Raw genomic sequence first — 144,179 nt, 5'->3', positions numbered from 1 at the left:
GCCGAAACGTTCGCAGCTTTTTTCACGCACAAATGAAGCACGCAACGTACTCACAGGTACAGATGAACGCGACTAAGCGTCTTAGTTGTTACTTTGCCCTGTCTAAAAAGTGCGCACTTTTCGCAAACGAAGGATGTGCAATGATTGCAGTGACATTTGTGCGCCCTGTAACTACAAAAGAATACGTACGAGGCGTACGATATCCCGACTGCAGTATCAGGGCGCGCGATCTAGCGTACACCTTCTCATTCTCCACGTGGGCCAAAGTACGCATGAGAGATGAGAGCCTCGGCGCGCTCACTGCGCCATCTCGCTCACAATGCCGGAAACGCGATAGTTCCCCCACAGCGGTAAGTTGTAGATATAAATAGCTTGCCATTTGAACGTCAAAAGAGGTACCCACTGGTGGCTCAGTGCTTAACATCTCGCATTCAGGACGCGGAGGTCCCACGTTCGGTTCAGCGCGCAGAAGTCTTTTTCGGGATCTGTTGCGTTTCTATATATATATATATATATATACATATATATATAGATGGCACAACGGGAGCGTTGTCAACAAGAATAAACATATTTATTTCCCAACAGTTTCGGGAGGGGTTCTCCCTTCATCAGGGGATGAGTTATACTAACATGAACTTCCAAACTTCGTTGCTGCCGCGTCCCTCTCGCCTTGAAAGATGTTTGCGAGAGTGAGAGATAACTAAAGAAGAAAGAAAGAAAAAAAAGAGAAGAAATGGACGAAAAGAAAAAGGAAAAAAACAAAAAGTAAGAAAAAAGAAAGTAAAAAAGAGGAAGAACCCCTGTCACCACTGAGAATGAAACCAAATGTCCGTGTACGTCCACATCCGGTTCTTATCCCGTGCTAGCACGGGATAAGAACCGGATGTGGACGTACACGGACATTTCTCCACCTCCTTGACATTTTCATGAAACTCACGCTCATGTATTAGGGACGGCTCAGTGCTCTCCCATAGTAGAGTACAAAGTACTCTAAATAGTTAACCACTTATTCTAAACACACGGACATTTGGTTACCAGATGTGAACCTACACGGATATTTGGTTTCGTTCTCAGTGTTGGCAGTGGTTCTTCCTCTTTTTTAACTTACTTTCTTTCTTGTTTTTTTTCTTTTTTTTCTTTTTTCTTCTCTTTTTTCTTTCTTTCTTTTTTAGTTATCTCTCACTCTCGCAAACATCTTTCAAGGCGAGAGGGACGCGGCAGCAACGAAGTTTGGAAGTTCATGTTAGTATAACTCATCCCCTGATGAAGGGAGGACCCCTCCCGAAACTGTTGAAAAATAAATATATTTATTCTTGTTCACAACGCTCCCGTTGCGCCATATCCCATACCTTCACGAAGACTAACTGGTTCCACTATATATACATATATATATATATAAATATTGTAGTGAAGAAGAGGAGCTTCAGCGGCATTTCTCGGCGCATCAGGGGCATCGCGATCAGCATAAGCTCGTGCTTGCTGCGCTTGGCCGGACGCTGCCGACTGCTTCACTTTCTGCGTTCTGCGCTGCAAATAAACCCCGTTACAAATGGTGGAGGTGCTGGGTTTCGATCACCCTGGAGCTTCGGAATCGCATTTTACCATCCACTATGGATGGATGGATGGATGGATGGATGGATGGACGGATATGGCTATACCCTTTAGATCGGGCGATGGCTAGCGCCACCAAGCCGTAATACCTAATGAACCAAAAACTATATTTTTTTCCTTAAAAAGTGAGTTTGAGGATTCGTACTTTGCAGTGAAGAGTTTAATTTTCACTCGTGTCTTGACTTTAGCCACCAATCAGATAACCTCCTTCTGGTTAAGTCTACCCGCTTAAAGTTTATTTTGCCCTCCTGGTCCCTAAACGCCAGTGCTTTGAAAAACTCTGCGCCATCATCCTGAACTATAGGGTGAAGCCCTTTACAGAACATTATCAAGTGTTCGGCAGTTTCTTCTTCCTCTCCACACGCACTGCATACTGTGTCTACCCCTTCGTATTTGGCCCGATATGTCTTGGTTCGCAGTACTCCCGTCCTGGCCTCAAACAGTAGAGAACTACCCCGAGTATTATCATAGATCCTTTCCTTGGCAATTTCCTGCTTAAAAGTTCGATAGATCTCTAGTGCGGACTTCTTAATCATGCCCATTCTCCACATGTCAGTCTCCGTTTCCTTCACTTTCTTCTTAACCGATAGTTCTTTTTGGTTTGGCCACCTGCTGTTTTCTAAGTATTTACCAGTCAACTTCCTGGTTCGCTTCCTCCATTTTGTATCGACATTCTTCATGTACAAGTAGCTGAAAACCTTCCTAGCCCAGCGCTCTTCCCCCATTTCTCTCAATCGTTTCTCAAATTTTATCTTGCTGCTAGCTTCCCGGCCCTCAAATGATGTCCATCCCATATCACCTTGTACTCCCTGATTTGGTGTATTCCCGTGAGCTCCTGAAGCAAGCCTACCTATTCCACGTTGCTTAATTTCTAATCTTGCTTGAACTTCTGATCTCGTGCACAAGACCGCATTGCCGAACGTCAGCCCAGGAACCATGACCCCTTTCCATATTCCTCTCACAACATCATACCTATTGTAATTCCACAGTGCCCTATTTTTCATGACTGCTGCATTTCTGTTACCTTTAGTCGTCACGTATATTTCGTGTTTTCTCAGATACTCGGTCCCATTGCTTATCCATACGCCCAGATATTTGTATTTATCTGTTATCTCTAGCGTGACCTCCTGTATTCTAAGCTCACTACCTTCGTTGTCATTGAAAATCATGGCTGCTGATTTTTCCTTACTGAATCTAAAATCTAACCTATCTTCCTCATTACCGCAGATGTCCATCAATCTCTGCAAATCTTCCTTGTGGTTGGCCATTAGCACTATATCATCTGCGTACATTATAGCTGGTAGTGCCTGATCAATAAGTTTTCCTTGTTTGACTAAAGGGAGGTTGAAACCCAGTCCACTTCCCTCTAATTTTGCCTCTAATCCTTGTAGGTACATCATGAATAATAAGGGTGACAGGGGGCACCCCTGCCTAAGCCCCCGTTTTACCTCTGCAGGCTTGGATACCTGTTTTTCCCACTTTATAACTACCTTGTTACCTTTATAGATACCCTTTAAAAGATTAGTGACTACATGTTCCACGCCTAGTGTGTCCAGTATTCCCCACAATTCCTCTTGAACCACGCTATCGTACGCTCCCTTGATATCCAAAAATGCTAGCCACAGGGGCCTGTGTTCCTTTTCTGCTATTTCGATGCACTGCGTCAGTGAGAGCAGATTGTCTTCCAACCTCCTGTGTTTCTGAAACCCATTCTGCAGTTCCCCCAGCACCCCTCATCCTCTATCCACGCCTGCAGTCTTTCCTTTATAATTTGCATCGCCAGCCTGTAGACCACTGATGTCACTGTTATAGGACGGTAGTTGTTTATGTCAGCTTTGTCCCCCTTTCCTTTATAGATCATGCTCATCCTGCTAAGTTTCCATCCATTTGGGAACTTCCCCGTCAATTATTATTTTGCTCACTGCCTCTCTCAAAGCCTGCTTAGACTTCGGACCTAATGTCTTTATCAGCCTAATTGGAATGCCATCTGGGCCTGTTGATGTACTACCAGGAACCCTTTTCTCAGCCCTTTCCCACTCTTGCTGTGAAAATGGAGCCATTGCACTACTTGATTCGTCCTTGTCTATTGTGGTGCATAAAGTACCTCTTTGTTGAAATTTTTCTGTCACCCTTGTTCTTATATATTCAATAGCTTCGTCCCCTTCTAGCCTAGCACCTTGGGCTGTAGTTATAAAACTCTGCTCTAGGCTCGTCTCATTTCTTAGGGAGTTTAGATGGTTCCAAAATTTCGCAGCTGCCTTTCTATCTTTTTTATGCACTTCTGCCAGCCACTGAGCTCCCTTCCTTCTAATCTTTTCATTGATCACAAGGGATGCATCCCTTCTACAGCTTAGAAAGGTTGCCCATTTTCTTTCAACATCATCTGTCGGTTCACCCCGCTGCTTAGCATGTCTGTGTTCCCTAGAGGCTTCCTGACGTTTTGCTATGGCTCTCTTAACTTCCTCGTCCCACCAACTTTTCGGTTTGTGTCTTCTTTTCCGGGGTGATTTGTCACGCGTCTTAGCAAGCTCTAGCTCAAAGAGCCTAATTAGATTCGTGTATGTCCACACTGTCTTATTATCCTCCGTGATTACTTTCTCAATTTGTTTAGTGTCTATTTCAATTTGCCTTTCTGGATAAAAATTTTCCTGTAGTTGCTCATCTTGTCTCCTTCCCACTTTCACTGCTCTTCCAAAACTTAGCTTGATACGTTTGTGATCGCTACCCAGACTTCTGGAGCCACCTTCATCTATGTGCATTCCCTGAGCTTATCATACATCCTATGTGACATCAGTGCATAATCTATCGTCGACTGAAGCCTTCCTACCTCCCATGTTATTTGCCCTTCACACTTCTCGGTACTGTTGCAAATGATCAAATCAAGCCTTTCACACATATCCATGATCATTTTGCCTGTCGGGTCGGTATACCCATCTATATCTTCTATGTGCGCATTCATGTCTCCTAGTATAATTATCTCGCACTCTCTTCCTAACTCCTGAATGTCATTTGATATACACTCTACCATTGCCTGGTTTTCCTCTCTGGCCTTTGCTCCCGTCCACAAGTACACGAAACCAAGGAGTGTCATTTGACCTGCCACTTTTCCTTTTAGCCATAAATGTTCCTTGCACTCCTGCTTGACCCTTTGCCAGTCTGTACTTTTATGAATGAATGCCCCAATACCACCCCCCTTTCTGCTGCCTTCTGTTCTATTACAATATTCCCACGCGTAGTACGGATTGTTCGGAGGTTGTTCCATGTCCCTGAGATGTGTTTCTACAAAACCGTATACCATCGGCCTCTCTTCCCTTAGCTGTTCTTCTATCTCTTCCCACTTCCGCCTGTTCCTACCACCCTGCATGTTAATATACCCTATGTCTGAATTGGCTCGGCGCTCGTGGCTCCGTCTATTTATGCCCCGGACTCTACCTATCTTAGATATTGGTGCCACTTTGGAATCGTATCTGTCCATACCACCTGTCGAAGAGTCTCCCTGGTTGTTTTCCTCGTTACTAGCTATCCTGCACCCCGAAGGGCTCGCTTGCCCCCCAGAAAAGCTACTGCGCGTCCTGCAAGTAGCAACTATGCTTACCGACGCAAGCGCCGCTCCAACTCCTCCATCGGCACCGCCTACCGTTCTCTGCGCCGGTTCTCTCCGTCTGCGAGATCCCCCTGTTTTCTCAGGCACAGAAGACAAGGATGTTGACGACTGGATTTCAATGTACGAGCGAGTGAGTACTCACAACAAATGGGATGACGCCGCCAAGTTGGCCTACGTCTCCTTCTACCTGTCGGACGTGGCCAAGCTGTGGTTTATAAACCACGAAGCGGAACTCCCTACATGGTCGGTCTTCAAAACGAGCCTCACACAAGTTTTCGCGCGGCCTGAGGTACGCAAACGCCGTGCCGAACAACGCTTCATACTTGGTCCCAGCAGCTTGGTGAGAATTTCACAAGCTATATTGAGGACGTTCTGGACCTTTGCAAGCGAGTCAACGAGTCCATGTCCGAAGAGCTTAAGATCAAGCATATCATGAAGGGCATTGAGGACGACGCTTTCCAAATGTTGCTTTCTAAGAGTCCTCGCAGTTTCCTAGAACTAACCGAGTTATGCCAGAGTTTTGACGAGTTGCGCAGGCAACGTCTTTCTACTCGACGTCCCTCGGTGCTCGACAACTCTTTTTCCAGCCTGTCCACCCTTGGCATAGGAGAAGACCATGCCCCTCTTCTCTCCAAGATCCAAGAGTTCATCCGCGCTGAGGTCGCTCGTCAGCTCTCTTTGATGTCCTGCGTACCCGATAAACCACGCAGATCGACGTCTACACTCCGCGACTTCATTCAAGACCAGGTCGCACAAGTTCTTCCTCCCGCTCGTGAACCGCCGCCAGTTGCCGCACCTCTCACGTACGCCGAGGCCGTTGCTCGACCTCAACAGCCTGCGTTCCAGCCAGCGCCTACGTATTCGTCGCCGCCCTTTTCGCCGCCGATCTATTCACCGCCGCCTATGCCGATACCACCTCGGCCGCAGTTTTCTGCCCCCCAGCCGCAAGTCGGAGTCTACTCCGACCAATGGCGGACCCACGACAACCGTCCCATATGTTTTGCTTGTGGTGGTGTTGGCCACGTGGCACGTTATTGTCGTCGTCGCCAGGCTGCTCAGAACATTCGACGGATGCCCTCTTTCGACCCTCAGTTTTCTTCTACGCCTTCAAGCCCTCCTTCCTCTTCATTTCCTTCTGATCGTCCACACGGCCCGACCCGCCGCTCCCCATCTCCACGTCGACGTTCGCTTTCCCCTATGCGTCGCCGTTCCAGACCCACCGACCAGGAAAACTAACGGCCGCAGTTCCCGAGGCACGAACTGCGTCCCCGTCGCCATGCACAAGTCCTCGCCCCTGTCCAGCTAACGTCATTGAAGTGTCACTCGATGGTATTGTCGTCATGGCGCTTGTCGACACCAGAGCCGCTCTATCCGTCGTTTCCATCAACCTGTGCCGCAAACTCTGCAAAGTTCTGACGCCATTATCCGGCCTCTCTCTTAGAACGGCTAACGCACAAAGTGTAACACCTCTCGCAGCCTGTACCACACGAGTCGTCATCCAAGAGATTGTGTATATCGCCGAATTCGTAGTGCTGCCCTCGTGTTCCCATGACATGATACTCGGCCGGGACTTCCTTGCGAATAATAATGCCGTCATTGACTGCTGTCGCGCTCAACTTGAGCTATCTGCACTTCTTGATGTAGACGCTGTCGAAGCCTCCCTGCCGTGTTATAAACTGTTTCCGACGACACCACCGTACCACCGCGCTCTTCTCTGCTGGTGACTGTGTCGTGTGACGCTATTTCAGACGGTGATGTTTTATTTACGCCCTCTGCCCTGTTCATTCAACGCAAATGTTCGCCACAGCGCGTGACGTTGGAACGTTTCTGTTGCAACGTTTCGTTCTGCGTCATGGTGCCCCTCGCGAGCTCTTAAGTGACAGAGGCCGTGCCTTCCTTTCTGACGCCTTGAAGGTATTACTCAACGAATGCCGAATCGTGCACCGCACAAGTACAGCGTACCACCCTCAGACTAATGGCATGACGGAGCGCTTCAACCGTACTCTTGGCAGTATGCTGTCGATGTACGTCGCCTCTGATCATTCAAATTGGGACCAAGTTCTCCCGTTCGTCACCTACGCGTATAATACCGCCGTACAAGCTACTACTGGGTTTTCGCCATACTTTCTTTTGTACGGCCGAGAGCCTTCAAATACAGTAGACACTATTCTTCCATATAAACCTTATGAGTCCGAAAGTACAACTCTGTCCGAAGCTGCCCGACATGCTGAAGAATGCCGCCTGCTTGCTCGCTCTTTTTCTACCGAGGACCAGTGGCAGCAACAATCCCGCCAGACTGGAGACCGTTCGGCTCCAAACTTTCCACCTGGTTCATTGGTATGGCTTCGGGCACCTGCTACCGCGCCTGGCCGCTCCGCAAAACTTCTTCCCAAATACATCGGGCCATATCGTGTTGTAGATCAAACGTCACTCGTCAACTATATCGTGGAGCCCATCATCCCATCCACCGACCTACGCTACCGCGGCCGCGACACTGTCCACGTCTCTCGTCTCAAGCCATATTACGACCCATTAGTCGTTTGTTCTCCCTAATTCGCCAGGATGACGTCTTTTTGTGCGGAGGGAGATTGTAGTGAAGAAGAGGAGCTTCAGCGGCATTTCTCGGTGCATCAGGGGCATCGCGATCAGCATAAGCTCGTGCTTGCTGCGCTTGGCCGGACGCTGCCGACTGCTTCGCTTTCTGCGTTCTGCGCTGCAAATAAACCCCGTTACAATGTATATATATATATATATATATATATATATATATATATATATATATATATATATATATATATATATATATATATATATATATATATATATATATATATATATATATACATGGTGCATGCAAGACATCAATCGACGCCTATGCTGACGCCGCTGGCGAAATGCAGGCGAGAGTGCCCATATAACAGTGTGTACTTGTAATAGTACCCCCAGAAGAGTTTACAATTTATTCTTAAAAAGCCGCTCTTCAAGCTTTTGCGCTGACTGTGCTGTGCTTTTTTTTGTGCACCAAGTCTTAGGAAGCCCACCGTCATTTGTTCTAATTGTACTATTTTTGCACATATTGCGTACTTACAAAGAACATCGATTACACAGACGTACACAGGCAACTTTCGGTCTGACGTAACGTCAACCCTCATGCTAGAGCACGAACGTGAAATACTCGGAACGACGTGCACTGTACTATGCGATATCAATATCATACGGAACTATCGGTCGTGAATTCTTTCGGGGTTTAGAAACACTCGCATCATAGGAGTAAATGTTTAATAATTAGACTTTTATAAGGTCAGCGCCAGCGCTGTAGGCACAATTCACATTGACCAGACAAGACGCTTTATCATAAGAGTACATATATGTAAGGGCTATTGCATTAGTTATAAAATCAAATAGCCAGCAAAGCAACCTCAATTGACGTTTTGCCTACATTAGGCTTGTATAGACGTGAGACACTGCCGGGGCGCTGCGGTTAAAAACCCTGCCACAAGTGCCCCTAACGCCGCACCGACAATAAATGGGTAGGTCAAAGAGAACGTGCACAGGCCCTTCTTTTTCGTTGGTCTTGAGGCGTGGTTTCTTGAAAATCAAGTACGGGGCAAGCTTTTGCGTAAATTCAACTTCGCTTCAGAAACGCAGGAAGCTCATCAAAACGAAGAGCAGGTACAACGCAAAAGAGTTTTCAGTTATTTCGGCGCGCGGAAATTTAAGTGCAAGCGAGCTTTACATGGTATCGAGTTTGAAACAAGCATTCTGACGTGCGTTCTTTAACGCCTGAACGCGTTAAACTTAGGCATAAACACGATGTCAAAACGATGAAGCACATTCACGAGCAATCTATATAGCGATCAGTTGTCCGAAGCTCGCTTTATTAGCGCAAATTGTCCAGGTAATTTTCGCCTTTACAGTTATCTCCTTCATTATTCTCTCACTTCTTGTGCGTGGAACGCTTACTGTAATGTTCTGCTGATGGTCGTCTTCGGTTGTATATAGTGAAAACGGCATACATGCGTGTCCACTTTTTCGGTGTACGATGACAGGCAAAACCGAGGCCTCCGAGATAGCTCCGGCAATCGCGGAGACGCACCAACGACAAAAAAAAACCTCATTATCGTCGCGATTATTTTTTTTCAAGTGTGACGTACGTGTTCTCATTTCCTAGGTAAAGCCAGAAGTTAGAGCCTTCAAAACCCTGCGTAGGCAATGCTGTGTGGTGGCGACCGCTTCAGATTGTCGGTGTTCGCGGCGTGTGCGATGTTTATCGCGCATCACTGTTCCATAGTGCGCATCATGATCAGAGGCTGTATTATGCTTCATAATTATAGTTGCCATGGCTCTCCCTCGAGGCTACTCAGAACAATAACCGTAGACGTACATTGGCACATTTTCTCATGCGACCGGCTGTAGAGAACATGAGTAATTCATTTACCTAACAAGTTCATGACGGCCCGTATCCAGCGCACTCACCGTCCTGCTTCGCGAAAGCTGTGGAAATCAGCAACTATGAATTTCTTGACGTCCATGGCAATTCGTAACCCAACAGTAGCGTCGACTAGGGTTCTTTTTGTAGAGCGCGGAGCTGTTACGACTGCTCTTGTCACTGTCGTTCGGACGAGTAAACCAGCAGGCACTTCATGGTGGTTCGATGATGCGTCCGACAAGCGGAGAAAAATTGGTAATATTTTCCAAGTTCTTAATGCGCAAATACGCCTAATTTTGTAACAACCGGACAAAAAATCACGAAACGAACAGGGAGGAAGACGATGTGGACAGACTCTGCGAGCCAACTGAGTGCCATTTTGTCCACCACCGAATTTATTCTGTGTTTTCTAAAGTAAACGGTTATTCTCCCCGTAACATCATTAGTGGAGGTGTGGGGTACTCACATTACGCAAGATGGAGCTTCGTAGCAGGCGCCTAATAGTATTCCTCGTGGCCACTGACGTAAACAACGTGGACCCTTCACAGGCTACCATGCCTACGCCAACCACTTCCATGCTTTCTCCAACTGGCTCGTGAACCCTCCTATTTGAGCCCATGAGGTATCCAGGTACATTTTCCGGCACCAATGGCGTTGACGCCGAAGCCTGGTTGAAGTCATGCGAGCGAGTGGATGTACGTATGCGATTGGACCCAATGATCACGCTGGCCAACGTCATTTTCTGTATCAAAGGCACCGCAAAGATCTGGAACAAAAAACACGAAGAGCTGACCAGCTGGGAGTTATGCAAGCAAAAGCTCCGGGAGCTATTTCGCTGGCCTCTGAGAAGTCAACGCGCCACCCTAATCGAGCTCGCACATCGGATTCAGACGTGCACCGAATACTACCTCACATACATTGAGGACTTGCTCACTTTGTGCCGCCAGGAGAACTCGCAGATGTGCGAGGCCGATAACGTTGGCCATGTTATTAAGAGCATAGCAGACGACGCCTTTTACTTTCTTGTGTTCGAGAATTCATCTACGTTCCGCGACATTAATTCTGAATGTCGGCGTTTTGAAGAAGTCAAAAGCGGCCGTGTACTCCGCCAGTTTGCCCGGCTTCAAAACACAGCTGCAACGTCCACATGCGAAGGCCCTCGCCTGCCTTTTACAGAAAGTCCCGGTGACATTGTCCGTATTGTTCGTCGGGAAATTGAAGCCGCGGCTCCACTAGCGTCAGCCTGCCCTAACTCCAACAACTATCACGCTACCGTCTCTTTCATTCACACCGTCGTGAGGCAAGAATTGACCAACGCCGGCTTGAACGTCTGCTTCATTCATCGTCCAGACTATGCCGCACCAAATTAAACCGTGACTGTTCCGCCCAACCGACGTTTTTCTGCAAGCCCACGTTATCGCAACCCGGCAAAATGGCGCACCCTAGACGGCCTGGTGATATGCTTTATCGCGGTCTTATAGGCCACATTTCGCGCCACTGCCGTGCTTGGTCTAACTCTGCTCCGTGGCCTCACCCTCCATCCCATCACCCTCGTCACCGCAAACAGAGCCGCTAACGCCTGGCAATTCCTCGCTCCCTCGGTCCAGCGGCTCTTCTTCGCCACAACGCCGTTTCTCCCACTCTCCCACATTTCACCGATCACCGTCCCAAAGCTCCTTCTGGCGCTCACCTCCGGAAAACTGACAGGAGCAGCTCTTGGAGGTGATGCTGCAACACAGGCCCAGCGCCAAAATCCTCTACCAACCTTGCCCACACGTCAGAGCCATATCAATGTTGACGTCGACAGTGTGCCAACTACAGCCTTCATTTACACTGGCTCACACGTTTCCATCATGAACGCTGATGTTAGAACAAGGCTGAAGAAAGTCCTTAATCCTGGCCCTACTCCTGCAGTCCGAACTGCCGATAGTGACAGTCGACGTGATTGGTGTGTGCGCAGCTCGCGTCAGCGTCGCCAGAAATCACACACCAGTTCTGTTTTAGCTTTCAGAACATTGCCTTTACGACATAATTTTCGGCCATGAACTTTTGTCTGAACATTCAGCTTTGATAGAATGTTCTGCCGGTATAGCGCAATTCACTCTACCTACTGTTGTTGATCCTCCAAGTTGCCCGCTTAGTCGCCTCTGTTCCACAGAACACCTGCGTCTTCCTCTACAAACACTCGCTTTTATAGACGTCTCCCCTGTTCCACCTGTCCTAGATGGTGTTTATACTGTGTCCCCTAATGTAGACGTCCTGCTTTCGCACAACGTTCTGTTTTTTCACACCATCATTACTATAACAGCCAACGCATCCTGCTTACCACTAGTGAATTTGTGCCTATGTATACAAGACCTCCCCCGTGCTACACATCTCGCTGAAATCATGCCGGTGGCAGAGTGCCATATTTTCACTCTAGGTTATGACATCATCTCGAGTGCCAAAAAATCAAAAAAGCTTCGCCTACTCCTCCACCAGACCAATGTGTGTTAGCCAAAATGACTGCACCCTACTTACCCAAAGAACAAGCTGTGTTCCGTCCTTGCAGCGTTTTGGTATAACTTCGATATTAGCGACCGCCCTTTCGGACAGACGTCCGTTGTTAAGCACCGGATTGATACAGACAATACGAGGCCCATTAATCAGAGACCCTACTGCGTCTCCCATGCTGAGTGGCGCATCATCCAACAGGAAGTCGACAAAATGCTTTCTCGAAATATGATCGAACACTCCTGCTGTCTGCGGACTTCCACAGTAGTACTTGTCAAAAAGGACAACAGCTGGAGATTTTGCGTTCATCATCGGCATTTCAACAAGATAACAAAGCATGACGTCTTCTCTTTGCCCCGCATAGACAATGCCCTAGATTGCCTTCACGGCGCAAAATATTTTTCCTCCGTCGACCTTTGCTCCGAGTACTGGCAAATCGCCGTTGATGACACGGACCGGGAGAAAACGGCGTTTATCACTCCCGACAGCCTTAACGACAGCCTTAAAGTGATGGCACTCGATTCATGCAATGCGACCGCCATGTTCGAACGTATGATGGCCGCTCTGTTGCACGGCTTCAAGTTGTCTATGTGATTGCGCTACTTCGACGACGACATCGTTTTTTCGCCTTCTGTTTCGACGCACGTTGAAAGGCTATCGAAAGTCTTGTCTGTCTTTTGTACGGCGGGACCGCACTTCAATTTGGCAAAATGCCGCTTTGGCCATTCTGAAATTTCAGTTCTTGGACATCTTATTGATTCTGTAGGAGTTCTCCTTGATCAAATAAAAAAGGGCAGTAAAATATTTCCCTGTAACAACCTGTACCAAAGACGTTCGCAGTTTCTTTGGCCTCTGTTCTTACTTCAGCCGCTTTGTTGAAAACTTCGCTGACGTAGCAAGCCCTCTCACTCGGCTGCTGAAAAAAGACACTGGCTTCATCTAGCTCCCTGAGCAAACAGATGTGTTCTGAAATCTTGTGTGCCTACTTACTTCTCTTCCTATCTTCGCTCACTTTGACGTCTCAGCTTCAACAGAAGTTCGTAGCAACGCAAGAGGCTATAGCATCGGTGCAGTCCTGGCCCAGAAACAGCAAGGCCAGAAACAACGAGACCATGTTGTTGCTTTTGCGAGCTGGATTTATTCGCCTGCTGAAAGAAAATATTCTATACTTGAACGAGAATGTTTGGTACTTGCTTGGGCAGTCTGAAAATTTTGTCCCTATTTTTACAGCTGGCCATTCACAGTCATCCCTGGTTACCACGCATTGTGCTGGTTTTTGCCCTGAAAGAGCCTTCAGGCCATCTTGGCCGTAGGGCGCTGCGCCTTCAAGATATTGACTACTAAGTCCTATACAAAACCAGCCGCTTGCATCAAGATGCCGACTGCATTCCCAATATCCTGTCAACCCTTCAGACGGCGACTCCTCTACAACCACACTTACTGCCGACGTTTTCACTCTGTCTGCATTTCAAGACATTGAAATGGAGCAGCGACGGAATACGTTCTTGCGTGGTATTACCTGAAGGCTAACGTTGGTGATGCCCTACCCTTCCCATCGAATGTTTGAGTTACATGATGGTGTATTGTACTGCTGCAATATGCGTCCTGACAGCCCCGAAAGACTACTCCTCGTTCCCCTTCGATTGCGTCTTACGGTTCTCGCCCAGCTTCATGATGCACTGATAGCCAGTCGCCACGGCGTGTCATGGACTTACGACAAATTTCGCTGGCGCTTCTTCTAGCCTGGCAAGTACTGCGAGGTCTGCCGTTATGTTGCAGCTTGCGACTCTTGATAAACACGGAAAAAAGCAAATGCCCTTTCTGCCGGACGTCTTCAGCCATTGAAAAGCCGACGAGACCCATTCTGCCGTGTTGACATGGACCTGCTTGGCAATGCGGGTAATCGTTGCGGGTAATCGGTGGATTGCACTTGCAACCAATTTTGCTACCCGATACGCGTTCACACGGGCCCTTCCAACCAGGTGTGCAACTTATGCGGCCAATTTGCTTTTGGAGGATGTCTTCCTACAGCACGGTGCCTCTCGACAACTCCTTACCGACTGAGGCAACTACTTCCTTTTCAATGTGGTTGATGACCTCCTCCGCTCCTGCGCCACTAAACACAAGCTTTCGACAGCTTACCATCTACAAACAAATGGTCTAACGGAGCGCCTCAATCGCACTCTCACCGACATGCTCTTCATGTATGTCTCCACCGTTCACCGCGACTGGGACACTAAGTTACTGTTTGTAACTTTCGGGTACAATTCCTCTAAAAACGAAACCGCTGGGTTCCCTTCTTTTTCCTGTTGTTCGGTCGTGACCCTGCGCTACTTTCGACACGCTCCTGCCATCTGGAATAAATTACACGTCTGAGTATGCTCTTGTTTCAACGACGAAAGCCTAAGTGGCACGCCAAGTGTCTCGACGATGACTACTGGCCACCCAAGACAATCAGAAGAGTGTATACGATGCCCGCCATCTTGACGTTCAGTTCACACTCGGCAATCTCGTTATGCTTTGGTCCCCCTCACGCCACGTTGGACTTTCGGAGAAGTTACTCCCGTGCTATTCAGGTGGTTACCGCATCTTACGCCAAGTAACTGACGTCACCTACGAAATGACCCCTATGGGCCGCGCCATCATTCACCTTCACACTGACATAGTAGATGTTAGGTGAGTCAAGCTATATCACTCCAGTAGCTCCTTCTTTGCAGGATCAGACGTATGTGAAATATGATGTTACGGTGCATCATCGACAGGAGCAAGCGTGGCACTTAGCGAAGATGAAGAAGACGCCTGTGCGTTAGGCGCTTGCACGAGAGGCAACTCAGACATCTTGTTCGGCTGCCGACTCTCGGTGGACGCTGTCCTGTAAGCCAAGACCTCACTCCGTCACATTTGGTGGAGGTGCTGGGTAACCGCCTTGCAACGGAACTTCGCAGCGGCCGACGTTTGAAGGGTCATTCCACAACGATGACGGAGAGTACGGCGTCTGCATCTGCTCCTGGTGTTCCTGCGGCCGGAGATGATGCGGTAACTACATCTCCTTCTGCGACCACAACCTTTGTGCTCGAACCCCCGCGGGATCCTGGCACGTTCAGCGGTTCCGGCGATCCAGATGAAGTTGACGTTGAAGATTGGCTGGCAGAGTACGAACGTGTGAGTACTCGATACCGATGGGGCCCGACTCTTATGCTGGCAAACCTGTTATTCTATCTTAGGGGAACCGCCAAATCGTGGTATGAGAACCATGAAACAGAGCTTGTGAGTGTGGCAGTGTGCAGGGAGAAAATGCTAGACCTGTTCGGAAAGCCGATTGGAAGAAAAATGGCCGCGAACAAAATGCTCGCGTCTCGGGCGCAGACCTCGACCGAGTCTTACGTCTCTTATATAGAAGATGTGTTGTCGTTGTGTCGCAAAGCCAATGCCGATATGCCGGAGGCTGACAAGGTCGGGCATATTCTTAAGGGGATTGCGGATGACGCATTCAACCTCCTCATCTGCAAAAATTTTTCTACAGTGGACGCCATTATAAAAGAATGTCGGCGCTTTGAGCAAGCGAAGAGCCGGCGGATTAACAGCGTGTTCACCCGCCTTCCGAATACGGCCGCAACATCATCTTGCGAAGACCGTGCAAGAACACAGCCACCACCTCTAGATTCATCGGATCAGGTGACCCGAATTGTATGGCGCGAACTTGAAGCCATTACCTCTGCTCCGGCTCACACCGCTGCAAGTGACACCACCCCACTCACTGCTAACATGGTTCAAGCCATCGTCCGCCAAGAACTCGCCAGCATAGGTATTCCCTCGGTGTGCGCTTTGCCCAGCCCGCAGCGAGCTTCATGGTTTCCACCCTCGTCCTATCGCGAGCAGCATTTCACGGCCCGATCTCGCGACCCTGCGGCGTGGAGAACCGTCGACAATCGACCAATTTGTTTTCATTGCCACCGTATCGGTCATGTCGTCCGTTACTGCAATTACCGCTGGTCCTCGCCACCTCGGACTTCATCTCAACCTCACTACCGACAGTACAGCGTCGACCGAGAGTCGGCAGCTGAACAAGATGTCTGAGTTGCCTCTCGTGCAAGCGCCTAACGCACAGGCGTCTTCTTCATCTTCGCTAAGTGCCACGCTTGCTCCTGTCGATGATGCACCGTAACATCATATTTCACATACGTCTGATCCTGCAAAGAAGGAGCTACTGGAGTGATATAGCTTGACTCACCTAACATCTACTATGTCAGTGTGAAGGTGAATGATGGCGCGGCCCATAGGGGTCATTTCGTAGGTGACGAAATGACCCCGCTCCGTCGCTCCGTCACAATTTAAAGAAGCCAATATATAGATTAACAAGCTCAATGTTTGGTTGATTGTAAACAAACTTCAAGGCAAAATTGTTATACTTTGCCTTGGGGGACGCGAAGAAAGGATAAATAACCGCCTGACTTGGTCCTAATCTCTAAAACAATATATATTGCCACCTCTTTCTAGTAGTGGGTCGTATGCCAAGGTGAAGGCCCACACCACAGAAAAGAAAGAAGTGCACGCGGGCCTTCGCTCTGGCAAACAAGCCTAACCGACGCGCTTGGTTAGAGCCCTGTTGCTCAGACGTCAGTAAATCTTGTCGACACCCCCTGGAGTGACGTGACAACTGGTGGAGGTGCTGGGTAGGCCCCTCACGGATGTTGCAGACCCCTCCTGGAAGCGGCACCACAAGCCCAGTTCGAGTCAACACTCCCGTTCATCGGACAAGCCGCAGGATCAGGGGATTGCCTCCCGAAGCTGACCCTATAGTTCACACCAGTATGATGAGCACGTCCGTCCAAACCACTCTAACAGGTACGGAAAACCCCCCGGTGACTCGGTACACCCTCGAAAGTCCGCAGGTTCCGACACCGTTTCATGGCACCGAGCTCGAAGACGTCGAGGACTGGTTGGTCGACTTCGAGCGCGTGGCTGCTTTGAACGACTGGAACGACGCGGCCAAACTACGACGTGTGTACTTCTATTTAGAGGATGGAGCACGTACCTGGTACATGAATCACGAGGAACAGATGACATCGTGGCCCGAATTCCGCCGCCGGCTGTTGGATACTTACAGAAGCGCTGATCGCCATGAACGAGCGGAACGAGCGATCCAGGCCCGCATCCAGATGCCCAATGAAACTGTCATGACCTATGTGGAAGATATGACGCGCCTGTTCCGACGAGCCGATCAGAGTATGACAGAAGAAAAGAAGGTGCGTCACCTGATGCGGGGAGTTAAAGAGCAGCTTTTCGCTGGTCTTGTACGGAGCCCTCCGAACACGGTCGCCGAGTTTTTGTCTGAAGCTGTCACGATGGAAAAGATGCTTCAGCATCGATCCACCCTGTATGAGCGGCAAGTGAACACGTCCACTGCTCAAGTTCTAACGAATATTGGGAGCAACACCGAGTGTCTGCGCGACCTTATCCGCTCCATAGTACGCGAGGAGCTGCAAAAGGCTGCCACACCACCACTACCTACGGTGAGTTCCATTGCAAGCATCGTCAAGGACGAGCTGCATCATGCCCTTCGTGACCCTGTGAGTCTGAATAACGCCACACCCGCCCCGGCTGACTACCACCATCCGACCTATGCAGAAGCCTTGAAACGCCCAGCTTCCTCTTCCCCGCTGTTTGTTCAGGCACCTCCTACGGTTTCACTTCAGTCAGCGCAGCCTCTACGGTACTACGAGAACACACGCACACCGCCACCCCTCGTTTACGCCAGCCCTGTGCATCTTGCGGAACAACCAGCACACTACCTTGACGACAGACGTGCTTCGCCTCGGAAATCTGATGTTTGGCGCACTCCTGATTGCCGACCTTTGTGCTTCCACTGCGGTGAAGCGGACCATTTGTACCGCCAGTGTCCATACCGGCGCCTCGGGCTGCGCGGATTTTCAGTATATTCAGCGCATCCTCGGTATGGCCAGCGACCCCGGGACATTGAGGACTACCTGGCTCAACAGCGCATGCCACCGCCTTCTGGACGGCAGTCGCGCTCACCGTCGCCGAGGCGCTTTTCATCTTCACCACAGCGCCATGCTGGCGCACGGTTCTCCAGTCCCCGCCGGGAAAACTAACGCAAGCGACCCTTGGAGGCGAGGTCGCTGGCAGTCGACGTGCTGAAGACCTCCGATCGACGCTAACAGTAAAGGGTGTAGATTCGACTGAGCGATATGTGCGGCTTTCTCTGGATATACCGGTGCTGATAGATGGCTATGCAGTAGGTGCTTTAGTTGATACCGGGGCTGACTATTCGATACTAAGCGGGAAAATGACCAGACAACTAAAGAAGGTAATCACGCCCTGGCATGGCTCCGCGATTCGAACGGCTGGTGGCCACACCGTCTCTCCGCTTGGAACCTGCACGAGTAGAGTTCGGGTCTGCGGTTACACTTTTGTAGGAAGTTTCCTTGTGCTCCGTGAATGTTCACGCGACGTTATTCTTGGTGTTGACTTCCTGCACGAATATGGAGCTGTCATTGATCTTCAAGAGAATCGCATCACCTTCTCAGCCGACCGAGCAATCGACAAGCAGGACGACCAACAACGTACCGACGTTCTTCGTGTTTCTGCTGAAAGTATAACGCTTCCTCCAAGAGCCAGTGTTATTGTCGACGTCACATGCTGTGGATTGCGAAATGGTGAAGCGATTGCAGAAAGTAATTTTGAACACCTGCTGACTCAAGGTGTTTGTGTGGCTAGGAGTATCATACAGCTACGTGATGGCCGATCTCAACTGCTCGTTACAAATTTCAGCAACGAACACCGACACCTTTTCCGTGGCACTTCGTTAGCGTTTGCAGATGAATTAGGAACCATTCCCATCTGCTTCTCGTCGGAAACAGTGGAGGCTGCCGATACGTCTCTAAACAATATCGATATTAATTCTAACCTTACACCAGAAAACCAGACAGCACTGCGGAAACTCTTGCTTGAATTCAAGTCATGCTTCGCTGCTTCCTCTAAGGTGCGCCAGACTTCGATCACTAGGCACAGAATCATCACTTACGACGACGCCCGCCCAGTACACTAACAGCCTTACCGTGTGTCAGCGAAGGAACGAGAAGCCATTCGTACGCAAGTTCGAGAAATGCTTGACGACGGCATCATCGAGCCTTCCAACAGTGCGTGGTCCTCTCCGATCGTCCTAGTCAAGAAGAAAGACGGAACACTACGTTTTTGCGTCGATTACCGGAAGCTGAACAGCGTGACTAAAAAGGACGTGTACCCGCTGCCACGCATCGACGACTCGTTAGACAGATTACGCCACGCCCACTATTTTTCCTCTTTGGATTTGAAGAGCGGGTACTGGCAGATTGAAGTTGACGAGCGAGACCGCGAGAAAACGGCATTTGTGACCCCTGATGGCCTGTATGAATTTCGAGTCCTTCCTTTTGGTTTGTGCTCAGCGCCCGCAACCTTCCAGCGAATGATGGACACTGTGCTTACTGGTCTGAAGTGGCAAACTTGTCTCGTATACCTTGATGATGTTGTCGTTTTTTCTGAAACCTTCCAGCAACACCTTCACCGCCTCAGGAGTGTGCTACAGGCTATTCAATCAGCAGATCTTACACTCAAACCGCAGAAGTGTCACTTTGGTTATGAAGAGCTCAAATTCCTTGGCCATGTAGTCAATGCGAATGGAGTACGACCCGACCCCGACAAACTTGCCGCTGTAGCCGCGTTTCCGCATCCTACAGACAAAAAGGCTGTTCGGCGCTTTCTGGGTTTGTGCGCCTACTATCGAAGATTTATTAGAGGGTTTTCGAAGATAGCGGAACCCTTGACTCGCCTTACACGCGACGACACACCGTTTGTATGGGCTACCGAACAACAGGCAGCTTTTGCCGAGCTACGACAGCGGATGCAATCAGCCCCTGTTCTTGCGCATTTTGACGAAGATGCTGACACAGAGGTGCACACTGACGCCAGTAACATCGGCCTCGGCGCAGTGCTCGTCCAGCATCAACACGGCAAAGAACGAGTCATAGCCTATGCCAGCCGCTCACTGTCCCGTACCGAGGTGAATTACACGACCACAGAGAAAGAGTGTCTCGCAGTAGTGTGGGCGATCACCAAGTTTCGCCCGTACCTCTATGGTCGTCCATTTAAAGTGGTGACGGACCACCACGCCCTCTGCTGGTTGGTAAACATTCGTGATCCCTCTGGACGACTGGCCCGATGGAGCTTGCGTCTACAGGAATTTGATGTTACCATCGTATATAAGTCTGGACGGAAGCATGAAGACGCTGATACGCTGTCACGTGCACCCACACCTTTAGTCAATCAAGAAGAAGAGGACGATGACGGTTTCCTGGGCGCCCTTAGCTCATCTGACTTGAGCAGACGCCAGCGAGAGGATGAAGAGATTCGACCGCTCATCGACTATCTGGAGGGTCATAGCGCCGTTATACCTCGCCATCTATCTCGCGTCGTGACATCTTTCTGCCTCCGAGATAATGTCCTGTACAAAAAAAACGCCCGTCCTACGAGCCGCGCTTACCTCCTCGTCGTTCCGAAGGACATGCGGGATGAAGTCCTCTCTGCGTGTCATGACGAGCCTACATCTGGTCATCTAGGTTACTCGCGAACGCTCGCCAGAGTAAGTGAGGCGTACTACTGGCCCGGACTTTCTGCAAGCGTGAAGCAGTACGTTAAAAGCTGTCGTGAATGCCAGCGTCGAAAGTCGCCACCAAGCAAGCCGGCTGGATTACTTCAGCCAATTGATCCACCCCACAAGCCATTTGACCAAGTTGGCATGGACATTCTTGGCCCATTTCCTTTATCGTCTGACGGCAACAAATGGGTCATTGTTGCAACTGACTATTTGACCCGCTATGCGGAGACACAGGCGATACCACGAGCCACGGCTTCTGAGGTAGCACAGTTCTTCATGTGCCACATTGTTCTGCGCCACGGTGCTCCATCTACAGTGATAACTGACAGAGGAACAGCGTTCACTGCACAACTTATTGATGAAGTTTTTCGACTAAGTAACACTAGGCATCGAACGACGACTGCTTACCATCCGCAGAGCAATGGCTTAACCGAGCGACTAAATAAGACAGTCACAAACATGATCTCCATGTACATCGACGTCCAACACAAAACATCGGATCGCATTTTGCCTTATGTGACGTTCGCTTATAACACCGCCGTTCAAGAAACAACCCGATTTACACCGTTTCGCCTTCTCTACGGCCGCGAAGTTCAGACGATGCTGGATGCGATGCTTCCTTGTGAAGGCGCCGATCAATTAACAACTGACGCAGAAGAATTTGCAGAGCGTGCCGAAGAAACTCGCCAGCTCGCCCGGCTACACATTGGTCTGCAGCAACAGGTTGATGCACGACGTTCCAATATGCGTCACAATGACGTATCTTACAGACCGGGAGACCAAGTTTGGATTTGGACCCCTGTTCGACGCCGTGGCCTCTCCGAAAAGTTGCTCAGCAGATACTTCGGTCCGTATAAAATATTACGCCGCGTGAGCGACGTAAACTACGAAGTGGTTCCGGACGCTACGTCGTCACGATGGGTACAACGAAAACAACCGACCTCTGACATAGTTCACGTGGTGCGCATGAAGCCCTATTTTGCGCGTTCCTAAAAGACCACTTTTCCTGTGTTTTTTTTTTTATATGTGCTCCGACAATTGCCTCATCATTGGTGAACTTATCGCGTCTAACATTTCATTATTGGTGCCCTTTTTTATTGTTTAAACTACTTTGTTTTGGTTTTTTTTTTCAATAACTTTGCAGCATCGGGACGATGCTCTTTTTTTTGTTGTTGAGGGGGAATATTGCCACCTCTTTCTAGTAGTGGGTCGTATGCCAAGGTGAAGGCCCACACCACAGAAAAGAAAGAAGTGCACGCGGGCCTTCGCTCTGGCAAACAAGCCCAACCGACGCGCTTGGTTAGAGCCCTGTTGCTCAGACGTCAGTAAATCTTGTCGACACCCCCTGGAGTGACGTGACAATATGTTCTTCAAACCGAAAGGGGTAACACCCATTTCGTGCGCATCTTTACTTCCAGGGCGATGAGATTCAGCGAACAACAACAATAAAATTCCTAGGAATTCTATTTCTGGAACAACTTTCTTGGATCCCTTACATAGACATGATAAAAACGATCTTTGCAGAAGAATCGGCATTTTGAATAGGCTATGGTACTATGTTCCAACAAATATCAAGCGACAAATTTTTTATGCTCTAGTACACTCACGACTAATACACTGCTGCTTATAGTGGCTAACAACGACTGTCACGAAACGTAATTCGCTTTTTGTGCTACAAAAGCGTGCAATACGTGCAATATCTAACACTTCACTTCATGAAAGTACTTGACCACATTTCAAAAGCCACAGAATATTGCCTATCAATCACTTATACAGACACAAGCTATGCTTAGACAACAATGCCAGTATAAAGTAAATACGCCTCTATTCTTGTATACATATTACATCAAACACCATAATAATTACGCAAGAGCCTAATATACAAACCTGGATCCCGCACAAACTGCGGTGACCAACTGTTAAGCTCATATATACTAGACATCCTAAATCAATACCCAATCATATTTCATTGATTGCAGGATGGAACATTAGTTAGTTCATTAAAAATAACAAATTACTCCTAGCTGACAAAAACAATGGCCCCATTGATCCTCAAAATTTTTTCACTTTATATGACTTTTATTCGTGTACACCTTTGTTTTAATGACTTGTGGTTGTTTACTAAATTTTATAATGACATGTTTGAGTTCTAGATCACCTCTTCCTTTGAAACATTTCTGGTCCGTACGTTCGTAGGTTTCTCTTTTTGTGCATAAGCGTGTCCAATCATATCTGTTCTGTTTTTTAGTGAATGTTGATTATATTTTTTGCATTTTTTTCGCAATAGCAGCGAGAGACTATTTTTCTTGTCTTTTTGAGGGCCAAATATGAGTACACGTTGATTGTATCAATATCGCAGTAAGACAGCTGTGTTTATATATTTGTGAACCTATCATTTTCTTTAATTCTGTAATTATTCTGAATAATTATATACCAGTGTATTCTGTACAACAAATACATGTTGGTGTGCCTATGCTTTTGCTTCCATGGTAGCACGACCTATTCAGGTGGTTATTTAGCCTTTATTCGCGTCCCCCAAGGCAAAGTGTAAAGTGTAACACTTTTGCCTTGAATCAAAATGAAAAAATGAAATAAAATAATTAGCACCAAGTCGGTGCTCAAGACGTTGGGAAACTCATGTAATGGGCAGGCGATAACGACAAACAGGACAGGGAAAAAGACGATTTAGACAGACTGTGTGAGCCAATTGGGCGCTATCTTGTTCACCACCGAGGCTATTCTGTGTTTTGTAAAGTCATTCTCGCCGTAACAATATTTAGCTGAATCGGTGTTTTTTTACGCGGTTGTTGCACCTAATTGCGAAGCAACCTTTGCAAGGAAGTCAAGCTTTGCACTACCCAAGCTGATTCGACAGGGGGCGCTGCGTGTCCGCTGAACATCCGAGTCTGACGTCTTTAGGGCGGTTTTTAACAGCAGTTCTAATAACTAACATAATTCTGTGGTATCAAACTAGTTTTCACGCACAATGCTGGAGTTCGATTCCGGCTGTGCACCTGATCTTTATTCTTTGCATTCGCGGGGTGAATGTTGCTGATGGCTGTTTTTCTGAACGCCCACGCTTTCAAACTACCAATGTTTATTCTCAGCTTCACTGGGTAGATATAAACTGTCCGTAGCCTCTGTTTACACCCGCATACCACGGCGCATTTTGTGCGGGTATGTCATAGGCAACACGTGCCTGGACAATACAGTTTCATGGCGTACGCAACAGGATTTTTTTTGCTATTTATCTGTCTACCAGAGAGCCGTATTCGAGAAACGCGCGTCCTCTCCCATCAGAATTTTTGTGAACAATATTTTGTAGAGGCGATCCCGAGAGCACCCCGGCGTATACGGCTGATTGATGGACAGATGAATGGACGGACGGACGGACGGATGGATGGATGAATGGATGGATGGATGGATGGATGGATGGATGGATGGATGGATGGATGGATGGATGGATGGATGGATGGATGGATGGATGGATGGATGGATGGACGGACGGACGGACGGACGGACGGACGGACGGACGGACGGACGGATGGATGGATGGATGGATGGATGGATGGATGGATGGATGGATGGATGGATGGATGGATGGATGGATGGATGGATGGATGGATGGATGGATGGATGCTCTAAAGTGTGTTTGGTTCGCAGAAAATACTTCGCATTGAAAATTACTTTCGTACTTTATATTCGACTTCACAAGGTGGTTGCTGCAGCACTAGATATTTCCACCGATATTTACAAATGTGTACCGTTTTTTGATAAAATTTATTATGACAGCTTAGATCTGATCGAAATTTCATGAAACATTTTCGCCAAAGAACTTGTTGAAGTGTGGGGCTTTACTTTCTGTGAAAACAGGGGAGTTCACCGGCTCCTCATGGCAGTGCTTCTATTGCATTTTACAGTGTTGCCGCTGCTCTTCATTCTTATATCCTCTAGAAGCACTAAACGAAAGCATTCGCTATTGGTCGTGATGTGGATGCTAACACGTGATCGTGGCTAGAACAGGCCACACTCTTATTGCACTTTCCATGTCACAACGTTTTGCTTTATTTCTATATTGTAGGTTGGCTATTTTAAGCTTCAGTTTAAACAAATGTAAGGCAAAGCTCCTATTTTTCTGAAAATTGTCCCCATATTGCTTTTGCATTGACACGGATTTGGAATTCTTGCAGGTCTGCAAGTCACACCACTTTATCCAGCTCGATGAGGTTGCATTATTACGTTATCGCTGCGATATTTGCACTTTGCTGTCACGGACAACGTGAGTATTCTAATACAAGCTCAATATCTCGTCATCATTTTCATACTCAATGTATTATTTGTAGTAATAAGTGCGTAATTCAAGTCGCAAGAATGATGAGTCTAATCGTTTCTAGAAAAGATGCAGCAAGAACACTCAGCCAACGATTCGTTTATGCAGTGTTCTCTGACAAACCCTCATATGCCAACCACCTTTCCGTAAAAGACATCATTGTCCTTATGATGCAGACTAATGGTCATAAAGGTCTAGTTAGGCAAGTTGGAACAATATACGAGACCAATATCAGCCACTGCGTCTTCATCACGTCACTCGCCCAGCATTAACGCTCCGCACCATCATAAATTTCTCATCCCCATGACACTAGAGTTAATACTAATGGGCGAGAAACGCTGTTTAAAAGAATACCTATCATTGTTATGGCACTATGCTGTAAAAGAGATGTTTTCTAGGAGTGCGAAGGCGTATAATGTTGATCTTGTTGCATTATATTCACCGCAATTTAACTCAACATCTAATGATTGTCACTTTCACCTCATTAGTATTCTTCTAAGTATTCGGCCTTCAAGTATATTATACATGGCAGGAGACGCGGACGCTAAACGTCCTGGTTACATAAACAACAATATTGTTCAAATATGACAAAATACGCGAGGTCAGTTTTTTGCATCGATAATAAGTTTCTCAAAATTCACGCGATTATAATTTTCAGCTACTAATAACCATATAGTGAATCGTGAACAAATTATCAGCATTTCGTTTTGTTTTCATCTCTCACAGCTTTTCATGAGTTTGGTGATATGCAGGATGGCCCAAGTTTGTCGAAGCTTCAAATCTTTCCGAACTCCGGTGACACCCCTTTAGAACAAGCTAACAGTAAAAAAAAGTCAAATTTATCTCTGGTTACGACGGAACACCGTCTCATGTCAAGAACAAATAGTTGAGAAGGAATAGTAGCAAAGGAAAGGCAGTAAGGTTACCCAGTCCAGGAAAGCCGGTTTGCCGCCCTGCATGTGAGAATGGGGAAAGAAAATGAAAGAGCGAGATTAAAAAGTGGAAAGAGAAAAAAGATAGCGCATAACACAGCCCCCTCACAAACATGCAATCAGTAACATGCCCATCATATTCGTGTCGTACATGATTTCACTGTGACAGCCGTTTGTTCAAGTTCGTTTTTCATAGACTCTTCAGGAGTTGTTTGGTCCCATTTAGCTGCAACGTCCTCTGTGGACGGCATTCAAGTAGAGTTTCCACAAACATTTCTTTATTGCCGCGGTTCACTAGAACGGACGTTCTAGTGAACTCGGGCCTTCTCACAATCAACGAGCTTGTACTCTAGTTTGCACACCTGTCAGCTTGAATGAGAGATTACCCATGGTAATTACCTTGTCCAACCCCAATTTCTCTTGTCGAAGCCCACTGCTCCCGCGGCAATGCCAGCGGTAACCGTGATTCATGTATAAGAATAATCGCAGAGGCTGCACACACAGACGAATAAATGCTAATACTATCACGTGACTACAACTTTTAAAGTTTGTAATATAAATTAACAAGTACATCAGGCTAGTTAGCACACATTCATTATCCTAGGAGGCGCGAAATTAGGCCACGCAAGAAAGGCAAGCAAGAAGGCGCAACACTAGCGCTTAACTTTAACTAAGCCTTATTTGAAAAAGCAAACATATAAATAGACGCAAGAATGAAAAGAACAAAAAGCTCACGTACCACGCCATTCCTCATTCACATAGTACTTACTAACACACCACTAAAAAAGGTAGGTACTTTCTGTGTAAGCGAGATAGACGGTGATAGACTCCTGAAGGAACCGGAAGCATGCTTACAGTGGCTTGATTAAAAGCTACACGCTGTTTCCTGCAAGGTGATTGAGACTCTATTCACTTAGAAATCATACTATTTTACGAGATGGGCGGGAGTTTAAAGAGTACTTTTGTATGTGGAAGTTTACCGAATGTTGTGTGAAAACGGGGAAAATCGATTCTATATGAGTTTGATTGGTGATCGCCGAAGAAAATACATGAGATTACCTCCTGGAAGGCAGGCAAATAACATTACTTTGATTCATCGGTGGGCCGCATCCACGGCGAGCCCTGCGGGCCGCACCCGCGATGGGACGGGGACTCATCTCCTCGGCCATATCATAAGCTTTCTGGATAGCCAATAGCTGGTCTTCCTTCTCGTTGCTTGTGAGAAGAGATCGCCAGTTCTCCGCCCGTGAGGGAGACCCGTGGCTCTCGTGCCGGGCATCACATTGCCACAGCATGCGTTGAAAAGTACAATGAAAGCTACCAAAACGAGGGCAGCCTGGCTGTATACCACCCATATAGTCAGAGCACTTAAGGGGAGAAGCGTATACCTCAGTCTGTATTTGACGTAGCGTGAGAGACTTAGCTCTGTTTGGAGTTGGATGCGGGAAACAGAACCTTCGCCGTTACAACTGATAATGCTTGAAAATTTCATGAAGAGTTAGGATTGGATATTAATAGTACCAAAGCGTGTCGTCTGCCTCCAAGTGGTTCTTTCTGGCGTAGACTGCAAGACTTTAAACCTGGTGGTGCGCGTACTCGTTGCATTAAGGATGGTTTTATGTACGTGTCGGCCAACGTGTGCCGGGACTTAGGTAATACGCTTTTGTCTGTAAAACTGGCAGCAGAGAGAACACGATCGGCTTCCTGCCATACTGTACCCATCATGAAGGCTTGGGTGATTGCTTGCGAGTCTTTGTAGATAGCTGTGCGCTTGGTGATAGAGAGAGCTAGCGCTACCGCAACCTGTTCAGCGCTATTGGCGTTGTCAGGGACGACAAATAGTTGCCTTTAAATGATACGAATAACCATACTTCGCTGCATCAACGAAGACGACATTGCCCTTCAAAGCGTCGGCGGTAATAAGTACGGTTCGCGTCTGTGTCTGCCTTCTATCCACATTTTGAGTGGGGCGCATGTTTCTGGGTATCGGGGATACAGTGAACTTAGCACACAACTCTTCGGGGAGCTCGCATTGACTTTGTTGGTAACAAGAGAATTTAGCCCATAGTGTGCCAGTATTCATCACCCAGCCTCAGTGGAAGACAGCCTTACAAAGTCTTAATAGTTAGTATAATTTCTGCACTGCGACAATTTCGCTGAAGCTGTTGTGTATTCCTAGCTCATTGAGCTATATCATACAGGTGTCGCCTGGTAACTCTAAGACCTGTTTAACACACCGGCGAATTATTACGTCCAGATGGCCTGTTTCCTTTCTGCCTCAGCTGAGCGGGGTCTATGTAACTGATGTGGTTCACAAGAAACGCGTGCAAAAGTCTTAGAGATTCTCCTCAGACTGTGCACCACGTTTATTGGCCACTCTATGGATGAGTTTTGCATTGCTTCAGCCTTATCGAGATGTGTGTCAGGGTGACGGCATTACTGCTATTGGCTTCTATAATCATGTCCAAAATGCGTACTTGCCCTACCACTCCAATAGGTGAGGCATCTCTTATAAGAAGGTTGATTACTGTATGAACATCTTTACGTGCCTTGTATATGAGGCAATAAAGTAGAAACTCCGATTTTTCGGATTATAGGAAGAGACCAGACTTCTATATAAATGCTCGTACTGTGTTTAGTGCGTCTTGCAGTCTTTTTTTTTTTTCGATGTGCCCATTGTCACCCCCTGATTGTAATGTCATAGGCGTAAAAGGCAACCCCGATTTCATCAATTTGTGAGAGTTGCAGTGAAAGTGCACACATTGATAGGTTGAATAGGAGCTGAAAGATTAATGCCCCTTGAGGTTTGCCTCTCAGCCCTAGCCTGAATTGCTATGAGGCCAATGAACCTAGCTGCAATGTACCTTTTCTGTCCCGAAGAAACGAGCTAATATTGTTAGAGAAGCGTGTTGCAACGCCAGCCTCCCTAATAGAGGCGAGACTGTGTGAGTCCTTATGCGGTTGAATGCTTTGTCGAGATCGAGCGCTAAGATTAATCTGGCGTATTTGGTGACTCTGTCAAGAAGCTCGTGTTTCAGCATCAGCATGATGTCTTGTGTAGAAATAGATGGACGGAAGCCGATTTGGATGAGTGGTTGTCTGTGTCGCTCCTCTACGAAGTTTGTGACTTGTTTTAGGATGGCATGCTCAGCCACCTTACTAACACGAGACGTGAGTAAAATTGGGCGAAGCGAGCCTATGACTAAGAGTTTGCATGGTTTGGGGATTAGTATTACGGACGCTTTCCGCCACTTGGTGGAAACGGGGCCTGTTTACCAGATTTTGTTTATGTGTTCCGTGAGGAGTACAATGTCCGCTTTTCAAAAATTCTCAAGAAGCTTGTTCAGTATGCCAATGGGGCTCAGGGCCAAACGGCAATTGAGTTCAGTAAGGAGTGCCCTTACATCGGCGCTAGGAATGGGGCCTCTAAAACCATCCTTCTCAATCGCGTCTTGGGAAAGGCTACGGTCAATGCATAAGCAAAGCGCTGTTGGCTCATCGGCATTCTGGGTGTTTGCGCTGCCTGACGAATTCAGTTTGTGTTTGTATCAGTCTGTCTATAGTCAGTTGTTGAAATGCTTTGGATGGCTTTTCGCCTAGTAGATATTTCAACAATTTTCATGTGTTCCCCGTTTCTCATTTGACTATCCACAGAGTTGCACACTTCGTCCCAGTGCTGATGCTCAAAGGTACGGCACTAGTCTTTGATCTGTCAGTTGAAATCAGGTAACGTTTTGCGTAGATTTTGGTTCAGCTTTTGTGTGTACCATCTCGCGTACAGTTTGTTTTAGCTTCCAGAAGGTGAGTGAGCCTGATGTCCATACGCTTGACCTCTCAATCAGTTTCGACGTCTTTGGTAGACTTAGCAACGTCTTGCTCAAGTCGAGTGAGGAGTTCTGCAATTGTGTCAAAATGAGTATTAGCCCGTTTCCTGAGTTCTCGAAAACGGTCTGTTTCAGTTTCAGTTTTTTATTGAGCATTTTCTTCACAGAGTTGCGAAAAAGAAAACGCAAGGATAGGAGCAAAAAGCTGCTATATTAGCAGCTTGACGAGGCTCCTACCCCTTTTCACTTGGCATTACAGAATCAGCAGAGCACAAAACATGAAAAAACAATTTGACGTCGATTTTCAAAACTTCAATAAATAAAAAGGAAATGCATCAAAATTACATCAGTTTCAGGTTTACATAAAATAAGCAAACCACAAAGAGAGAAAAACAACAAAAAACAAAAGAAAACAGCGTGCGGCCAATCATGAAACAATACACACGTTGCTAAACGGCTACCAAAGTATTACAAAATGATTATACAACGTTTACAACACTGGGTATGCGAAAAGCACGAGTTTTAATGCACAAGGGAAACACTGACGAGTGAAATGTTGTATGTTTTACTCGTAAAAAAAAGCAACGAAAAAAAAATGTCAAAGAAAGCAAACATTATACGATGCCATGTTACACAAGCACTATTATAGGGTGTTTCTTTTACATATAGTACCGGACAACTAGAAGATGCTAAACTACACGGCGCCATTTTGGATGAGAAAGTTCTTAAGTTGTTTTTTATGTATATTAAAGATGTCGATGTTTTTATTTTCAAACAAGTTAAAACAAGCTGGAATACAGTGTTCAAGTCTTCTCAAACCGTGATTAGTTCGCGAATAAGGAACAAACCAGGAAGGCCTTTTCCGAATGTCATAATAGGATTGTGTATTTTTCCTGAGGTTACACAGTTTAAGAAAACAAGCATTGTTTGATAGCAAGCTTTGTTTGTATTTCATAATAAGGTAGAAACTGTGTATGTGATCGATCGGTAAAATCTTATATTCTCTGAATAAATGACTTGTATGTGCGTCGTATGGTACGTTTGCAATATGACGAATCGCTTTTTTCTGCAGTAAAAATATTTTGTTCCGATTTGCTTTAGATGTATCTGCCCACACTAGACTACAATAGTTTATGTGAGATGAAAACAACGTATTATAGAGTAAAAGTTTAATGTTTGCTGGAAGTATCTGTCGAAGTTTAGAGAGAGCACCACACGTCCTAGCTATATTTCTAGTTACTTTATTAACGTGTTCATCCCAATTAAGATTTTCATTAAAAATTACTCCTAAGGATGAAACTTCTTTGACAACCTCAATTTTTTCGGGCCCGAGATATATATCCAAACCACGACAGACAGCCTTCTGAACCGGTGCGAATGCCACAGCTTTGGATTTTTTTGTGTTGATCGTTAAATAATTTGCAGTACTCCAAATGAAGATGTCGTTAAGAATGTTGTTGGCTGAGTCTGCAAGCTTACCTAAATCATTACCATGAAAAAATATACTAGTGTCATCTGCATAAATTATAAAGTCCACATATTTGCTGACACTTGTTATGTCATTTATATAAATATTAAACAGTAGGGGCCCTAATATGCTGCCCTGAGGTACACCTGACGTTATGGTTAGTAGGGAGGATTGGCTGTCATTTATAACTACAGATTGCTTTCTTTGTGATAAATAAGATTTCAGAAAGTCAAGTGGGGTTCCCCGAAAACCATAATGACGCAATTTTGCATAGAGTACTTCGTGGTTGATTCTATCGAACGCTTTGGAATAGTCAATAAAAACACCCAATGTTAACAGTTTCTTTTCAAATGAGTTAAGTATGAGTTCTTTTTGTGTGAGGAGAGCCAGTTCCGTGGACATGCCCCGTCGGAAGCCAAATTGATGCGGTGATAATATAGAGTACTTTTCACAAAAAGACATGACACGTTGATATATTATTTTCTCTAGCCCTTTAGATATAACAGGAAGTATCGAGATCGGACGATAATTAGAAAAAATATTTCGGTCACCAGATTTGTATAAGACACTAACTCTCGCATGCTTCATTTTTTCTGGGAAAACTCCCGTGGATAAGCAGATATTAAACAGATGGGTAAGAACAGGTAACAAAAGATCAAGTGCTGCTTTAATAGGTCTAATTTGTAGGTCATCTATGTCCCGAGCAGTAGTGTTCTTTAGTGACATAAATACAGACAGTACTTCTTCAGGAGTTGTGTTTAAAAAATATGCAGTGCTCATGTTTGGCACACCTAGAAAGTCCCTGTAATCACTATTACAGGCACGAGAAGGGTTTGATAAATCAAAGGACACCAGCGTTGTGAAGTACACGTTAAATTTATTAGCAAGTTCTTGACCCTTTACTATCTTGTTATCTATTTTTAACTCGAGTGCGTTGTCTCGAGAGCAACTTCTATTTAGAAGCTTATTTATTTCTCGCCAAAGCACGTCGCCACGAGTGCTAACCCTCTTGAAGAGAGCTTCATAGTACGCATCCTTAGTTTTTCTCAGTTGCTTCGTTACAAAATTTCTATACCGCTTGAATTCCGAAAGATCGTTGTGGTGTCTTGTTTTCACGAATTTCGCGTACAGAAGATTTTTCTTCTTAATCATTTCCAGACATTCTCGCGTCATCCATTGTTTCCGACCTTTCTTCAGGGTTTCGACAGTTTTATATTTAAAACACTTATGGTAAGTTTTTCTTAACAGGCACATGAATATTTCATACGCCTCGTTAGCGTTAACTGATTTATAGACAGGATCCCAACAAATCTGCGCGATTTCACGCCTAAAAGTGTCTAATGTTTTGTCACTAATTTCCTGTATTTTGTATGATTCTGGAGTTGATACTTTTGCACGATTAAGATACTCGTTGCGATTTTGAAACATGTATATAGGGTAGTGATCACTAATATCGGCAATAACAGTTCCAGATACGGTTGAATCACTTATGTCATTTGTAATAAGTAAGTCGATAAGGCTTTCAGTATCTAAAGTGACACGTGTAGGTTCAGTAATAATATTAGCACACGCAAAGGAATCAAGTAGTAGTTGGAAGTTACGAGTGGTTTCAGTTTGCTGTAAAAGGTTTATGTTGCAGTCGCCCCCTATGATAATGTGCAACTTGTTAGTGCACGCATACGTAAGCAGATTTTCAAGAAATTGAAAAAACGCTTCTGTTTTTCCGTCAGGTGGACGATAAACTACCACATATACATACTTGTGACATGCTAGTGATAATGCCTCATAGTCTGGTGTAATCGCTGAAAATTCTGAGACAAGGCTGCAAACTAAGTGGTCAGCAATTAGTTGCAAAACACCTCCCCCTCGACGAGAGGGCCTGTTTAAAAAGAACGATTTATACGTTGGCAAGCATAGTACCTCATCATTGCACGTGTACCAAGTTTCAGAAATCATGATGATGTCGAATTTAAACGAGAATTCGTCGAGAAACGTAGTTATATCATCGTGCTTGTTGCGAGCTGAGCGAGCATTTAAGTGCATGATACTGCAATATCCACTAGTGTAAGGTATATTGACATCACGTGGTAATATCGCCATTTTAACAAAAGGAAAAAAAAGAAAAAGAAAAAAAAGGTCGCGCCGAAAAAACGAAAAGTGCTAATCAGATAAGCCTACGGCATGCTAGATGCCCCGCGGCTGCTTGAAGTGGCCGCGTGCATTTTGTGCAAGTCAGCTTCACATGTGATTTGAACTGCACGAGATGTTTCCGTTTCACGCGCAAATATTTTGCCACCACCTGCCCACGCGAAGCGCCAGTTCATTTCCCGTTTCCGAGCAATCGTCATACCCAGCAATTTTTTCAGTTGGGGACAAAGGTGCTCATTTACGAAAACAGACTGTTTAGTTGCGAAACCCAGTTCCTAAGCTGTGAATCGAGTTCTCCTTGCTTTCTTAACGATGGCATCCCTCTTAGCTCGGCGATTGAAAACAACCACGATGTTTTCGTTCAGGGGGGCATCACTGCCTGCTTTGCTACCCCGATCGGGAACAGCGCTTGCATGAGGGCGTACCTCGTTGTTCTTTGCAACACCTGGGTCTGGTGCCGTGTTACTTTGCGAAGTGGCACTCCTCGCTGGCAAACGGTGGCATATTTCTATGTCTTGTTCACTTATTGACTCCCCCAAGGCGTCACCAACTTTGGCAAGCAATTGCACAAGGTTTTCATTAGGGGTACGTGGGATCCCTTTAATTTCTATATTTTTGTTTCGAGAGTATTGATCCCTAGTAGTTAGGCGCGTGGAATTTTCGTGCACCAACTTGCTCAAACGGTCTATCTCACATTGCATTGCCTCTTGGGACGCCCTGAGAGCAGCGTTTTCCTTTCTAATTTCAGCGCACTCTTGTTTTATGTTTTCGTAGTCTTTGTTCATGTATTCAAGGCTTTTGTTTAACTCTCTGATTTCTTTCCGAATGTCGCGTTTGAAGTCCGCGAACTCAGTACCCATGATTAAAGGGCAAATTACAGATTCAACAGTGGGCAAAACAAGTACGAACTTTGAAAAATAGGCAACAGAGACAGCGCTAGGATAGCGAATGAACTATACAAAACAGGAGGGCAAATGCCTAACCTGGGAAAACAACAGCAATAAGCGTCTCTGTCGTAGGCTGTCCCTGCTGCCAAGTGATCGAGGGAGGCGTTGCAGCTGTCTTTTTGAAGGGCCAGGGGTGGCCGATGCCACGTGGTATGGTGCCGGGCGCAAAAAGTAGCCGGTCGGTCGGCGCGGCACTCCCGCAAGGCGCTGGATGCAGCACGCTCCGCTATCAACGCCGATAGTCAGCCACTGTACGCCTCGAACACCTGGGAAAACAACAGCAATAAGCGTCTCTGTCGTAGGCTGTCCCTGCTGCCAAGTGATCGAGGGAGGCGTTGCAGCTGTCTTTTTGAAGGGCCAGGGGTGGCCGATGCCACGTGGTATGGTGCCGGGCGCAAAAAGTAGCCGGTCGGTCGGCGCGGCACTCCCGCAAGGCGCTGGATGCAGCACGCTCCGCTATCAACGCCGATAGTCAGCCACTGTACGCCTCGAACACCTGGGAAAACAACAGCAATAAGCGTCTCTGTCGTAGGCTGTCCCTGCTGCCAAGTGATCGAGGGAGGCGTTGCAGCTGTCTTTTTGAAGGGCCAGGGGTGACCGATGCCACGTGGTATGGTGCCGGGCGCAAAAAGTAGCCGGTCGGTCGGCGCGGCACTCCCGCAAGGCGCTGGATGCAGCACGCTCCGCTATCAACGCCGATAGTCAGCCACTGTACGCCTCGAACACCTGGGAAAACAACAGCAATAAGCGTCTCTGTCGTAGGCTGTCCCTGCTGCTCAGTCCGTAATGCAAGAGTTCCTGACATTTTTCATGGAGGTGTTTATTACTGTTTGAAGATTATAATGATCACTGCCAAGGTTCTTATGTAGATTCGTCCACGTGGGTTTAACTGCATTTTGGACCATCGTTAAATCAGGCGCGCTGTTCCTAGTAACCGTGTTGCCTATTCGGGGTGAAGAGCTAGGGTCTGTGTGAGACTGTGTGTGTTCATTTGCGAAACCAAGGGAGTCTCTTTACGAGAGAACCCTCTGTATCCGAAGTTTTGATGCTAATCGTTGTAGTCCCCTGCAATTATTAGCATATGACCCCCTGCAATATTGCTAACTATTATAACATGACCTGGAAAGGGGCGAACATTCTCGCGTGTGCTGTAGACATTAAAAATAAATATTGACTCTTTTAGTTAGAAGTGAGGTATTACTGCGATAAAACTGTGTTCTTCTCAGAGGTCAAGATGTACCTCATGGCGACGTATACGTATTTCTTCAAGAAGAGTTTGTATATGCCTCATTTGTCCATGCGATGGTCTGCTTCGGTGCGGTAGGCTTACAAGATGCAATCTAAAAATGTCTCAGTTTACAGAAGACCTTGCTGGCAAATAAAAGGTGGAGGATTTTTGTAAATAAAAGAAACAGCAGGCTCTGTTTTATGGAGCCAAGAGAAACTTATTTTCTGTATCACCACACACAGCCACTTTCTCCGTGAAGATGCCTTGCTAACACACAACGTGAGATCGGCATCTTTAATCACACCGCGCCAAAAAGCAATCGCATGTAAGAGTTAACGAATCGCTACGCACGAAAAAAAAAACACGAAGTATCGCACGGCATCCAACCACCGCCACCGGCGAGTTCAAAAGTGTTAAAGGCGTTCATTCCGGCTTACCGGTTGCTAGCGCACCACATCACAAAATACATCAGCTTGACATTATTTTCTTCTATTTTATGGTCTAAGCACAGGAACGGAAACTTAGAGTGCTTAGTTATGGTCTTCTCCGCTGTTTCATTAATAAAGCTGCACAAAAATGTTGTTATACGTCCACTTCACTCATTTTCTTAGAAACATCACACTCTGTGGTTTTTCGGTTAGTTCCAAAGTTTAAACACGGGTAATTTTTTAGAGTGCAGTGTTAAGCGGTAAGCGTCCATTGGAACAGAATAATGGCAGGCTGGCCGGCACTGCATTTTATAAACTGTTGCAAGGCTACCTTTTGCTTTGGGAAGCTGATGTGATTCCATTGCCACATTAGGTGATTCGCTGTGGGAGCCAATATTGCAGCACGGGAAAAGGCACGATTTGTGGCGCCACGATCTGCCTACTTGCTTCTAGCATGTGTAGCCAAGCGGTCTGCTGTAATTTATTGAGGTGATTTCTGCTACTCTAGCTGCACAAAACTGCACGGAATAGCTTAAGTATTTTGGTCAAGTTCGCTTTTGTGAGCGATCTATCCTGTATGTTTTCAGCTGGCGTGCGTTTTGCAGCGCGACTCACGGCTGCTGCATCAAAAGGAGCTGATGCTGCCGCGCAGGTGGTGGCTGCGTGGGGTGTCGGTCCACCAAATGCACGTTTTAAATGCGAAGCATTCCTCAGCGAACTTCAGTGCATTTGAGCGTATCTATCTATCTATCTATCTATCTATCTATCTATCTATCTATCCATATATCTATATATCTATCTATCTATCTATCCGCCTACGACATTTAGCTCTTCTGGCCGTTTCGATAATGGTATCAACACCGAACTTGGTATGGCATAACATGGCTGTGTGAAGAATACATTTGACTAGTCAAAACATGAATATTATCATATAAATGTCATGAGAGGCATGATTTACATTTCGTGGTCCTAAAGCTCTTGCGGTGGTTTCGAGAACATGGCATGTTGCAAAACTGGTATGGTATGGTATGGCATGATTGCATGGCGAACACAAGTGACATACTTACATGAGAATCCTGACATGCGTGTCATGTAACAACGTGACTACCTCCCACCCTCATGATGCGCCCGCGGCCGTTTCGCTAGCATCACATATACCAAATTTTGTAATAGAGTACGTGAATTGATGACAGGTATGTGACTGGTGCAAACATGATAATCATAATATGCATGTCCTGTATAACAACATGAATACATGCCATCCGCATGATGCCCCCGCGGCCGTTTCGCTAGGGTCACTTATACGAAATTTGGTATTACAGTACGTGAATGGGTGATGAAGATATAATACTGATGCAAACATGATAAACAAGAGATGCTTGTCATGTAACAACCTGATTCCATGCTACGCTCATCATGCACTCGCGGCCGTTTCGCTAGCTTCAGATGCTCCGAACTTAGTATTACGCGACGCGAACGGATGACATAGGTAAGTGACACATTCAAACATGATAATCATGACATGTGTATCATGTAACAACATTACCACATGCCACAATGACGATGCGCTCGCGGCCGTTTTGCTAGCTTCACATATGCCAAATTTGGTATTACGTGACACCAATGGATGACGAAGGTATGTGACAGGTGCAAACATGATAATCCTGAGATGCATGTCATGTGAGAACATGACTACATGCCACAGTCAAGGCACCAATACATTTCGACGCAACGCGGTGCGCGTGCTCACCGACGTTCATTTAGTCGTGCGCGCCGGCGTTGCCACGCCAGGCGCAGATCCTACCATATGCTCGCAGGCGTGCGCCACGCTGCGTTTCTTTGATGCATGCAACGTCCGATGTCCCTTCATCACGGAAAGAGGTAGATGCAGTGTTGTATGGGTAACGCATCGGTGCGAAATGCAGCATGTCGTATTTCGCGCCGGTTGCCGTCGGGCCGCGCCGACGAAAGCAGGTCACGCATGGTGTCAGACTAATGAGTGCTCGCTTTTTGCTTACGTTGCGTCACTGTGCCCAGCGTGCGTGGGAGCAGGCGGGTGGCTCCCACTTTTTTCAATGCTCCGGCCTACATGGCTCTGGCAAGGACGGGGTTTGTTTACCAGCCACTTGCTGCAGATTTGCGGGGCGATTTTCGTGAACATTGACCCAGCCAAGTCAATTAGCTTCTTCTTGAATAATCACTTCTCCATCAAGCAGCGGGAATACTGGTCACGAATGAGGTGCGTAGTCGAACTACGCTTTGGCGTGACCTAGCTGGTGAGATTGAAACGATGTTCCAAAGAAGGATAAAAAGTGGGTCTACCGGACCAAACGTGGTGGCCGGTGGTGGCCCAGAATTCGCTGAAGATGGTGAGTAGGTGATCTGGAAATATAATCGACACTTCGAGAATCACCTCATCTAGTCGTTTAATGGTAGAAGAATGATGCCTGAAAAAAAGTTGTACTGGTGATAAAGCTGTGCTTACTTCAAAGAATCTAACAACATGCATGTAAAAAACGTATTCATGCAGTTTTCATTATGTGCAAATGAGGACTATTGGTCCGTAGTTGGTTATAAGGGTCCATCACCTTGCTTATATAGATGTTCAAACGTGACATCCTTCAATCAGCAGGTAATACTTTACTGGGCAGATATGCATTATCAATTACTGTGAGATACTTGGCACCTTAACGCGCGCATTAGTTCAAAGAGTATAGGGTGTTTCAACTACACCGTCATTTTTCGCCAAGTTCTAGCAGTGCATAAGGTACCCAAAACTGGAATGCTTCTAAATCAGTAACAAAAGGGAGGTCACTAACCTCTTATAAAAATGCACTCTTCTGTTATCAAAAACATGTGCTGAGTTGAAATATTCAAGAAATCCACGGGTAATTGAAACAGCATCAGATGTAGACGCATAATTTACAATAAGGGTAAAGTAGGAATCACCCTTTAGGATCATCGGTGATGCCCTAATGTTAGTCATTCCTGGCCCTAAAGCACACGACTGACTACATAAAATTACAACTCAAGCAAATGAAACAGCTTTTAAAAGACAACCATAGATCTAAGGAGAGTAATGATGCTCGCCTATTTAACGCGAATTATTAAACCTCATGGCCCTTGCTTGTGGCCTCTGTTCAGCAACAATATGACAGTGTTGGTAGTGTCCTTACTCAGCTTCTTCAATTTTTGGGGGTTAGCGGTGTACCACCAAAGGCGTGGTCTCACACGAAATGTTCAAAGTCCACATAATTCCCACACTGCGTGCCGTTAGGGCTCAAAAATTATTAAGGGTACTTTGCTGGCAGTCTCACGGGGATCGGATAACTGCTTGTTCGTACAAGTGTGAGAGTGACAACCTGGCACGTGCATTGAGAAGATTGCCACAGAAGCAGGAGTGTTTGTCAGAAATAATGACACTTGCCGATTTGATTGTATGAGCACAGACGTTCCGGTTTCTGAAGAAAGGATGCGTTACTCAAAGTACGATGAGTGAAACGTCCTGCAGCTTTATACGCCTCCTCGTAGGGGTTGAGCAAGAGACCCTCAACGCTTCCATGATGTACCGGGATCTAGGCCGATGACGGATGGGTATGTTGGTCAGCTTGCTCGTGGATGCGTTGAGCCTGGCGAGCCACCATGTCCATCTTCAAGATTTAGCAATAAATTTCAGTGGGATTTCCTTAGTGAAAAACTACTGCCAGTGTTTTTTAGGAAAACAAGTATCTTGACGGTTTACTTCTAGTCAACCTACTGTGAAAAATTTTGTATTACCATGTCAATGTAAGTTAAAATGATACGTGGTTTTCTCAATTTTTATTTCCAAAGATGACTTCTCCCAGAGGCCTCAAGAACATCAAAACTGGGAAAAATATGCCTCGGAAGTAAGTGCGATGTTTTGCATATGCCTTTCATAAACGGGAAATGGATTCGTTGAACAGCTTTTTTCTTTAAATGAACATTGCAAAGTAACTATCTCGAATGATTCTATAACTGCGGCTACTGGATAAAAGCAGGGAGGGTGATTATTTGTTTCATTCAAACTGCTCGCAAACTTCTTTGTGAACATTGAACATTGAACAGCTACCACTGTTCAATGAAGGTAACAAAGAAGTTTGCAAGTTTAGGTCCAACTAAGGTAGCACGTAAGGTTACTGAAGGTGAATAACGGTGCGAATTTTGTAACCATCAATTACCTGGCTAACTTTAGTAGACACAAAAAATTTAAACAACGGAGGAATGGTTGTGACAATCTTGTATAAACAGCTTGACTCGGTTGAGCATGCTCTAAGAATCATTTGCAAACCAACTTAGACCTTTTGGGTCGACTCTGTCGTTATTTACAATCTTTAAACTTGCGAATCACTGCACAGCACAGCTGGTCAGCCGAAGAAGTTCCTAACTTCTCGTATCCTTTGCACGTAGCAATGTTTCATGTCATATAGCACCGGTGACTGGTCTCATCGCACACGCGTAATCAAAATTAATAAACTTTCGTTGGGTATCGAGCGTCATCGGCCAATGTCAGAACTCACAACGGTGTTCTTACTGGCTTAGCTGCACAACAATGTTTATCTCAAAGTTTCTGTTTCCTTACACCATAAATAACACTGGATGTGTTGCATTCCAAACGTCAAGCGATTGGTGACTTGTAAAACTGCGACATCACCTAAGCCTTGTATGGCAATTCCTAGCAAAACGCTACAAGTATTGGAAAGTCTTTTGTGGACTAAGAATTTAAAACGTAATTAGGCATTTATTGTTATTTGCCAAGCTTGGTACATCAGAAAATTATTTCGAAGTGCTTTATATCACTCAACGCAATGATGCACTAATTAGATACGCGTAGCACTCATGAGTACTGATCACTTGGTGCTTTTTAGCTGAAACACCCATTTGAACCAAGTCACTAGGACAAGGTAGAATTATTTGCGGCGTTTTGATCAGACAACCTAACTAATGAGACCAGGATATGTTTTGGTGTATTTTCTAATACAGAAAAAATGAAGCTCTGGGCCTTTATGATTAATAAAATGCTACGTGGTTCACCAAATGACCCCGGTGTACCACCCGGAAACCAAATAGCCTTGCAGAGTGTTTCAATCGCTTGCTCATTAACATGCTCTAAATGTGCAGCGCCTCTGACTACGTGGACAGAGAGGTCATCCAGCTTTTCGCTCCCTGCACGTACAGCAATTCTACACAGAGGACCACTAGCGTTCCGATCTAGTTTGTAATGTACTGTCGCACCCGTTACACACAATCGACAAACTTCTACCGAATCAGCCAAATGCTTCCAAATATGTCCTTGTGTTTCGCACAGTGAAGCACGCCGAAGAGTGCCGCAACTTCACATAGGCCTTTTACTTCGAGCGACCAAGAGCTCCTAATAGAATTCGCTTAGACAGCGGTTTCGTGTCAGCCATTCTTTTTGAACTGCTTGTGTGGCTCACCGTTCCAACCACTGTGAATGGTCTCTCTTCAATGTTAATGTCGAAACATGAAGATCCCTACATAGCTTTCGAACGTGCATAACTCGTCAACTACGCCATTGAACCTGTTGAAGTGGCTTCAAACATGCATCGTTGTGAGCGGGACATTGTCAAAATTTTATCTCAACTAGTGCCCTGATTCTGTCAATGAGGCGAGCTAATACGTCATTTCGCCTGACTGCTCCCTTTTGGTCCTTGAGAACGGTAGTAGCAAAGAGTAACGCTTTTATTGAGCATTTTCTCCGGTGGTACTTAGGAATCTGCCCCTTCATGCATTGTTAGTGGGCGCTATTCGCACTCGGAATTCATGATTTGAGCTCTTGCTTGAGCTACTGGTTGACCCGTGTGCCACCGTTCAATAAACGCCTTTACACTACCAAATCCTTGATGGTGATGTTGGATAAACGTGGATAAAATCTCAAGAACTGTTTTAGAGACCCTTCAACATCATTCTTCGTTCAAACATACTAATAAGCAAGAGCAATGTTACCGCGGCTTTCAGTTTTCTTATTATAGTGGCTTTTACGCGCAAGAGTACGCACCCTTGCCTGTAAAACCTGGTCTATGGTGCGGATTTGTGCGAAGTAAATGAACGTCAGAATAGCTGGGGCACTATAGCAGAGGAGCGTTGCACTCTAGCGGAGACGCTTACCGAGACCGCTCCTTCCTCAGCCGCCTTCCCCAGCTCAACATCTTCGTTCAATCGCTCTGGTTAAGTAATGGTGTCTTCAACCGGCAGTTGTTGAAAGTTACGTGTGAGCTGCGGATGTACTTGATCCACGTGGTTACCATGGTGCCAAATAAGAAACAAGCAGCAGTGTCGCGGGGGGTGGGACACCCTGTGCGACTTGACCACACCAAAAGGAAAACTGAAAAAGGAAGTAGTCATAGTTTAAATAGAAAAGCCATTGTCTTTGAACATTTGTTGGGAATAAGTTTAGGCACTATACAACTGGCACTCCTAACAGCTAAGTCAATTACGCATGAACTACTTCAATTCGTAAACATGCCCATTATGGGAAGACAATAAAAACAAATGCCTATAGAAAAGGCTTGTAATGACCCGCTGGGATAATTATAAGCAAAACGGACCATTTGACAAAACAGTATGTAGCGATGACCGTGAGAAAGGTGAAGGCGGCCGGCGTCTGTTCTTGTTTGCGTCTCGAGATCAAACAAGAGCGGTGCGAAAGGCGCGGCGTGATGGCTAGTGAACCGACGATGATGAATAATGGCGATGTTGATGATGCTACAAATGTTCCTCGAATGCTATTTGTAATAAACAATCATAAGGGACATGTTGGTGCGGACTTTTTTCAAGATGAACACTTTTCGAACTTTAAGGTAGCTAATAATTGTTCTCATTATTATGATACAAACTAAATTTACTTATTTTACCAAGCAGTAAGTAGAAAGTCTGGTGCTGTATACTCAATTCATGCCCACATAAAGACTAATGTTTTCCAAATAACAAAGACTAATGTTTCCCAAATAACTCCACTGAATACATTTCCGTAAGTAGTGGCAAAAATAAAGCAGACAATAAAGGTAATGATAAAAAAGATAGCTTATTTAGGCTGTACATTACAAAAAACATACTGCACTCCTGAGACCACGTAAAAAAGTTCGAAGCGCTGGGTGATGTATGGGATGCAAGAGGAGTAGACTGAGAAAGCACTTGTGATAGCGCTCTTTGTGGTTTCAAGAGCTCTTTGAATAGGAAGAGCAGAAAGAAAGCAGCATGGTACGTCAAAAAAAATAGAGAAAGAAAGCAAGAGAAGGAAAGGCAAGAACGTTAACTAGATGAGTGTCCGGTTCGCTACCCTGCATGCTAAGATATACAATCATAAATAGCCACTTGTTCCACTAAATACAGAATCAGTTCTGACGTTACTATAGGTCCACGCTGAAGAGAGGCCTCAGAAATAGTGTGGTCACTGCCACTTGCATTGCGGTACGTGGTACTCGTGAGTGGATAAGAAGTGTAATAGTTTTGACACAAGTGAAAAGAAAAAAGACGCAAAACTAAAGACTGGTAGGCAAGCACGCGAACGCACATTTTGTCGAGACTGCGCGAGCTCTGTCACGTAGCTCTGCTGCACCAAAAAGGACGTGGATGCTTGATCATCTGCACTCACTGGTGCAGTCGGGGGGAAATATGAAATGATGTCACTTCCCTTAGTTTCATTCAGGTGGCATATTTGCACCAGTACGGATGCGGAGTTCAGTCGGAGTTAGGCCAACGAATTGGAGTTCAGCCGACTTCGGTCTCCAATTGTACTTTTTCATGGTATAGCGTTATGATTGCAGTATCTTGTCTTTCAAGATACATCTCACATTTTAAATGAGAATTCAAAACCTACATGAGAGCCAACAGATAGAAACAACGTGGAGGAATATTCATAAGATGGACAGTGCAAATGCCTCAGACTGGCTGGCCAACGTTTCAAAAGGAGGACCTATCTTTTTCAAAGCCGTCGTGTCATCCTTAGCATGTTAGATTTAATAGGGTTAGTGGTGGCGTATGTCCCTGCCGATAATCGCCGTCTGAAAAGCAAAAAACTATAGAGCAGAAGAGTGCAGTCCTCACTTCACTTCAAGTCAGGTGATAGGGATTCAAAATTGTTCTCAGAAAGTGGGGCGAGAATGAAAAAAAACGCAAAGTTGGAGTGCTGTGCTGCAAAAGGGTGGCCGCTTGAGACACGAACAAACGAAAGAGCTTAAAGCTTCGAAGAAGGCAGACGTTTGCCGCACCCGGTGGCCAGAAAGGGTTGCCACCAATAACGGTGCACAAATGTTCCCGAAAACCTATGAATGGGACCTACTACAAGAAATCAGTTACAGACAAAGGGAAGAAGCAGGAGGCGTACTTTTAAACGCCAAGATGTCGAAGGTAAGCGACACCTTGTGGGGTCTGATGGATGAATGGTAACATTTTATTTCGTCAGAAAGCAACTGCGGCCAATTCTGTGTTAGATGGCCATCAACCCAAGGTTGGTGGCGACCTGTGTGGCCCACTCCACGACCCTTAACTGGACGACTGGGTCTGAGCTGGTCAACACGGCCTGCAAGTGCTCAAGAGAGGAATCATGCATAATATGCACAGGTGGCGGCACAATGCTACATTCCCAAAGTATGTGATCATATGTTGGCCTGACACCATTTGCATTGCAGCCTAATCTCCTCCGAGTACATTTTGTTCAACAAGTAAGGGTTGAGAAAAGATCACGTCTGCAGTTTTTTCCAGACGCATTCCTGCGCCTTAGTCAACCGTTTGTGCGGAGGCAGATAAAACATCCGCTTTAGTTTACGATTCGTTATGTCGTGAAAGGACACCAGCCCATCTCTCGCGAACCTCCCCGGAAGCGTGTTTGACGACCGTATGCTGGACAACGCGCGTGAGAGAGGGAAGACACCCTCGTCGTCTGCTATGGTGCTCATTGGCAGCGGCTACCACGAACGTCATTTTCGCGTTCAGTAAGCATTTTCGCTGTTTTTCGCGGTTGCCGCGCCAGCCTCCAAAGCCGCCACACACACGTAGACAGACTGCACACAAGACGTATTTGTTTGCCGCAGCGTTGCTAGCATCAGGGCTCGCTTTTCCTGTAGATTCCTCAGCATGTTCGTGACGGCTGTTAAGCGCATGTCAAGTTTTAATCCAGTCAGCTATTATGTTATTGTAGGAACGGCCATGCGTCACTCTTCATTCAGCAATTTCGAGACTACCGGCGCTGTTGCCTACACGATCGATGCATATCGTAAGTAATATCGAGTTTAAACTATCAAGTGCTCATATACGCCCCGGTTGTTTGTTTGTTTTTTACCTGTAGCGAAAGCAGCTCAAAAACGCGATAAAGTTGTTCAATCGCTGAGTATCTCCTGTTTTAAAGTAAACTGCCTAGCTACTTTACGTTGCAGTGTCGGTTCGTGATGCCTGCCACAGTTTTGCGGACTTTTACAGCAGTCATACTCCAAAATAATCCAAATGTATAACTTGCAGGTGACCATAGGTAATATTTGAAGCAAAATCACAGAGATATGGAGTAATTGCAGTGCAAAACAAAAGCGACAACGTTGACATTTGGCAACATGTGCGTGGCTCCCAACTGTATCACGGTGATGGTACTGAGCAGCTTAGTACAATGACGACTAGAAAAAAAAGATACATCACAGGCAGATGGTGCAAAAGAAAACTGAATGACGGTTAAGGGTTACTTTAGTTTTCAATAAATTTCAGCTAGCGTACATTTTTCATGCCAGATGATTTATCTGTATTACTTCCAAGGCCTGAGGGCATTGCAGGAGGGAGAAGAAAATTCAATGCAAACAAATAAAATAAGCATCAATAATTTCAAACTTTACATGTTACCTATATGGTTGCGTGCTTCAGAGAGGATCAGGTGTTTTATTATAAGTATGCAAGTACTAACGGACAGAGAAAGTGAAAATCCTGTGAATAATGTCCGGCTTCCCGGTCTCAGCACATTTTTAAATGTTTTATTGCAACCAACTCACTTTATTAATTTTAAGCTTCCACATTAAGCCTATGCCATGAGTCACTCTGCTGCCTTCATGTGGAAGGCTTCAGGCAAGCAACATGCATATTCACAATAGGCTCCCAGCCGTTTTTCTGAACTCCGGGATCTGCTAATGTGATATTTTTGCAATACAGACCTTCCATAACTGTTCAATAAACTCGACAAAAATTAACTCGACTTGCACACGTAAGCTGCGCTTAAGTGTAAACAGTGTTTTCAGAAACAGAATGAAGAAAGTTCACTTGCATTAGCGAACTGAACTCAGCCGGTTAGTATGTACAGTACAAAATGTTGGATTTAGACAAGTCGGTATTAATCTGTTTAACACTCGTAATTAGGTACAAGAAAGCACTGCAAACTGCTAAAACGTGAACGGCAGCGTTCGGCCGTTAGATGCGGCCGTCAGAATGGAGATTGAAACTACGAATATAGGGAATTGAGACTTAGGCATGAGCTAAACACGCAAGGCGAAAAACGAGCTCTCCCTACACTATGTAACCCCGCAGCCACGGCCGTACGTCTCACTCCAACGCGTAAATCTTGATTGTCTACTACTCGTCGTTATGCCACGAGTGTGCAGATGCAGGCTATCTACGCAGTCAGTCCCGGCACTGTTTACTTACAGCATCAGTAGTTCGGAAACAACCCTAAAGCTGTTGGATTACTGGCACATTGACACAACGCAGAACCGCGATCCCCCGCTCCTCACCACGCTAGCGCGGCCGCGGCGACGGCGGCGAGGGCAAAGGAGGGCGTCAGGCATTGCGTGGAAATGGCGTTTGCAGTGGTGGTAGCCAATGAGCGCCATAGCAGGTGACTTGGGCGTCTCCTTTCTCTTTCGCGCGTTCTCCAGCATACGGTTGTCAAACACGCTCCCCGGAACGGGCGGCTTACCTACACGGCTGACGAAACCTCGAGCATTCATGTGGCCGCCTCGTTCCCAGGGTTCTCAGAGTGTACTGGTAGCCAGACAATTTCTATTTCTCGAATTTCTCGTCCCGTGGCCCCATGCAGAAATCGTGCGGTAGTCACCGATATCCTGCCCCTCACCAGAATTCGGATGGCTGTCTTTGAATCAGTGACAATCAAGTCCGACTGCGAATTAGTTATAGCTAGCGCTATTGCCACTTCTTCTGCAGTTTCTGAGGAGCGGGTTTTGACCAATACAGAGGTGACCAAGCGTCCCCGCCTGTCCACCACCACAATCACAAAAGCGTCTTTGTCCTTATGTTTCGCGACATCTGTATAGATGGCCGCTTTGTACTCGCCGTACTCAACGTGTAAAGCTCTAGCTTTTGCCTGCCTGCGCTGCGTATGGTGAGTCGGATGCACATTTTTGGGCAAAGGTTTTATGTACAGGGCCTTATGTAACTCTCGCCGCACCTGAATTGTAGTGTCTCCAGTGGGAGCATCAGCTCCAATGCCAATCTTTACCAATATGATCTTGCCCGCTTTGGTTGTCGAAAGCCTAGCGTGCTGCATCACCAGATGCACCTCCCATAATTTATCCAGGGTGTTGTGCACCGTTAGTTTAAACAGCCTTGTTGTAGGCGCGTTGTTAGGCAACCCAAGCGCTGCCTTGTAAGCTTGCCAGATGATATCCTCGACCATGCCTTTTTCTGCAGCATCCAACTTCATGTAGGGTGTCGCGTAAGCAATCCTGCTGAGCACAAACGCCTGAGGTCTTTTTCTTTCACCCCGCTCTTATGGTTAGCGATTCTTCTGATTAGCCTGACAGTAGCATTGACCATGGTCTTAAGTTTTTTAAGGGCCATCCACTTCTTCCTGTTAGTTTGTAGATATAGGCCGAGAATTCTAACCGTTTGAGCTTCAGCTGCCGGCCTACCCTCTACTTTTACCTCCAACTGCGGTGGCGGAATGTAGTGTCTTGCATGTAGCCCTCTATGTTTGTCCCGAACCACAAAGAGCTCGGACTTGGGCTGAGAGCACGAAAGTCCCGCCTCCCCTGCCAATCCTTCGACAATATTAACTGCCTGTTGTAGTGTTTTTTCTAGATGCGCATCACTACTCCTGGTTACCCATAAAGTAATATCATCTGCATAAAATGTGTGTTTGAGTCCCGGTATCTCCTCCAGCTTCGACGGTGTTTTAATTAAGGTGAGCTTGAACAGGATCGGTGATAAAACTGAACCCTGAGGCATCGCTTTGATTCCCAACGCGAAGGAGTTCGATTTGATATCTCATAATGAAACTTCTGTGATTCGGCCCTCCAAGAATGATCTGATATAGCGGAATGTCCTGACCCCTGGGCTAATTTCCGATAAGTTATTCATTATTGCCTCATGCGAAACATTGTCGAAAGCTTTATTCAGGTCAAGCCCCAATACAGCTTTGGTGCCCGAGCCATGCACGGGATCGACCACATCATGTTTCAACTTCATCATGACATCTTGTGTGGACGAATTGGCCCTGAAACATATCATAGTTGGGGGAAAGATCACCTCGTCCTCTGCATAATTCTGAAGCCTGTTGAGAACCACGTACTCCATCAATTCGCCCATGCATGATGTCAGCGATATGGGGTGCAGATTCTTCAAGCAGTGTTTCTTGCCTGGCTTAGAAATAAATATAATCCTAGCATGCTTTCATTGTGCTGGGATCTTTCCGGCCACCTAATATTCATTCATTAAGGCAGAGATCGCCGCAACCGATTTGAAATCTAGGTTTCCCAGAATTTTATTAGCAACCTCCTACGGACCTGCGGCAGACGTAGTACGCAGCTGCCCCATGGCAAACTCCACCTCCCCAATTGCAAACTCTTCATCTAGTTCCGAGTTTTCCACCCCCGAGTAGTGTGGTAAGCAACCGTCTACTCCCTCAGTTATGTACTGATTCCGGAGTTCCTGTATAAACTCCCCAATCGTGCCTTCATATTGATTCAATTATAGAGTCATTTGGCCCCGTTGCGCCGATTTGATGCCGCCAGATCCAAGAAATGCTTTAACAGCAGCCATGTCTTTTGGCATTCAAACTCTCCATTCGTGCAATCACAAATCTGGCCCTACTGCTTGGCTTGCATCTGTAATGTATAATATTTGATTTCACGTTCTAACTTGGCAGTCCTTCTGCGAAGGACGCCATTATGTTTTTGCTTGTTCCACCTTCTCAAGTGACTCGCGTGCGCTTCCCACATGTGTAATAGTCTAGAGTCTGCCGTGAACCCCCCCTGCTCGACTGGCACTTCTACCATGGTATTCTTTACAACCTCCTTGAGCGCCTCTACTCATGCGTCCAGGTCATTATTTTGCCGTTCACAGTGTCTGCTCCGTTTTTCCTAAATCCGTTCCAATCAGTAATTATATGCCCCTTCACTTTGTCTTTATGCTTCGCAGCACTAAACCTCGTGAAAAGGATGTAGTTATCACTTCCTAGTGCTTAGTGCTTGTCCCGTGTTAATCCACATTGCATTGGTGATACCTCTAAAAAACGTAAGATCTGGAGAGGTATGCATGCGTATGCTGCTGTCTATCCTCGTATGAACTTGCGGATTCTTTAACAGCGTCCATCGCAGACACCGGGCAACTTGCCGAAGCTGATTGCCCTTTGGGCTGGCTCGAATATAACCCCACTCCGGGTGAGGCGCATTGAAATCTCCTACCACTGTAAGTGGAGCGCGAGCTGTTAACCGTTGAGTTTGAATCAGACATTGTGGGAAGCCCAATGCTTTATCTTTTGGATAACTATACGCATTAAGTAAAAACTTTTGTTTAGACAAAATCTCTAGCAGGACGTAGTCATCCCTGTTGCTATCTACGAAATGCTGAATGGCAGTGATGTTGCGATAGACTAGCACAGCTATGAAGACGTGTGATACGCCCCTTGAATCAATTCCTGGCGCTGTAAATGCCTTTATGAAACCACTAGCCTAATTTAGGTAATTTTATGAAACCACTAGCCTCCTGCAAGGCTATTGTGTCTGGTTTACAATCCAGATTTTGTACGTGCAACTGCAGGTTACCCCGCTTTTAACGAAAGCCCCTGAAGTTCCACTTCCGAACCTCAAATCGCTGGCGAGGCGCCATGATGAGGCACCAGGTTGACTAATGGCGCTTGGCAAACCACGGGAGGAATTCTTGCCTCCAATAGAGTATGAAGCTGCTGAAACATGCCCATGACCTGGGTTTGGGAAGCCCTAAATTCACTGGAGAGCATACCGAGACGTTCCTCTATTGTGTCTAATCTGGCTTCGATTTTTAAATGCGAAGCAGTTCTTATGGGACTTCGGCGATCTTGAACGTATCTATCTATCTATCTATCTATCTATCTATCTAATCTATCTGTCCAGTCGTCTATGGCTTTTTGCTCTGCGGGCTGTTTCAATAATGGTATCGATACCAAACGTGGTATGGCATAACATGGCTGTAAGAAGAACACATTTGACTATTCCTAACATGAAGGTCATGATATATATGTCATGAATGCCATAGTTTACATCTCATGGTCCTGCAGCTCTTGCGGTGGTTTTGTTCACATGGCATGTTGCAAAACTTGTATGGTATGGCATGATTGCATGGCGAGCCCAAATGACAGATCCTACATGAAAATCTTGACTTGCCATATGTCATGTGTGGCATATAACAACATGACTACATGCCACGCTCATGATGTGCTCACGGCCGTTTCGCTAGCGTCACATATACCAAATTTGGAATTACAGAACGTGAACGTATGACGGACGTATGTGACTATGCGAACATGATAATCTTCAGATGCGTGTCCTGCAGCAACATGACTACATGCCACGCTCATGGTGTGCTGGCGACCGTTTTGCTAGCTTCACATGTACGAAACTTGGTATTACGTGACGCGAATGAACGACATAGATAAATGACACATCCAAATATGATAATCACGACATGCGTGTCATGTCACAACATGTCTGCATACCACACTGGTGATGCACTCGCAGCCGTTACGCTAGCTTACCATATGCGAAATTTGGTATTACGTAACGCCAATAGCTGACGAAGGTATGTGACTGGTGCAAGCATGATAATGCGTGTCATGTGAGAACAAGACTACATGCCACAGACAAGGCGCCAATACAGTTCGACGTGACGCGGTGCACGTTGCTTTGACGCATGCGCGTTTGAGCACGTCCGGCGTCCCTGCGTCACCAAAAGAGGGAGACGCAGTGTTTTCTGGGTAACGCATCGGCGAGAAATGCAGCATGTCGCATTTCTCGCCAATCACCGTCGGGCCACACCTGGCGTCCGACTATAGAGTGCTCGCGTATTGCTAACGTAGCGTCAATGTGCCCAGCGTGTTTGCGCATCAACTCTACATGTAGTATATTGGGCCCTTCATGATGCACTCGCGGCCGTTTTGCTAGCTCCACATGTACCAAATTTGGTGTTACGTGACGTCAATGAATGGCGAAATATATGAGTGGTTCAAACGTGATAATCCGACTCGCGTGTCATGTAAGAGCATGACAACATACTACGCTCAAAGCGTGCTAGTGACTATTTCGCTAGCTCCACATATACCTAATTTAGTATGACGTGACGTGAAGTGATGAAGGTAAACTACACATTCAAACATGACCCAGAAGTCATGTACGCCATCGCTTACCTCCACCTCGTAACGTTGTGCTGATTTTAAAGTGACATTTCAACATTTTGCATTTGTGCTTCCCATATAATCGATTCCCAGTGTACGTGGGATCTGCCAATTTTTTCTATGTCTTTGTATTTGTCATTTGTTGGTATTTCGTGGATAACCCCTTTGGATGTGTTTTCTGGTGCTGTTATATAGGTGGCTGTAAAGTACCTCTCATCATGGATCCTAAGGTCCTTGATGTTGCTGTATTTCTTCGCATTGGCCAGAGTGGGGGTGCTATGGTATTTTGTCGCATGTTGATCCTGAGAGTATCTTCTCCAGCAAGGTAAGGCTGTACTTTTACCGCTCGTAGAACGCCGTCTCATATGAGCGCAGGACTCTGTCGCGTCAAGTCTAGACCACCCCCTGGGCGTAATACTACCTGGTAATCGTCTGCTGGCAGTTGCGGCTCTTTCGGCACTAGGCGGCGATGCAAAAAATCCTTCAGTCTCCGAGACGCCTCCTTGGACGCACCTCTCACGTTTGTGGCTGGTACGGCGTTTGTCTTGTCTTTTGCCTTCTTGCGTCGTTTATGGGCCACAAGCCATCCTTGAGTGTCGTTGTACTCTTCGGGGGACAGCGTCCCGCCCACATTTTCCAAAATATCCATTTCGCAAGCTTCGAACAAGCTGGGGACCTGGCTTGTCACCTTGTTGCCAGCACGTCGATGGCACTGCGTTGGTCCTGCGATGGCTAGCTAGGGCGATGCCGTTTTAGCAACTTGGAAGAAGTGTCACGGCTCAGAAAAGTAGGCCCAGCTGGTATATCCTGGCATCTGACGAATAGGGTGATCGTCTGGCAACAAGTGCGATGGTCTTGAATCCCGTGGTTGTCCTTATTCAGCCACAAAAATGAAAAACTGAAAAATCCTATTCAAGAGGTATCCGAGTGACTGGGCCCCCTCGCGGCAGCGAGCCTACGTACTTTGAATATCTACTTTATGCGAAGCATGCGGAGGGAAGGTCTCCATGTTGTAATTTTTGTCATTGAGCGACATGGTACAAAATGATGCTAAATATGTGTGAAAACGTTCTGAGTACAGGTATATGTTGAACAGTCGCACATGTTTAACATGATCGTTTGTTTGCATTTGCGCAATGATGTGAACAGCAACTTGAGTATTTGTGCTACGAGAAGCGGTAAGCTTATATCTAACACTTGTGTTCGCGAAGATAGTAGCGTCGGACACTGCTGCATAATTTAAGTGGATTACACCCTCAACTGACATTAAGCCAACGATATGACATTATTATATGAGTAAAATTGTAATGTCGAATATTATTAATTACTAATTATTTGTGGCTTGCTGTGCAACCTCAGTTGATGGTTGAACAAAATCGCACCAGAACAGTGTATTTATTAGATGATAGCCTTTCTTGGGAAATTCCAGCAAAAAAATTTTGGACCGTCTTTGTGCGTTTAAGAAAAAGATAATAAAAATTTAGTGTACTTGGTACTTAACTATGGAAGAGCAAAATGCCATCTCGTGGGCACGCGTAAAAGATTCTCTGTTTAGAAAAAAATATCTAACGATCTTGAGTTGATTTTCTTTTCTTTTTTTTTGCCTGCGACTTGATTCAGCCATCAGAGCAAAAGTTGCAAACGTTGCTCAACGACCACATGTTTTGATCTCCTGGCTGAGTCTATACAAATGTAACAAGGTTTATTGATTGATTGATTGATTTGTGGGGTTTAACATCCCAAAACCACCATATGGTTATGAGAGACGCCGTAGTGGAGGGCTCCGCAAATTTTGACCACCTGGAATTCTTTAACGTGCACCCAAATCTGAGCACACGGGCCTACAACATTTCCGCCTCCATATAACAAGGTTTATTGGGCGCACCTAACAGGTAAGGGAAAGATTCGAGATATCGACAGGACAAAGAAGATTGTGGAGCTCGAGCGCCGATCTCATGGTGCCTTACTCTGCGACGATGCTCGTTGTTCTTTGGTGTTGTCATCATTTCTTCATTATAATTGACCCCGTCGAGAAAGATGAAGCCATACTGGTGATCTAACAGGTGGGAACGAGCGGGTCGAAGTACGGCTTCAAGTGGTCACATAAACAATATTATGTCCACGCCGACGATGGTCACCGAGCGGCGTAAGCGGTTCAATTGCGTAATTGACGGGCGACGTGCGCTCTACCACGCAGTACGGACCAAGGTAATTTGAAAGTAGCTTGGTAGACAAACCAGGTGCACAGGGTGGTACATACAGCCATACAAGGGTTTCGGGGGCGCACTTTGCGGCAGGAGGGTGGTCGTCATCACGGGCCTTTTTCTGGCGTTGCTGGTCAGCCGTAGTAAACTGCTTCGCTGGTTGGCGGCGTTCTTCTGCGTGACGGGCGGCTTCGGACATGGTCGTGCACTAAGATACATATGATGCGTAAGGCAGCAAGGTATAAATTGTGTGCGATGGTTGACGTCAGTATATAAGGAAGAATGGGGAAAAGCCGGTGGTGACTTGAATAGCGGTGTTCTACGCGTAGGTCGCAAACGGAAAAACCAGGTCCCAGTTCGTTTGGTCTTCATTATACAAGTAAAAATTGCTATTGAAAAAAAACAAATGTCGCGTATATTTGGGAGCAACATACATTCAGGATCATAAGGTAGTGTGTTACTTTATTTCTAAAATGCATAGATACGTAATTCTCAAAAAGGTAGCGCCCATTACGCAGCGCCTGTAATGCGACGCTATGACCCCAATGAGGGGGGTTTTCTATGCTGCACTAATGGTGTCATCAATTAGCATTTCGAAGTGGCCGACGAACTCTGTGATGGAGCCCACCACTCTGGCGGAGGGCAGCTGGATTGAGTGAGTGAAACACCTTCATTGTTGATTCGGCATAAAGAAGGAAGAAGAAGGGGAATGAAAGCATGATTCTAGCGTGTTCAGACGTTCCGGAGCAGCAACGAACTCGCGTAAAACCCGTGGGGGCACCGCTTTAGGCCACTGGCATTCTAGAATGCCAAGCACGTGCAGGACAAGGAGGCCGTTCGTGCGGAAACACGTCTCTTTGGTTGCCTGACTCTTGGCTCATGATTTTTCCCCTGATGTTAGCTGGCTTTGCTTCTTGGTTACATGGCGGTGGTAGCGCACAGTCCCAGAAAAGGCAGCATGTGACGGTATGACCAGAAAACGGGTATTCTTTTACGCGATCCTGCCACCTATCAGTGGCTTTGCGTTTTAGAAAAACTCACTATGCAAATTACTGCTAGATGACGCTCATATTTCACGCAGTGCCTATTCGCCACCTTTCTAGCGCACAACGTAAAATAAACGTTTTATTCATTCTCTCAAGAGAAAATACTATTGCCTATCGACGACCTTTTCCAGCAAAGTACGCACTTACGCCGCCAAATTTTAAAATGCGAATGCATTTTTGGTAGGGCTCTGACAGTCATGCGCTATTGTCCGAGGCATCCGCGGCGGTGTCCGCGCGCTGGCCGCTGTTATCTCTCAGCTCTCACTCCCTTTCCTATAGCAACAGCTGCGGTAGCTTAGAAGTGTGGCAGCTTGGGCTAGTTGGTAAGGTATGACGATAGTTATAGCGCGAGAACAAAACGACGACACAGAGAGAAGGACAAGAAGGCGGTAGTGCACGGTTATCCTCGCCCTTAGCAACGCGAGCATGTGTTTTGATAGAGTGTTATAGAGGGTAAGTACAGTTCGCCACTCCTTCTTTCGCTGTTTGCTCTCTCTCATCCCTGCGCCCCACTTTCCCGCCCGCTCGCACCTCACTCTTGACGATTCGCTGGCTGGGCGCCTCTCAAGAACATCCGGAAATGTGTGCTCGAGACTCTGCTGTGAAACGCCAACGCTGAGCCAAGAACGCTGTTTGTTTTCATCACTTCCTAGCACTTTAAGTGCGGCGCATTTCTTAGCGAACTTCGGTGACTTAGGGCTTATCTATCTATCTATCTATCTATCTATCTATCTATCTATCTATCTACCTACCTATCTAGCCGCTTACGTTTGGGTGCTCTCGTGGTCACTCCCTCAACTTGGCGTGAACCAAATTAGTATGCGATGGTAAGATAGTTTCACGAATATGATGCGCTGGTCAAGACACAAATAATGTCACAATGCCGTCGCGTACGTTGGCAAACACTTCCCGCCAGACAGTGGCCCATACCGACAGATGGGTATGTGCCGCTGGTATGCGGGTATGTGCCACAGGTGATCGACACTTAGCATCTGCCGAGGTACGATGAGAACACACATGGGCAATTTTAAAGCGCGAGCGTTAAGAAATACCCGGCATGGGCAGCGTCTACCTAATGAATGCAAAGAATAAATGTTAGGGTCCCAACTGGAAACAAATCCAAACATTCTGTGTGGCAATGAAGCTTCTTAGCACAGATCTTCTTTAGGTCAAGAAATTACTTTTCATATAGATTCTAATCTTCCTGAAACGTCAATAGTGGTTGCAGTGCTGCCTACCCAATTTTGTGAACATTACATATGCACTAATTTTATACAGCTGTCACCTCGGGTGGACACCAATTGTGGTTAATTGCCATCCGCTAGGGCTCATCTGTGTAGCAGTGTCCTGGGTCACCATCCTCATGAGCATCAGCGCTTCATATCAGCTTCTGGTGTTGTTATACGCATACTCCAGTTGGCATTGTTTCGCAAGCGCAGACAACTGGTTATGTAAACATTTGCAATTATTCAACATATGTCTGCGCATGCAACAGTTGTACATACCTTTAGCGTCATTTCGTGACGTGTCGCTCAACAAAAAACCTGCAACACCGTCACCGTTCCCCAGCACTCTTCGCATAACGTCGATTCCCAGGTACATGGGATCTGCCAAATTTTTTCGACTCGAGCCTCCAACCTATCCTGTCTTTCCCCTGGTTTCCTACTTTATCCGACTTAAGACTAATGACCTTAAAAACAGGCTGCGGCTTGTCTACTGGTGACGTTTCGGCTAATCGTTCTGTGTTAGCTTTCTCATCCCCCGGCAGTGGTCTCTTCACTGTCTCCCGATTATCCACTTGCATAGCTGCACTCTCCTGTACGCAAGCAGACGCCTCTTTCGTCGCTTTCTGTAAGCCTTGCATGCTGGTGCTTGTGTCCCTTGTCGTTGGTCGTTTTAAAGTGCGCGTTCTATCTCTGCAATTCTATTTTCCATTCTTTTATTCAAATCTCCTTGCCACTGAGCAAGCGCTGCTAACACCCTCTCTCGAGCGGTATCGTTCTGGGAGGCCGTGCCTCAAAACCACACCTTTCAGAGGCGAAGCTCCTTATAGCGACACCCGTTCGTCCCTCGTAGCCGTTGTAGTATGTAACAAGTATAACATTTTGACCTCCAAGGTGGTGCCGCTCAGAGATTTCTTCTGTACATTGTTGAACAATAAAAAAGCAGTGCTCAATATACATGCCAATAGCTGCTAATGGGGAATGACAGACAGGAGCATTCGGCTTTTTGTTAACACGCACGCTGCGATCCCCATTAGCAGCCATTGGATTGTACATTTAGCACTATCTGACAAGAACGGGTTGCTACGTTATACTCGCTGGGTGTAAACTCCTTAGTTTCAGAAAGGTTTAGCGAGCGTTGAGCCGCAGTGCCATGAGTACAATTAACTAGTATATACCATGAATGAACTCGACGAACTCGAAGTGGTTAAAGATGCGAAGTAGACCCGAAGCGCAAGCCGTACGAAAGTGTGCATGTTCCACCTCTTGTTAAGTCCTTGGAATGTCCACTGGATGGCAGTGCTTCTTTATGGGGAATATATGATGAAAAGATGCGAGATGGTGGTACTTGGAGTGTTGAATAGATGGACGAATGGACACACACACAGATGCATGAATGGACGCATGAACGGATGCAGGGGCGGATGCATGGACGAACGCAAGGACGGACACACGAACAGACGCACGCAAGGACGGGCGAATGGACGCGTGGACGGTCACACAGACGGACGCATGGACAGACGGAAGCAAGAACGAATGTATGGACGAATGCTTCGCCCCACTCTCCATCAGTAACTCCGTGAATATGCTGCCAATTTTTTGTTGGTGTCGCGTGCGTAGCTGTTGGGACTGGATACTCGTCCGCCATCTTGGCCGCCCCCGCACCCTGACATTGGCGGGAAGGAACTCGACTGGTCCCTGCGTTTGCTTGTGTTTTCTTTACCACACGATGACCACTCCGTGGCCCTCGAGGACCGCTCATCGTTGCCAGCTTCGCTCTTCCTTTCGATGCTCTGCAGCCGGCCTGTTGGTGGCTTGCGAGCCAGGCAAAACTTGCAGTTCCGGCTCCCTGTGTGATGCGCACCATGGCACACAATGTAGTCCGGCGTGCACGTGAGTGGCTCTTTCTCGTGAGGCAGGATGGTCCTCCCCGCAACGGTGACATAGGTTACTCTTCGCGCAATAGCAAACGTCCGCTCGATGTCCAACTCGTCTGCAGTTGTAGCAAGTCTTGACTAAATTTCTGTACGGAATCACAGCGTACAGACAGTTTCAGTAAGTAACCTGCCGGGGTAGGCGTTTCCCCCCGAACGTAATCTGAACCGCCTTTGACTTTTCGAGAGGTCGCTAGTAAAGAATATCTATGCCTTCATTCTTCCTCAGGAATCCCGTCCGAACTTCTTCCACTGGGCATCCATCATAAGCTTTGTAAATCACTCCCCATACGGAGTTCTCCAACGGCGCCACGAACGCCGAAAGCAGCAGGTCGCGATCACCCAGCATGAAAAGTGGTTATAAGAAGGAAAGGAAGAGAAAAGTGAGCCCCGTAACTGTCTGCCTCAGGGTGTGATACCTCAACAGTAGCTCACAAGGACTGGGGTGAGGAGCAATTAAAAAGACAGGAGTAAATGTTTATCGAGAGAGATATGCACTGGGACAACGAGCGAGGACATATCGAGGGATAGGAGAGATGGGAAAGATGGAAACATGGTCACTGGAGTACGAGGACGGGGCACCAGCTGCGAGACGTCACCACTTGCGGTTCTTGTCGGCGTCAGGAGATGGCGTAGACCAAATCCAGTAGGTCAGAGCTACACTGTCGTCAGATATTGGCGTCAGGAGATGACGTAGGGCCAGCCCAGTCAGCCAGAGCTACGCTGACGTCGCAGATCACGAGGGCACAACCGGTCGGCACGGAATCCAGTCAGTGAGTCATCCACCCAGCTTGGGCGTCTTCACAGTAGCATATGCCCCACTGTGATTTATACAAAGTGCACTCACCGTCAACGTGTTGTTTGTGCCATTAACCCGCACAATGTCTTCTTCTGCGGCAATCACACTTGTTAGACGCGCTGCTGCTCTAAGTGCACATCCGAGTTCTCTCGCTGTCACGGCACTTAAGTCCCAGTTCAAGGGCCTGTACACAACCTTGAAATCCGTGGCTGGCATCTTGAGAAATGGTTCGCGTTTCTTCCACACCGGCCCTTTCCCCCGATTGACTTGCTGCGCTCCGTGCGTCTTGCGCCCGTCACTGCCGGCCTGTGTCTCGCAAGGCTTAAGAGCAAACCTCATAAGCGCGAAAATGCACGCGACAGCGACGAGCGATTCTATGAGCGACGAAACAGGGCGTTCGCGCGACGTGTCGCGCGCTCGTTTTCGCGCGATCGCTCGGTTCTCCAGATTTGGAAACCGTCGCTCATCGCCCGGAAGTGCTGGGCTCAAGCAGCCAATAGCGAAAAACCGGAAAAGACAGACTACATAGGTGCACGTGACCCTGCCCGAGTCGCGTATGCGCATTAAGAAATAACGCAATGTTTACGCATGTGCATATAAAAAAGTGCTGCAAGGCACTCATAAACACTTTCCGTTTCATTACACAACAATATATCTTATTTTCAAATTGCATACCGCTCACTACGCGTTTTTTTTTTGTGCGAGTAGACGGCCTCATGCTAGCAACAGTGGAGTTCGCTCGCCGAAGCCATCGCGTGAATGAGGTTTGCCTGCGCTAGTGGCTGATCGCGCGAAGACGATCTACGTCACCTGTCGCGTGCATTTTCGCGCTTATGTGGTTTGGCCCTTACTCTTGGCGTTGTCGCCGTGCAGAGTCTTTTTAAATCGAACCTGTGCCTTCAGCACTGGAGCCCACTCTCCCGCTTTAAAATCTTCAAGCGTTAAGGTGTCCCCTTCGACGTAGTATGCCATCTCCAGCCTAACAAGGTCCACAGACACCAGGCGCAAGCCAGACGCCCGTTGACGCGGCCCAGGCTCGGCTTAGGAGATATACCTAACCTTGCAACGCGGTTTGGATAGGGAAATCTTGGAAGCTCCGAAACGGAGACAAACTTGCCTATACGAGTGGTGTCCGTAGGTACAGGACAACCTCCTGCAGATGAGCCCACTGAGAGCAAGTCCAGAACACAGCGTGTCACCAGGCCGGAGCTCATGCAAAGCACGTTTGCACAGCGTCTCACTCCAGCCGCGTCACCGGGCGGGGTCTGAAGAGCGCGTGTTTAATGGGAGGGGGGGGGGGGGGGGGTTCATTAGGAAAATATGTTTTGAGTATCCCTGTAGGTGTTTGCTCAGCGGAATCGATTCAAGAATTTTGCGGCATGTTGGCTGAAAAAATGGCAGCATATCCACGGGGTCAGTGATAGAGACTGGGGCGAAGCATCCGTTCATCTATTCATTCTTGCTTCCGTCCGTCCATGCGTGCGTCTGTGTGACCGTCCATGCGCCCATGCGCCCGTCCATGCCGGCGTCTCTTCATGCATCAGCACGTCCAACCATGCGTCCGTCCCTGCGTTCATCCATGCAATCGCCCCTGCGTTCGTCCATGCGACCATTCATTCGTGCAGCTATCCGTGAGTCCATCCATGCATCTGTCAGCGTGTCTGTTCGTCCATCGAGTCAGCACTCCAAGTACCACCTTCTCACATCTTTTCATCATAAATGTGTCCGTCTATGTGACCATCCATGCGATCATGCGCCCATCCATATGTGAGTCTGTTTGTGCGTCCACACGTCCATCCGTTCGTCCGTCCATGCGTCCGTCCATGCATCTATCCGTCAGTGCAGCCATTAATGCGTCCGTCCATGCATCTGTCGGTGTGTACGTTCGTCCATTTAGTCGACACTTCAAGTACTACCATCTCGCATCCTTTCATCATATATGCGTCCGTCTGTGAGACCGTTCATGCGTCCATCCACCCGTACGCGCGTGCGTTTGTTCGTGCGTCCGCACGTCCATCCGTGCGTCCGTTCCTGCGTTCGTCCATGCAGCTGCCCCTGCGTCCGTCTATGCGTCCTTCTGCCCATGCAGCCATCCGTGCGTCCGTCCATGCATCTGTGTGTGTGTCCGTTTGTCCATCTAGTCAACACTCCAAGTACCACCATTTCGCATCTTTTCATCATATATTCCGCATATAGAAGCACCGCCATCCAGCGGACATTCCAAGGACTAAACGAGAGGTGGCACACGCACACTTTCTTATGGCTTGGGCTTCTTGTCTACTTCCCATCTTTAACCACCTCGAGTTCATGGTATATACTAGTTCACTGTATTCATGGCACTGCCGCCCGACGCTCGCTAAACTTAGAAGTATGGAAGTTTGGGCTAGTTGATATGGCATTACGATATTGCGTGAGAACAAAACGACGATACAGAGACAAGTCCTTAGTCTCATTCTTTTCTCTGTATCGTCGTTTTTTTCTCGCACTGTAGCTATCGTCAGGCTCGCTAAACCTTTCTAAAACCAAAGCGGTTACGCCCAGTGAGTATAACCTAAAAATCCTTTCTTGTCAGATAGGGCTCAATGTACATGCCAACGGCTGCTAATTGGGAATTAGATACAGGAGAATTGGGCTTTTAGTTAACGCGCATGTTGCGAATTTTTTATTGTTCAACAACGCACAGGAGAAATCTCCAACCAGCACCACCTTGCAGGTGAAAGCGTAAGACTGGGTACGCACTGCGACTACGATATGAGGAAAGATATGTGCCGCTTTAAGGAGCTTCGCCCCTAAGAGGGAAATGGAATAACCAAAGGAAATGAGGAACGAGCAGAGAAACATGCAAAAAAGGAAAGAAAAAATTGAGGTGGGCAAGAGACAAAACCTGTAGGGGGGTAGGTGGGATGTTAGAGTCAAAATACGGAGAAAAAAAGAAGAAAAACGAAAAAAAGGAAAAGAGGAAATACAGAGAGAGTTTTCTGGGATGGCAATGTCCTTAACGATGCGTGATAGGATTGGTTTTAAGAACGACGAAAGAGGAGACAAAGCAGTGGCTTCACGGTTCTAGAAAACAAAAACATTGTAGTTCATCATCATCATCATCATCATCATCATCCTGACTACGTCCACTGCAGGACAAAGGCCTCTCCCATGTTCCGCCAGTTAACCCAGTCCTTTGCTTGCTGCTGCCCATTTATTCCCGCAAACTTCTTAATCTCATCTGCCCACCTAACCTTCTGTTTCCCCCAACTCGCTTGCTTTCTCTGGGAATCCAGTTAGTTATCCTTAATGACCAGCGGTTATCCTGTCTACGCACTACATGCCCGGCCCATGTCCATTTCTTCTTTTTTATTTCAGCTATGATATCCTTACCCCCGTTTGTTCCCTGATTCACTCTGCTCTCTTCTTGTCTCTTAAAACTACATCTACCAGTTTTCTTTCCATTGCTCGCTGCGTCGTCCTCAATTTAAGTTGAACCCTTTTGGTAAGTCTCCAGGTTTCTGCTCCGTAGCTTAGTACCGGCATGATACAGCTGTTATATACCTTCCTCAATGACGGATAGTGGCAATCGACCTCTCATAATTTGAAAGTGCTTGCCAAATGTTCTCCACCCCATTTTTATTCTTCTAGTTACTTCAGTCTCGTGGTTAGGCTCTGTGGTTTATCTATTACCTGCCCTAAGTAGACATAGTCTTTTACAACTTGAAGTGCACTAATACATATCTCGAAGCGATGCTCTTTTGCGAGGTTGTTGTAAATTACTTTCGTTTTCTGCAGATTAATTTTAAGACCCACCTTTCTGCTTTCTTTGTCTAAATCCATAATCATGAGTTGCAATTCGTTCCCTGAGTTCCTCAGCAATGCAATGTCATGGGCGAAGCGCAGGTTACTAAGGTACTCTCCATTAACTGTTATCCCTAACTGTTCCCATTCTAGGCTTCTGAAAACCTCCTGTAAGCACGCACTAAATAGCATTGGGGAGATTGTGTCTCTTTGCCTTACACCCTTCTTGATTGGTATTCTGTTGCTTTCTTTATGAAGCACTATGGTAGCAGTAGATCCCCTGTAGACTTCTTCCAGGATGTTTATATATGCTATCTACACCCTGATTCTGCAGTGTCTTTATGACGGCTGATATTTCTACTGAATCAAACGCCTTCTCGTAATCTATGAAGGCTATGTATAGTGGTAGGTTATATTCTGAGCATTTATCTATTACCTGATTGATAGTATGAATGTGGTCGATTGTTGAGTAGGCTGTTCGAAATCCTGCTTGTTCCTTTGGTTACTTATTATAAAGTCTCTTTCGTTCTTATTTTCGCCATTAGGGCTCCTCCATGTCCACTTTACAGATTTACAGATTTTGAATGCCTTCTACCGAAAATGAGGAAACCGCATGTGGACATTGTAGTTGTGTATAGTCAAATAAATATCTCTAACTCAAATGAACGAGAACGTTAATAGTACAGTATGCAGGCTAGGAGCGATTCAATCTAGTACCAGTTTGTCTATTTGAATACTGAACGTATCTTGCCTCTGTAAATATTGCCGCAATTGAGTTATGGCTTTCAGTTATTCCCAATTGCCACGTGCTACGTTGATTTCAGATGTGTGTAGGGACCCAACTTTGTGTATCAAATATGCTTCCATGCATTTTCTCTCTCGTGGTGACCGAAAATTAGTTTGTGGAACGTAAAGCTTTGCTTGGTCAAAATTGTGGTCCTCTTCGGTGAAGTGACCGACTACTACTTTTGGTAAATTGTGATTTGTGTCTCCACGGTGGCTGTTCAATCTTACGTGGATCGGCTGCCCAGTTTCACCTATATATAGTTTTGTACAGGTGGCCCACTCAATACAGTATATTATGTTGTTTTAAGTGCAGTTGAAGCTCGACGTGACCTTCTGAATGTGATCAGATGCTGTGATTTTTACGCCCGTAGTCAGCTGTATGTGTTTGCTGGTGGACCATTCGGCAAGCCACAGGGACCAGACTTTATCCTACTCTTTCTTTAAGTTTTACGTGAACAAATATGTCTTTAAGGTAAGTGTTGCGCCTGTAGGCTACTTTAGGCGGTTCGGGAAATATTTTCTTAAGTTTGTGGTTGGTGGTTAGATTTTGATATTATTTTGTGAGGATGTTGTTCATGTTAGGGAGTGCATTAGAAAACTTTGTAGTGAAAAGAGGTGTAGTTGCTGTCGTTTTGCTTTTGGAGGGTGGTCTGTGTGCTTAATTGCGGTCCACTTCCAGTGTGTCCGGATAGGCTTTGTCAAGGAAGGTGTTAGGGTGGTTTCTGTCTGATAGTGTTTCTTTTAGGGCGGTAAGTCTGTTTACGTAGTCTTCGTTTTCTACGCGTAAGCAGCGTAACCTTGTTGCCTGAATCTTGAAAATGCCCTTATTACAGTGTCTTGGTTGATGGCTTGTATAATTTGGGTATTGTAGCTTCTAAAATAGTTTTTTACACAGAGTTGTATTTAGTACACCATTTTCAAAATACGTGGTCGTGTCTAGAAGTTGATGACCTCAGTCAAGGTATCGGAGGTGAATTTTATTGTTGTGTGAAATGAGTTTAGGAATGAGGTGAAGTTATCTAAATTATTTAAACTCTGCTGGCCTTGTCCTCGTAGTATAAATATGTCATCTATTTACCGAAAGTATGTGTGAGGTTTGTTCTCACAGTGAGACAGAATTTTGGTTTCCAGAATTTTCATGAATACATTTGCGTAGGTGGGAGCAATTGTGGTACCCGCGCTTGTTCCCTGCATTTGAATGTAGTAGTTTTCCTCGAATTCAAAGTAATTATGTGATAATACTAATTCTAGTAGTGTTAAACGTACTTCGGTACAATGTTGCACGCTCTGTCGAGATAAGGTCAGCTCAACTGAAGCTATGCCCTCGAGGATAGGAATGTTTGTGTAACGTCTTGTATGACGAGTATGGCTTCTTGTGGTGTAGTACCGTCCTTAATAATTTTCTCTATTATTCTCTGAAGGTGGGGTGTATCTTGCATAAATCACACCTAGAATGTGGTTTAGAAGTATATAGAGAAATTCTCGGTTGAGGTGTTGTTGTTTGATACTATTGGGCGTCCTGGAGTATTGGTACTGTTTAATTCTGATGATGGTATTTTGTGAGTTTTCAGAGGGAGATAGAACCACCCCACTGCTTTGCTGTTTCGTTTCAAAAATCTAAACTCTGATGAAGTTATCACTTCATTTGTCAAAAGAGATCTAAGCCAGTTGCCAATTGTGAATGTGTATTGCTTTCTTGGATCGTTGTCTTATTTACGGTAGTGCTCAGGGTTGTTCACTTTTCTGTAAGCTCCGTGCTTGTACTTCTCTATTAACCAGATCCCTATGCTTCCACTCTTATCAGCCGCCTTAATCATAACGTCTTCACGGTAGTTAACGTTGAGCTTCAGTTGAGCTAACCTCCTCTCAACAGAGCGCACAACATTGTACCGAAGTATATTTAAATTTACTAGAGTTATTACTGTCACATAACTACTTTGAATTCGAGGAAAACATGGAGGTCAAGAGGCCCAGGTTGTACAGAGTACTGAGGAAACGAGTGCTTGTGTATGAAATAAGAAACAATGCCAGCGAAAACGAAAGATATTAGTAGAATATGTTCAGTGGAAGTAAAAAGTACAATTTCCTACGTACATTTTTATAAACTACTAAAATTAATAAGGCAATAGAACATAATCTGCAGAAGCTTGCGATGTACGCATGGTATAAACTGTGTGATGTGCATACAGCTGTGCGATTACTTTTGTCTATGATTGCCGTGTCCGTTCTCCAGCTCTAGAGATGCGATCTAATACAATTGTCAAGAGGGTTTACTGAACAAGCCGACCAAGCGGGTGGTAGCTCGAAAAAAAACGCAGGCGGACCAACATGATGGTGCTCCATTGTCAATCTCGTGTCTTGTTCTCGTGGTGATGGTAGTATAGCCCATGGTATACCAACGTCTTCTCTCTTCATTAAAATTACCCCAGGTGAAAAGGATGAAGCCATCCTGGCGATCTAACAGGTGGGGACAAGCGGGTTGAAGTAGGGCTTGAGACGGTCTACGTGAACGATTTGAAATCCACGCCTACGACGGTCGCTTGGTGGCATGAGGTGTTCAATGGCGTAGTTCATGATAGAGGTACGTTTGACCACGCGGGAAGAATAGTCTGCGTTTATTTTTTCAGTATGGTGACATTTTAGGTGCCACTCTAGATATTTCTAAATCCCGGTATTTGTTCATCGGCTGTTCAAACTTCAGATTGAGCTCCCCATCTCTTCTACAACCGGCTGCGTCTCTTCGCATTTTAGTAATTCTATAAAACCACTACGACGTTTGTAACTCCGTTTGGTCAAACGCCCTCGACGAAGTAAAACAAAAAATTGAGAACGCCAAGATTTCGACTTCCCGCCTAGCGGAGGTACCTTGTGCAGACTGTGTTCTGCGATCGCATTTGGTATCTTTTTTACGTAGAGCAGCCGCGTTTACGCATCGTGAGGTCATTGCAGTCTGCCTTGTGTTCCCTCTTTTGGTCCGGTGGCAGCGAGCTGGTTTCTTGTGTGGCGTTAGCACAGCAGCGTTCCTAGGGAGGTATTTCTTTCCCTTCAGTATCAATACGCTGCCGGCTACTGGCCCTGCGCTTCCTGTTGTGCCTCGTAAAAGTGAGGAATCTCCCGCGCGAACTCAGGCATATTGTTTTCTGGGCACTAACCTTCGGTATTTAATGCCTGATGTACAACTTAATTGGGGCCCTCAATCAGTAATGCTCCCTTCGTTTTTTGCAACAGCTGTCACGTTTTTTTTGTCATATTCTGACAACTTGCCATGAGGTAGATGCGTTAGACAATCATATCGTTGACGCAACAGCCGCTTTTTTTATCTCGTTAGTTCTTTAGGCACACCGTATCCGCTCTAGTTGTGTGTCTTGAAGCGTGCTGACGTCATCAGTTTGGCCTGGCCACCTCCGGGACTTCGTGTGGGGGCTGTGGTGGGGCGTTCTTCCTACCCTTGACCACCTCGAAAGGTGGAGAATAGTCCAATCAGCAACATGTCCGAACTGCTCCCTACGGGAAACAAATCCGCATGTTTTAAGACAATGCGTCGTTGCTCGTGTTTTCTGGAGGGCTGTGCATGCTGGATTTCATGGCCTCGGAGTATACCGCTTTCGTTCTTCTGGACGTTGTTTTCGAGGTCGCTTTGCCTGCCTTCTCATTGTTGCTGGGGCCTACTGTCTTTGGCATAATCGCTGCAAGGCTATTGCAGCAAGTCGTCGCCGCCATGCTCTCTTCCCGACTTTGGAGCAACTGTACAAATAAATACTATCTATTTTGTCGGAGAAACTTTTCTTTTTGGGTGAGGAGGAATTCCTTCTACACTGGTTCTGCCATTTTGTGTTCGTCTGCGAGAGACTTGTAAAGTTTGTTTTATAGCCTGCCTGGTTTTTGTATGTTAATCTTTGTTTAGTAATCACGCAAATACTTTGTAAATACTATATAATACCTAACAATAGATCTTTACATTTCATTTGTGTGTTCTTCCTTTACATTGTATTGTGCATATGTAGACAGATCTTTTTGTAACAATTCTTGTGTATCTATGTATTTCGTGTACCTTGTCCATATGTAAACATAACCTTTTGTAACAACTTTTGGTGTCTGTGGGTGTTCTGTCGCAATGTTCTGTTGGACTGTAAATGATGTTCACTGTTCTGGTGAATAAATTTCTCTAAACAGAATCATGATAACTGTAGAGTAGCTGTGGCGATACACCTTGAGTGCAGGGCGGTACATGCAGCGATACAAGTGCTCCAGGAACAAACATTGGTGCATAATGATGATCGTCGTTGCGGGTCTTCTTCTGGCACTGTTGGTCGGCTGTAAAAAGCCGCTTGCCTAGGTTGCGACACTCTCCTGCGTAACGAATGGCTTCCGAGACAGGCACGCATTTGGAGGGATCTGGCGTGTATGGTAGCAAAGTGTCGATGGTTTGCAGTGGTCGGAGACCCTACGAGGGGAAAAATGGAGAAACCCCGGCAGTGACTTCCGTAGAAGTGTTATGCGCGCATGTAACAAATATAAGAACGAGGTCCGACTTTTTTGAATCAGAAACGACATGCGTCACGAGCATCTTACCCTGAGTACGATTAAGTCGATCAGTCAAACCTTTCGCCCGTGGGTGGTATTCTGTACTCTTCCCGTGTTCAATATGGCACTGTTGAAGAAGTGCTTCGATTACATCACAAAAGAACACACGCCCACGGTCACTGAGGAGTTCACGAGGAGTACCATAAATAAGCACAAAACGATTGAAGATGAAAGATGCGACGCTTTGTGCTAACAATGAAGGAATAGCAGCAGTTTCAGCGTACCGTGTAAGAGGGTCCACAGCCACGATAGCCCTTCGGTTGCCTGCTCTTGTCAATGGCAGTGGTCTATAGAGATGAATTCTAACGCGGTCGAATGGGTGGTCTTGGCGTGGAGTTTGTTGCAATTAACTGTTGCAGAATGTGATGGGTTTTTGCGCCGTTGACATTCGTGCAGCCGCGAACGAACTGGCGGATGAAAGTAAACATTAAACGCCAGTAATACCTCTTTTGTGAGCGCTCAAAGGTGTTCAAGACAGCAGCATGAGCACATTGCTGGTCAGGGCAAAACCACGCGCAGACTGTAGAGAGCAGCGTTCGGGGAATTACTATTAGCCAGTTCCTGGTATCTGCTGAATAGTTGCGAAGGTTTGGAGCCTAGCGGTGCAGGGTTAGAGTGTTTGGAAGTGTCGGTGTTTCAGATAACACGTCAAGAAGGGATTGATTGATTGATATGTGGGGTTTAACGTCCCAAAACCACTGTATGATTATGAGAGACGCCGTAGTGGAGGGCTCCGGAAATTTAGACCACCTGGGGTTCTTTAACGTGCACCCAAATCTGAGCACACGGGCCTACAACATTTCCGCCTCCATCGGAAATGCAGCCGCCGCAGCCGGGATTCGAACCCGCGCCCTGCGGGTCAGCAGCTGAGTACCTTAGCCACTAGACCACCGCGGCGGGGACGTCAAGAAGCGAAGCGACTCACGAATGATTGCATTGTGCAGGAGAGATAGTGTTCACGTCAAGAGCTGACAGCATGTGGTCTGAGGAAACAGATGCAATGACAGAGGATAGTGGGGACCACGACAGTGCATCAGCATCGGTATGCTTCTGGCCAGAACGGTATACCATGTGGATGCCCTATTGTTGAAGCTGAATAGCCCAACCGGCAGACGACTACATGATGGATCCTTGGGCAAACACAAACAGCATAATGAGTGATAGTCTGTTAGTGCATCAAATGTACGGCCATCAATGTATGGGCGCAACTTAACAAGCGCCCAAACAATGGCCAAGCATTCCATCTCGGTGACACTGTGGTTTAATTCAGCCTTGGCTAGAGTTCTGCTGGTGTATGCGGCGACATACTCGGCCAATCTAGGCTTGCGTTGTGCAAGAACCGCATCAAGGCCGACACCGCTAGCGTTGGTGTGGACCTCCGTTGCCGCCATAGGACCGTAATGACGCAATATTGATTGATTGGTATGTGAGGTTTAACGTCCAAAAACCACCATACAATTACGAAAGACGCCGTGGTGGAGGGCTCCGGAAATTTCGACCACCTGGGGTTCTTTAACGCGCACTCAAATTTGAGCACACGGGCCTACAACATTCTGCCTCCATCGGAAATGCAGCCGCCGTAGCCGGGATTCGATCCCGTGACCTGCGGGTTAGCAGCCGAGTACCTCAGCCACTTGACCACCGCAGTGAGGCAATGACGCAATATTGTTGGGGAATTGAGGAGACGACGAAGGGTGAAGAAGCCTAGGCTTGGTCACACTTCGAAGACCATGACGACATTTCAGTGGCGCTGCCTAGAAGTTCGGTCAAAAGTGATATAGTAGAGGTGAAGTTGCACACGAACCAGCGGAAGTATGAGCATAACCCTATGAAGCTCCGTAACTGCTTCTCAGACCTTGGTTTGGGGAAGTCAGCGACAGCACGTAATTTAGCCGGGTCTGAAAGCATACCATTCTTCGATACAACGTGACCGAGAATCGCAAAATGACGAGAAGCGAAGTGGCACTTTTTGAGGCTGAGTTGGAGCTGAGCATTCTTCAGGCACCTGAGGACGTGTTTTAAGCGCTAGAGATGTGTTGCAAAGTCTGGTGCAAAGATGACGATATCGTCGACATAGCATACAAATATTTGACACTTCAAACTCCGAAGAGCCAAGTCCACCATGTGCTCGAAGGTGGTAGGCGCATTACAGAAATCGAAGGGCGTGACATTAAACCCATATAGATCGTCGGGTGTCACGAAGGCTGCTGTTGATCGATCAGCATCTACAAGTGGCACCTGACAGTATTCTGAACGCAAGTGTAATGATGAAACAAACTCGGCGCCTTGTAATGTATCAGGGGCCTTATCAATTCTGGGTAAAGAGTACATGTCTTTTCGAGTGATCCTATTCAGGCACCAGTAGTCCACGCAGAAGCGAATGGAACCATCCTTTTTTTTAATGAGCACGTTTAACAACATCGAAAGATTTGCGAAGCAGGTACAGCAGTCGGAGGAGATGAGATCGTTCAGATAGTGACAGTACGCCTGTGATCGACGAATTGAATACTTTCAAAGTGTGTACGTCTGAGTGGTTAAGGGCAGTGACGGCAGTGAGGTCACTTCGGCATGATTCTTGCTGCACGGTGAAAATTTGTTCTCTATGAATGGGCTGCACGCATACAAGAGATTCGCCTATGAACAGTTTTATGGTATACGAAAAGAGATTGGTAGAGGCAGAGAGCACTCGTTCGTTCGAAATCAAAAGAACTGAATAATGAAGAAGTGGTTTATGGCTTATAAAGAGGCCTAATGGCTCAAAGAGTGCTACTTCATCCCACAGGTCGTCGGAGAACACAGGGAACAAAACAGCTGCCGGTAAAATGTTGGTGTCTTCTCCGACAACTACCTTAAGTTCGGCTCGATGAGTGTTGTCGTAGGGCTCTGGTCGAACAACGGGAGCAGTTCCAGCTTGTAGCTGGCACAATCTCTAATGGCGTGACTACGCGATAGGAAATCCCAGGCAAGTATGATGTCGTGAGAGTAGGGGGAAGGTACGATAAATTGAACAATGTAGAGGTCCTCTACTATGGCGAGTCGGGCAGTGCAGGTGGCTACAGACCCAACAGGCTCTCTGTGATAATATGGGCAGAAGAGTGAAGACGACAAAGAAGAGCGCACGGGATCAGGTAGCACGTGACAGCGTTCGAAGCAGCGAAGCGGGCATGGACACATGGTTCTTGGCTGAACGACCAGTCCGGGGAACTAGGAGACGTCCTCTAGGCGCTGTACTGTCCTGGACTCCGGCTGGGTGACTGGCCCAGGCACCAGGCGAGGTTCCGCTGTTCCGGCTGCCATCTCGATTTGTTACGAGTTCTGGTTTGTTGAGTGCCGCTGGTCCTGCTGCCGTTCCGGGTGGCTGGCACGACCCAGGTGTGCTACTGGGACGAACGCGGTGGCTGAGAGCTGTTGCTCCAGGGCGGAGCTTCCGAGTGACCGCTACCTCCCTGCTGCTACTGCGGCAGAAGGCCGTGAGATAACGTGGGCCAACTCACGTTGAAGACGCCAACGGGACAGACGGCGCGTCACCCCAAGCAATCGGCTTCCAAGCCCAAGCGAAAAAAAAACGGCGAGAGACTTCTAATTCAGCGAGAAATTTCGCATTGAACTGCATTTGACAGACTATGTTTAGCAATGCTCCAATAATAGTTGTTTTTTCCGTGTAAATATATTTTGTGTGTGTGTATGTGTGCACTCGTGGCTCGATTGGTTCTTCGCTAGCGGTCCTGGGCCCGAAACTTGACACTATATCACACTCTTCATTCACAGCACGTAAGCACATAATTTCAAACGGCATGGTCACTTTTCCAATCTTGCGGCAGTGTTTAGCGTCTATAAGGGACACGGAAACATAAGTATCTACAAGAGCGTGTCTATGGACGCCGTCTAGAAAAACTTCGACAATATTTGACGGCAAAGTCCGAAGACTTGAGCGTTTTGACAGCGCAGTTCTTGCCGCATGAACTACAACGGCTAGTTTCCCTCATTTTGAGGGGCTGGGCGTCGCCGATTGGGTGACAAGGAATGTGATTGGGTGAAGGTGAATGACTAGACAAAGTTACCTGGTAGTCACGTAAACACAAGCTCGACTGAGGATCCGAACTTTCATAACCAGAAGAGGGTCGGTCCATGTAGTTGTTCTGTGATCGGGCGTCTGTGTAGCTAGGCACGCGACGACGGCAATATCGGGTGATGTGTCCACGGCCGCCGCATGCAAAGCAGATTGGCCTGTTATCGCACGTTCGCCCGGCATTTGCGGTGAGGGGCGCCGTTCACGCGGCGTACCGTTGAGTCGAGATTGTGGTAGCGAGTGGAGGAGTCCATGCGACGCACGACTGAGTAGGAGTGGTGACATGTGGCAGTCCATTGAATTGTGAGGACTAGTGTAGCTGGTACTTCTTTACTGCGTTGGCGTACGTAAGAGGCATGGCGACAACGTGCTGCTCAAAGGGCACCGGCATATCGTCGGCAATCTGGCCTTGAAGCACATGCCAGAGCATGGTAACCAACGGTGTCAGTGGTCGCACTTTCTGCTGCTGAGGGAGCTCTTGGCGCTGAGAAAATGACAGGAGGAAAAACTGACATGTGACCTCCACTCTTCTTTCATTTGTGCTAGAAGGCGGCAGTGGTCAGACACAGTGTCCGGTGTAGCGAGCCGTTGATTAGGCTGAGATGGACGACGGGTGAGAGCTCGTTGCCGTCGGAATTCGTCGTAGCTCTGGCACAAAGTTACCACTTCGGACACCATGCCCGGAGACTTCACAAGGAGCATAAAGAAACACGTCGTCATCGACATCCTTCATAATGTGCTTGACCTTGGCACTTTCGCTAATTGCGGCAACGACGCGCCTGCAGAGATGTTCTCAATATAGGCGGTAAACGTGTCGCATGGTTCTTTCGCCCATGCATGTACGGAGGCTTTGTTAGCGCGCAACTTCCGCACGACAGGGCAACTGAAAACAAAAAAAAATATTGCCTGCTTGGAGGCGACCCAGTTTTCGAACTCGGATTTATGGTTTATATGCCACAGCTTCGCCGCATTAGCCAGGTAAACGTTGACGGCGCCCAACTTAGCAGAATCATCGCACCTCTTTGGTCCACTGACTTTTTCGCAGGGCGAAAGCCAGTCGTAACTGCCTGGTCTTCAGTGCCTGAAAAATCTCGCTGATGAAGCTGGCTGGGGCAAGCAGTGGCATTGAGTGGTACTGCCTGCAGGGCCGCGTCAACTTGCATAGTCGACGAGTGCGAGGGGCTCAATCGCCGATCTCGTACATTCTTCTCGTGGCGATGATAGTTTAGTCCATGGTATCAGCGTATTCCTTCTTCAATGCATTCAGTTTTTGTTCTTTTTATCTTTTATATTTTGTAAATACCATAATACAAGAAAAACTTGTAGCTGGGCGAGTTGGTTCATACTTAAAACCAACAATATTACAAGAACACCAGGGAAGTCTTCATTTATCACAGCCTTTTTGTAATCTCTTTTCTGTTTGAACATATCGCAGTGCACAGTTAATCCGCTGTTAATCTTGTGCGCAGCTTTTAAATAGGACTACACCGCTGGTCGTGTTGCTAAGTACGGACACACGCAAGGATCATCCTATTTGCTGGACTACCAAGAAGGCTACGAATCTATCTGTTGGATTTCAGCACTACTTAACATACTTCAAAAAGGACTCCAAGGCAAGTTTTTATACTGTTGTATATGCGGTTTGTGTAGTAGACCTGCCTTTAGGGATAGGTGATCGCTATACAAGTGCAAATACGAGCGTAATTGATGAATCAAAACACAATGGGCCGCAGAGGTTATCTGAACAGGAATAAATGTCACCCGGATTGTGGTGCTCGTCAGTGCCGTATGTTCGCCACCGAGGCATTTGTTTTAAAATCAATATCTATTGAAATTATTCGACTTGATGTCATGTCTTAATTTGTCACTGTCGGTACACAACTGCTAGTAAAATGCACCCCCGCCGTGGTTCTAGCTTTTTTTTTCAGTGTAAGAAATTGGAGTGCAAAAATGGCGTGCGAAATCTGACGCTCATTAAATTTCCTTTATATATCAGGCCAAATAAAATTTAAATTGATAGCTTCAGTTTGAATAAACACTTTAAATAAATAATAAATTGAATAACGTAATGCATATGGATTTGTGATATGCCATGTCGATAAAAGTACATACCCCAACAAGAAAAGCAACAACTGTTCATTAACGTGGTACCAGCAGTGGGGTGAGCATGCCAACGATACACTCGGAGAGTTGGAGAAGCAAAAAATAAACCGAGCTTCGCGGCATTGGCTTTATACCCACCAGTGGTGAAGTACGCATCCAATGAAGCTGTGGTGGCGCTGTGCTTTTTCGGAAACGTGTTGTCGCAGTGGCCGTGTCACACCGGGCTTGTGACTAGATGAAGGCTGTGCAGGTTTGTGTGTGGTGGTCACCACAAAATCAACAAAAAGGTGGCTACATCTAGTGATAACTGCGACAAGTATAAAAAGACTACACGCTTAGTAATATACAAAAATTTTACGACTAAACAATATTTCAGTAGACATAACGGCATAGGATGAAATTGCTTTTCAAGAGCGATAATGGGGATCACTGACGGCAAAGCAGAAATCTTGAGTGAAGCTGGTAACTTCTTTCATCACTTCTACTTAAATTACGACACTTACGACGTGCCAGACTACATCAACTAGACCCTTCATTACAGCTTCAGCCTCCACCCGCCTACATCAGCATGAACCTTCGCGTCTCTATTGCCTCTGGTTGAGACTTGTTTTCACGAAAGCTTATACCACGCCCCGCCGCGGTGGTCTAGTGGCTAAGGTACTCGGCTGCTGACCCGCAGGTCGCGGGTTCGAATACCGGCTGTGGTGGCTGCATTTTTGATAGAGGCGGAAATGTTGTAGGCCCTTGTGCTCAGATTTGGGTGCACGTTAAAGAACACCAGGTGGTCGAAATTTCCGGAGTCCTCCACTACGGTGTCTCTCATAACCATATGGTGGTTTTGGGACGTTGAACCCCACTTATCCATTCATCTAGCTTATACCACGTTAATCGCAATCACTGACAGTGCGGCATGTGTTGTTTGCGGCGCCGATGAAAATATCGGACACCTCCTATGCCACTGTCCTCGACCTGCTTCAGACATACGAGTACTAACCAACGCAATGCAGTGACTGGGTGATCGGCCTCTTTCTGTGCAGGTGCTAACACAGCACCGTCCACATTTTTTTGACAGCAGCCCACAAGGCAGTGAAAGCCCTCTTGTGTTTCTTGAGACAATTAAGTTTGTCTGAACGCCTCTGATTTGTGGTGTAGTTCTACACGCTGCAATGAATTTACTGTCGGTCTCTCCCTTTTTCTTTTCCTTCTCTTTCCTCTATCTCACCTTTCTTGTCCCCTTCCGAAATTCCCCAGTGTAGTGTAGCCAGCCGGATGTCTCTCTGGTTAACCTCCTTGCCTTCCCCCTGTTGTTGCTTCCTTGCTTCCGTCCTTCCTTCTACTTAAATTGATTAGATATGTGCTGATACTTTTCAGGGTCGCAAGAAGAATGGCACTTGGAGAGAACGGTACTGCTATTGTTTTTATTTGTTTATCACTACTATCTCTATTACAAAAATCCTGAAATATACGCATCAAGTCCTAATGTGATCATTGGTGACACAGTTCTCCATAAAAAGGGGAATCCTTCGAAGGGCTCTTTATTTTGTTTCAGGCACCCTAAAGACGTCCTGCACAAAAGCTTGTTAAAGAATGAGTAAAGCACATTTATAAAGTTTAGCTGAAGTGTAGTAGTTATTGTGTAACTGTAAAAAAAATAAACTATGCGAAAAACACAAAGACCGTGCGGGGTTCTGTTCCCAGAGCTACCTGACTAGCGACGCTTTAACAACTGAGCCATGACGGCCAGTACTCCCTCTTCCCACTGTCGAGTACTTCCCTTTGAGTAAGCTACCACGATAGTCCACTGTTAAGGGGCCTTGCGGGGGTTCTGTACCAAGAACTACTGGACTAGCGACGCTTTAACAACTGAGCCATGACGGCCAGTACTCCCTCTTCCCGATGTAGAGTACTCTTTGAGTAAGCCACCATGGTAGTCCAGTGTTAAGGGTGCCGTACAACTGAGTAGCTGATCGTGGGATAAAATCAGGGCTGCGTTTTGAATGAAAGAGTACATACGTGAGGCCCATGTACTCAGACTTAGGCGCGTGTTAAAAAGCTTCATCAGGTGGTCCGAACATAAGGGTCTTTTCACAACGGCGTTTCCCATCCTTATTTTGGGACAAGCCCCAGTAAATATTACGTTAACATTTTGTGTGCATATTGTGCGACAAATAGCCAGTGCCACTCGTATTTAGGTGGGGAGTTCTCACTGGCAACAGTAGCACAAAAATTATAAGGTCGCTTGCGGATCGCGTAAAATGACACGAAGTTGAAAACCTTCTTTTCTCTTTCTTCACAGTCATTGTAGCATTGATCTGGCGTCCGAAAGCGTTAAAATGATGAAGAAGTTTTGCAGTGCTTTCGAAGGAATTACAAGCTTTCTGCTCCTCACATGCTGTTGCGCACCTTTCGTGCTTGGCCCATTTTTGCCAAGTGAAGATTTTGTGCAATTACGCCATCACATGATGTCATATTGTAATGGCTCCACTATCATGTGCAAACTATGGCGTTCTGTTACGTCATTACAATGTCACAGAGTATCGGCATTTATGGTTTCATAGCGTATCAAGATCCCGTGGTTGTTGTAGAACCACCTGTATATAAAAATTCATTTGTGTATCACCTAACTTTCCACAAAATTTTACTAGCTATAGGCATCATTTGCGTTCATGGCAAAGGTGATCTCGCGAATTATCGTAAGATTTTTCATATCTCGAAGTCACTTGCTAAAAATGTTCGCGTTTCATGCGGCATCTGGTTTTCTTTAATAACTAACAATAAAGGCTATGCCCTTCCAGGCTTAATTATTGGCTTAATTTTTACACAGCAATTTAACTCAAGATCCCACGAATTAATTCAAAAGAAAGTATTGTAAATGTGCTGTTGGACATCTTGTGTGCTGACCGAGCCATTGTCTTTGTCGGCCAATACAGCCAAAATATCGGCTAAAGCAGAAGATTTCGCTTTACAAGATCAACTTACAGTAAAGGTGATAATGCCTTTTGGAAGCCGGTGCCACAGCATTGGCGCTTCTGCAACGCAAGGTTAGAATTGAGTCTGATATGGGGCCAGTCATCCGCCGTCGAAAAGGAACAAATACACTTTTTGCGAGCTCGCTTAAAGTGGAATAGTAAATTCAAAGACAGGTGTTTGAAAATGTACCAGTAACGTTTACTACTGTACCAACAGCAGAAGCTACGCAAACTACAATGAGCAGCTCATATTCTCACGTGGTTGGATTGATGAAGAAGGCTGTAGTACAGTTTACTGGCGATGCACCATATTAGTGTATGAAGGCGGTACACTTTATTGTGAAAACTTGTGTCCTGGAATTGAAAAGTCAGAGTACTCGGCATAAGCGATGTGCGCTTACAGTAGTGATCCCGGTCGTCGGCAATCAGTAATACGATCGTCGACGATACGAGTTATCTTTTATACGTAAGATGCTGGTCGATCCAGCGTTAAAGCTGGTGCTACTACTGGCTCTAGAACAAATTCAACTAAATCATGAAGTGCACGCAATCTTACTAAAGCAGCCTAAAACAGTTAGAGAAATTTTCCTAAGCTTTGAATTGCACCTTCACTGAACAATGGTAGCAAACACCTGACCACATCACGCAAACAATCAAGCGTGCATGGCAACACCTTCGGTTATACCCGTTTGAAGTAGTTGAAGTAGAGCAATGCCAAGCAAAATCCAGCCCTTCTCACCCAAAAATGTCGAATGCAAATTCCAATGCTATGTTCATGGTCGCTTCGCTGATCAATTAGGGTACGTAAATAAAAGCCAATAAATTCTCTTTCTTTTTATTTCAGCTTTACTCCTCTTGACTCAATGAATGTAGAATTCAGAATTAGTTTTTTCTTGGCAACATCACCTAGGACCACATAGGGTGAAGTGTAGATCAGGATGCGCCACTATGCGGCTAGCCATTTATTCCCGAAAACGTTCAAGGAACTTCGTCCAAGGCATTATCACGCCACAAGCAGCCAGTATACAACCCAGTTAAGCTTGAGCAATCCAGTAAATTCAAGCAGGCAGGTAGGTAGACAAAGAACTTTGTTAATATCCGGAGGCGGCGCTCAACCTCCTTAGGAGGCGACCCCAATAGGCACTCCCACAACGGGACGGGGAGGTTGAACCCCACGGCTATGTCATGGGCCCTCTGGATGGCCCTAAGCTGGTCTCCTTTGTCGTGACTTGAGATGGCACAGGCCCAGTCCGCCTCCGTAGAAGGAGACTTGCTGCTGTTGCGCAACTCAGGGCATTGTCACAGCATGTGTTGGAGAGTACATTCGGTGACCACAGCGCGGGCACCCCGGATCAATGCCATCCATGTATATAGAGAAATTTAGAGGCGATGCATACGCCTCCGTCTTTAAGAGTCGTAGAGCTATGGACTGAGGTTTTGTTAAGTGCGGGTGCTGGAGTTGGTATTTCTGCCGCTAATGTTTGAAAGTTCTATTAAAAGTTAGCAACGGGTCTCTGTATTAACAAGGGACGTCCTCAGCCTTCGAGTGATTGTCTCCGGCGAGGAATTTGAGACCTCGCGCCCGGGATTGACCAACTCGTTGGCATTAGGGATGGTTCCGTTAATGCATTGTCTTCATTATTACATTGATTGCAGAAATGTCACCAATGCAGCAAATGGAGACAAAACGACAGGGCGCTGACATTCAAACAGCCGCCCCATTCCACCACCACTACATTTGCCCACCTGCTTCTCACTACAAACTGATTGTATGGATCATAGCAAGACAATATTTGCATGCATTAGGCGCGCGCTGCTCCTTCAAGGCGTCTTGAATACGTGCATGAATGTCACCTCGGAAACTTCACTCGCAAAACTGCAATAAACTGTGAACTGTGCTGAGCACCAGTCACGGAACATTTATCACTCTAAGGCGCTTGATTCGGTCATCTGCTTCGCCATGCTGAGAACTAGCACACAAGCCACGTCAGCGTAAACGACTCCAAGGTGAGAAGCCCGCCCGTTCACGACATGAACGCGTGACGTCCTGCTACTTTGTTCCGTTACCTCACCGACTTACTCTCGCTACTGATGCACGGGTAAATGTTGCTCTAAAAGTCTGTTTTCAACATACCTCCTCAATGACTCCCAGCTATTTTTCATTCATGTAATGGTATCAAAAAAGATGATATTTGACTAAGTTGAGCGGCTTTCATACAAATGAAGCCAGTGATCCGTAACATGACTCATAGTTTAGTAAATCAACGAGCCATCACTTATGAGCTTGATTTCCTTCAGCAAATTAGTATCCCAATGAATTTCCGGCCCAGCAGACTTATATAAATTATTTGTTGGTTACAAAGTTCCCATTTTGAGGTGTGTAGTAGATGCAAAAGATTATGCAGAAATCTCGGAAAAGGCAATGTACAGGTATTCTAAAACGCATGCAAAACTATAATATTAAAGTTCGGTCGTGTATACTAATCTGTGGAGAATTGTATTGTCGTTTGCCTCGTCAAAACCAACCATTTTCGCCAAGTGAAGTTTATTTCACACACCGCTCCACCACACTGCGTAACTTCTAAATAACCTCGAGTTATCTGCATCATTCTTAATCTTTGAGTTTTAAAAGTGAGATTAAAAAAAGAGCATGGAACAATTATTACGATTGGTCAATATAATTGACCTGGGACACAACAGTCTACTTGAAAGATTGCTTTAGTAAACAAAATTAAAGATATACTACTCATTTTCAGAAACACAATGTGGTATGTAGGACCCACGAATAAAGAACCTACGATACTCCTAGAGGCGTCTGTCAGTAAGTTATTTTTAAGCTTTTCTTAAAACGAAAATGTTTATGCTACTGTTAACCAAGACTTCATTGACATTTTCGTATTACATGTTGTTGTTGAAATGACACAACCGGCAAGAAAGGAAAAAACTGCAGGCAAAATTTCTTCACGGGGTGTGAAACGTCCGACATTTTTGCAAGCGACACTAAGCGGACGGCGCTCTACTGACTAAGCTACGAGGCACAAGCATGTCACTCCCAAGCGCGCCCTATATCTCTCATACGTCCTCGCTCTTACTGTGTACTAGAGGTGTGCAAGGGCTTCAGGTAGCCGAAAAGCACAAGCCCTCCTCGGCCCGTGGGGCAGTCTCGAGTCTACGCATCTAAGGCCTGGGCCAAGCTCGGGCTGCCTAGACTTTTTATCGGCTGTGACGCCCCAAGTTCAGAGCCCCGGATAAAGCCCAAAATATCGACGCCGCACCATGATTATTTCCAGCATGGAGCAATGAGGCCATAGATAAACTGATGCACTATTCATGGATTCACACCCTTGTGCTCTTTATGAGGTACTAAACTTCCTAAACAACAAGCACTGCAAAATACCAAGCTTCCCATGCATGCGAAAAAGATATTGGCGATTTCGGTTGCCAGAGCGAGTGGTGAGCGGCACTCTAGGCAGTGAAACATGTCATGCCCTAAAATGACGCTTCTTTAAACCCGATTAAATGGACTGCTTTTTATTCTGATACATATTTCAATATGTGTATATAATGTGAGAGCTTGCCTCCGCAGCCAACATAATGTCAGGCCACGCCATGCCGAACCGGGGCTCTTGCTTTTGTGACTAAGGCCGGGCCGGATGGGATCGGAGTTCTATAGCGTCGAGTTACGGCTTTCGTATCATTCGAAATTCCTATTACGACAAGCTATGCAAAATTATCATGCAATGAAGGAAGCTGGCGCTCGTTTTCATTAATTGCTTCTCAAGGTCACACCAGCGTCACGAACAGCTCAGAATGAGTACCAAGGAAGTTTTATGCTTACCCAGCATGCTTGCAATCGTAAATGTACAGCCCGTAGGCCTGTCTTTACTTAATGAACCAGGGGAGTGAGGTGCGACAGCTACTCGACCCTTGCTGATGTTTTCTACTTTTCCGCATAATAATATTGTACCACTGTAAAAGTGACTCAAGAATAGCTTTGCATGCCTTGAAAGCATTGAAACTCTACAACTGCTGTCCTACGTTGTTATTTACTAATGGCATTGGTATTGGAGATATGCATCGACCACGCCCGCAGAATCGAAGACTTAGACTTCGCACAGTAAAGGTTCTGAACAATCGTGCATGTTGAAGCGTACCTCTTTCGCCAAGACTGCTAGCTTCCTCGTTTGGGCCTCGTTCATATTTCATTGTATGTCTCAAGTGAGAGGACGTGATTTTCAGCGTGTATACACAGCAAATATAAAGGGGACACGTAAACGCGTATAAACATGAAAATTGTGACAGTGGCACCATGTGTATAAACTATATCACCCAAATCCGCATACAAGTCTCCAAGGTTTGCGCGCACAATCTCGTACGCAACAACACTTCGCAGCGTGGTGGGCATGCCCGCGCTTGTATTCCCTCGACCTCACGTGCTAGTCGCATCTTTCGTGACAACGCAGCAGCACATGTTCGTTCCAGAGCGGTATTTACATTCATACCAAACGTTGCGTGGTGAAAATTGGTTGGCAAATTCCGTACTCCATTACATAGCAGCTCAATAGGTCAGGACAAAAAGAAAAAAATCATCACCCTGAATTTTGCATGAGCTGTTATCCTATGGTTGAGGTTTCACCACACCTGGATAAAGGAAAGGTGCCACCGATACCCCCTCCCCCCCGTACAGCACTGACTTCGCTTACCCGGACTTGTACCTGTTTCTACGCTTCAAATCACTTGTGAAATGCAAGTATCTTGGCAGACTCAAAGGCATTCAAACAGCCTGCACTGCAGCGTTAATGTCCCTTCCAAGAAACAGTGCAGCCGTGAATTCAAGTGCCGGAAACCAATTTTTCAGCGCGAAAAAAGTCTATTTTGGATATTTTAGGCACTTGTGATGGTAATTTCACTACGTAAATTTTGCTTGCTTCAATGACATTGTTTTTAGGGCATACCCTGGAATTAAACGCGCCCTGACTTGATTCTGTAATAGAAGGTACTTCAGCCTTTCTTTGGTACGCGTTTTCACATGGTTTCTTGGTAACAAAACAGCCATCTTTAACTACTTAGGCCAGTGCCATATCATGACATTGATTTTCTCGAAACCCCCGAACAAACTGATGAGTGTGCCACATCATGCCACGCCATAATTACCCAAGTGGTCTACCAGCTGTGAGTGTCGAAACACTTTTATCCACGCCAGTTGTAACCCATTAGCTTTGAAAAAATTGGCTCCGCACAACCCTTTTTTTCTCTACGCAAGCACATTTTCCCCTTCTCTGTTATCATTTATTTTATTTTCACTTACGGAGTCAAACTCTGCTCTTCTCCTATTTACTCCTTCTGTTTTTGTGCTTTAGCTTGAGATGACTTGCGACTCAAGAAAATTCCGCAATATTATATAACTTCAAATGATAGTTATAATATTCGTTGCACTGTAAGTTAACATTTCTATGTCAGATGACCCGCCAGCACATTCCCTGAAATTTATATGCTTTCCAGCTGCAGAGCATTCTCTATCATCAATCAGCAACCACCGCTGTGGCCGAGGAATAACTGCAGACCGATAAAACGTACAACACTGGTGCAGAAATAACCTAATTAAGATAATATAATGTAGTATAAGTACACAAAACGATAATTTCATTTTCTTCGTCAGCAGTTTTTATTGAAATGGCTTTATTGGTTTTACAGCTTATCAACAGCTAGACATGGATGTGTCGGGAGTATATGACATATTTTATGCTAACACGTCCTGTTTCATCATGGCAACAAGACAAGCTTCCGAAGGTAAGATGATTCATTTTATAGCCACAGAAAAATACTTAAGCTTAGCAATATGAAGGCCATCTCTCAAGAAAGAAGTGGTGATGGGAGGCATACGTGGTTCCTCTTTATCTTTCTTTTGATTTCTTTTCTTTCTTTTTATTTCTCTCTGTTTCTTGTATTTCTTCTTTTGAATATTGTCATGAGTTCGTTACTACGCCGAAGACTCAAGCAAAACTCGAAAATACGTTACTCTTTGCCGAACTTGTGGTCGGTCAAAAGAGTTGAGCTGAACTGCAAGCCCCCTCGTGGTGGTTTATTGCCTAAAGTACTCGGCTGCTGACCCGCAGGTCGTGGAATTGAATCCCGGCTGCAGCGGCTGCATTTTAGATGAAGGCGAAAATGCTGTAGGCTCGTGTGCTAAGATTTAGGTACACGTTAAGGAAACCCAGGTGGTCGAAACTTCTGGAGCCCTACAATACAGCGTCTCTCAGAGTGATATTTATGTGGTGGTTTTGGGATGTTAAACCCCACATATCATCAGCTCAACTGCAAGCAAGCAATATACGCTGTATGTTCAATGATAACGGTAAACAGAGCGAAAAATGAACAACCGGTCAAGTGCTTTGGCTTTTATGCACATATCAACAAAGATTCCAGCACTATATCTGGTGGCCACGTATGTTCCAGAATTATCTCTACTTGCGTCGAGCGCGTTTCCTGGTTAGAAGGTTCTAACACTGTCTACAGTTCATAGTCATACGAGTGTGCTTTGCGCAAGAAAACGGTTTCATAGCAATGAAACAGTGACATAAAAATAGAAATAAATAAATAGAAAGAAATGAGTAGTGTGGACATATGTTTTTATATTGTTCCGTTCACTCTATATTCTCACGGGGGGGGGAGAGAATGAATGAAATAAATATATTTACAGAGTATACAGGGAGAGTCAGAGGCAGCTGCCGCCAAGATGGAGGTACAACAGCAACGATACTACGAGTGCGGTTGCTTTCATCGTCTTCGTCGTCTACGTGATGCACTTGTGTTGCCGATGTCGTGTAACATATAACCCGCCGCCGCTGGCAGCGCCATCTCGGTGCCTAAAGGGGAGTAGGATCATATGCGGAGATGTATTGTTTCAGACGGGGCACGTGGACGACGTCAGTGACGGGTGCGGACGGCGACGACTGACTGTCCGATGGAGCGTTCTCGTATGTGACCTTGATAAGCCGGCGTAAAACATTTTAAGGCCCCGAGTACACGGCAGGAGCTTCGAAGAGAGGCCAACGTGGTGGCATGGTGTCCAGAGGAGGACCAATGAACCTAGAGAGCAGGAAACTACTCTGTGATGGCTATCGTAGCGGGCCTTCTGAGAGAGCTGCGAGCCAAGAAGACGTTCCCGTGCGATTTGGCGAGCCACTTGAGTCCGAGCAGTGGCATCCCGGGCGTACTCTGTAACCGTTTGCGTAGATGATGGCAGAAGAGTCTCGAAGCGTAACGCTGGATGGCGGCCAAACAATAAATAGAAGGGGAAGAAGGCAGTGGTATCGTGGCATGACGAATTGAATGCGAATGTCACATAAGGCAAAGAACTATCCTATTCAAGGTGATTTTTGGAAACGTACATGGAGAGCATTGTTGTCATGGTTCGATTTAGGCGCTCGGTAAGACCATTCGTATGTGGGTGCTAGGCCGTAGTGTGGTTGAGACGCGTCAAGTACGAGCGAACGATGTCACTTACTACTTTTGAAAGAAATGAGCGACCACAGTCGGTCAGCAGCGGTCGAGGAGCGCCATTGTGAAGAATTACGTCATGAAGCAAGAAGTCCGTGACGTCAGTGGTACAGCTTATCGGTAGCGCTCGTGTCATAGCGTATCTTGTGGCGTAATCAGTCGCTACGGCTATCCATTTGTTTCCAGTGAAAGAAGTAGGAATGGTCCAACGAGATCAAGACCGACGTGGTAGAAGGGGACGGTGGGTATGTCTATTGGTTAGAGCGAACGAGCTGGTGGCAAGGTGGAATGTTTGGAGGACTGGCAGGACTCGCAAGCAGCAACGTATCGGCGCCCAGAACGGTAAATGCCTGGCCAGAACAGTCTACGCCGTGCGAGATCATACGTGTGCATGACCCCGAGATGTCCAGTGGTTGGGGCGTCGCGAAGCTGTTCAAGAACAGCGGAACGGAGTGTCGCAGGAACTACAAGTAGTAGCTCTGGTCCCTCGGCGCTGGTGTTGCGTCCGTTAAGAATGCCATCGCGTAGAACGAACAAGTGTAGCGATGGGTCTACGTGGGGCCAACGTAGACTCTGAATGATAGGCGGCAAGTGGACATCGCTGAGCTGCTCCTTGCGTATGTCGGTGAAAGCCGCCATGGCGAAGGCACAAGGGTCAGAATCATGTGCTGAAAGGTCGGGTGGGTCTACGGGGTGACGGAATAAACAGTCGGCATCCTGGTGCATTAGGCCAGATTTGTATGTGACGTCAAAGCTGTACTCTTGTAGTTTCAAGGCTCGACGGCCAAGTCGTCCAGTTGGATCTTTAAGGGACGACAGCCAGCACAAGGCATGGTGATCTGTAATTACCGAAAAGGTGCGGCTGAACAGGTATGGTCGAAATTTTCCGACCGCCAAGACTAGTGCGAGGCACTAACGCTCTGTAATGGAAAACTTGCTCTCCGAAGGAGAAAGGAGGTGACTGGCATAAGCAATGACGCGATCCTGTCAGCGTTGCCGCTGGGCGAGAACAGCACTGATTCCATGTCCGCTGGCGTCGGTGTGAACTTCAGTATGGGCTGACGGGTCGAAATGGGCCAAGATGGGTGGGGAAGTAAATAGTGTTGTAAGGGTGCCGAAGGCAGTTGCTTAGTCAGTACCCCAATAAAAAGGCATGTCCTTCTTCAGTAGTTCCGTAAGAGGTCGGACAATGTCAGCAAATTCTTCACAAAACGTCGAAAGTAAGAACAAAGGCCGATAAAACTCCGTACATCTTTTACGAAACGTGGTACGGGAAAATCTTTGACAACTCGAATTTTGTCAGGATCAGATTGCATGCCTCGAGCACTGACAAGGTGCCCCAGCACAGTGATTTCCCGACAGCCAAAGCGACATTTGGAAGAGTTGAGATGAAGTTCTGCTGTCCGGAAAACCTAAAGAACAGCCGATAGGCAGCTAAGGTGGCTTTCAAATGTAGGCGAAAATACGATGACGTCATCGAGATAGCACAGGCACTTGGACCATTTGTATCCACGCAGGAAAGAGTCCATCATCCTTTCAATTGTAGCTGAGGCATTACATAATCCGAATGGCATAACCTTGAACGTTGTTTTCTTATGGTCTCGATGATCGACAGAAATCTGCCAGTATCCTGATTGTAAGTCGAAATATGAAAAGTAGGCAGACCCATGTAGGCAGTCTAGAGCATCGTCAATCAGCGGCAGTGGATACACGTCCTTACGTGTTACTTCGTTTAACCCACGGTAGTCTACGCAGAAGCATCAGCTGCCATCTTTCTTCTTGGCTAGCACGACCAGCGTTGCTCATGGACTGCAGGAAGGTTCGATGACGTCTTTTGTGAGCATTTCTTCAACTTCGTGCTGGATAAATTGTCGCTCAGCATTATACAAGCGGTAAGGACGACGTCGAATGGGCCTCGCATCTCCAGCGTTAATCCTATGAGTTACAAAGGATGTCTGATTCAAAGGGCGATCATCAAAATCAAAGATGTCATGGTATGATTTCAGCAAGTGTCGGATATCAGCTGTCTGTGCTGGAAGAAGGTCAGGGCCGATCATCTTGTCGATGGTGTCATCCGCTGCGCTCTTCGGAGAGCAAAACGGAGCAGTGGACGAAGAATATTCGGCAACGAACGCCGAAATGGCAGCATCTTTAGAAGAAACTTTTGCCAGAGTCATACCATCCGCGATAACTTGAGTGCACCAGCTGAAGTTTAGTATCGGAAGAGATGCTGCGTTTGCCATGACTGTCAAAAGTGTGTGAGGCACGGCAACATTTTTGGCCAGCAGAAAGTCAGCAATAGGTGTCAACTTGTAGTCACCATTGAGAACAGGAGGGACACATCTCAGGTTCACGTAAGTAATAGCTTGAGGTGCTAGGCGAACGTGATCGGCAAAACACTGACGTTGTTGAGCTGGTGTTTGGTCGTCATTGTAACACGGTAAATCAAGTTTATGCTTGCCATTTCCACAATCAATAAGGGTAGAGTGGGCGTATAAAAAGTCCATGCCGAGGATAAGTTTAAGGGAACATTTCTCGAGCACAGTAAATAGCACTGTCGTGGAGCGATCAGCCACACTTTTACGTGCGGAGCACATTCCAAGCACGGGAAGCGTGCCACCGTGTGTGACCTGGATGAGTGGTACTGTGGGTGGCGTTAAAACTTTCCTAAGGCGGCAACGAAGTTCTGAACTCATCATTGATATGTGAGCCCCTGTGTCCACAACTGCAACAACGGGTGTGTCGTATAATCCAACGTCAATAAGGTTGCGTTGAGTCGGCAGCATGGTCAGAGGATTTGGCAGACAAGTGCTCGATGCAGCATCACCTCCGGAAGCTGCATCATCTAGCTTTCCCGCGGCAGATGGTCAGTTGGCGACGTTTGTCGGCAAAATTGAGGCGAGCGAGACGACGGGCGACGGGAGAGCGGTGAACGGGACTGGTGAGCATGCGGAGATGGAGAACGACGACGATATGGCGGCATAGAAGGAACGTCTTCACTGGTGGCCAGAGGTGACTCGCGGTAAGTTTGAAAGCATCCATGATCCCTCTCTGGCGATGGGTGTACCCACCGGATGCCTGATGCCAATACACCATGTGTTACAATGGCGGGCCACGTGTCCAATACGGTGGCAGCTGAAACAAATAGGATGGTCGTCAGCAGTCCTCCACTCGGCTGGAGCAATCCTCCAGCCGATTTGAGTATATGGAGCCGAGTGCAGCGTATTCAAGATCACCTACGCCCGAGCATATAAATCGACTTGCTACGTGGGCAGCCTGAGGTATCTTGAACGTTACACCTGGCGGAATTTAGGGGCGTTCTCTTTACTTTCAATGAGTTCACTAAACATTACCAGCCACACCGAAGAGTTGTTCCCCTTATTCATAAGAAACGTTCCACGTAAGACGCTTCTACTCCCCGATCGCTTCATACCAGGTCATATTGTAGCCTTCATTTCAAAAAGCAATTCATTGAAGGCATTATTGCAAGTCAAAGATTGTGGCGCAACATCTACGTTGGTCCCATGCTGTGGCAGTGCTCCTCATCACAGAGTTCTCAGCGCTCAACCGAAAAAGAATGCAGCTCTGTACTCACGTGCACAGAACTTTTTACATCAACTCAGGGCCGTCCAGAGGGCTTACGACTAGCGTTAAGGCTCGGCCCACCAATCTCGACTTGGGAGTGGCTTTCTGCTCTACCGCTTCGAGGTAGTATTCCTCGGAAACTTAATAAAGTTCTTTGTCTTTTTATCTGTCTGTTTCTTTCTTGCTCTATCTGCCTATTTTCAATTCAAAAGTGTGTACAAGAGCAGGCGTTTATTTAGCGGCGTCACCACGAATTCAAGCGAACAAAAAGGTGGCGGCCCTTTTTCGCGCTTCGCCATACGTGGCTTACATGTGGCCTGGAAGAAGGGGATTCTGGGGGTTGGTGCAACGCTATGTGATCGGACTGTTCAGGCCCCCGGCAGACACAACACACCCTTTATTGTAGGTGGTGCACCTGGACTGACCAAAGCAACTTATCAGCCATTTTTCTTTCTCTATATCACCGTATATGCAGCTTTCTCTGCCCCTTTTTCTCGATCATGTTTTCTTTATTCGACTTACACCCAATTTTCTCATTGGAAAAATTTAATCTTGTTTGGCTATCCAACATAAACAGAACTATATATGGCCATCACAGCCATGATCAGATGGCATCTGCGTTTCCTTCATTCCTCGTAGCGTAACTGAAAATGTGAACAGCGCAACTTAAAGTAGTTACAGCGTAACTACTTTTTCATTTATATTTTTATTTCTTAATACTGTCAACCCTCTTGACGGTCGTAGCACAGACCACATACATGAAAAATGTACAATGTTTATAAACTTTCTTTATACTTTGACAATTCGGAGTTAAAACTGGTCTTCTCTTAAGTAACGACTCAACATCCAAAATGACAATTCAAGAACAATTCAGAATTCACAGTCATTTTTCAAAATATTTTCTATGGCATGAAGTCACTTGCATCACTTGGCACTGAAAAAAAAGTAAAGTAGCAATCACATAAATGCGCTTCTACAGCACTTTCGAAGACAGTGACATCTTTTGAAACAATTTCGTTCAGCAGTTTGTTCCGCATTTCTATGACATCTAGAAAAAAAGAATATCGAAATGTGTCAGTATTTGTCTAGTATGGTTTTATTAAGCAATCGTGGTTAGCTCGGGGATTTTTTTTGCCTGGAGGGTGGGAATATTTCAGCTTATCTATCTTCAGTTGGTCATGCATTATTTGGAACAATACTTTCAGCCTATATTTATTTCTACATAGTTCAAGAGGATTTTGGTTGCATCTCTGTGACATCAGTCTGACTAATTCCTTCCTTCAGTACGATGAATAAATAAAGCACGCTGCTAGTATCTGTATTCTTTCGAGCTTCTTTTTAACACTAACTTGGTGGAGACTCCAAACAGTAAATTTTAGTAATGTCCTAATGAAGGTGGTGTATGCGATATGTTTCACGTCACGCGATGCATCCTGCAGCTTCTTCTTCCACAGGTATACCTTTTGATAAGCTTTCGTTCAAACGTTATTCATATGCTCATTCCATGGTGATTTTTGCGTAACTGTTACCACAAGGTTCTTGAACAGGGCTGTATTTACCAGAAAGTGTTCACTAATGCTGTACAAAAAGGAATCAATTGTTTTCTTTTTGCTGATGCGTTGATATGTAGATTTAGACTAATTTATTGAAGTTTATCATTTCCCACACCAGTTATCTAAATTTTGCAAAGAATTTTGAATGTTGATTTAGTCGTCTAGTTTGGTTTTGCGGCACAAATTAAGCAGTCATTTGAAAAAATTTAACATGAAAACCCTCTTCTGCCACACCACTGGTATCATTTGTGTACAGAAAAAAAACAATAGTGGTCCCAACACAAAGCCTTGGGGCGCTACCGTAAGTACTGCCAAAGGTTGTGATAAGTGACCATCCAGTTTCACTACCTGCGTAAGATGTGTTAAATAAGCTTCAATTCCTTTTATTACGAGCTCATTTTTTCTGCGTGATGTATTTGAAGAATAATTGGACATGGGATACTTTATCAAAAGCTTTCGCGAAATCCACACAAATCACATCAACCTGTTGTCTCATATCAATAGCACCCACAAAATCATGAATTGTTTACATTAACTGGGTCACCGTTGATAACTTCGTCCTGAAGCCATGTTGGCAAGGGTACAGCAAAGCGTTCCAATGCGGAAAGGCGAATATGTGTTTTGCTACTATGTTTTTAAACACTTTGCAAGCAATGGAAGTGAGTAATACTGGACGGTAATTTGCTGCCAGTTTGCGATTGCTGCCTTTAAATTCAGGTATGACGGCCCCGCCGCGGTGGTCTAGTGGCTAAGGTACTCGGCTGCTGACCCGCAGGTCGCGGGTTCATATCCCGGCTGCGGCGGCTGCATTTCCGATGGAGGCGGAAATGTCGAGGCCCGTGTGCTCAGATTTGGGTGCACGTTAAAGAACCCCAGGTGGTCAAAATTTCCGGAGCCCTCCACTACGGCGTCTCTCATAATCATATGGTGGTTTTGGGACGTTAAACCCCACAAATCAAATTCAGGTATGACGAATGCAGTGCGCCAATCTCGTGGCAGTGAGTGCGTTGTATTAGATTTCTTAAAGATCATAGTTAGATGTGACGTCCATTTTGCGTATCGCTTGAGGAATACAGTTGGTATATCATCGGGACCGCTTGATTTTTGTATCTATTGTGAGTAGCTGCTGAAATAGCCCCTCCCTAGCTATTTCAAGTGTTTCCATCGAAACACTTGAAATAGTTGCGCTGTTTGTATATTATGTAATGTCCTACCGATTCGCCCAAGTTCCCATGCTTCATAACTTCATTCTCGTAGTGTCTCCTCGTTAGGCTCACTGATGGGCGGCTGGAGTAGCTCCTGAAGAATCAGCTCATCTGAAGAGATCACAGAACCCAAATGCAATTTATAGCCTCCCAAAAAATGGCACCCCGATATCAACCCTGACTCCCCCTCCAAAAAAAGCGTTCTCTATCTTTTCGAAAAAACACCAGGCCGTGTTTGGTATATTTTTCCTGGTCTCATTCCGACACGGTTTATGGCTGGTGTCTGGCGTATACGCCCGTTTTCTGGTGTGATAAAAACTTGTGTGTTTTAGACCTGTGCAAGCGTCTTTTGGTGAAACCCGGGCTGCTGTGTATTTCTAAGAACAGGGCTGCTAGGTTTTTGCATGATGGGTCCTTATATAATTCTTCTTTTTATACTACTAAATACATTGTGGATGAAAATGTGATCTTTACATGGAACTGGCAAATATAGCGCGCTTCCACTGTAGTTTCGGAGACATAATGACTCACTCCTATGTTGATTCTTTTGCCCTCGTCTCAGCCTGATCATTGAGCTGACCTGCTTCCCTCTTTTTCCAAAGGGGTTCGGGCAGTGCTGAAAGACATAGAAAAACCGAACAATTGATTACCACATTTCATAATTTGATAAATGAAGTTTACCATGTTAGTCGCCTATTCTTGCTCTGACTTAAAAAAATGAAAGTTGGACGAATATTTGAAGTAATGATTATTTTTTGAATTTCCACAACAATTTATACTGTTAGAACTTCCTGAAGACAAATACTCTCAACGCCCACCTGACAGATGGCCCCTTGAAACATTTATTATGCGTCACCCCATCACACAATTGCTGTGCGGTACAGCTGCCTCTCAACTTCTGTTTTGAGAGCTAAAGTACAGACTCAAGAAAATGCTGGTTATGAACAAACATGAAGATACACTGCGCCGTTACAGTCAACCCTTCATATTTTAAAGATGCTTCACTGCATTAGGGGCTACACTACAGGCGTAATCGAATTACCTCACGAAAGCGCTAGTTAGAATTAACGTGGAAGAGGTGGAGGCTTTAACTAATGTAGCTTCAGGCAAAAAACTCCGAAACAAAATCAGACATATCTATTCATTATCTGATATTTCAGGTATATTACACACATACGTTGGCAGCACAGATTAGCAGCTCTAATTTTTAAGAAAGCGCGCTATTGTACACCAAGTTAGAAGGGCCTCCACAGTAGTTTTTGTGGGGATAGGTGGAAGAAATAGCGACTTTTCTTTCCGCGTGTAAAGTGCTGTAGACACCAGATTGCTAGCACTAAATAATGCAAATATATACAACCCAGTCTCCGCATTCCTCACCCTTGATAACACAAGAAAGCACCTTGCCTCAAGAACTTCACTGACCTAGCCAAAAAATACAATTTCATGTTTGTATGCCATAATATTGTTCTTGAGGATCTTCTGCAACTTCACTGTGAAGTATTAAAAACATTAAAGTAGTGTTCTGAAAATATTAGATTCGCATTAAAACGTAAATATTCGACTTTGGTTTGCACCCCAAATTTTCTTATTCGTACAGCTGTAAAAAAATGAAGATAGGTCGACTTCTCCTCATACAATCTCACTACCAAAGAAACTCATTTTCAAAAGTAGGTGTATCAATGAAACAAATGTAACTTGGGGAAAGCTCACATGACACGAAACAGCAAGGTTGTAATGTCAGTACATTCATAGATCGCAGTTGACGTTTTTCTTTTGAGAACCACTACAGACAATGGCGTACATGCAACAGCCAATGCCATCTAAGTTTAAACAATCACAAGTTATTTTTGTATGCAGTAACTCATAAAAGCAAATAGCAGTTCTTTTCAGCGTTTTATCCATAGGCATGCACAGCCATAAGCACGCTTTACTCTATCAAGTGGTATTGACCTGCTTCGTCTGATGCTGACGCCGCCAGCTCTTGGACACGGTATGTTTACTGCAGCAAATTATAGATTAATCTTTAATCGACTTTTCCGTAAATCGACACTCCACTTCTGCGTGACTGGCGGGTCGAAGACGCACATTACAAGTCTGTTTTCGCCACATTTTGCTGGTTTCTATGTTGTCATACCAGACCATGAAATTCCTTCCCAGTGCTTATGTCGGTAATGAACTATTACGTGCTACAACACCCGCACCTTTCTATTTTGAAATCACAGCTGCTGCTCAATACAAAATAAGTATTTGAAAAGCAGAGAAAACACCCATTCATAGCGCTTGCAAATGTTGCGCAATAAATAGATCTTAAATGTGGTGAGCAATTAGTTAATTTGCTTTTCTAAATACATCATTTATTTCAAGGAGCAGCTGCAATTTTAAACTCTAATGGTACGTTACCTGTCACAGCGGATGCTTGATTGGCGTGTGTTGTTGATGCTTGATTGGCGTTCCACTCACGATAACTAAACGAGTTTGATTGGCGTGTGTGGAACATAGCCACGAGTTACACAACAAAATTGATTCTGCCAAGAGAGTGCAATAACCCACAGGTCTGCAAGATGAGAAAAAAGTGTACTAGTGAAATCTGCCCCCGCTTTATCTAATATGAGTTGCAGCTAACATGAAGTATACAACACTTTGCTACACCAGCATCAGTCGAAGCAAGTCAAGGCCCTGCGGCGAACCAAGCAAGTTAAGTGTGCTGACGCGTGTACATTCTGTGACTAAAAATATACCTTGCAGTTGCACTCATAAACTGGATATTGTAGTCACCAAACTGAAACAAGTTATAAAACGGCATGCATACATGACAAAGCAATAATACCACTGAATTGAGTAAATTGCTTCACTAACCTCTCTGTGGTTCTTGTTCTTGTGCGGATAATGATTGCTGTGCAGGTTTTCTACCACCATCTTCCGCAAATCAGTTGGACAGTTTTCGTTAAGCTGCTATGCGTGCCGTCGCAGCCCCTGTCTGTCATATTGTGATGATAAACCACTTGACCATGTGGAAGCCCTCTTGACTCTTATCAGCCGACTCTAAGTGGCCCTTGAAAGCATCAATCATTAGCCAGGCCCATCTGCACACACACACACAAAACAACAAGTATTTCTTAAAAAAACAGCGCAACAGTATTGATTACTTCATTTCGATGACTAAAATGATGTGCTGAGTTTTATAAGCTCTGAATTAAATGAACAGAAAGGGATGCTGTAGAACTCCACTGATTCATTTGGGAGGGGGGGGGCAACAAGAAGTGAACTTAAAGGGTAAAAAACACAGCAAATGAAAAAAGAGACTCTACAGTGCTGAATTGTACAGAGTTTAGTTTGAACTTGTAGGCTTGATAAAAAATGTGTAAAGTTTTCTGTAAAACTTACTTATTAAAACTTGTAAAACTTATGTACTTGTAAAACTTACTTAGATAAACAGGAAAAGCTTTCTGAGCACCTGTAATGTCACATTCGCTTCATACACCTAGTGCCATCATGGCCAGTATTTGGCAAATAAGCGCTCACTTTTGGCGATACCTTATCAATGTCTGTCACCAGGTGTACCAGTGTCTGAGAGCGACAAGAGAGCACTATTGCCACAGTGTCCGACTACTGTGGTTTGCGGTAGATGACCAAATGCTTCACAAAATTTAATCTATCCACAAAAGAGCAAAAGAGATCGCCCAAAAAATGACGCCTGCTTCACCAACTCCTACATTTTGCACCTTTGGCTGGCACTAACAACTGAAGGCATAAAAGAACCAAGCGCACGCTGCACGCTCGCACTATGCTTGCATATCCTCGTCGGCAAGTAAACAATTCCAAGAAAACCAACACGAGCTCAAGAAGATAGAAGACTTTGTGAGAAGGAATGAACATTGGAAAAAAACGCGAAATTAATTAAGTTATGCCTAAAGGCTGTCAACGAGCCGTTTGCTATCGGCCTTGCAGCTTTACAACGAATAAGCTTTTGCAACGTTGTTAACTGGTACTCAGACTGTTTTCTCGCCTATTTAAAATAATTATGCTTTTTACGAGGGGGCCACAAAGAGAGCATTCGTCTATAAAAATTTCTAAAAATGTGCAAAAAGTCCGTACTTTGCGAGTACGGAGTTTCACCTGCTACTGAATACACTTGACAGCAATCACAGCATAGTGTCTTATACCCTAAATCTCAGAATGACTAACTAGGCAACCTGTCTTCTATGTTCCCGAGCTGGTTCGGGAGCTTGCCGGTCGATATGTAAGCAAAGCGCATATCGCTATCTTAAAAGTGCCTTCTCATTCCTTGTTTGGATGATGTGGTCGAACGTCCAAGAGTCGTCACGTTTCTATGTGAGCTTGATTGTAGAATTCACTTCCCAGCTTTAGAAATAAACAATAAAGATAGCCCTTGCGGTTACATCACGATAAATTGTTCGTAGTGCTTTCTCTGATGCATCACTATCTCAGCAGACCCCAACGGCACGTGTTACCAAGGTTGACACGAAAGATGTCAGTGGCCAGTGGAACGACTCTAATTAAAAGTTTGGTAAACTGCTAAGCAAACCTGAACATCCAAAAAAAGGCAGCACGTTGTCCTTCTTGTGTGGAATGATCAACTGCAAGTCAACATTTTTAGCATTCAGTCTAAGAAGCGCTGGACGTCTTACTTCTTCAAAATGCAGAAGTAGTCGTTGCTGCACCTGTAGAACATTTCGAGTACTATAGTGAACGTTGCCAGGAGCTTTCCTTTCATGGCTTCTATTACTAGGTTAGCTGTGGTGACTGATGATGACGATCCTGAAGGAAGTGCAGCTGTTTCGGCGTACCTTGTCAAGTCGTCAAATGCTGGGACAATTCAGCGCTTGCCACTAGCTGATATTCGTAGCGTTCCGTAGGTGCCAATGCCGATGACATCGAAGGGAGCTTCAGGACACGGGGGAGGTTGTAGGACACCAGCCGGGGGGGAAGTGGGTCGCTTGCGGCATTAGCAGACCGAGCATGGCGCAACATATCACGCAACACAGGTGTAAAGCCCAGGCCAGGAAAAACAACTGCGGATGCGTTCATAGGTTTATAGGAAAAACGACTGCGGATGCGTTCTTGACCAGCTTTGGGGTCATGGTGAAACGCCTCCAAAATCTTCACCCTTAAGGAACGAGGAGCGACAGGAACCCAGCGTTGTCCTTTGGGGTGGAAGACAAGACGATAAAGGATTGAGTTTTCAGTCTTGAAGTTCCGCAGCTGTCGATGGGAGCGGGCGTTGGGAGGGCGAGAGGAACCTTGAAAGCGCAAATATATAGCGACAGTAAGTGTCGCTGCGTTGATGAGATGCAAACGTCCCGTTGCAGAAGGCAGAAAGAAAGCCGACAGTGGCGAATGAATTAACTGAGGGAGACGCTTTGATGGATTCACTCACAGTTGGCGACAGGCCAGGAGTGCGTGACGAAAATGGTAAAAGAGAGTGGCTTAGGGCATCGACATCGTTGTGTCTTTTGCCGGATTTGTAGGTAACGTTGCACTCGTGTCTTGGAGATAAAGTATCCAGCGACCGAGACGTCCAGACAAATTCTTCAACGTCGACAACCAGCACAAAGCATGGTGGTCAGTGACGACGGTAAAGTGGCGGCCGTGAAAATATGGTCAAAACTTCTGGATGGCCCCGACAACAGCGAAACACTCCTTCTCAGTGATGGTGTAGTTTTTCTCTGCTGCTGTGAGGGTGCGACTAGCGCCTGCGATCACACGTTCGCCATAACGCTCTGTTCGTTGCGAAAATGCAGTGCCGAGTCCGTGTCCACTGGCATCCTTATGGAGGAGAGTGGGTGCGGCGTTATCGAAATGACAAAGCACTTGCTCAGACGTGAAGGCACCTTTCGAGGTGTCAAAAGGCATTTCGCAGTCGTCCAACCATACGTATGCCTTTCCCGAAGAAAGAAGTTGGTGAAGTGGCACAGCAATGGTGGCGAAGTTTCGTATAAAGCGCCGGAAGTACGACGCAAGGGCAAGAAAGCTTTGGCTCTTTGGCGTTTTGAGGCACCGGGAAGTAAAAAATGACGGTAATCTTGTCCGAATCAGGCAGGATTTTATCTTTGGTGACGAGATGTCCGAGTACTTTAATACATTTGCTTGCAAAGTGGCACTTTTGTGGCGTTTGGCTGAGAACCAGCAGCTGCGAGACACGTCAGAACTTCATCTAGGTGTTGCAAGGGCTGTTGGAATGTTGAAGAAAATATGACGATGTAGTCAAGGTAACGTAAGCATGTTCTTCACTTGAGGCCCCGCAATACAGTGTCTATCATTCGTTCAAACGTTGCTGGCACATTGCAGAGGTTGAAAGGCATGACGTTAAATTTGTAAAGTCCGTCGTGTGTGGCAAAGGCAGTTTTTTCCTTGTCACCCTCATGCATTTGATTGTGCCAGTAACCGGAGCACAGTTCAAGACTCGAAAAATATTCCGCTCCTTGTAAGTAGTCTGAGACATCATCAATACGAGGCAAGGGGTATACGTCTTTTAATGTTACTTCGTTCAATGCACAGTAATCAACGCAGAATCACACGCCCCGCCCCGGTGGTCTAGTGGCTAAGGTACTCGGCTGCTGACCCGCAGGTCGCGGGATCGAATCGCGGCTGCGGCAGCTGCATTTCTGATGGAGGCGAAAATGTTGTTGGCCTGTGTGCTCAGATTTCGGTGCACTTCAAAGAACCCCAGGCGATCGAAATTTCCGGACCCCTCCACCACGGCGTCTCTCATAATCATATGGTGATTTTGGGACGTTAAACCCCACATTTTAATCAATAAACGCAGAATTGCACAAAGCCGTCTTTTTATTTCGCACGAGAACGACAGGTGACGACCAATGGCTTCTCGAGGAGGGTCGGATGATATTTTGCCTCAGCATACCAGCAACGCGCTTGTCGATCATCTCGCGTTCGCTGGAAGGGACACGGTATGGTCGACGACGGACAATAGAAGTTCCGTCGGTGTGTATGCGATGAGCTACCGCAGAAGTCTGGCTTAGAGCAGTGGAATGTACGTCAAAAGAAGATTTATGCTGGGACAACAACGCCATTAGTTCGTCTGTTTGCGGGGTGTGAGATCCGTGCTGATTGCATTGGCGAGAGCCGTAGTAGGTGGAGCATCTGTTAGTATCAAACGTGATTCCACCAGACTGGTATCTGAAGCCACTACAGTGATAGGTTGTGTATCCGCGCTGGAAACTACAACAGTGCCCTAGGTAAGCAGAATCGGCTCATTGGGGGATATTCAGTACAGCGAGAAAGGTGGTGCCGTTGGAAAAGCGGACCAGACTCGAGTAAAGTGCAATCCTTCTGGATAGACAACGGGCTAATAGAGTGACTAGGACGTCACCCTTGTCAATGGAGTCACACATAACAGTGATAACATGCTCGTGGTCAGGTGGCACGAAGAAGTTTTTCGCTGTTTGTAGCCGGTCACATGATGATTTCGGGGCGATACCATCCGTCTTTTACATATGTATGAGTCGTTGTCGACAAGAGATAGAAGCAGCGGCATCAGAAAGAAAATCTCATTCTAAAATAGGCATAAATGCACAGGAAGCCAACACAGCAAACTGAATATGGTGCCAGATTTCATCAATGACAACTCTAATGGTTCACTGTGCTGATGGCCGTATCTGCGAGTCATTTGCGTTACTTAAGAGAGTGCCAGTATAAGGTGTGGTAACTTTACGTAGACGTGAACACAAGTCCGCATGAATAACATAAATAGCAGCCCCCGTGTTCACCAAAGCCCGAACTGGTACCCCTTCAGCACACACTATCAACAAATTGGCTGGGCCCTTTGGAGTTCTTGGTGTTTGTTCGAGTGATGTAGCTTTCCCTCCGAAAACTGCACCAGCTAGTTTTACGAGTGGTAGTCAGAAGCAGGTGCAGCCGGTCTCAGAGGAGATGTTGAGCATCGCAGAGGTGAAGGGGACCGGCGGCGTCCGGAAGAGTAGGGGCGAGGTGCGGCGAGTGGAGAAGTCGTACAGAAGGAACGCGTCGTAGGGTGGCGCTGGTATTGGTTCGGGGATGGCACCGAATCCCTTTCGTAAACGTCGTAACCATGGCGTTCATCCTGCTGGCGTTCGCGGCAAAATTGTGAAATATGGCCCCGAATGCCACAATAGCAACATATTGGGTGAGGCGAGCGCCAGGAGACGTAAAGTGTTGGAACTGTGACAAGCGATGGTACTGGCGCTGGGAGCGGCGAGTGGGGTGCAAATGTTGTTAGGTTGAACTGCGCAGGAACATGATTGATATGTGGGGTTTAACGTCCCAAAACCACTAAACTGCGCAGGAACAGGATGTGCGTGCTGAACCAAGGCAGGTGGCATGGCAGCGACTTGCGCATACGTCATGCGTGGCGTTGGTGACGTCGGAGTGTTGAACGGAAGAGCGCTAGCCATGGATGAGAGCTCCCCTTTGATAATGTCGCGCCGACCAGCAGATAAAGAGTGAGGCCGAGGGGTGGGTGCACATGACAACCCTTGTGCTTGAACTTCCTAGCAAATCAGAGTGCAAATCAGCGTGCCCGAATTCGCATCCAACGAAGGCCGGCTTTCTCATACGTCTGGGTAGTCTGGGTGCAATCAAATAACTTGGAGCTCATCAAGATGTTGACATGTGGTGATGACGTCCTCAAAGGTGGTGGGGTTTTTAACAGCGAGAGCATTATACGCGACGTGGCCTATCCTTTTGATGATGTGGCGAACACGATCAGCTTCTGTCATCACCACCCCGCCGCGGTGGTCTATTAGCTAAGGTACTCGGCTGCTGACCCGCAGGTCGCGGGTTCAAATTCCGGCTGCGGCGGCTGCATTTCCGATGGAGGCGGAAAAGTTGTAGGCCCATGTGCTCAGATTTCTGTGCACGTTAAAGAACCCCAGGTGGTCGAAATTTCCGGAGCCCTCCATTACTGCGTCTCTCATAATCATGTGGTGATTTTGGGACGTTAAACCCCACATATCAATCAATCAATCAAAATCCTATGGACTTGTTGAACAAAAAAGGCCAATTCGGGAAACTGCTCTCGTGGTTAAAAAACCGTTTTCGCGACATCAGACAGATAGAAGGTGACGTGACGAAGTTTTTGAGGCTCATCCCATTGGTTATAAACACTGGTCACGTCGTATTCTTTAAGCCATACCTTGGCGTCGTCGCGTGGAAGACCAGAGAATACGAGTGGGTCGTGCTGCCGGGCATTGACGATTCACGCAGGAATAGTTTGTTGGACGGGGATATTAGATGTTCCGAGCAGTGGTTCTTGAGCCATGACATCGGACGAGGGAAGCAAGCGATGACACGAACGAAGCTCCATGGAAATGGGATGTCGGAGAGGACTTGGGGATCGAAGCAGCCTTCACCACTTTGTGAGACAGTAGCAGCGTTGGTGTCGCGATGGTGTTTATTAGGCCGAATCACCTGATCAACGCTTCGAACGAAGAAGACGCTTTTCGTGATGATGATTATATACAGATGAAGAAGATGAATTCAAACGCTGTGAATATTGTGCTTACAATATTCCCGTTAGCAGATCCCATCTCAATCTCCATATGTTATAAACAAGAGCCCATTCCGCAGATGGAATCTCCTAAATATTTGGGAGTAATTTATCGTAGCAACCTAAACTGTACTCCCCACACAAAAAGCATGGCATCTAAGCACAACATGTCTTAGGAATTCCTCGCAGTCTGACCAGCTGTCAATATGGTCTATCAAGAAGCACAATGGTGATGATATACGAAATTTGTAAGCGACCAATACTACAATTTGAGTGCGTATTGTTCTGAGATGGCCCTTCTTACAAAATGAAGCCTCTAGTTGTGCTGGAACGAGAAGCCTTGAGACTGTACATAAGACTTCCTAGCTTTGTAACAAGCAATGCTTTGTATCAGGAAGCAAGATTTTCTACAACACTATGTCGCTTCCGTATTCTAGCAGTTCAGGCATTTTTTTATTTTATAGCTATGCGCTAAGGTGATGTGACTATGAATTTATAAACAACCAAGACGCCTTTTTTCTTGCCAATTGGCGATGATTTGTAACACCTCAGATTACTTTTGTCCACAAGCAACTAGATAGGATAAGTGTAAAAATTTGAGATGTGCTTTCATCGTAGGTTGCAAATGAGAATCCTCATATATAATTTGATAAGCTTTTCCCCTTTAAGTCCAAATAGCAGTCATATATGGTCTTAACTAACCAGCCGCGGGATTATCTTGCACATGCACAGAAGAATATTATTATAGCCACAGGTGGTTCAGTAACAGATAAAAAGACAGTTGCAGGTATATACTCATTTTCGCTTGACTGCTCTTTTTCATTAAGACTACCGGAGTTCATTCCCGTTATTGAATCTGAACTGTTGTCAATATTTCTATCGCTGCAAAAGCTATCTTTTAATGCCCATAACGCGATCACAATCACGGATTCTCTGTCAGTATGTACGTCAATTACGGCGTCAACAAAATCTATGGCCTGAAAGACGCTAATTATGCTAGTCCCTTTTCAGATGCAGCAACTGAAATTAGTATGGGTACCTGGCCATCGCGGATTAGCAGTAGATGAAATGGCTGACTTTCTAGCACGAGCAGCATTGGAAGGTCTAGTTATATGGTCCTTGCCGAAGTGGTCACAGTAACTGCGACAATATACAAAATCTTCCGCTTCGTGCATAAGCTATGGAAGCAGTAACGTAAGAATTTATTCACTTAAGATGTTTGTGGAAAATCTATTGGTGTCCTACAAGACAGCTGAAAGTTGTAATAACCAGATTTCGATGTCATATTCCCCTATTAATTTTCTGTCCACAAAGGGCTGGTCTGGCGATATCACCGCTGTGCAAGTTTTGTTCAGAATCAGAAGTATTAGAGCACTATTTTTATTATGTCGTCAATACAAACTTCTAAGAAAAAGACTTTTAGTCATTTTATTTGCTATCCTGGGGCTAAACATCACGATGGAGACTATGCTTTGCTTCGGTGCTTCGGATTTGGACTTAAGTAAGCCACGAGAACATTTTTGATGAAGTTTTTAATTACCCTAACGAAACTAAAAGCAATAAGCTTTTAGTTGCGTGAGCATTACTCCTGCAGAGATATTTCAACATAAACAGTAGTTTTGTTTAACCACGCTAATTTTTAGCCGAAATAAGGAATGCATTACCGGATCTGAACGAGTCACAAACAATTATTGCACTCCTTTAATTCTACCTATGGTTTCTTTTCTTTCTTTTTTTTTCTTGAAGAGTGGGAGTGGTTTGGGGTATAGATATTTTTAGCATGAAAAAAGTCTCGCTGAATTAAGTAATCAATTCTGGGCCAATCACCCTGAGTGGGTATGAGCCATAGCTGGGTATTCATCATCATCATCTTCTTCTTCATGTGGTCTATAAAGCGAACGTATTTGTTCGTGGTTCTTCGTGTGCTCATCGATTTCGCATCGTCACAATTTGTGGGGTCTTATGTGCACTTCGTGTTCTGGCTGATGACTGTGAAAAATAAGCGTGCTCCAGGTCGCACATTTTGTTTCTGCCATGGATGAGCACGAACGTGAACGAGCTCTCGCCGGTGAAAGGCAATGCAGACGCCGGAAACAATCAATATTGGAGACAAGAGTTCGGAAAGCAGCGGCAAAGCGGCAACGACAACAACAATCTGCTACTCCGGTAGCCAGAGCACGGCATGATAAGGCCCAACCCCTACACAGATAGCAAGCTAGCTGGAAAATGCTTTTGAAGCGATTGCTGGCGTAGGTCTTGTAGGTGACACCTACCGACATGTTTAATCGCGTATGTTAGGCGCGCGTTAGGTTTATTGCACGTGAACTGACGAGTCGGTTCACGTGCAATAGACCATTGGCTCATAACACATGCAGCGAGCAGCGCTCGCTGCATTTTTAACGACGTCATGTGCACGACGTCAACGCGCCGCAGTGGTGTGACCTACTGGTCACCACGCCAGTGTCTGCGGCGCACGGTGCGTTAAATGGGGGGACAGCGCCACAAAGGGTAGTCAAAGAGCTGCTTCGCATCTAAAGCCATTGGATCTACATTTCACCAACCACAAAGCTGTAAAAATGAAGGCCAAACGAAACACAGAACTCAATCTAACATACTAGCTATGATGAATAAAGCAATGTACTATCAGTGTCAGATGAAACCCAAACAACGGCAAGCCTTCGTGACGATAAAGTGTGTGCCGTCCAGTTATCACCACAGACAGGCACGCGCGCTTTTCGGCAGCTCTGCGCAGATATGGTTGCCAGTCCATGGTGATGAGTGGGCGCCACGTACTATACCATTGTGATGGCTTGCCACTGTTAAGGTTTTATTTGACGCTGATAGTACATACTGTACACACGCGTTGTTAAACATTTAAATGCGAGACTGGGTCGGAGATTTCACTTCCCGTCCTACTGGTGATGATTCACTTCGAGAATATGCGTGGAATTCTGTGAATAAGGGTAATTTGTGCCAGAGAGTAGCCTTAGCTTTACAGAAACAGTGAAGCAACGAACGCGATCACCAGAAATTGTAATGGTTTACAACGTTGGGCTTGCAGCGAGCCCTTTTGGATCCGATCTTACGCAACTCTATGAAACACTGGCATAAGAGGATACTTCCGCTTTAAGGCACTTTCCGCACTGTCTTTTCGTGTTCAGGGCGCAATACGTAAAATATTATTGAGTTGTCCGCTGGTCGCTGCTGATATAGCCAGAAAGCGCGCGCCATGGCCTCCTAGACAACACACCGGTGGCGGGTGACTGTCAGAAGCCATGGCGCGTGCTATTTCACCTCTGGCCATCCTGATTGCACGGTGACAGCGTAATTTCATAGGTAGGCGTGGTCCACTCCTACTCCACTGCACTGAGGGTCCGAAAGGCTGCCGTAATGTTTGCGCGGCTTTCATGAGGCGAGGAAAAAATTGTTGCGTTCTTGTATGAGAGGCGAATTGCATGATGAAGCCTATTTAAAATCAAACGGGCTTCTTTTTTGCTGTGTATATTCGCCTTCTATGCTTGAGCACTTAGAAGTACAATGCCTCTGCCAGGGATCCGGTTGCGCTGCGAAGGAGAACAAAATAATTGGCCCCGTATCTGCGTGTTTCACTGCAAATGTCGTCGAAAGACATTATTAGTCTTGAGTGTGGAGAGAGTGAACAAAACGTTTACTTGATGTCCTGCACGAGAAAATCAGTTAATTGTATTGTGGAAGCGCTGCGTTAGAGAGTCTCGACCTGCGCGGCGAAGGAGCATCGAGGCTCCTTAGACACGAGCGCTTAATGGCAGTTATTTTCAAAAACAAGGAAGGCGAGCGCGCCCACGGAGAAAGATGTGCGCCTGTCTCGGAGGCGATAAGGCGCACAACACAAAGCGATTGGCAGGTGCCACCACCATGTCGTCTTAGCAAAGCGTTGGAAACACTTTTCTTTTTGAGTTTCATGTTGCACTGTCAGCCCAGCGTGATACACGCCATGGTCCTTAGAATTACTTATGTGTACCTTCTCTAGTTTAAAGACAAACATACAAAATATTGACGTGATGTTATTGTGCCTCATATATGCGCAATAATTGCTTTGTAATGAACAATGGAACAAGTATGAATGCTGAAACTCGAGCCAAATCACTGGGCGGCGCGGATAGGGTTGGCCGTTTAGAGTATTGCTTGGTGCCGTTTTGGTGTTGTTACGGCGGACAACAAGACAAGTGTACAGACAGACAGACAGACAGACAGACAGACAGACAGACAGACAGACAGACAGACCAAAATTATCGCGTCGATGTACCCCAAGAAAGACTATCTTCTTTAAAATATTACGTATGCTGGGGTGGGAGCGGTGACGCTCGAGGTCGCCCTGCCCCTGAAGACGGGCCAGTCGTAGTTGAGCCTAAGTAAAGTAAATATGCTTTCTTGTCACCCTCCGTGTTGTCTGTGGAAACTAGGCACTATAAGTCAGCTCGATAAAGCAACCGATCGCTATGTCGGAAACCAATGACCTCAGATATTTCCACGCTCTAAAGGGCACCAGTTACAACTAAGCAGCGCATACAAATACGCATGTGATGGGCGCACGCTTACAGACCACACTTCATCATGCTCGGCCATCCCGCGTTTGATAACCCGGAACCACCAAGTAAGCAATACTTCGGCTGTATCTTAGAGAGCAAGAACCCAAAGGAAACAACCTCTATGAGACTAGATTCTCAGGATCGGATCCAAGGCGCTATGGATCTGCTTTTCAATAAAGTTTGTTCTTCAATGCAGCTCGCACAGTTTGATAAAAAACGCATAAACGGAATTTCACCTTACCTAACTCGAACTTAATAGACCTTCTGGCAGTCCCCCAGACATCAACGAGGGCCAGCGATATAGAAACAGAACTTTTCAGTGCTCCGCGATATATTCACAGATGTCACACAACTAATATCATGATATAAACTGCACCAAAGCAGATTTACATGTACCATTATGTGTTCACAGCGGGAAAGCCAAAATATCCGGTTGTTTTCGCGTCACTTTAAGCGCTCGTTTTCTCTTGTAAGACATGACATTAATAAGAACTAACAAACACGAATGCCAAGAGATGACAGAAAAGTGGATAAAAAAATAACTTCCCACTGGTATGATGCCAACGTGCGACCTTAGATTTACACTCTTTTCTTCATTCCCAGCGAAGGTCTCATTCTTTCGGACTTAATGCTTCCAGGTAGTATGAGTGGGATTATTGGTCAGATGCCATCTCCTAATAAAATTACGTGCAACGTGACGCCGATAGGCAAAAATACTCTTCTACACTCGCCATGATGGCAAAAGCTGGTGCTGACACACTCTTCCACGCAGGGCGCCCCTCGAGGCACCCTACTCCTACATTTTAATGCACATAGATAACTTCTAAATTGGACGAGATTGAGCGCCACCGTCGCTCGTCGGACGCCTTATTCCAAGATCGCCGGTTTTAATCTTGCCAGTGGCAAGTTATCTTTTGGTTCCCTTTTCCTTCGTCACATTTGCATCTCAATTACTCTTAATAACATATCATATACTTCTCTTGGCCTCATTGTCTGGTAGTTATCAATATTTCATTTTATAGAATTTGTAACTTCAAGAAGTGTCTCTTTCGGCCCACCTTTTAACGTTAGACGGGTCAACAGTATGAGTAAATAAACAAAATATATCCTACTTTTTTTTCTTCCAGGTCAATCAAACAAGGCAAAACGAGACTTGTCACCGCCACGACTTCGAGGTGAACCTACTGGCTATTTTGTTCTTTTAAGAACTGTGATAATTCATTTTTCTCAAATCCTCGCATTGATACCTTTCAATACACAATTATTGTGATTGGCTGTTATACCATTCTGCATTTTGGATTGCTGGCATTATGCAAAATTTATTATAACCAACTATTATATGCACGTATCAAGTGTACCAGTGAGATTGGTGCTTCAATTGTATACAAGGCACAGGTCACGTGACATCAGCGAACGGGAAAAGCACCACTTAGTCCGGAGCACGTTGGGCGTCGACATGATAGTGACATGATGGTGATGGTGTAGCAAATGCCTAGTTAGAATGATGTCATGTGAGCTTGAAGACTGATCAAAAAGCCGTCCGCATCTTCCCACGGGGGAACTCGAGTAAAAGCGCCAGGGAGTGGTGGAGGTATCGCGTAAATGTTGTGTAATTGGCTAAGGTTTGAGAAGGCTTAATTGTTAATAAATTCGAAGCAGCTTTTCAACTTGCCTGTGTAACGCTGTCCGTCCGTGCCTTCGTGCCAACGCACCGCACCGCGCTCCCCTCGTCGCAGTTGTTCGTACGATGACAACTAGGTCAAGTCACGGCTGGGCGTTGACGTCACTCTCTTCATTACCTGCTACAGCGGCCGACTCCTTCTAACACATCTATAAGTCAGTAACAACCTAGAAATAAATATAAGCTCCACCCACGGGCCCTTATTGACCCCATTTCTCATGTCTGCGTGCTACAAGGGAACTAGTTTCTAAACAGGGCCATATTTTTATGCATATAACTATAAGGTTTCAATACTTTGTTTGTATAGAAATAAAGAATCCCAAGATCGGTCAATAATCTTTAAAAAGCATGGACTTTCACGTCAGCGTAGCAATAAATCTGTTGTTTAAACGGCAGCCCCCCTCCCCCCGCTGCACACACCTCGAAGTTCACTAAGAATAAATGTACATCTCTCGAATGCGTTGTTTTTGTTTGCGTGGTAACTATGGTTGTAGTAAAAAAACATCTCACATTAAACGTATCATTTAAAAGTAGGAAATCGTTCTTTGCTGTTTCACAAAATGAAAAGGGGGCATAATAATCACATTCCATCAAGTCGTTTGCAATACTTTACAAAACTTTCACTGCCAAGTTTCTTCGCTGTCCTCTTTAACTAAAGCAACTATGACTCAAAGTGGCAAATGCAGAAGCGATCCGCCATTGACTTTGCGTATTTTGATTCTTGTGCTGCCGTGAATACAGAATCTGCATCTCGCGTTGCCTTTCTTGTCATCATGTTTGAGGTAAATGCTAGTGTTTCATTAGACGTCTTGTTTCATTGAAATAAAAGCGCGTAGCGCACATTGTGCTCAACAGTGGGGATCATTGCATACATTATCATCAAGTTAATGACAAGGCGATGTACGCGGCTAACGCGGTGGTGACTATAAGCTGTAGGTGATTTTTTTTTCTTGCTTCGACAACTTGCATTTCATGGTGTTGCCATCACCCCGTTAGACCTTGAGTATTAAACTTTTTCAAAGAGGGGCCCAATGTTGCTGCAACAGAGACCACTACCTTCAAATATAGTATCTGTGCGAAGGTGTTTCTGTGCAGGCAAGGGGGTTTTCGCTCTCCAGAGAATGCGAATGAATTGCATGCCAGACTTTGCTTTCCGGGGGCGTGCAATGCATTCATCTTTTCTTTCATGCAACACTAACTTAATATAAATAAAAATCTATATGCGTATAACATACAGGCAATGCTGGCAAAATGAACAAAAAGTAATAAAAAAGGAAAGACTTCATAATGAGATGTCGTTAAGAATGATAGAATGCCTTAAGAAACAAAATATTTCTCTCTTTTTCCTCTTAATAACAGCTTAAGTGGCGTCACTTCAGGGACGATTACGATCAATATAACTGATCGGTATTGCTGCGTCGATCATCATCAATGCTGAGATGATACAAAGCTTGCGTCATTTTCAGGTTTGAAGAACCTCGCACGGTGTTTTTCATGGAAGGCGTTCGTCGAGCGTGATACAAGCGCTTACGCAACAGACACTTCCATCTGACGTGTAATTATGAGTCGGTGGCAAAAGATTTTGTTGAAATGACCCACCACTGTCAATTGGCACGCGTCAAAATAATCACACACACACCCAATGACCACAGTTTGCTTTATAATGCATACGCCAATGCATATTCTTCCCCCCTGGTTTGTTTACTCTCGTACTGTGTCAAGCTAGCAGGTCCTCTTGTTTGCTTTTTTTCTAACATCTTGCTCACACACATCACTCATATGGGCACACAACACAGCGCATATCTCAAAAAGTCTCACGTTGTGACACCAAAGAAACACACACACTCAAGCACATGAGGCAGTAACGCTAAAGCCATAGCTTTAGCGGGCAGTAAATCACAGACGCGCACATTCAGACTTCCCTTCCCTCACATGAATGACCACAACAATCCTCGACAGCGGTAATCCTAGCGACGCAGAGAATAGGCCCCATGTTGCTGCTTGACGCTGCTGAACCGACATAACGTGATGAAGCTTGGCCGCTTCGGGGCGCTTGAAACACTGCAACATAAAAAATTCGCAGATCCCACGTACAGTGGGAATCAATTATATGCGAAGCATAAATGACGAATGTTGATATGTCAGATTAAAATCAGCAACGCTACGAGGTGGGGGTAAATGATGTCGTACATGACTTCCGTGTCGTGATTAATATGTTAAGATGTGTCGTTTACTTTCGTCATTTATTCACGTCATGTGATACCAAATTTAGTGTATGTGCAGCTAGTCAAACCGCCATGAGCATGCTAATTAGCGTGGTATGTTGTCATGTTCTTACATGACACGCGTGTCTGGATTATCATGTTTGCACCAGTCATATATTTCATCATCCATTGACGTAACGTAACACCAAATTTGGTAAACGTGGAGCTATAGCAACACGGCCGCGAGCGCATCATGAAGGGCCCAATATACTCCAATGTAGCGTTGATGCGCGCACACGGTGGGCACAGCAACGCTACGGTAACAAAACGCGAGCACTCTCTTGGATTGGATAAACTTATATTTGGTCCTCCAAAACACAAATCACTGTGTGGCGGGCAGCTCCTACGTGGGAACTGCGTAGTCAGAGGCCAGGCACGACCAGCGTCTGTCGGCGTGGCCTGACAGCAACCGGCGCGAAATGCGACATGCTGCATTTCGCGCCGATGCCATAGAGTAACATTATGCCAATTAGTGGCCCATACAACACTGCGTCTCCCACTTTCCCATATGGATGAACGCCGGACGCGCTGAAACGCGCACGCGTCAAAGCAGCGTAGCGCGGCGCGCACCTGCGAGTAAATAGAGAGTTTTAGTTCTGCGGAATGGTGCTACGTACGCATCACGCAAGCGCCTTGCGTTACGTGGCGTCGTTTGCCACTAATCGGCTTTTAGTACGCCGTAGTACCCGCGTACGTAACGAGCGTGAAGCGCCAAATCATACGCGATGGAAAAGTAGAGCCGGCCGGTGCTTGCCTTTAATGCCGCCATTTTGCAAAACGAAGTCTCGCGCTGCCGCGAACGTGTTCGAGAGCGGCGCGACAAACTCATACGTACGCACGCACGCATCTCATGCGTGCGTACGTAGCGGCTGCGTACGTGACGCGATACGTGCGCGTTGTGGTCTGCGCATGCGCACTACGCAGAACGTGGCGTCCTTACGTACGCAACGCCACCACGTACGCAACGTACGCAGTACTAAAACTCTGTAATGGCAGGACCGGCGCCTAGCGTGGTAACGCCGACGTGACGCGACGAAATAAACGCCGGCATGCACACGCACCGCCTCACGTCGAAATGTAGTGGCGCCTTGACTGTGGCATGTAGTCATGTTCTCACATGACACGCATCTCATGATTATCATGTTGGCCCCAGTCACATACCTTCGTCATCCATTGGCGTCACGTAATACCAAATTTGGCATATAAAAAAAGCTAGTGAAACGGCCGCGAAGGCATCATTAATGTGACATGTAGTCATATTTTTACATGACACGCATGTCATGATTATCATGTTTGGATGTAACATTTACCTATGTCGTCCGTTCGCGTCGCGTGATAGCGAGTTTGGTACATGTGAAGCCAGCGAAATGGCCGCGAGCGCATCATGAGCGTAGCGTGTAGCCATCTTGTCACATGGCACACATCTCATGTTTATCATGTTTACACCAATATCATACTTTCATCATTCATTCACATTTCGTAATACCAAATTTGATATAAGTGAAGCTAGCGAAATGGCCGCCAGCGCATCATGAACGTGGCCTGTAGTCATGTTCTCACATGACACGCATCTCATGATTATGATGTTTGCACCAGTCACAAACCTTTTCATCCATTCACGTACTGTAATACGAAATTTAGTATATGTGACGCTAGCGAAATGGCAGTGAGCGCATCATAAGCGTTGCATGGAACCATCTTGTTACATGATACGCATGTCAGGATTTTCATTTTAGGGTCTGTCGCTTATGTTCACCATGCAATCATACCATGAAACGACCACAAGAGCAGCCAGACCATGAAATGTAAATCATGACATTCATGACATATATGTCACGATTTTCATGTTATGACTTGTTAAATATGCTCCTCATAGAGTCATGTTATGCCATACCAAGTTTGGTATCGATACCATTATCCAAACGGCCAGGACAGCTAAAAGTCGTAGGCGGCTAGATAGATAGATAGATAGAAAGATAGATAGATAGATAGATAGATAGATAGATAGATAGATAGATAGATAGATAGATAGATAGATAGATGGATAGATAGATAGATAGATAGATAGATAGATAGATAGATAGATAGATAGATAGATAGATAGATAGATAGATAGATAGATAGATAGATAGATAGATAGATAGATAGATAGATAGATAGATAGATAGATAGATAGATAGACAGACAGACAGACAGACAGACAGACAGACAGACAGACAGACAGACAGACAGACAGATAGATAGATAGATAGATAGATAGATAGATAGATAGATAGATAGATAGATAGATAGATAGATAGATAGATAGATAGATAGATAGATAGATAGATAGATAGATAGATAGATAGATAGATAGATAGATAGATAGATAGATAGATAGATAGATAGATAGATAGATAGATAGATAGATAGATAGATAGATAGATAGATAGATAGATAGATAGATAGATAGATAGATAGATAGATAGATAGATACGCTGAAAGTCGCCAAAGTTCACTAAGAAATGCTTCGCATTTAAAACTGAATGGATGCATGCCCCTACCGGTGCAGCGGCACACCTCTTCTCGCCGCGAACGGTGCCATGTTGAATTTTTCATTGGTTCTTCGTTACTGTTACGTCGTAGTAATGAGCGGCCGTAGTTGGACGCACGTAATACAAATAGAAAGTGGTACACATTACTTTTTATTCTTAGCTTGTTACCAACTATAGGTGGTCTTGCTCCTCAGCTCGTCCGCTAAGACAAATTCAGGTTAACACCTATCCACATTTGGAAAGGTGGCATCACATAAACCCCAATGGATATGTAAACCAAGTCCGTGGTGCGAGTCACGACTGACGTTGCAACATGTCACATGGGACTGTCAGAACAAGCCTATGGTGGTGGTGGTGAAACATTTAATAACCATTAAATGGTTACAGAGAGGTGATTGGGTTGAGGCCTTATTGGCCTTCTACCCTCAGCACTAGGTGGAACCCCTATTCCGGAGCTCCATTGGCAAGCAACGCCGCCCACGCCCGTTCAAACAGAGCCTCTTGGGCCTTCAGGTCTTGACAGCCGACCAGGGCCGCCTCCCAGTCCTCTCTCGTGGGGTTTGGGTTGGGGGGGGGGATAGATGGATTAGACTGGCACGCCCAGAAGATGTGCAAGTTGTCAGCCACCTCCCCACAGAACTAGCACGTGCCATCAAAGGATGAATTGAAATGTTTTAGCGCCACCGGGTACAGTACACTATTGGTAAACAGTTTTGAAAGGAAGCGCTCGTCAGCGCGATGCAGTCTCTTACAGGGGTCTGGATAGCGCCGGTGCTCCTCCTTGTAGTAATTGGTAATATTTTTGAATGAAAAGGCCGAATTGTCTGATTGGGAGTAGGCTTCCAAAGACAGGAAGATAGCCCGGGAAGAGAGTGCGCGGGTGGCCTGACCGGCCTGTTCGTTACCCCTGAGTCCTTGGTGACTGGGTGCCCAAACCAGATTTCGCGGAGTAGGAATAACGTATCGGCAGCAAGGTTCCAGTATGCGCAGAGCAAGCGGCGAAGCCCACCCTAGCCGATAGTTCCGACAGGCCCCTCGTGAGTCGGTGATGATATGTTTAGAAGAGGAATAGGTGAGAGCCAGAGCGATGGCAATCTCCTCCGCGTGTGTTACGCTGTAGGCTTTGAAAGTGAGCCCATTTACGGTGTTTGTGTTGTGTATGACTGCGGCCATATACCACCCCCCCCCCCCCCCCATGGTGCGGGCCGGCAACGACAACGTAGCACACGTGTTCCTCTTGACCAAAGTGTCGCTGCAATGCTTCCGCGCGTGCCTGGTGGTGACCACTGTGGTTTTCTTTGGACATGTTGGGGGGAAGGGGTCGGACCCGGAGGGCTAATCTCCAAGGTTCTGGCACTCTCACCCTTTGCTCAATGTAGTAATCGTGTTTGATGTGTATCGGTCCAAGAGGCGGCGACCGGAATGGGTGTGTGCAAGGCGCGTGTATTGATTAACGAGGTGGGCTTCTCGAAGTTCCCGGTAGGTATTCACCACACCTGGGGCCAGAAATTTCTGGTTGGACGTGGTGATAGGGAGGTAGAGAGCCCGCTTGATAACTTTACGGTGGATGACCTCGAGTTGATCATCCTCGTGTTTGTGTAGGTGCAAGTAGGGAGTCGAGTAGTGTATTCTACTCGTTACGAAAGCATGGGCAAGCCGCATTGCATCCCTGCTTAGTAATCCGCCCCGCTTGTTGGAGACCCGGCAGACCATACGGCCCACCTGGTCTCCCACCGTGCGAAGTTTGGCTATTGTGGTGTCGGCCTTGCGTTGGTGGTGTATGAAGAGGCCAAGGACGCGGATCCCCTTGGCCTCACAGATTGGTCCCGAGGGAAGACTGATATAGAGCTGAGTTGTGTCCTGAGGGGAGGGACGTACTTGCACAAATTCTGACTTAGCCGGGGCACCCTGGAGTCCGCAGTAGGTTGCGTAGTCATCGACTACAGTCGCTGCTGCTTGCAGGCATGACTCCTTGTGACCCAGGTTACCTTGCGTGGCCCAGATCGTGATATCATCCGCGCAAAGAGCGTGATGTATTCCTGGTAGAGCAGCCAATTTGGGGGGAAGATGAAGCATGACTATATTAAATAAGAGGGGAGAGAGAACCATGCCTTGAGGAGTTCCCCTCAAGCCGATGACGTAAGGCCCATGTTCCTCATCTTGTATGCGTATGTAGGCTTGACGGTCTGTAAGAAACTGTCTAACATAAGTGAATGTTTTATAACCACAGTTGGTCTGACCGAGGTGGTCAAGGAGAACCTCATGCTTCCCGTTGTCGAATGCCCCTTTAAGATCCAAAGCCGGGACTACCTTGACATTGTGGGGGCACTCAACAGGATTTAATATGTCATGCTGGAGCTATAGAAGTATATCCTTGGCTGACTTCTGAGGGCGGAAACCAAACATGGTGTCCGCAAAAGTGTGCTGTGTTTGTAGAAACTCGGAGAGTCTGTCGCGCGCCATCGTTTTCATCAGCTTGCCGACACAAGACGTGAGGGAGATGGGGCGAAGGTTATCCACGTCAATAGGTTTACCTGCCTTCGGGATGAAGGTCGCGAGAGCTGGTTTCCATTCAAGAGGGAGAGGAGTTTCTCCATCCCAAATGCTATTGATGTATTTGACGAGCGTGGCGTAGGCTGCGTCGGGAAGATTGGCCAACAGTTTGACCGTAACCTCATCACGCCCTGGTGCAGTGCCACGCTTCATCTTGCGTAAGGGAGCCTGGAGGTCGTGGAGCTGGAATGGGGTGTCCAACTGCGTGTTCTTTTTGCCTGCGTAGGAGTATGCGGCCGTCTGGGGGTCCTTGGTGGTGCACAGGTATCGGTCCCTGAGCGTGTTTGCCAGCTGTGTTGTCGTTCCTCTAAAGTTGTGCATGACCTTATGTAAGTGACGTTGAGTTTCCGTGCGTGTTTGTGTTGGATCGACGAGAGCGCAAAACAGACGCCACGTGTTGCGACCAGGCATCTAGCGTGCAGCCGTGTTGCACCTGTCCATCCAGTTAGTGTCGGCTAGCTGAGCAGCATATTCCGCAGCTTGCTCCGTGAGTTCTTGGATGCGTTTCTTGAGGCGTATGTTATGTTTCTGTTTTTCCATCGTTTGGTGAGGCTGCGGCTGGCCTACCAAAGATGGAGGAGGTGGTTGTCCACGTCCGTTTGAGTTTCCGTGGGCTGTATCAGCCGTTCGTGTTGTTTTAGTGTAGACGTCAGTGATTTAGACCAGGTGTCGTATCCCGACTGGAGAGGGTCTACGATAAATAGAGAGGTGCGGAAAGTTGTCCAGTCTAGGATATGAGCTTGTGTAAGTGGACGTTTTAAGGGATGCATGTACACGGTTGTGTTTAATACACAATGATCACTACCGAGAGTGTCCTGTGTGTTCAGCCAGTCGGCATGGCGTATGTTGCGTGTAATGGTGAGGTCCGGGCAAATATCTCGTTGAACAGAGTTGCCTAGACGTGTTGGCTGGCGGGATCAGTGTGGAGTGTGAGTCCAAGTTTAGAAAGAAGTTCCGCAAGCTTCCTTCCACGCTGTCCTCTCGCGGGTAACCCCATAACCTGCTTGGGGCATTGAAGTCGCCGACGATCAGGAGGGGGTCCCTTCCTGCCACCTGCATAGCTGGTAAGAAAGTTGTGCTGAACGTGAAGTTCTTAAGCTTTGGGGGACAGTAAATGTTTAATATATGAACAGGTGGGTCAGATCGCCTTATGGGCAGCACCGACACCATCGTTTATGGGAAAGGCGGTGTTGTGGGGAGTGTGACTTCCTGGGCGGTATATTGCTTGTGAACAAGTATACATGTCTCCGGGTTGTGTTGAAATGTAGTGTAATTTGTGAGTTTGACGTACGTGTCGGGTTCCTGAAGGGCAACCACGGCAACGAGGAACTCAAAGGTCTCAAGATAGAGGTGTAAATGAGCCCGCTTCTTGTGGTTCTTGAGACCTCTGCAGTTCCACTGTGTTAGTAACAATGGCTGAGTTGCTCTGGCTCGCGACCTAGGGTTGGGGGACATGTTCGAAGATGGAGGGTGGGGTTGTGTTGTTAAGATTACTCAGTTCACTAACACTGTGCTGACGTGCTGGAGTCTTCATAAAAGTGAGACTCACCTGGAATCACTCTGTTAAATTTTGGGGGGCGATTAACGTCCCTAATGGGCCCTACAGGCTTAAGGACGCGTGGATTGACTTGCATCCACTTTTGGATAATATGAGTTACAGTTTGTGTTACCTGTGCGATGACAGTCTCCATCTGACGCACGATGGTGTCGTGGATAATTTTGGGGAGGTCAGCCAATTGTGTTTCTATTGCATTCACCTGGGTCTCCAGGGCCGCAACGCGACTCCCTACAGTAGTAGCAATCTCCCTGTCTGTTATATTTTCCTCTTCGTCAATCAACGAGGGCTGAGTAGTGGGATTGGTTCTGAGCGAGTCAAGTTCGCTGGCTAGTTTTTCGTTGTGAGATCGCAAAAGGGCGAGCTCGTGCCTGAGTTTTTGTGTTTCGGTAGTGCTTGTGCGAGAAGAAGGTGGAGAGGAGGGAGAGGAGGCGACATCCGCGCAAATGCCCTCATTGGGTTGGTTGCGTGCAGCATTGCCAGATGGAGCGCTGAGAGCTGGAGATCCCGCCGCGCCATGTGGTAGCGTTGCCGTTGCTGCTTTGCCAGGGGTTGGCGCTTTGCCAGTTGACCGGCGCTTCGGTTTTGTTGTGGTCCCCGATGTCCTGGACCCTGGTTGCTGAAGCCTGGTGATTTTTTCAGTGCATTCGCGGGAGCTGGTGAGGTGCGGACCCCCGCAAACTATGCACGTTGGGTTGCATTCGTGGGAGGCCATCCCATCAGGACCAGCGCCCACGTTTCGGCCACAAAGGCTGCATCTTTCGGTGACCGGGTTGGGACAGATATCCGCCCGGTGCCCCAGTGCGCCACAGTGGTAGCACGCTGGCACTGTCGTTTTGTACTTCCTGACGGGAGTCAGTTCTCCGTTATAGTGGACGAAACGCGGAACAATCCTTCCCGCGAAAGTCAACACAGCTACGTTGGAGTTCCCCAGTTGGCACGCATAGATTAGTTCACCACCCCGCCACTGCACACTTTGTTTCAGGGACGCACTGGTTTCGAGGTTTTGCACAGAAATCACGCCGCGACACACATCAGCGGGGAGCTTGAGGTGACCGCGAAGCGGCAGCGGTCCTTTGCTGGTGTTGATTTGAAAGTCCGACAACAGTTTCTGAACCACCTCGTTATTCTGCGTGCCACAGATGATCATGTTTTGCTCCCAATTGGGAGAAAGGATGATGTCATTCATGTGCTGCCTTCTGCTGAGGTTGGAAATGGCAGTACCGAGCTCACCTTGTTGAAACGCTGTCTTGAGGGCTACTGTGATGCGTCGCTTGAGCACGATCACGTAGTCGCCAGGATTCACCCTGACCGTTGGTTTCGGCGTCCACTTGGAGACTGGTGAAGTCTTTTGTGGAGCTTTAGGAGAGGAAGCGCGAGCGTCTCCAGTGGTTGGATTGTTGAGAGGAGTTTTCTGTGCAGACGCTCCTTCCGCGTTTCTTCGGCGGTGACGCCGACCCTCGACGAGTTGAAAAATGTCGGCTTGCTACGCCGAAATGGTGGATGGGCCGTCGTCTGATTGGTTGGCCGGTATATATAACCACGACCGATTCGAAGGGTCGTACCCAGTTGTTCAGGCAGCGCCATGTTCAGGAGTTGACCAAGGGGCGTCTCCGCATCCAGCAGCGGCGGAGCCGTGAGGCTTAGCTCGTTCGCTACATCGTGATGCGAAGTTGCTCGAAGTGGCCAAAAATTGGGCGCACCTGGGTAAGATCAGTGTCTCCAGAATCTTGCTGACTTTGCAGATGCAGTCGCACAAGTTTTAGAGCAGCCACATTGCGAAGAGCACTGTTCCAGCCGAAAATCGATGGAGTCGATGAGCGTCGCGTGTCCGATCACTTCGCGAAGCGCCCGCGTCCTCCAAGCCTATGCAGGTTAAGTCGCCTCTGATACTCACGCCACTGGGGCAGCCTTGGGAAGCCGTCCACGCCCGACCTGACCTAAAGACCCAAAGGGGCCTCCTGGATCAGGCCGGTCGAGCTGCAGCGGCCACTGGTGTCCTGGAATGGAGAAACCACCTTTGACATTCCCCCCTCCCTTTTTTTTCTTTCTTTTTCACGAATAAAAATGTATCATCAACATCATCATCTTGCTCCTCCACCCACTCGCAACACTTCTCGCTCGCTTCACCCTCTCCACCACCTCTCCTCTATACTCGGCGACAACTTTTCTTGGCATTGGAGTGAAGGTCACAGAGCAAAAATTGCGGGCATCCTACCGACAGTGAATGTAGTTCCACAACAGCTCTCATATTTTCACTGTGAAATATGGAAGTTACCTCTTTAATTTCTTCATGAAGGTACTTGAGGCTGGACGCAGTTCCTACCATTAGGATTTAACTTATTCGATATGTCTTCGCATTTTAGGGGCGAAGCTCTTTATAGCGGCACCCATTCTTTCCTCGTACTCGCAGTAGTAGCCTCCCCCCTTAGCAGCCATTGGCATGTACCTTGACCACTATCTGACAAGAAAGGGTTGCTACGTTATACTCGCTGGGCATAACCTCCTTGGTTTTAGAAAGGCTTAGCGAGCGTTGGGCCGCAGTGCCATGAATACAGTGAACTAGTATATATCATGAACTCGAGGTGGTTAAAGGTGGGAAGTAGACACGAAGCGCAAGCCGTAAGAAAGTGTGCGTGTAGTCTCGTTTAGTCCTTGGAATGTCCGCTGGATGGCGGTGCATATGCGGAATGATATCGGCAAATCTTCTAAGCAAACTTGGCCTCTGCTTCAATGCCAAGAATTCAGCGGTGCTGGTATTTGCAAGCACAAATATGACTTCAGCAGTGTTGCTGCTGGAGAATGGGCAGATTCCATGAAAGGAAGAGTACAGATACCTCGGTGTCCAACTCAGTACATCAGGGCAAGTTCTAGACATTCACGAAGAAAACATCCGCCAAACATCACGCAAAGCGGCGAACGTCATAGGCAAACGAAGCCTTTGGGGCTGTAACCGATTCCTGCTGGTTTGGGAAATGTGGAAGTGTGTGCGTGTCCCATGCTTTTCGTTTGTCTATGCTGTACTAACCTTCAACCAGGAACCAGGCAGTGGCTGGAATGAGGGCAGTGGGAAGTTTGTCGACTGGCCTTGGCATGCCACGGACGAGATGCTATAGAGGCCATTCAAGGAGACGTTGGAAGGTCTTCGTATGAGGCCCGAGAAGCCAGGAGCAAGATAACCTACGAGGGCCGCCTTCGTTTCATGAATGACAACAGGTGGGCAAGACGCTTGTTCCGATACACCAGCGTGACTGGAACAACGACACAGTGGACTGCGCGGTTGTACACCCTGCACCGAATGTGTGGTTTTTTCGCGAAACCCGTGAAGGCAAGCACAGAGTGCGGATGGGCCCGTGCCGTCCAAGAACAGGTACGGTAGGAAGAGAATGAGCAGTGGCGGAGGGCGATGCGTTCCAAGGTAACCTTAACGGTATATCGAAGTTGCAAGAATGAAATATAAAAGGAGCGCATGTACGTCAGCAATGGCGGTAGTAGCCTTCTGTTTAAAGCGCGGGCTGGGGCACTACGAACCCTTGTGTACCGTAGCCGATTCGACGAGAATACCGATGACACGAGTGCGATGCCCGGGTGTGTGGGCAAGACGAAGAAACTATCCCCCAACTAGAGCTCCGCTGTACGTGTTTGGGCCCACAGCAACGAAAGGGCCCCACACTGCCCGAGGCTCTGGGGCTTGTTCACAAAGATGACCCGGGGCCACCCACATGCGATGGAGCGGCTGGTACAGTGAACTATGTGGCAGTACGCACCAACAAAACAAGGCTGGCGCGGTGGTGGCGCACGATGCAGCGGTAATGATTTATGTGGACAAAATTGAAGGTGTGCAGATACGGGTGTGTACGCTTGTGGAGTGTTTTTATTTACTTTTTAAGTGTTTTTTCTCTGGTTAGGGCAGATTAATCTGGCTCGCTTGATACAAAGGGATCAGCCTCAAATCATCATCATCATCAGGATCATCATATGATGAAAAGATGCGAGATGGTGGCACTTGGAGTGTTAAATAGATGGACGAACGGACACACAGACAGATGCATGGACGGACTCATGGATGGACGCATAGACGAACGCAGGGGTGGATGCATGGACGAACGCAGGGATGAACGCACAGATGGAAGTGCGGACGCACGAACAGACGCACGTACGGACGGGCGGATGTATTCATGAACGGTCACACAGACGAACCCATGGACAGACGGAAGCAAGAACGAATGGATGGACGAATGCTTCGCTTCACTCTCCATCATTCACTCCGTGGATATGCTGATATTTTTTTATTTACCATGCGAGAAAGTCCCGCATTTGTTCGTGCCCCTCAGACGCTAAGTGGCGTCTACGCCCACGTGAAACGCTGATGATGTGCCCTCGTCACTTTCCATGGTGTTACGAGACGCGACCGGCAGGGATACCAAGAAAATGTAACCCTCGCTGAACACATTCAGACGCTGAATTGTCAGTGCCTTTTTTGGCACGTTTTCAAAAAACGCTTCCTGGGCGCTTACACAATCAGCCATGACCTCCTGCACACAACTCTGAAAGAAAACAATATACACGTGCAATTACGGTTTTGCTGCGTCTACTCGCGAGGCTGTGTGTTCTAGCGCTACCATCAGATCTCGTAAGCTGCATGGCCGGGTGCCTACAGTGGAAACACTCTTTCGGTTCGTTTATCTGCGTTTAAACTTACATGCAACCCAACCCGCCACCTGTGATTTTGCGTTTCAAAGAAATGTTTACTCGAGTAAAGGCTGTCCCTAGTATCGCTTCAAACCGTTCTTTCAGCATCGGCGTCGACGCCATTTCAAGCGGATCAACGCCGTCCACACCACTGCTGCTCCACACCCAATCGTGGTTCTCTTGGGGGAGATGGTCCATAGTTATTTTTAGGGACGATGCTCCTCAAAGCGCCACCTGTTTGTCTCTCGTCGTAATACGCAACATATGTTACGCTTTGACCTGCAAGGTGGTGCCGGTGGGAGATTTCCCCTGCGCGTTGTTGAACAATAAAAATTCGCAGGGTGCCCGTTCACTAAAAGCCGAATTCTCCTGTCTCTCGTTCCCCATTAGCAGCCATTGTCATGTACATTGAGAACTATCTGACAAGAAAGTGTTGCTACGTTATAATCGCTGGGCTTAACCTCCTTGGTTTTAGAAAGTTTTAGCGAGCGTTGGGCCGCAGTGCAATGAATACAGTGAACTAGTATATACCATGAACTCGAGGTGGTTAAAGGTGGCAAGTAGACACGAAGCGCAAGCCGTAAGAAAGTGTGCGTGTGTCACCTCTCGCTTAGTCCTTGGAATGTCCGCTGGATGGCGTTGCGTCTATACGCGGGATATATGATGAAAAGATGCGAGATGTTGGTACTTGGAGTGTTGACTAGATGGACGAACGGACACACAGATAGATGCATGGATGGATGCACGGATGGCTGCACAGACGGATGGACGCATAGACGGACGCACGGATGGACGTGCGGATGCACGAACATACGCATGCACGTTCCTTCCATTCATGCAGACGGCTGCATGGACGGAAGGAAGCTAGAACGAATGGACGGACTCATGCTTCGCCCCACTCTCCATCATTCACCCCATGAATATGGTGCCTTTTTTGCGTCTGTAATATTATTTTTGGAATGAAGAAGAAACAATTCTTTCAACGAATGATAGGATGCTGATTTGAGGTTGTGCCCCACTACTGGTTGAAGGTGCTGTTGCTTCTATCGCATCTACTCGAGTCAAGCAAAGCATCCAGGTAGAGCAGCGCGTGGCAGTCAGTTTTTTACTAGCAGGCGCTGCCTGCGTCGGTGAGAGAGACAGGGGAGTGACTGTTGACCCGACACGCGAGCATGCAGCATGAGACGTGAGACGCGAGCATGGGCAGTGTTAGGTCCCTAGATGAAACTTGTTTCTTCTAGGGACCTCAGGGTAGTGTGGCTGTGGACGCCACCGCCAAGGCTGCATCCACAGCCTTGTGTGACTAAAAAATAATCCGAGTCTATAAAAACTGAACAATGTCAACGACGCCTTTGGCAGACACTCTTGCTTTGTATCCAGGAAATATTCCTACGTGATGTTTCAGTTTCAGATTATTTTAAACATCAAGATACAACTTACAGTGTTCTTGTAAGCAGTAGACAAAAAGCCTCTAAAATATGCTCTAAAGCGTTCACTGACCATATAACTTCACAGACAGCAGTACGTAGCAAGTAAAAGTGCAGTAGAGCAGTGCAAGAAAAAAATGGCAGCACATCCACGGAGTGAATGATGGAGAGTGGGGCGAAGCATTCGTCTGTCCATTCGTTCTTGCTTCCGTCCGTCCATGCGTCCGTCTGTGTGACCGTCCATCCGTCCATCCACCCTTCCGTGCGTGCGTCTGTTCGTGCGTTCGTCCTTGCGGTCGTCCATGCATCCGTTCCTGCGTCCATCCATGCATCTGTCTGTGTGTCCGTTCATCCATCTATTCAACACTCTAAGTACCACCATCTCACATCTTTTCATCATATATTCCTCATATAGAAGCACCGCCACCCAGTGGTCATTCGAAGGACAAGGAATAAACGACAGGTGACACAAGCACACTTTTTTACGGCTTGCGCTTCGGGTCTATTTCCCACCTTTAACCACCTCGAGTTTATGGTATATACTAGTTCATTGTATTCATGGCACTACGGCTCAACGCTCGCTAAACCTTTCTAAAGCTAAGGAGATTACACCCAGCTAGTATAACGTAGCAACCCTTTCTTTCAGAAAGTGCTCAATGTACATGCCAATGGCTGCTAATGGTGAATGAGAGACAAGAGCATTAGGCTTTTAGTAAACGCGCACGCCGCGAACTTTTTATTGTTAAACAGAGCACAGGAGAAATCTACCACCGGCACCACCTTGCAGGTCAAAATGCAACACTGGTTACACACTACGACTACGACTACAAGGGACGAACGGGTGCCATTTTAAGGAGCTTCGCCCCTAATAAGAACAATGATCCCAAGAAACTCAATGTTCCCAGTTTACATACTATTAAATTATTACAAAACTGAAAATGTAGTTAGGAAGTGTTGAATGATGTCAATACCTTAAGTAAATAATGCAAGCTTGATTTCATGTGCGAAATCCTTCAAATAAAACTATCTCTGAATGAAAAATAGAATAGTAACAAAATTCAAAGCGAAAAAAGTGCAGGCCGATAAGATGCGCATGCTACAAAGCTTGTTTATTTAGGAGACGTGGTAACTGTAAGTCCAACCTTCGTTCCCCATAGTAGTGATGCAGCGCGGAACCTCCCACTTTTCCCAAAATTTCGTGTCACATGTGCGCACGTTAAGTGACAAGTATGCAATGCTATTAGGAGATGGGTATTTTTTTTTCTTACATCTAATTCATAGCGTTTCATGAGGATACGTTCCTGCAGTTTCGAAAGTGAAACGAAATGCAACTTGCAGAAAAGTAGTTCTGAATGACTTTCGTGTGAAGCAATTGCAATGGCTTGAATGTTGTTTTTTTTTTTTGTATGATGGGCGATTTACTCATGTTAGAAGCAGTTTTAGTACCCCATTCTAGGTAGCTGTAACCTAAAACTGAACAAAGTAAAGCGATGTATGAGATGCTCCACAGTACCGGGAAGTGAATAACGCATCTTACACAATATACCGGCTACTAGAGGTAATTTTCTTGCCGTAGCTTCTACGAGAGGATTCCATGACCTGTGCTCTTCGAGAAGAACACCTAGACACTTAACTGTAGGTAAGAAATAATTACGTGAATCCTAAAACTTCAGGACAACTTCTGTATGAATTATACTATTCTTGGGTCTAAAATAAACGGCTTTTTTAGCAGCGTTTATTACAAGGAAATTAGCAGCAGACAAGGCTCATAATTTCTTTAGTACTTCGGTTTCCTTCAGAAGTGTATCACTTGGTCTTTTTATGTAATTAATAGGGTGCTATCATCGGCGTAAACGACAATGTCAACAGAATTTTTAAAGTTTATGAGGTCATTAGTATATAATTCAAACGAGAGTGGTCCCAGAATGCTTCCTTGTTGCACTCCTGGGATATGCACTTGCAATATGTAGTAGTGTCGCAAACAAGCGCTCAGGGAGAAAGCGCGCCACCAACTTCTGGCGGCGCTGACGGTGCCGGGCGCCGGAAGGGCGCCTCAAGGTCAACGATAAAGAAAAAAACAAGCATCCAAAGGCTCAGCGAGCACGCCGTCTCTTCCCCTCGGAAGCGTAGTTTCACCGACCAACCTCCTCACATCGGCCGCCGAGCTAGCTCTGGAAAGATCTGGAGGAAAACGGGCGTGGTGATGTAGAGTTGCTTGACGAGTCGCGGACGGTTCACGAAACGCCTCGCTCTTTCCCCAGCCTTGGCGGTGCATCGCGCAGACGAAACGATTAGCGTTTTTTGGAATCTAGCGAGAAAGGTATTTAAGCTGGCGGCGAAGAAGGAAGATCAGAAGATGAACAGTTTACGCCAATGTGCGCAGGGTCTTACCGCCGTGTCGGCGAAGGTTTTGTCCTTAGTGACAAAGCAGGAGATGAAGAAAGTTTTGCGCAAATGTGCGTAAGGTCATTCCACCGTGTCGGCGAAGGCTTCTGTCATCAGTGACAAAGCAAGTGATGAAGAGGGTTTGCATCTGATGGGTGAAGACTTGTGCTACAAGCAGAAGAGTGTCTACCGCAGCGAGCGAAGATGCGTTGTAGCAGCGGCGCGTGGGAAGCCAACGTGTTACCGGCGAAGAAGTTTGGTGCTTGGAGAGCGGCAAATAGAAGACGCGAGGTTTCGTGGAAGAGAAACTTTGGGGGCAGTGCATCGACAACAGCGCTGGACTTTGAGTGAGGGATTCTTGGAAGAGTATCATTCAGACTTTGTTCCAAGGACTTTGGACTGAACAAGTTTTTCGAACTCTTTATTCTGTAAGTGTCTTGGTTGTTCAATGCATGTGATTGCATTGTAGCGCGTATTGTTGTTTGTGTTCATTGTTTCGGGTGTAACTGATTCTATTGTGTAGTACGTTGTTTGATTGATGACATATCGTATTCAACTATTGTCGAGTGTGCATATTTGTGTATCGTTTGATCAGCTTTATCTGAGAATATAATTTTGTTTTGTTTGTCGACTCTCCGCTCTGACTCGTACTTTGGAGCACAGCCGGCGTCTGCTAGCGCACCAAATAGGACCACTTTATATTGTCTGCGCTTTCATGGTGCTGTTCGGGGGGCCGATACTTCGACCCCTGGAATTAGCCCGGCGAGAGCCTTCCTTATTAATGGGCCATTTGACAAGTAGCATGAGAATTAAGACCACATGTCGGTCTCAGGAAAGCCATGAAAGACACGAATTGTAGTGGCAGTGTAAACAACTTTCAGTAGACAGACAGGCACTTGCACAAGCCCTGTAAAAGGCGCAGAGGTCGTAGTTTGTGCGGGTGGAACCACGTTAACGTCTTTCCATCGCTTGGCGAATGGTAACGACGTAATAGGAAAAGTGTGTGATGAAACTTCAGCATTGAGCGACAGTTACTGAGAAAAGGTTGATACGAACAAGAGGACGTTTATAGACAAAAGCTATTAAAGAAAACGAGGCTATTTTAATGCGGTATATAGGGCCTCTATCATGGTGTGGCAGCTAGGCTGAGCCTAGGAGCTGGTGTAACATTCAGGTATAAATGTATGGCATGAGTTTTAGCCCCGTGCTCTTAGCCGCATCAACTCCTTCCTTACAGCGAGATTAGAAGTTTAAGGACTTAGTACGAACCCCAGAATAAACATTAAAACGGCAAGTGTGAAGTTTGTAGACGACATCTTCACACTGACGTTCATTCAGAACTATGTACGAAATATTACCGTGATGAACGCAACAATTACAGAAGTGTGCAAAATGCATGGCAAAAGCACAAGGGAAATGTACGCCAGTCTGCCTAGGTGATTTTAAATATTCTGAAAGACTGCGCTGCCTTTCATAGCAGATATCAGCGAGCGAGATGAGTCTGCGTGCACTCGTACAAACATAGAAAATATAGATGCCCAGAGCACCTCTGTCACTGCCACTCGGAAAAAATATTGAGATCGTGCCTTAGCCGGACATGAAACCAAAAACAGCGATTCGGCTAACACCTCATGACTGTACCTTTTTATTGTATAAGCCGGAGATGAATCACGTGCACAGTTTGATCACTTAGGGACAGCAGCTTATACGTTCGTCGGCAGTCGTTTTCCTGAGTAAAAAATCCCGCCATCTCCACGAAGTGAATAACGATCAGCAGGGTGCAGCTGCATTGCTTATCGGTAAAAGGGTGAAACATTCACTCACACACCAATTAAAGACTACACATGTTTAAAAAAGCTCATTGACTATACACTAATAAATGTGAGGTTGATTATTCAGATACTGTCGCAGATATATGCACTTTTATACAAAGAAAAGGTAATCATTTACACATCGGTGAAGTTTGAAGCACGAAACAGATGCAGTGGTTTTCCGGTGTTTTCCCGGCGTTTCTTACGCTGGCGTCACTCGGTGTCGACGCTGCTGGTGACGGTGGCCGAAACGTTCACTTCTGGGCGATTCAGGCAATTTAGATACCTGCAGTACAGTGTACTAGAAGGGGGCAGTTGAGTGAACGAGGCGGCCGCGCCGCATCTTGGCTGACTCTCCGGCAAGTAACAGTAGCGGCGGCGCTGTAGTCCCATGGTACTGAAGATCTCACGAGCGTCTGCATATAGGGAGCGCGTGTGCCCGAACCTGTGAAAGTGTGTAATTGCTCGTTTTTAGCGCGTTTATGCGTTTCTCACACTTTATCAGTGGACACACCCATAGAGTATCCTAAAATTAAATAGAGGGGACTCTGGCGCTGCAATCGTTCAGCGACCATGGGAATGGTGGGTAGTACGCACATTTGCCTAGTCTTCATACTTGCGGACGTGGTGAATCGTACTTGCAGCTTTCTTTACTGCTGGTTACGGTTGCTTTTCAAAGAAAAGAATGAACCCTTTTGAACTTCGTGATCTGATTTGAAAAGGTAAGCTTTAAAAAAATAAGGTGGTGAAGCACAACTGTTGAACATTTGCCAATTTTTTTTTGTTTCGTGAGAAAACAGCTCCAAGCCACACGAACAGACACGAAACCAGAAGCGGGCCAGAAGTACGAAGATTGGACAAATGTGTGTACTACCCATCATTCCCGTGCTCGCTGAAGTGCCGTGCGTTGCAGCTCCCGTAGACACTAGCGCCAGAGTTCCTTCTAGTGTGTATCAGGCAACTCTATGGACGCACCTGCTACGTGCCATGGTGCACGAGAGAATATGCAGTCACGCTAAAATTGCGTCGATACATTCACTGTTTCAAGAGCCTGGCGACGGACAAAAAATGTCAATCAAAGTTCGCACGAATCCGCTTAGCTTATTTCTCAATCAATGAGCACTTTTAGCTGTGTTACATCATAAGTAGATACTGGCGAAGAGAGTAGAAGTATCTAAGCCACGATTAAATCATACGCTCGTTTTGTCAGCAGTCTATGCGACATACAAAGCACAATGTTCCTCATATGAGCCTACATGCGTTCGATTGTTCTACGAGAAACCCGAGTATAAGTAACGTTGTCACAACATTAATCGGTGACGACTATGTTTCATCATACCAGTTTTGTGGAAGATAATAATTATTGCTTTCCGAAAGGCTTATTACTTATAAACCTATTAAAACAACACCCAAACATAATAACAAGTGCCCATTGTGTATATAGCCTGTCTGCTAATCTGCGTAAACTCTTTGTAACCAGTTCTCATTTTGTATTGTTTGTTTTGGTGGTAACGCTTCGTCACAAAAGACAAGGTCTGACGGTGTGGACACAAGAAAAAAAAACGAGACAACGGAAACATCTCCCATTAACTTAAACATACAAAGGACAGGTGCGCAAAAAGGTTATGCGTGCCACCCCAAGAATTTTTCGCATAGATGAGCCGCATATGTGCGTGGTTTAAGGAGGCTACTGTGATATATATATATATATATATATATATATATATATATATATATATATATATATATATATATATATATATATATATATATATATATATATATATATATATATATATATATGTAATAAGGGAAAGAAGTGTATACCTAAGGGCTCGTTTTTCCGTGTTTTAACACAATATTAATGAGATATAACAGACAGTAATGCCAAGGAATGTACAGGGGAAGTTATTAAAACCAATGGAATGTAAATAAGAAGAAAGAAAAGTGGATGAAAAAATTACCAACTGTGAGCAGGAATCGAACCTACGACCTTCGAATTACGCGTTCGAGCATCGAACGCGTAATTTACATTCCATTGGTTTTAATATTTACATTCCATTGGTTTTAATAACTTCCCCTGTACATTCCTTGGCATTACTATATGTATGTGTAGATATATATATATATATATATATATATATATATATATATATATATCATGAGATCTAACAGACAATATTGCCAAGGAATGTGTAGGGGAAGTTATTAGAACCAATGTAATGTAAATAGGATGAAAGAGAAGTGGGTGGAAAAATAACTTGCCGTGAGCAGGAAACAAGTGTACGACCTTAAAATAACGCGTTTGATGCTCTAACCAGTGAGCTATCATGGTGGCTATCCCCCAGCCACTTTATTGGGTTTATATATGAATTTCAACGTGGGAGCGTCGAACAGCGCCATGTGTACCCCCGGCGGTGAGTGTGGAACACCCTTTTATGAGCCTGTGTAGCGTCGTGTACTTATTACGCACGTGAACCTGTTACGAGCGGGCAGCTGACCAATAGTCCCTCGTATACAACCCAACCTCACCAATTCTGCCAGTACAAAACCCTCGTTAATGAATAAGGGAAAGAAGTGTATACCTAAGGGCTCGTTTTTCCGTGTTTTGACACAATATTAATGAGGTCTAACAGAAGATAATGCCAAGGAATGTATAGGGGGGGGGGGGTACTAGAACCATTGTAATGTAAATAGATGGAAAGAAAATTGGATGAAAAAATAAACCTGCCTGGAGCAGGAATGTATATATATATATATATATATATATATATATATATATATATATATATATATATATATATATATATATATATATATATATATATATATATATATATATATATATATATATATATATATATGGGAAAGAAGTGTATACCTAAGGGCTCGTTTTTCCGTGTTGATATATATATATATATGCAACGCCACTTAGCACAGCTACTTTTTTTAGGTGGTGCGTTTCTCGTCCGACTAGGTTAGACTTGAACTAATTATGACACCTCATACTGTCAAAAAGGTGAAACCGACAGGCGACAGTGCGCATTTGTAGAGACACGCTATATTCCGCTTCGCCAACTGTAAACTATTGGCGCAGGGCTACCCATGGCATATTTTTTTTTTTTTTTCAGAGGGGGTGGGGTTTGGAGCAGAACGCCTAATTTCGGCCCTTGGTGGTCGCTGTGAATGCGTGTATATATTTTAGTATACCCTGAAAAGTTAAATTACGAAAATGTTTCGTAGTGTAGGGGGTTCAGATTCCCTTCCTCTTGCCTCTCTACTTATGGATTTCTGGTTCTGCGTGCGTGTGACACAATATTTGCTTTTTAATCTCAGAGCTTTCTGAGCACAGCTGACTTCCAATGAATTGTCTCAGTTATTCTGAATATTGTAGACGCCTAACCAACGAAGAAAGAGTTAAGACAGAAGAAATCAGTATAAGACACACACTTTCTGAATTTTTTTCTATCTCTCATAAGGGCTTTTATGGAGCTCAAATTCAGTAGATTGGCGTGTCATACTTCAAGGGCTCAAGGGCTAGACATCAATAATGGGCAAGTACGAAGAAATCTGCATCAAGAAAGCGCGATGGAGGGGCCGAAGCGCATAGCAGTTTCTGCACACGACGCGCGGCCTTTTCAGTACTATTCTACTGCAGCACCGGCGCTGCGGGCAACGCGGAAGGGATCAGGCGACGAGGCGCAGTCACGCCACTCAACACTTCTAGTACACTCTAGCTACGTGAAAAGTGTGGAGGAAATGACATCATGGCGGCCATATTCACTGGGCACAATGGCGGCGTTGCTATGGTTACGTGTTGTGCATGCAGTTGAACTGGTCTAGCGGTGAGCAGCCGCGGCTGCAGGCGGCATGTGCCTCCTCAGGTCTCGTGCTGAGCCGTGGCGAACAATATCCCTGCTCTTGCGCCACGTTATTGGTTACGCAATGTTCTCCTGGCAGTTACTGTAGTCTTAGCAACGATTACAAATCCTTTTGCGGGGTTCAGTGTTCAGCGCAATAAGTGTTCAGCGAAATTGTGTTTGGCACGATGACGAAGCGGAGTGACGACGAACGCCTTGCAGGTCAGTGACGCTTGGGCAGTGCTCCTGCTTGTGACAACGGACGACGCTGTTAACCCCAGCGAGACGCAATGAGGACCATGTGCACATATATACGTAGTTCCGTGTTGTGTGTGTAGAGTAACAACTTGCATGAGCGTATTAAAATACTTTTTCTGTTCCGCTTCGTATACTCTCCCTCAGCGCTGCATGTAATCTCAACGTAACAGCAACCGCGTTGAAGAGTCACTTGCACCCTGCTCAAAGTCACCACGTTCGCAGAACGCTGACGCCGGTGAGTTTCACGCGGAACACGGACACAGTGGCCGGACGCTGCGTCGGCCGCGTGGCGGAATGCAACCGTAGAAGGTGCATGGCCGATCGTGTTGTCTGTACAGTTGCTGAATTGATGACGAGAGAGCACTTGCCATTGTCACTGCATCTAGCGCGTGTTCTCTTGTACTTGCTTCGTTATCGGTTAGCTGTTACTCGCTGTTAATACTCGGACGAAATCATTTCGCTGAAGGTGTCGCGCTGGCCCAGAGTGTTGAGCCCCGTTCCATTAGTTTCGGATCGTCACTACACGCGTGCTGCGCAGCTCGCGTGCTTTCCGAGCCGGAGAAAGAGTCGTGCCTTCTGCTTTACATACTGATGTAAACAATAGTGGAATTAGCCCAGTCAATATGGCCGACTTCCGGCTTCATCATGGCTTCACAAAGGGTGACGTCAGAGCCTCTCCTACCTTTCCTTCCTCCGTGGCCGGCGCCGACGCCGGTACAGTGGCTAGATTAGAAAAGTGTGATGAACGCGCCGGCTAGTGCGTAACGCCTTGGGAGGAAACCGCCAGGTCACACGTTTGCACGTCACCCAAAGCGGCATGAGCTGCGCAGAGACGAGAATCAACCACCGCGCGGGCAATGTTAAACATTTAAAATATATTTTGTTGCTCGTGCACGACCTCAAATGGTGACCGAGAAAATATGTTAATTAGGGTCGGGAATGACAGGTTGCCTAAGCGGGTGCGCGGCTGAACTAAAATATCGATGGGGTGCCAAAAGTGAACGCGTGACAGCACTGAAACATTTTATCGATGTGAAGTGGTAGAAATAAGAGTGAAACGATGAACTCTGTTGTAAGCCATTGCTTGCAACACCTTTCACATCGAATTAGAACGGCAAACACCTTTCACGGCTCAAGCACTAATCTGTAAATAAAGCCCCAATATTCGTAACGTCGAACTCAGAGACCAGAAGCATGAGCGGTATCTGGATAAAAACCTTTTATTTTCTGCACACAGGTCACACAACGCTTTTCGAGTAGTGGCTCACTATCTGTTTAGAATAATGCATTCTTCATAATTGGTAGCACGCCTTTTCTTTATTCCCAAGAAGGAAAGTTCTATAGTTCACTAGCACCCCACAGAACAATGGGCTGCAAGCCTAAGTGACGCTCCTGAGCTTCAGTTACTTCATTTTTTTTTTTACGGGAAGATGCTCGCTCCTTGTGTAGTGCCTTATGTAAAAACACAAATGGGTGAGCAGAGAAAACTTGGTCGCCCCGCCGCGGTGGTCTAGTGGCTAAGGTACTCGGCTGCTGACCCGCAGGTCGCGGGTTCGATTCCCTGCTGCGGCGGCTGCATTTCTGATGGAGGCGGAAATGTTGTAGGCCCGTGTACTCAGATTTGGGTGCACGTTAAAGAACCCCAGGTGGTCAAAATTTTCGGAGCCCTCCACTACGGCGTCTCTCATAATCAAATGGTGGTTTTGGGACGTTAAACCCCACAAATCAATCAATCAGAAAACTTGGTCACTTGATTGGTGAGCCTCGGACCATGTTGTGCGCAGCCCAGTGTGAAATCTTTTTTTTAGGTAGGAAACAAGCTCTTTCAAGCTGTCATTGTGAAGCTCGTTGGAGCTAAACCACTTTGAAAAAGTGATTTCAAAGGCGTCTACAAATGCGAAGAGCTTCTCCGAAAGGCCTACCTATAGGCGTTCGCACGAGTCGGGCAAAAGGTGCTGGCCACCTGGGATGGGGACGCTAAAGCTGTTCTACATTGACTAGACAGTGGGGCACTCCTTTAGTCATCTAAAAGTCGGTCATAAAATCTGCCTCATACAATAATTTAATAAGAAGGAGGCGCCCTGCAAAAAAACCTGTGACCCCCCCCCCCCCCCCTGAACGGCAAGCACGCCCATGGGTCTACCCCTTTCAACGTGGACGATTTCATCATTCACAGTGCGCTCGAAGTGTCGGGAGATGTACCTCTCGTCAAAGTGCAGCTCACACGCAGCCAAGTTTTTAGCTCGTGAGATGGCTCTCCGCCACTGCACAAACACTGCTTCGTCCTTTGGAATGCCGAAGAACGCTTGCTTTTTTTTTCTGACTTGTAGCCGGTAGTGCACCAAGGGACGAAGCAATGACTTTGTTTTCGCGCCATAATAGTGCATACAGAAGCATTGGTGTCACAGCGGCACCGCTATATAAAAAAACGAGAACGAAAGCACCCGAATAAACTGTTGGAAACGTGCAAACAACGTATAAACGACTGCGCGCCTCCCACGTGGCTCCTTCTTGGAGAATTCAGCGTGCTCCGTAGGCGCCGCTTGCCGGTCATCACTCTTTTCTATTCTAGCCACTGTAACACCGGAAGCAAGTCACCGAATGGAGAACCAATCAGCGCACGGCTGCAAGTGACTTTCACTACGTTACAGTGGCTAGAATAGAAAAGAGTGATGAGCGGCAAGCGGCGCCTACGGAGCGCACTGAATTCTCCCAGAAGGAGCCGCCGAGGAGGCGCGCAGTCGTTTATACGTTGTTTGCACGTTTTCAACAGTTTTGTCGGGCGCGTTCTTCCTCGTTTTTTTAATTGCGGTGGCACTCTGACACCAATGCTTGTGTATGCAGTCTCATGGCGCAAGCGAAAGTTATTGCTTCCTCCCGTGGTTCACTACAGGCAACAAGTCAGCTAAATAGAAGCATGCATTGTTCGGCGTTCCGAAGAACGAAGCTCTGTTCAGCGCAGTGGTGGAGAGCGATCACGTGCACTGACAAGCTGCTTGAAGAAAACTCGGCTTTGTGCGAGCTGCACTTCGGCGAGAGGTACATCTCCTGGCACTTCGAGCACACTGTGAATGGTGAAATAGTCCACATTGAACGGGGTAGGCTCATAGGTGTGCCTGCCGTTAGGGGGAGGGGGGGGGGTGAAGATTCATTGCAGGGTGCCTCCTCGCAATTAAATCAGTGTATGAGGCAAATTTTACGCCCACCTTTTAGATGACTAAAAGAGTGCCCCACTTGCTAGTCAATGTATAGAACAGATTTAGTGTGCCCTCCCAGGTGGCCAGCCCCCTTTGCCCCCCTCGTGCGGACGCCTATGGGTAGGCCTTTCGGAGAAGTTCTTCGCAATTGTAGACACCTTTGAAATTACTTCTTCAAAGTGGTTTAGCTGGAACGAGCTTCCCAGTGACTCCTTGGAAGTGTTTGTTTCCTGCTTAGTAAAAAAAAAAATCACACTGGGCTGCGCACAACATGGTCCGATCCTCTCCAATCTAGTAACCAGTTTTTTTCTGCTCACTCATTCGCCTTTTAACCAAAGGTACTTCACAAAGAGCGAGAATCTTGCCGTCAAAAGAGGAAGTACCTGAAGCTCAGGCGCATCACCTAGGCTCCCAATGTTCTGTGGGGCACTTCTGAATTACAAAACTTTTTTTGGGGGGATAAAAAAGAAAGCGCGAGCAATTATTAAGAACGCATAGTTGCAAAAATATATTGAGTCACTACTCGGAAATGCGTTGTATGACCTGTGTGCTGAAAATAAAAGGTTTTCATCCATATACCGCTCGTGATTTTCGTCTCTGAGTATGACGATATGAAAGATGGGGCTTTATTTACAGATTAGTGCTTGAGGAAATGATGGTTCACCGTGAAAGGTGTTGCAAGCAATGGCTCACAACTGAGTTCATCGTTTCACTCTTAATTCTACCACTTCGCATCGATAAAATGTTTCAGTGCCGTCACGCGCTTACTTTCTGCACCCTGTCGACATGACGATATTCCAGTTCATATGCGTGCTCGCGTAGGCATCCTGTTTTCCAGAAGCTAGTTAACATATTTTCTCGGTCACCATTTGAGGCCACGCCCGATCAAACAAATATATTTAAATGTTTCACATTGCCCGCGCGCGTGGTTTTATTTCCGTCTCTACGCAGCATACCGCTACCTTGGATGACGTGGATGGATGGATGGATGAATGTGGCTGTACCCTTTAGATCGGGCGGCGGCTAACGCCACCTAGCCGTAATACTTAGTGAACTAACCATTAAATTTATTTTTATTTCTTTTAAATAGTGCGGTTGAGGATTCGTACTTTGCAGTGAAGGATTTATTTTCCCTCGTGCCTTGACTTTAGCCACCAATCAGATAACCTCCTTCTAGTTAAAACTACCCGCTGAAAGTCTATTTTGCCCTCCCTGTCCCTAAACCCCAGTGCTTTGAAAAACTCTGCACCATCATCCTGAACTATAGGACATTATCAAGTGTTCGGCATTACAGAACATTATCAAGTGTTCGGCAGTTTCTTCTTCCTCTCCACATGCACTGCATACTGTGTCTACCCCTTCGTATTTGGCCCGATATGTCTTGGTTCGCAACACTCCCGTCCTGGCCTCAAACAGTAGAGAACTACCCCGAGTATTATCATAGATCCTTTCCTTGGCAATTTCCTGCATAAAAGTTCGACAGATCTCTAGTGCGAACTTCTGATTCATGCCAATTCTCCACATGTCAGTCTCCATTTCCTTCACTTTCTTCTCAACCGATAGTTCTTTTTGGTTTGGCCACCTGCTGTTTTCTGAGTATTTACCAGTAAATTTCCTGGTTCGCTTCCTCTATTTTGTATCGACATTCTTCATGTACAAGTAGCTGAAAACCTTCCTAGCCCAACGCTCCTCCCCCATTTCTCTCAACTGCTTCTCTAATTTTATCTTGCTGCTAGCTTTCCTGCCCTCCAATGATGTCTATCCCATATCACCTTGTACTCCCTTATTTGGTGTATTCCCGTGAGCTCTTAAAGCAAGCCTACCTATTCCAAGTTGCTTAATTTTTAATCTTACTTGAACTTCTGATCTCATGCACAAGACCGCATTGCCGAATGTCAGCCGAGGAACCATGACCCCTTTCCATATTCCTCTCACAACATCATACCTATTGTAATTCCACAGTGCCCTATTTTTCATCACAGTTCCATTCCTGTTACCTTTAGTCGTCACGTATATTTCGTGTTCCCTTAGGTACTCGGTCCCATTGCTTATCCATACGCCCAGATATTTGTACTTATCTGTTATCTTTAGCGTGACCTCCTGTATTCTAAGCTCACTACCTTCGTTATCATTGAAAATCATGACTGCTGATTTTTCGTTACTGAATCTATAATCTAACCTATCTCCCTCATTACCGCAGATGTCCATCAATCTCTGCAAATCTTCCTTGTTCTCGGCCATTAGCACTATATCATCTGCGTACAATAATGCTGGTAGTGCCTGATCAATGAGTTTTCCTTGTTTGACTAAAGAGAGGTGGAAGCCCAGTCCACTTCCCTCTAATTTGGCCTCTAATCCTTGTACGTACATCATGAATAATAAGGGTGACAGGGGACACCCCTGCCTAAGCCCCCGTTTGACCTCTGCAGGCTTGGATACCTGTTTTTCCCAATTTATATTTACCTTGTTACCTTTATAGATATCCTTTAAAAGATTAGTGACTGCAAGTTCGACGCCTAGTGTGTCGAGTATTCCCCACAATTCCTCTTGAACCACGCTATCGTATGCTCCCTTGATATCCAAAAATGCTAGCCACAGGGGCCTGTGTTCCTTTTCTGCTATTCCGATGCACTGCGTCAGTGAGAACAGATTGTCTTCCAACCTCCTGGGTTTCCGAAACCCATTCTGCAGTTCCCCCAGCACCCCTTCATCCTCTATCCATGCCTGCAGTCTTTCCTTTATAATCTGCATCGCCAGCCTGTCGACCACTGATGTCACTGTTATAGGACGGTAGTTGTTTATGTCAGCTTTGTCCCCCTTTCCTTTATCGATCATGCTCATCCTGCTAAGTTTCCATCCATCGGGAACTTCACCATCGATTATTAGTTTGCTCAATGCCACTCTCAAAGCCTGCTTAGACTTCGGACCTAATGTCTTTATCAGCATAATTGGAATGTCATCTGGGCCTGTTGATTTACTACTAGGAACTCTTTTCTCAGCCTTTTCCCACTCTCGTTGTGAAAATTGAGCCATTGCACCACTTGATACATCGTTGTCTATTGTGGTGCATAAAGCACTTCTTTGTTGAAATTTTTCTGTCACCCTTGTTCTTATATATTCAATAGCTTCGTCCCCTTCTAGCCTAGCACCTTGGGCTGTAGTTATAAACCTCTGCTTTAGACTCTTCTCATTTTTTAGGGAGCTTAGATGGTTCCGAAATTTCGCAGCTGCCGTTGTATTTTTTTATGTACTTCTGCCAGCCACTGAGATCCCTTTCTTCTAACATTTTCATTGATCACAAGTGATGCATTCCTTCTTCAGCTTAGAAGGGTCTGTCGGTTTACCCCGCTGCTTAGCATGTCTGTGTTCCCTAGAGGCTTCCTGACGTTTTGCTATGGCTCTCTTAACTTCCTCATCCCACCATTTTTTGGGTTTGTGTCTCCTTTTCCGGGGTGACTTGTCACGCGTCTTACAAGCTCTAGCTCAAACAGTCTAATTAGATTCGTGTATGTCCACACTGTTTTATTATCCTCCGTGATTACTTTCTCAATTTGTTTAGTGGCTATTTCAATTTGCCTTTCTGGATAAAAATTTTCCTGTAGTTGCTCATCTTGTCTCCTTCCCACTTTCACTGCTTTTCCAAAACTTAGCTTCATACGTTTGTGATCACTACCCAGACTTCTGGAGCCACCTTCATCTATGTGCATTCCCCTGAGCTTATCATACATCATATGTGACATGAAAGCATAATCTATCGTCGACTGCAGCCTTCCTACCTCCCATGTTATTTGCCCTTCACACTTCTCGGTACTGTTGCAAATGATCAAATCAAGCCCTTCACACATATCCATGATCATTTTGCCTGTCGGGTCGGTATACCCATCTATATCTTCTATGTGCGCATTCATGTTTCATAGTATAATTATCTCGCACTCTCTTCCTAATTCCTGACTGTCCTTTTATATACACTCTACCATTGCTTGGTTTTCCTCTCTGGCCTTTACTCCCGTCCACAAGTACACGAAACCAAGGAGTGTCATTTGACCTGCCACTTTCCCTTTTAGCCATAAATGTTCCTTGCACTCCTGCTTGACCTTTTGCCAGTCTGTGCTTTTATGGATGAATGCTCCAATACCACCCCCCCTTTCCGCTGCCTTCTGTTCTATTACAATATTCCCACGCGTAGTCCGGATTGTTGGGAGGTTGTTCCATGTCCCTGAGATGTGTTTCTACAACACCGTATACCATCGGCCTCTTTTCTCTTAGCTGTTCTTCTATCTCTTCCCACTTCAGCCTGTTCCTACCACCCTGCATGTTAGTATACCCTATGTCTGCATTGGCTCGGCGCTCGTGGCTACGTCTATTTATGCCCCAGACTCTACCTATCTTAGATACTGGTACCACTTTGTAATCGTATTTGTCCATACCACCTGTCAAAGAGTCTCCCTGGTTGTTGTCCTCGTTACTAGCTATCCTGCAACCCGAAGAGCCCACTTGCCCCCCCAAAACAGCTACTGCGCGTCCTGCAAGTCGCAAACCCACCTCATGACCTAGCCGCCCATCGAAGTGAATTCCGTCTCGTTGAAAACCACCCCACCTATGCACCTCTCTGTTTATTTCCAGACGTGCAAACGTGTGCAAGCGCCATCTGGCGGTTTCCTACAAAATCGTTACGCGCTAGCCGGTGCGTTCATCACACTTCCCTATTCTAGCCACTGTAGCTACGTAACAGCATCGTTTGCTGCTGTCATAATGGCTGCTGCCGACCTCGTATCTAATAAATCGTCGCCGTGCTCTGTCTGACTCAAAAATTCTGAACTGATGCTTGTATTTGACTTAGCTTGTTCGTCAGAACCTTTGATAGGAAGCGTTCGGGATTTCTTCGATCCGTTTTCGAGTGTCGTACTCAAGTCCATCGGTAGGGTTAGCAGGCCTCAGTGTTTCGGCTGAATAAGTGGCCTCAAAGATGTACAAGAACTTTCGGGATCAGGAGCCATATACTGCGAGTTTCTGGTTGTTTCTATGGTCAAGAGCTTGCGCTAGAAGTAAAAAAAACTTTTCGGTGGTACTGTGATTTATTTTTCTCACCCCAGAACTGCAAATAAGACATGAAAGCGGTTTCCAGGAATATTTCTTGTTGCTGCCTTGACGGACACAGTACACTGTTTGGCGAGGTCTCGGGTTCATTCTCTTCGACACACTTCGTGACGCTGAGCTTACGCTGGCCTTAGTGCTCCTTATATGGTTTGCCACCCTCTCTGGCAGTGTTGACGCGATGGCGCCGAGGGAAGCGGCACCGGGAAAACTCTGGCGGAAAAGTTGCAAATGTTTCGAGCTTTATGCACAATACTGATTACAAAGCTGTGGGATGCGTTTTTTTTGTGATTACAATTTTGTAGCAGGTGATGTATGTGCCGAACGAATCTTGGATGAAAGTTTGTAGTCGAAAGTTGGAAAACGCAATGTCGATACAGCACTATTTTATTGCAGTGGGATGTGTAGCCTACCTAATAACTGTAGCCAAACAAGCAATCGAGGAAGTCACGCTTCAAGCGCGCATCGGTGCCACCAACTTCAGGCAGTGAGACTGCTTTCGGCGCTTAACCGCTGCTTCCAGAGCCCGTTCTGGTTCGAAGTTCGCTTGCTGCCACTTGCGTGCCGCCTCTTCTACGCGGGCTCTCACTTCGGGATCCGCTTGTCAAAGAGCCTGCTTTGCTTCAGCTGCGTGAGCCCTCACCTCTGCTGCCACATCTAGATCCATACTGGGGCTGGCTTGCCATTGCTGCCGCCACAGGCGTCTCTCTTCTGCCTCGCAAGCTGTCGCCACGGGGTCTTGGTGGCGGGCCCGCATTGCCGCCACGTTACGAGCTCTCCGCGCCACTGCCTTCGCTTCCATGGTAATCATGATGAGAAGCTGCATTAATATGTGTTCTGACTGAGTTCCTGGCGGTGAGAAAGGATGCACGCCAAAACTACTCGCGCTCAGGCTCAACTCGAAAACTAGTGTGCACGGCACGACGAGGCACTTACCTGAAGCAAGAGCAGCTTCACTCCTAAATTAAAGATGGCACGATGATTTTTTGTCAAAGAAGGATGTTTATCCCCTTCCCCGCATTGACAACTGTACGGGCTGCCTTCGACATGTCCGATACTTTCAATCAATGGACCCTTAGATGAGCTACTTGCAGCAGTGGCGTAGCCAGGGGGGGGGGGGGCAACCTCACCAAAAATTTTCAGTTTTGCTTGAGTATATGTACACCCACACATACATACTCACGTACGAACGTACATATAGAGCATGACTGAACACCCCCCCCCCCTTCGAAAAAATTTCTGGCTACGCTTCTGACTGATCGATCACAGTTAATGAGAGAGACCACGAAACAACAGCATTTATACCACCAGGCGTCTTCTGTATATCGGCTTTTCATTCGACCGCAGCCACCTTTATATTGTGCCATCCATACTGCGAAGCGACGTTTTACGTGCATCTCAGGACGAACAATCATCGAGTCGTCTAAGATTCACGCGGACTTTATTGTGCATAAGCCAGAAGAACATCAGGCCTAACTTTTGGCATGATGTGAAGCAATATGTTGATACCTGCCGTGACCCTCAAAGATGAAATACGCAACCCCTCCGTCCTATCGGACTGCTCTGACTTAATCTCCACTGAATTCTCTTCAGCATGTCGTCACTGGGCAAGAAGAAAAAATGGCCCAGTTGGTGTAGATTTATTGTGGCTAACAGCACGAAAAACACAGACGCAGACGAGGAGACACGGCGCAGCTCACGTCCGGAGCTGTTTTTTTTTTCATGTGTTCTATTTGTAACTGTTTTAATGAAACTCAGTTCAAATGGCAGTGGTGTGCTGCGTTTACTTCTCATGTCTGTCCATGTTTTGGTACTGTTTGCCAAAATGAAGTTGACATTCATATCAGTTGACCATCCTTCACCTTCAGAGCTAGCAATCAATAAAGTGCTGTTGCAAGGGGCCATTTAACACGCTACATTGACACTCCAAATGTCCCAACAGATAGTGCAAATTATATTGTGACTTTCTTTCTACATAGCATTATGCTCCACCATGGGTCTCCGGCAGGTATTGCAGCCGACAGGAACACATAATTCACACCTCAGCTGACATACTACATAACGCCGCTCAGTTATGCTATTTACCACATGGTCACCGCAACCATCCCGAAAAACAGGGCCGACAGAACGGCTAAAGAAGTCTTTCGCAGATATGATTACCTTGTATGTTGGCGTCGACCACAAGAACTCAGACGACGTCTTTCCATACGCCACGTTCGCACAGAACACTATCGTGTAAGCAGCTACCAGTATCACTTTTTGTCCGCTTGCTTGACTGCCGGGTACCTGTGATAATGTTGGACGATATGCTTTTACCCTCTCACTGGCAATGTGTGTGATAAGAAAATGCAGACGCCTGCAGATACAATATTTGTCATCGAGATGTGATGCGCCAATGAGGTTACAGAGTATCGCTGTGGACATGAACTCGCCAGTGTGTCTGTTAAGAAAACGTTTGCGCCCCTAGTTTGGTCCTTATTGGATTTTCCATCAACTCTGTGAAGTTATATATGGCTGGTCACGTAGCGCAAAATATATGACACATGACTGTGGAAGGGACCAAAATAGCGCTAATTTCCAACAAGGTTTAATTCTAAGAGCGCACACATGCATACTCTTTAAATGCGAAAAACAAACAAAGCAGTCAGAATGTCCACAACTGCCATGCACGAAAATTTTACATTCTAAAGAACACAATTCTTTTTCACTAAGCCCGAGAGTGGGAACGCTGACGCACTTGAGCCCTAATCTACAAATGCTTTCTGCCTCATTAATTTCTGTTTTTTTTCCACAACCACGATGTCAAGAAAAACTGGTTTGCAGTCATGCGTACTGCAATACAATGCTGCAAATTCATCGCGGTATTTATGTATTGCCAACACGCCCAACTTAAACACTCGTTACATGCGACGTACTTCCTAAGATCGAAGGTACCACCTACCGTTCCCGCCCTCCGCGACATTTCAACGTCGTTCACGTCTCACAGTTAAATCCACACTACTCCCGTTGACAGCGAAGCTCTACACGCCACTCATTTCCTTCCTTTCTTTTTGTGCCTCTTCTTGTCGTAATCTTCATGGCATAATGCTTCTATGGAAGGAGATTAATATTACAACGCTGACAAAACCAAAAGCCGCTTGGGTGAATAGACGAAGAAGACGGCGATGAGGTCTATGAAAATATGAGTGGTGCCTATCAAAAGCTTTTGTGTTTCTTTGTTCATAACAGTATATTGAACTGCCCAAAAAGGCACAGTTTTACCATTTTGTTTAGTTAAATTGTGTTGTGTAACTGCAAAGTTATTTGAATTTTTACTGACGTCAGGCTACATTGCGCTTCTTTCAGATAATTCAAGATGCCTGCTTTGGGCTCCCAATGGTACAAAGTTGAGCACGGTTATAGACTGCTACTGCGCATTCTGGTTAAATTGTAGTAGCTTTGGAAGCTACACATACCGTTACAATGAAAGGAAATGCAATATCTCCAAGAAGCCGTAAGAAAAGTTGCTCAATAAACACGGTTAGTGTGTGCCATTTCCAGGCAATAACCTTCAAGACCTTGTTAATCTCAAGCCCTCTCGCAAAAATGTCTTCTGTCCCTAGTTATACTGTACAATACATAATTTTTACGGCCAACGAGTCCTTCTTTAGGCTGATATTTTTTATTACGAGGCTGGGCTCAGTTGCGGATCTTCTAAAGGAAAATAAATGTATATTGAATAAAATTTCAGAGCACACAATGTCCTGTCCGTGTTATTTCTTATGGTATAGAAGTCTCGTCCTGAGGTCCACGTGTAATAAACACAGTCAAACGAAATATTATGCCTTAAAAACACTATTCGTCACGCCAGTTGTAGAGCCCCAGGACGTGAAAGGCGTCGACAAGTACACCACCAGTGAAGTAAAAATAGATTGAAAGGAACACGCCTGTGTCTTTCTAGCAACGTGACACCACCGTAACAACACTGCCGCCACGTCAGGTGGCTCCTGGTGAGTAGCAGAAGGCTGCTGATATTTGCCTATCCTAATGTGAACCGCTGGCTTAAAGCTAAATAATCAGAACACAGGCAGAAGCCAGTACGTGCGTGTATGGTGTAGAGGGACGAAGGCAATTATAATCCAAGTCAGACTGTAGCATAGTGAAATCAGCCACCACAAAATACTGAATGAGACATCGCAGAATTCCGACCTGGCACTGCACTCCAAAATTATTCCAACATTCACTTCAGAAGTACAACACAAGGAACTCTTCACTCTGAACACAGACTCGAAATTATCAGAAGGCGCGTAGAGTTCTTAGGCATCCTGGAATGCTCCTTGTGGTGTTTTTGGCGTTAGTTGACTATCATTAGCCTATCTGAGAACGTGCTCGATTGAAGCAGTCAAGTGTGTACGTGTAATAAATGTTCCTTGCTACCTAAATTTAGATACGGTGTTTTACTGTGGTTTGTCAAATTTGCACTCTTGCTAGGTTCTCGAAATACAAGCAGCATGTTGTCGCAGCATTGCACCTCATGTCACTACCTTTGGCCTTTTTCGGTGCGTTTAAGCTATATATACCAATACGCTTGAAAATAATGTATTATATTCGGCTTTATATATAATCGCTTGTAACGGTCCTTCACTCAGAAGTGCAATAAAAAAACGTTTCACATCCGGCAGCTGCGGTATGCGAATCGCCCGTTTACGCAGCTGGTGTCTTCTTGTCGCGCACGAATGAGCAGCCGCAACACACGCGCTGACTGTGTTTGAACTTGGCGTAAGAAATGCGCTCGCTCTGGCTTCTCTTGGGGAATATTTGGGTCATAGCGCTACTCCTTTTCGTCGCCGTAGTTCTCCCAGCTCTTATCTTGTCCATAAGGTGTCGAGCAATGTAGTTTGCGTCTACCTTTCCATCACAACATTTTTATAGGAATACCTAAAGGATCCGCCACGGTGGGTTGAGCTTAAACCTCTGGAGCTTCTAAAGTCGCATGATCCCGCGCTTCGCAAAGAAGGCTGTCTCTGGGTCTAAGAACTGGAGCCGGCTCAAGAGCAAGACTTTCGGTTCATCTTGAGGAAGATAACAGTACACCAACCTGAACACCAGTGAATAAAGAATTCGCCGAGGCTTTACTGAGCGAGCGCAGCAGCTACCCAAAGGTATGGACACATTTTGTATTATTGCGAAAAACGTATTTATGCAAACGACGCGAACAACTATCCGCAGTTGCATCTTGGCTTATGAATTCAAATATAGTACAAGTTGTGACGTGATTTATGGACGCTGGACGTCTGGGAAGCACGACGAAGATGCAACGTGAAGCACCGAGGAGCAGCGAGCGTAAAGCAGCCAAAATGCGGGCAAGCGCGAGCTCGAGTCTGGCGCTGCTAGTGACGCTGGTGCTTGCTTGCTCATGTCTTTCGTCGTCGTCTTTCCTTCACTATATTTGCCCCCGGGAAATAGAGGAGCCATCCTGGCGACTTAGGGCGTTGGTAATATAGCCGGGCCATGACAGGGCTTGATGCGAGAGACGTGGACGATTTCTCGGCCACAGCGACGCAAGCCGTTAGATGGTGTGAAGGGCTCCACATCGTAATTGACGAAAGAAGGCCCAGCAAGAATTCGATAGGGGCCGTCATAGCGGGCCAATTATTTGGAGGACAGGCCAGGAGTATTCGGTGGGACCCAGAGCCAAACTAGGGCCCCCGCTTTGAAAGTAGCATGAAGTCGGTCTTCATCATGCTTAAGCGTCGGGCGAC

The 144,179-nt window shown here is 46.3% G+C and overlaps 1 protein-coding gene across 1 annotated transcript; it reads left to right on the top strand.

The window, feature by feature from the left end:
- The first annotated feature begins 24,877 nt into the window (after positions 1-24,877).
- Positions 24,878-142,177, top strand: LOC142767563 (uncharacterized). The gene is made up of 9 exons (XM_075869489.1): positions 24,878-24,903; positions 24,981-25,069; positions 39,927-39,982; positions 73,609-73,752; positions 75,614-75,645; positions 79,968-80,032; positions 82,906-83,001; positions 106,255-106,302; positions 141,784-142,177. Coding segments are annotated over exons 1-9 (684 nt in total). The 5' UTR covers positions 24,878-24,901; the 3' UTR covers positions 141,936-142,177.
- Positions 142,178-144,179: the final 2,002 nt, after the last annotated feature.

The sequence above is a fragment of the Rhipicephalus microplus genome, chromosome 7 (genome assembly GCF_043290135.1).
Source record: "Rhipicephalus microplus isolate Deutch F79 chromosome 7, USDA_Rmic, whole genome shotgun sequence".
Taxonomy (NCBI): Eukaryota; Metazoa; Arthropoda; class Arachnida; order Ixodida; family Ixodidae; genus Rhipicephalus; species Rhipicephalus microplus.
The sequence above is the reverse complement of the archived record's forward strand: the minus strand, read 5'-3'. Positions and strand labels throughout refer to the sequence as shown.

Coding starts and splice junctions, on each gene's coding strand:
- LOC142767563 (XM_075869489.1), top strand. Junction 80,033..82,905: donor ACTCCTAGAGGCGTCTGTCA/GTAAGTTATTTT, acceptor TTGGTTTTACAG/CTTATCAACAGCTAGACATG. Junction 106,303..141,783: donor GTCACCGCCACGACTTCGAG/GTGAACCTACTG, acceptor CGCTTCTTTCAG/ATAATTCAAGATGCCTGCTT.